Raw genomic sequence first — 144,179 nt, forward strand, 5'->3', positions numbered from 1 at the left:
AACAGGTGAAGTTATGTGAGCATACGTCAGTGTAATCAAAGTTGCTGATACAAATAGAATCGCTTTTAGACTTGGTTGTGGTCAATGTGAAGCTATACATTACTTATATATATTTTCTATAATTGTTATTAGTTATGTTTAGGAAGTCCGACATAATAGTTCAACAAGAAACCGACGCAAAAAACTAACAGGGTGTGACTGCGAGCCTAAGTGCATCTTCCAGTGAAATAACAAATGGTATAAAATTCGAACATTTCAGAAGTAGTAAACGTTTTTCGGAGGTTGAATAAGTTGGCAATTTGGGTTTGTAGATACGAGTTTAATTCACCAACATACTGCTCATCGAGAAGGCCGCCTTCCTTGGTTGCCCCAATTTCCTTAGAGAGCCGGACCAGTTCTGAACGAGGTTGGGCTGCCCTGATTTTGACATATCCTGCCTGTGTATAAATTACATACGGCTGGGACACCGATTCAACCCATGTTACCCCATCTCTTTTCGTGGGTGACCAGACGACAGACCCCGTTGGTCGCGCGGGTCCTAAGTCTACTTGTTTGCGCGCCCCATATTACCACGCTCGAGTGGATCCTCTGCCTCTCCGGAGTGTTTGTGTGTGCGTATGTGTGTGCACGCGACTTGGCCCCGCCCCCGACTCCCAGCATCCATCCCCTCAACATTCACACGATCGCTTTCTGATCATCCATCTCAAAGCTACTAGCAAACACGGGTGCTGAAACGGTAAAAGACGATGGAGTAGCATGCGCGCGTTTGTCCATTATTTTCTTCCATTCCCTTTGATGGATGTGCACTTTTATTGGAATAAACATTCATTGCACGGTAAGTTCTCCGCAATTCAGTCGGTGGCACTCTTGGGCACGGGGTGAGGAATATCCGGAATTGTTGTTGCTGCTCGCCTATTTAGCTATTGTCTTGTTGCTCACAACATAACGGTGGGCTCGTGTTATGTTGAGGCTGTGCGTAATGGCCAAGTGCTTCCGACATTGCTGAAGTGGCAACATATGTTTCTTTCAGCCGATAATATAACGTAGTATTTCTTTCACGTGAGTGTTACTTAGTTTAAGTGGTCAAGTCAGAGAATGAAGCCACACATTGCGGAGGCAGGCTGGGCTACTAACACGCTCCATCGAGGGTCAGTTAATGATTTTAATGGTCATTTGAACGGGGCGAGGATCCGTAGGCTGACAAACACCTGTCTCCAATGACCAATGAGACCATTATTACTGTATAATTATCCCACCGACCCAATTTTCCCGTATTTTCTACTTGTATTGAGTAATACACCGAGGTGAGAGAGAGAGAGGGTCTGCGGATATAATCTGTTCTCCTTTCAGCGCGAGCACCAACATGCGGACAGCCTGGTTGTATATTTGTGGGTCGCTTCAGTCATCTTTGGTTCTGGTCTGGGGCCAATGGAAATGTATCACGCTTCTCAAAGTGGAAGTGCTCATTTGAAATCCTAATTGGCCTCTTCGATGGAATTGAACTGCAGATAAGACTACGTGGATTAGGGGGACATGCAGTTTTCTTAGATCCGGATCTGTGGTCTTCCGGTCTTCTTTATCCACCCCAACCTGGTAAAACATGATCACATCAAGCGCACATAATTTGTACTGCACACACAGTAAATTCAATAGAGATATACATGTAATTATTGTTTCTCAAGTTCGTAAATCAGTGCATCACAGGAGAGTACTGTATTGCATTAAAATACTCCAATGAGTCCTACTGTGTAGCATTGAACTGATGCTTTCAGTACTGAGCTATACTATCTTGCACCGTAGTACTGTACTGAATACTTTATTATATTGCACACCTATCCTGTTCTACTCTCATTGAGACTCCCCCACCTTAACATGTGCATTCAGTTTCAACCAGTGCAGTGGTTCTCTCCCAAAAATCAGTGGCTGGCTAACTAGGCCTAAACTAGCTGGTTAGATATGCAGCTTCACCAAATCTGTAGCTAGATATGTACTGTTTGCCTGGTCTGTCTCTCAAAGTGAAAAAATCTGTACAAATGTAAATTAGTAGGTCCGCCCTCATCGTATCTGCTAATGAAATTGATAAAATAAAATGATATCTTTAGATTTGTGGGTTTTTAACAGTATTACAAAACTGATAGAAGGCTAATATTTCCCCTAACCGAAATATTCTGTTTTGAGTTGCCACATGCCTTCAGTTTAACATGATGTTTGAATTTTTTTTGTAGTGTCTGAATACTTTTTCTGCTAGATTTTTATCTAAGCTCCCCTAACCATCTGTTTAAGAATAAATTAAAGCCATCATTTATACCTAATTTGTAAGGTGGAACAAAGCACAGTATATACCTTAAATATGAACCTGTTGTTTTTAATTTGACACCAAAGATGACATGCTCCTATGAACTTCACATTGGGATGCTAATGGTTGCCCTTTACACGACATTGGCCAGTAGCTGACTTAATGTGTTTCTGCCGTAAAGTAATTTGGTTGATTTGAACATCATCCGTCAGCAGAGATTGGATTCTGCTCAGCCTCATGTTACCCTGTTGATGATGACATGGGCTCATGGGCTCATGGCTGTCACGGGCTGAATCACTTAATGATGCTAGCTTTGGAAACACAAGCTACTGTCCACCATTCAGATGTGTTAGTGCGCTATTTTGGACCATTCCCTGTATAGAAAAACAACACCTTTGTCATTTGGGATATGCAGGTCCAAGGGACTCTGGTCAAAAGTAGTGGTCAAAAGTAGTGCACTATGTTGAAAATATGCGTCAGCCGTCAACAGCCATACGGATGAACCCGCTTTCAGTTTCAGCGTCACTGTCATAGCCTGTCATAGCCTGTCATAGCCTGTCATAGCCTGTGAGTGTGTATCAGATGTGTGGAGACGCACACACACACCGCCTGTTTACTTGGTCTCATTCAAAGTGTAGCGAGTAAATCTGTTCTGTTTTGTGCATTGGGCAGGGTGTGTGTGTGTGTGATACCATTCTCTATAGTAATACTCCATAAGTTCCCGATGCCAGCCAAATGGTTTACTACCAGCTCTCTGTGTTTGCTATTTAAAGCCTTTTTTTACATCAGTGGTTAAAGCACAGTGGCTAAGAAAAACCCATCAGGCAGAATCTAGATCAGCAGCACAAACAGGAGGACTTTGAACAGGTCATTTTTGCGTTGTTTGGGCCTGGTAGTCTTGAGGTTTGGTTCAAGGGCTCATGTTTAAACAGGACACCAGGAAAGAGAGAGCGTTCCTTGAATTCCTTTTCAGACTGATCCTAGTCCCTTGACACAATAATATAGCAGTGTAAAACTAGGGTCTGAGACAAGTAGGTCCAGAGAAACTGGGGTCCTGTCCAAAGATAACTCTGAACAAGGCCAACAAGGCTACCTCATTCGTTACATTGGCTACTTCATTTGTTACATTGGCTTCTTGATCTATTGGGTTGGCTACAGAATGTACCGATCATCTGTAAACCCCACCTAGACTGAAATTATGTAGCAAAGGTGAGATCAGATAACCGTACCTGTTGTTGAAAACCAGTGTCACCAAGTGGGAATTCACCCTTTGTGTTTTTGGTGAGATGTTGGTTTCTGAAGTTACACTGGGGCAATTCTTTGCAACGTTCAATGTGAGCATTCAAAAATGTATAATTTCTGATTTGAAACCATGTTTCTTATCATTAAAGTGACTGGGACAGGCAATGTACAAAGAAAAAATTCTCTGTACATCCAGCTTTTATCAAGGTTTTACTTTATCTATAATTGGTTTCTTTCATTATTAACATCATATATTTGTAAAATCCATAGTGTTCTATTTTGGGGAAATTGGTCTATGTGAATGTTAATGGAATTATTTTTGCCAGACCGCATAAGCGGAGCCGGACAAGAAGAGCGAATATCTCCTACTCTCTGACTGACTGGCTGACTGACTGGCTGACTGGCTGACTGACTGATTACCCCTTGTTAAATGGCGTAGTGGTTAGAGACGTGGACTGCCGTGTAGGTGACCGGTGTTCATTCCTTTCCATGGACAGAACAAAGTATGCATTAGGATTTGTTCAGGATAGAAAAAACTTAACTGATTACAAGCTTCAGTAGCTATGTTATAGTAAGCCTAAAATAAAACTGTTTGCGGTTTTATTGCAAATATTTTGGATTTTGGAAGTACGCATCCGTGCATGCTTTTTGGGGTAATTTATAATATAGACCACAGCCCCTTGCACAGTAAAAGAGGAGGGGTTTCCATGATTCTCTTATCCTTTCACCTAACGAAAATGTCAGTTATCGTCGCCTGTATTGATATTGTTATTGCGGCAATGTCATTCACGAATGAAAGAATAACGAACGTTGTTGTGCCATGAAATGAAATAGCTTTGGCAGTGTAAAGTTCATCTTTTGTCTCTCTAGCAATTGTACAATTCTTATGACTATTCCAAGTAGTACGATACTAGTATTACTGGCTAATAAGCTGTTAAAACAGCCAGTGGCAAAAGCCATACACTTCATAGATGCTATTTGTGGTGGACGTAAACTTAATAAGAAACTTTAGTCAGTTTAACACAATGCTTAATGGTGTCTAGCAAAATAAATATGTGATGTTAATGACAAAATGATCTAATGTCAAGACACAATTTTATGACAAAGTAGTATGTCTCAATCAGTCCCAATACTGGCATACTATATATATATAAGAGTACGTACTTCACCATCATCTGGGAAGTATGTACATGTTGTACTTGATTTGAGATTCAGCAAATGCTTTCTATTTCCTCGTAGTTCACATAGCACGGTGGTTGGCTATTCAACTATCCTTGTTTTCTATAGCAACGAACCAACCATGGAGTCATTGTTTTCAGTACTGTATAGCTATTAGCCTGCCATCGCCTAGGACATTCTTCCCCAGGTGCAATGTATGGTAAAGTGCCTTGCCCAGGGACACCGTGACAATTGGCCCTGTCAGGATTCAACCCGGTAACCATCCAATTACAAGCCTGACTTCCTAACCACTGAGCCACTGCATGCCCCTACACCATACAGTCTCTGTTGACCCACTGTTGACCATTGAAATGGCTGGTGTTATGCTGTCATCAAGAAATCTGCAATGTTTGAATGTCCTTCACACTCCATCTCATCCTTTACAGTCCACTGTCCTCTCTGAAGTGATCATTTGAAATTACCGTAATGGATGTTATCGTGTGAAAGACATTTAAATGTTGCAGTATTTTAGCTGGACCGTGTAAGCGATGGCAGCCAAAAATAGGGAATGTCTCTTATTGAGTGAGTGGGTGGGTGACTGGCCGACTCTCTGTTGTTAAGAAGCATACTGGTTAGAGACACAGACTGCTGCATAGGTGACTGGGTTTCAAGCCTCACCATGGACAAAATGAACTGGGCATTAGGTTTTGTTCTAACCTGACTTTTAGTAAAGAAATGAACCGGCCTTGGAGTGATTGGAGTTGTTGTTTTCATTGTAGCAACCTAACAGGCAGACTAAAACTATCTGTAAGGTTGCTACATTACAGCTAGCTACAATACAGTAAGCCTAAAGTAACACTGTTCATGGTTATATTGCGATGGACGAACTGCACTGGCAATGAACACATTCCCCCTGAATTTTGAAATACACAGCGTAGTGGAACCAGCCATGGTGTGATTGGAGTCATTGTTTTCATTACTGTGTAGTTAGCCATCTACAGTAATCTCTTTATAATTTAACGTGTTGAATGAAGTGTATCTTACCCTGTTGTACCTGTTGTTAGTTTGGATGTTAGCTAATGTAAGGGAACTAGTTTTGAGAATCATGGAGTTTTTGACTAAATGGTTTAACAATGCATAAGTATACCAACACCACATCTCGACACACAAACCATACAGCTTAGTGGCATAGTAGTGGCATAAAGACAGTCTGTCACATAGGAAACCCTGAATCAAATACTGCCAGGGTGACAACATTCATCCCTTCTAATTGTGGGCTGGCAGAACACGGCTTCCCAGGTTCTTTTTTTCATTGTTATGTATGTCATAATCAGTAGAAGGCTGAAGGACGTTTTTGATCATTGAACCTTAATATGTTTCCAGTATCACCTTTGAACTTCCACATGACCTAACCCAAGTACTCTGTGATTCCATGTCCTCGTCTGAGACTTGATATATACACAGCAGACACAGGCTGGTTTAAAGCATCTAAAGGTTTTTCCAAAAAGACACTATTATTAAATTAGCCTGTATGCCTCTTAATTTTGTTTCATTTAATGTTTGGATATTTCTAGCTGCAGAAACACTTCACTCCGAGGAAAGGTATCAACCACTTTGGAATGATCTCTCTACTGTACTTCTCCCTTTGATAAAAAAATTATAGGCCACTTTTCTTCTCAACCCCTGACAGATGTTGTGGAGAAAAAAGGGCCACACTTAAAATGAAAATCATCCTTTAATTGAGGTCCAGGTCGCTGTGAAGAATTGCTTCCTTAAATCATTCTCATTCTGATGTCAAAATATGTTTAAATTGTTATATGACCACAACGACTGGCGAGAACCTCCACTCCAGCGTGCCGCTCTGATGCTGAAAACACAGCCCGCCTCCCCAATGATACCCTATCCCACACATAGTGCACTGAGACTGACCCATAGGGATTTGTTTGAGCGTAGGGCATGCCATAGGCAGTAGGATGCCATTTGGGAACACGGAGGCACCCCAAAGCAGCACTAGGACGCATGAGTCACGCTGTGTGGTCACAGGCAGAGCCTGGCGTGGCGAAACACCACCCTGAGGATGAGTGCATCCCGGATTAACAACAGAAAGTTACTGACCTGGAAGCAGACGTGGGCTCTTCATTAAAATAGCTGAACCCTGATTTTGCAGGCAGTAACCTAGACTGGAGAGTGCTATAGGCAGTAAGCAATTATAGCAATCAAACAAGAGAAAACAGTTGTGTCTTACACAAATGTGGTCAGCAAAAGAGAGTTGTTGTCTTGTTTTTATACATATGTACTTACGTAAACTCCATGAACTCCAAAAGTATTTGGAAAGTGAAAGTTTATTTATTGGCTTTATAAAATGCTCTTTTAAAATGTATGCACTTACTGTAAGTCGCTCTGGATGAGAGCATCTGTTAAATTACTAAAATGTACATGTTAAATGTAAAGAAAATATGTGAAAAGTCTTGACTGGGCTTAATGGGTACCATTTAAGTCTATGGGTGTTCCAAATGAGGCCTTCTCCAGATTAAGTGTTGAAAAGGTCTTTTATTTATTAGTATAAAAATTATTCAATTACATTTATTCACAAGCTATCATTCTGAAAATCTGAAATGTTTAAACTGATGAAAAAACAATTGCACCGAAATGCATTTGAAATTAAAGACACATCCTATAATTGTATTAATTGTAAACATTTGTGAATATTGCATTTTAATGAACATAAAAAAAGAGTTATCTTTGCTTAACATGTAGTCGTAACTACCGTTGTTGCAGTTTACCAAACTATGTAGCTACTGTCCTAATTATACATTTGGAACGAAGGTGTAGCAGGAGCGCATCAGGTGTTCTCAAATAATAAATCACCACAGGGGCACTTGGAGTGGAGAGGATAGATGAAAAACAGAGAAAAATTTACTCTGGATAGCATAAACATATGTATTCAAGGCACTGTAGATTTAAAGTTAAAAAGCCTTTAATGTACTGGCTAAATGTTCATATAAAAAACAACGTATTTCGGGGTTACGCCTTCATCAGGCGTGGTCTTTGTGGTGTCTTTCTCTTGTCCTGTCTCTCTGTCCTGTCTCTTTGTGGTGTGTCTGTCCAGTCTCTCTGTGCTGTCTCTGTGGTGTGTTGGTCCTGTCTCTCCGTCCTGTCTCTATGTGGCTTGTCTGTCCTCTCTCTATGTGATGTCTCTGTGGCGTGTCTGTCCTGTCTCTCCGTCCTGTCTCTTTGTGGCTTGTCTGTCCTGTGTCTCTGTTCTGCCTCTTTGTGGTGTCTCTCTGTGGCGTGTCTGTCCTGTCTCTGTGCTGTCTCTCTGTGCTGTCTCTTTTTCCTGTCTCTGTGCTGTCTCTCTGTACTGCCTCTTTGTAATGTCTCTCTGTGGCATGTCTGTCCAGTCTCTCTGTGCTGTCTCTCTGTGCAGTCTCTCTGTGCTGTCTCTCTGTGCTGTCTCTCTGTGCTGTCTCTCTGTGCTGTCTCTTTGTGGTGTCTCAGGGCTACACCAGTGATTTATGCTGATCTTGGCTCTAAACTTTCCTGTTTCGAATATATGTTTACTACCAAGGACTTCAGGAGGGACTCAGATGGGGAGGGAAGAGTAAATTATCAAGGTGATTTGGCTTTTCGGTTACGAAAATCTTTTGAATTTTTTCTGGTAGTAAAATAACAACAATGCCATGCTCATGTTGGTTTATAATACAGAGTCTCACCGCTCCGTACTTCTACTGAGTCAGTGCCATTGTACCACCTTCGATCGTTCCAACACTTTCATACTGTTTTCACAGCACGTAACACGTCAACCCGCAAACTCCGCCCTAAGTCCTAAAGATCGGGGCTTGGTACCAAGTGAGAGCCGGGCTACTTGGCCATGGCCTATTGGCCGACTGGCACCGGTCTGTGTCAGTGGAAACAGAATCATTTCTGGACTTTGGGGTAAAACAAAACACCAGTGTTTGGCACCAGTGGAAATGAGGCGTTTGTGTAGTTTCTGTCTTGTCTGTCCTATCTCTGTCCCATCTCTTTGTGGTGTCTCTGTCCTGTCTCTATGGCATCTGTCTTGTCTGTCTTGTCTCTTTGTGGCTTGTCTGTCCTGTCTCTTTGTGGCTTGTCTGTCTTGTCTCTTTGTGGCTTGTCTGTCCTGTCTCTTTGTGGCTTTTCTGTCCTGTCTCTTTGTGGCTTTTCTGTCCTGTTTCTTTGTGGTGTCTCTGTCTTGTCTGTCCTGTCTCTTTGTAGCATCTCTTTGGAGTTTCTGTCTTGCCTGTCCTGGCTCTTTGTGGCGTTTCTTGCTTGTCTGTCCTGTGTCTGTCCCGTCTCTTTGTGGAGTTTCTGTCTTCCCTCTCCGGTCTTTTTGTGGGGTCTCTGTCCTGTCCTTTCAGTCTTGTTTTGGTTGTTATGTCCAAACATCTGTTCAATAATCATGTTCTGTCTCTCTTTACTGTCTTTCTCACAGGTTTTGGAAAATGATTTTACTGTCATTATATTATGAGAACTTATCTGCACTGTCCTACAAGCGTGTTCTTTTGTGGATATTGTAAAAGGTAGTTTGTTTGTTGTGTTTACATTGTAATCAATTGTTTATTTCTGCCACACGTTTTAAAGTGAAAGTTGTTTTCTGACCGTGTCATTAACTAGTTGTCTAAATGATTGGTATGAGTGAGCACAACAAAATGGCCCAGGAGATGCAGTTCTGAATGGCTTTGGAAGCAACTTGAACGATTAGACATCAGTCTGTTGTGTCACGTGTCCTTTGGAAGTCTGGGTAATTTATTTGGAAGTCTGGGTAATTTATTTGGAAGTCTGGGTAATTTATTTGGAAGTCTGGGTAATTTATTTGGATGTCTGGGTAATTTATTTGGAAGTCTGGGTAATTTATTTGGAGGTCTGGGTTATTTAGCAGTAGGTTTGAATGCTGGAACAATTTATTTCTGTTATGCTTTCTAAGCTTTCTAAGTGTTTGTTTGGACTAAAGTGTCATTGCAATTTCCCTAGCCACCCCAAAATGCTCTTACACCTATGTCACTGATCTACCCATCACTATCAGAGCTCTGCCCAATTAAAGCCCTTGTTTGGTTTGATGTTTTGCAAAGAATTACTTGTTTACATCAGTATTCCAAACCTGTATAGTTGCAGTAGTTTCTGCCACTACTTTCCCAGCTTACTGTCGAAGCTGTTGCTCTGATGACTCTAGTTCCTGTGTCTCCACTTCCTGTGATGTCACGCATCCCATAGACACGGGAATAGACACAGCACACTTCAGCTTCTGTAATCATCAAAACACATGACATAATAGCTTTGAGGTCCAGACTAGGGGCTGAATGTCTAAAGCTACTTTAGCCTTTTTCATTACTAAAGGGATATTTTTTTCCCTAGCCTCAGGCCTCCTACTTTGTGTTTCAGTCAAAGTTCAATTTTTGAGATTTATTTGGCTCTGTAGGTGCAAAAGCCATATATTGTAGTGGTCAGACTCATGTGGTAAAATGTCACCACTGGACAGATCCAGGTTTCATGGAGTTTTGGAGGTGTCCATGCCTACACCAGGTTAGCAGCGCTCAGGTTTAGAAGTGAGGACGTAAGGGCCAAAGATGAGGTATGCAGTTTGAGTGATACACATCTGTTGTAACAGTGGAGATGGAGTGTCTTTGCATTGACACATACTGATAAACCTCAGAGACATGACGTGGTTGTGTAGTCTATTCTGGGGATGTTTTGAAGCATTTATTTCAGTGTCCGATGACTTCAGTGTGTCTGACCCCCACTACTAGAGAGGATGAGGCTTCCACACTAAAAGTGGAAAAAGAGGTCTAACATGCTAAAAAACAAACGATCCCTTTAATTATATTCCTATTGCTACTTTTTATCTTGCTGCTTTTGGCTGTTATGATGCGAGACATCCTCTTGAAACATCCTCTTGTAATGAATGTTACCTAATTAGTGAAAAGATCAAAGGAAGATGAAGGACATCATGTTAACCGCCCTTCCTGCCCATGTTTAGGATATATTGAAGTAACTGAATCTGTGATAGAGACCCTCTCTGATCTGTCTGCTGCTCCCAGAACATACCAGCACCTCTTTCTGAATCACATTAAAACAAGCCCAGATTTATTTACACTTCTGGAGCTGTCAACTCTAAATGTTGTGCTACATGGAAGTCGGATGTCTTGTCTGAATCCTGGATTACATAGAGCTGATATCCTGTCTAAAGTCTGATCAACATAGAGCTGATATCCTGTCTAAAGTCTGATCAACATAGAGCTGATATCCTGTCTAAAGTCTGATCAACATAGAGCTGATATCCTGTCTAAAGTCTGATCAACATAGAGCTGATATCCTGTCTAAAGTCTGATCAACATAGAGCTGATATCCTGTCTAAAGTCTGATCAACATAGAGCTGATATCCTGTCTAAAGTCTGATCAACATAGAGCTGATATCCTGTCTAAAGTCTGATCAACATAGAGCTGATATCCTGTCTAAAGTCTGATCAACATAGAGCTGATATCCTGTCTAAAGTCTGATCAACATAGAGCTGATATCCTGTCTAAAGTCTGATCAACATAGAGCTGATATCCTGTCTAAAGTCTGATCAACATAGAGCTGATATCCTGTCTAAAGTCTGATCAACATAGATCAGGGATATCCTGTCTAAAATCTGATCATCATAGATCAGGGATATCCTGTCTAAAGTCTGATCAACATAGATCTGTGATATCCTGTGTAAAGTCTGATCAACATAGATCTGTGATATCCTGTGTAAAGTCTGATCAACATAGATCTGTGATATCTTGTGGAAAGTCTGATCAACATAGATCTGTGATATCTTGTGGAAAGTATGATCAACATAGATCTGTGATATCCTGTGGAAAGTCTGATCAACATAGATCTGGGATATCCTGTGTAAAGTTTGTTCTGCATAGAGCTGTAATGTTCTTGGAACTCAAAATGGTGGTTAATAGGCATCCAGTTTACTCTGTTTATTTGACTAACAGAATAACCAATAAACACCATACTACGGTCATCGTATTAAATTGCATTGGAACCCTAAAATCACTTCTGATTCAGACATTTGCTAGTTTGATTCTGAGACTAGTAATCTGACGTCTTTGCTTGCAGTTGCAGTTTAAACTAAAACTGGCATTGAAAAACCAGCTAGTGACTCTGAGATATATTCTTACTGTAAGTGGGAAAGGATGCAAACGTTCCTACCTACAGTGCCTATTGAAGTTCTGCAACACTATTTGTCGTTTCAGGGCCTCAGAGTTTCATGCATTTGGATCAGGATTTTATTTGACCAATTATCTACACACCAACCCCAGATTCTGTCTTGCCCAGAGACCCTTTTACCAACGGACTATAAAGTCTTTGTGTCCAGCGTAACTCAACACAAATGAGGGGGTTTTAGCCAGCATGTAATCAGGCCAACTCTGCTACATCTCAGCTGTGGAATGACCCTCCTCATGTAGCTGTGCTCTGGATGCTCAGGTGTTGCTGTAGGTATTGCCACTGTCAGAGTTAGCAGGCTCCAGGCAGGTTGATGGATGATGCCTTTCAGGCATGATGGTGCTTTAGTCTTGGAACCCACAGACAGACAGACACACACACACACACACTCTGTTGACTCAGAACACTAGAAGACATAGTAGAGTCAGATCGCCCAATGAGAGACAACCAAGTCAGACTGCCCTGATGTTTTACTCAATCAAAGTGAGGACTGGGAATTTATTACAATTATTAACTAACCCCAACCTTTATGCCTAACTTTAACCTACGCCCTGAATGCCAGAATGTAACCCTTATTCTAATCCTTAACAGCAAGTCAGATAAAGCTTCCTGTAAAAGTGAGGAATAGCCAAATGTTTTCACTTCTCAGATAGTCAAACAGGAACACACACATCTGTAATAGTGAAGTAAACCAGGCAGCTTGTAGGAAAGCGTTTCCCTCCACTGGGAGGATATTCAGCTCTTGGCATGTGAAGCACATTAGTCAGGATCTGCAAACTTAACACTGAGGAGGATGGGTCTGAATGGTTAGAGCTTTATCTTTTAGGGATCCTTGTAAGGACCATTTGATGAAGCAACAGAATTATTAGAAGTAATCTGCTCTTTCCTAGAGCTGTGTGTGTGTGTGTGTGTGTGTGTGTGTTTGTCTGGGTTCTGACTTTTTTCCTAGAAGGAGCTGTATCTACAGGATGTGCATCAGTCAGCCTCTCGTGACCACTCTTCAGCTTGTTAGCTGGCCCTTCCTTTCGCATTCATTATTTTGTCACTCATATTTCTCTCTTTGTCTCTCTTCATATACAGCTCTGGAAAAAATTAAGAGACCACTGCACCTTTTTCTTTCCTTTCCAAAAAAGTCGAAAAGGATGGTTTTGAGTGAGGAACAGAAGGGTTAAAATTAAGAGACCACTGCACATTGAACGCTTCTGTTCCTCATTCAAAACTTTCCTTTTCAACTTTTTTGAAAGGAAAGAAAAAGGTGCTCTGCTTTATCTCCCTTATGTCTTAGAATAACCCATTTGTAATATCTATAAAGACAAGATGTACACCAGTAGTGAACATTGTGGTGTTATGTAAGTGATTAACACTGACGTTAAGTGCATTACCTTGTAAGAACCACAACATAAACATTTACTAGTAGAAATCATGTTTTCTTTTGTTTATATAGACATGTTCTAATAATTCATTCATGCCATATCATGTTTTAGCTCTGAAGTTGCATGTAAATATAGATCAATTCTGACAAGCAGTTTGTTCTCTATATCATCCAAAACATGAGAAAGAATAATGACAAATGAACTGTAAATATGAATGGAAACTGGTAAGTGGTTGCTTAAGTAGTGTCTGTCCTGGAGACCTTCAACGGTCGAGTGCATCAGGAGATAATATGCCCTCTAGAACTCACTTCTAGGCATGGATTTAACAAGACTGTGGAATCTGTTGTAGATGTACATTCTTATGTTCAAGAGTCAACTCTTCAATTTGTCACTTGTGGAAAGTTTTGAATTGAAGTCAGAGTCCTGAATGTCAGTATATTAACGTCCCACTCTGTCTTTCCCCTGTAGACTGAGATTCAGACCGATCCTCTTCCTGGCTGATGCAGCATGGCTTCTGACAACACACAGCGCAGTTACTCCATCATACCATGTTTTATCTTTGTGGAGGTAAGACTGTCCCTGAACTCTGACCTCCATGATTCCATGTGTCGTCTTGGTAGAGGTCATGTCTCTGGTGTTCCCTAATCAGATGTGTGTGCATGTGTGTTAATGCTATGATACCACATGGATTTAAAAGATCTACTGGCTGGCTCATTTCTCTTTATTTCTGTCTCTCCCTCCATTGCTCTCTCATCTACCTCTCTTTCTCTCAATGTCTCACTCTCCCTTCGTCCCAGAGACAACACTGACAGGCCCAGATCCATATTTAATTAACAGCACTGCCAAAGCCTTTTAATCACTGTGAACCGTCTTGAGATGCTGTGCATCAAAGCCTCTGGCTTGGAGAACAACGACATGCTTTGCATCTATCATAAAACCTTATATCACAATTCTGTCAATTCTGTTCTCCCAATTTCCTTCTTTTTCTGTTGCATCCCATTTCTTTTCTGCCCCCATCTTTCTTTAACTCCTCTTCTCAGCCATATTTCCTTCTTTCATCTTTAATTAAAGAAAAGAGGCAATTTTAGGCTTGTGGTTAGGGTAAAGTTTATATTCAAGGTAGGGAGTGAGGGTTAGGAGTTATCTTTGGAGTTATTTCTATTTAGAGTAAATGTTAGATTATGTGTTTTGGTTAGGGTTAATATTATGGGAAATGTCAGGGAAAATGTTACTTTTAATGGAAATATATTTTTGTCCCCATAAAAAGATACTGTAGGTGTGTGTGTGAGTGTTTGAGTATGTGTGTGTATGTTTTGTGTTGCATTAATAGTGAGAACATTACTCACATAAAGGACCTCATATGTAACCCTTCTGCCTGCCACTGGAAGGTTCCAGGACCTGCCAGCTTTCTGCTATGGGGGTGTTGGTGTGGGGCTAATGCAGCAGAATGAGACATGTTCACGCCACAGGTCAGGTTATTGTTAGGTTCAGGGTTTAATGGTCCAAGAGTTCTAGTACTCACTTTGATATACATCAATCAATCAATCAATCAAAATTTATTTATAAAGCGCTTTTTACAACAGCAGTTGTCACAAAGTGCTTTACAGAGACACCCGGCCTTAAACCCCAAGGAGCAAACAACAGTAGTGTTGAATTTCAGTGGCTAGGAAAAACTCCCTAAGAAGGTCGAATTTTAGGAAGAAACCTAGAGAGGACCCAGGCTCAGAGAGGTGTGTATACATGTGTGTATACATGCATGTGTTTGTTGTATCTCTGCTGTGACGATCAGAAGGCAATGGGACTAGAACAGCAAAAGATGAAGAAACTGCATTCCAAGCATTGTTGCTTCATCTTTAACTAGATCATCCACAGGCAGGTGTTTTAGCTTTGCCTGATTTACTGCTAACAATGTGAACACTTCCATAATAACATTTGGTACATAATAAAATGTGAATATTCCAGGCTCTGTACACTCTAGGACCCATCTATCTCTGTCAGGCTCTAAAATCTATCTCTGTCAGGCTCTAAAATGGAGAAAAACAGAACAGAACATTAAGTGTTAGTTAATTATTCTTGGCCAAGGCTGGCCTGACAATCTGAGCCACTGCCTCTGATACACATGCACCTCTTTCCCCACATACCGGTACAATAAAGTATAAAAATGCCCGGAGTCTTTCTCTGGATCGTTTTGGATTTTCGGTGCCTAGCCTTTTTAGCCATAGTTCTCATGACAGCTGAATCCTGACATATTCAGTGTCTGCAGAAAATCGACACCCCCTCCTAACATCTTTACAAATGCTGTCTTCATTGTCTTAGACCTTGATGTGTTGAATGAAGATTTGTTTGACTATCGTAACACGCTGAGTTTCTTGTTCATTCATGCCATCACACAGCCAGTCTATAATGATACACTTTGGTGTTCAGCATTGAATTAACATTGTGTTCCGGGTTTGTAATCATCAAATATAACACCAGTGGTGAGACAACCCGCGGACAAACCCTGGGATCCAAGGCTTCCAGTCAGACATGCAGAGCGTAGTGGTACTGGTCCCACTAGGCCAAGATGGGTACTCAATGGACTCAGAGTAGCCCGGTCTGTCTGACATTATCTGAGACATCCTAGTGAACTCGCCACACCCACAACACATGCTAATTGGATGGACCCTCTTGCCCATCACGTCTCTGACTTTCTAACCACATCCCCGCATGAAGTGGAACGCTGCTTCACTGTTCAGACCATCAAGATAGCGGCTTGCAGTGTTAGGGAACGTGTCATTCCATTTTTCATTAACTTTGTTGTCATTTTCATGGGCATTTAGCATTTTTTATGACACGGCAGGAGGGTCAGATTCAAACCAACACTGGAGCAGTGTATTTGCACCAGAGGGCCTGGTCCAAACTAGTGGCCTAGGGAACATTCTGCCATTTGGGATGCAGCCAGTAGTTTAATATAGAAGGTGATGTGAGGAGAAGGTCAGGGATACCGGACAAGGTGAGAGGACAGAGAGACCACAGTCTGTATTAAGCCATCTGGTTTCTCTGTATTCTGTTTAGTGTTGATCTGACTAGTGGTAAAACACTGGCACCTGTTGGATGAGAGAAGAACTGCATCTGATACCTATCTTAAAGGGATAGGTCGTCCAAAAATCATATTTCAGTGACAGTCCCCTTACTCCCAGTTGGTCCTTCAGGCACATAGTCATTTTTTAAAACACTCCATTATTCAGCTCAGTCTCAGTCAGTAATTAGCATTATTAGCATTGAACAATTCATGAACGGAGACCATATGTAAGCCTATCGCAATGCTGCATTGCAAGTGGAAAATTACTCTAAAACACTCCAAACTAAGACATTGCTGTCTCCATGGGTTGAACTGGGAAACTAGGTGAAGCAACCTATCTTAACATAGTTTGTTGAGGTTAAACTTCACACTCCCCTCGATGACATCACTGCCGAAGAACAGAAGCTGGTTATGGTGGCTATAGGAAATAATTAGATAGTGCCAGTTTATCTTCAGCCAATGAGGGTTGTTTCGTCAGTGTACAGTGTAAAACATCAATGCTACCGCGACAGATTACTGAATGTAGTTTGAAGTGTTTGGAGTAGTTTTCGGCTTGTAATACAGCTTTGCGATAGCGGTACAAACCATTCCCATTCATGAATTTGGACGATGCTAATAACGCTAATTACAGACTCAGCAAGAACAGAATAATGGATTGTTTGGAAAATGACTCTATGGGCTTATCTATTGGTAAGTGATATTTCAGAAAAATATGATTTTTGGACAAACTATCCCTTTATGTTCAACCTTAATCTTGTCCAGTTACAGTGTTCATTCAAATGTTGACTCAGAAGTGAATTTCATTCACCTGGAGTCCCTGGTCTGAATCACAGTCAATAAAGTATAAAAATGAAAATCAGGAGTGGGCCCCTTTGTATTAATCATTTCCTAGTCACTGAACCTTAAAATGTACACTTTAGTGGCTGTGGACCCAACCTTTTCAATATCTTCAGTCTATCAATCTAAATGCTTCGAGCAGATTTTCTTTGTCAGGCGCGTCACTAGACAAAATATCCAAGTAGGAAGTTTAATTAAAGTTTATTAACCCCTTCAAAGTATCTTTATGTGGTCATTTCTCTGTTTAAGTCATTAGATTAGACATGAGTTGGACTGTGCTAGGAAATCCAGAGATAGGTAAGATGTATGTTATTTGTGGACAATTAGGATTTTTTATTGCTGTGATATTCCTCATAAAATCTAGAAAAGAAGCCCAACTGAATCACTAAAATGTAAATGTATCAGGTTTGACCACTGATTAACCTATGGGTTGTCTCGTGTAGCTAATATCCTATGCTGTAATGACAGGGATAGGAGTTGGTTGCTAATAGGCTATGCTATAATTACAAGGCTGGGAGTTGGTTGCTAATAGACTATGTTATAATGACAGGGCTGGGAGTTGGTTGCTAATAGACTATGTTATAATGACAGGGATGGGAGTTGGTTGCTAATAGGCTATGCTATAATTACAAGGCTGGGAGTTGGTTGCTAATAGGCTATGCTATAATTACAAGGTTGGGATTTGGTTGCTAATAGACTATGATATAGTGACACTGTGATTGGATCTGGTTGCTGGTAGACTATGCTATAGTGACACTGTGATTGGATCTGGTTGCTGGTAGAATATGCTATAGTGACACTGATTGGATCTGGTTGCTAGTAGACTATGCTATAGTAACACTGTGATTGGGTCTGGTTGCTGGTAGACTATGCTATAGTGACACTGTGATTGGATCTGGTTGCTGGTAGACTATGCTATAGTGACACTGATTGGATCTGGTTGCTAGTAGACTATGCTATAGTAACACTGTGATTGGGTCTGGTTGCTGGTAGACTATGCTATAGTGACACTGTGATTGGGTCTGGTTGCTATGTTTCTTGCAAAAATATCAGGTTTCTTTGTAAATTAGTAGAAAAGATTAAAAACAAGAACATTCATATTCTTACCTTTCTGTTTAAAGGTCAAAAACACACAACAGCCCTCCTCCACTCTGGGCTGTTGAGGTGCTGACTTTCCCACTGGTTTAAAACATGAAAATACATCTGATTGTCTTTAAGACACTGTTTCTATAGTTACTGATAGTTAACTAATGTTACAATTCCACCACAGCTGTCAAATTATGTGCAGGTCCCAATAGGTACTGGATAAGAGTCACCAAGTCCCGGATCCAGCACAAATTAAGCCCTGCTGGTAGACTGTGCCATAGTGACATTGTGGTTAATTGTCAGTTAAAGCCCTTTAGACCATACCTAGTTACCGGAGTTACTTCCAGATCTGCCGTCATGGCTGGGAACCTGAATGGACCCAGACTGTAAGCCAAGAGCACCAAACTCTGACCAGGGAGTTCTGAAGGACGCTTCTGCAACATAATTAGTTGCACCCAGGGGGGAACGATGAAAACGCTAATGAACAGTGAAGCTGCTCCTTGTTTTGACTTTGAGGACCGTGGTTGAGGTGGAAGAGGGAGTGATGGGTAAGCTGTGCGCTGACACCTCCGAAGACACGGTGGAGCTATTACCATATTGATTAAACCTGTTCAATCCCCTCAGATCTCCACCAGTGCTTAGCCCATAAGATCTAGGGCTCTTCTGGGAACTGGGCTCTAGACTGAGGGACTTCCCTAGCGGTCAGCTAGGTAACATGTCACCTTCGTCCTGGAATCAGCCCCTTCAAGAGTTCCTGTTATTGAATCTCCATCTCCTATTCCATCATCTCTGTCCATCTTTTCCAGTTCAGTGGAAAAGGTCAAGCATTTTTGACACCCAGATAATGGCGACCTTACAGGATAGGAGTGCATTGGTAATGAGATTGTATTGAATATAGCATGTTGTACAGCAGGCTTCTGATAAAAGGCAATATTATTCAAATGTCACCCACACCCTTTACAGTGGAAGAGCCCTGTGGTCACATAGTACTGGAACATGGTCACTATACAGGGAATAGTACTGGAACATGGTCACTATACAGGGAATAGTACTGGAACATGGTCACTATACAGGGAATAGTACTGGAACATGGTCACTATACAGGGAATAGTACTGGAACATGGTCACTATACAGGGAATAGTACTGGAACATGGTCACTATACAGGGAATAGTACTGGAACATGGTCACTATACAGGGAATAGTACTGGAACATGGTCACTATACAGGGAATAGTATTGGAACATGGTCACTATACAGGGAATAGTATTGGAACATGGTCACTATACAGGGAATAGTACTGGAACATGGTCACTATACAGGGAATAGTATTGGAACATGGTCACAATACAGGGAATAGTATTGGAACATGGTCACTATACAGGGAATAGTACTGGAACATGGTCACTATACAGGGAATAGTATTGGAACATGGTCACTATACAGGGAATAGTACTGGAACATGGTCACTATACAGGGAATAGTACTGGAACATGGTCACTATACAGGGAATAGTATTGGAACATGGTCACTATACAGGGAATAGTATTGGAACATGGTCACTATACAGGGAATAGTACTGGAACACAAAGTAAAGGTATTTCTTGGAATGGGGGTAATGATTATATTTCTCAAGGATCACTGATAGTGTTTTGCTAGAGCCACTGTAATATTAAAGTGTTTTATCAAATTGTCTGTAAAATGAAAAGTTTGGGTGCTGACTTAAGTCTGAGTGCTGACTGGACTGATATTAAAGTGTGGTGTTTCGATCACACTGTTCTTCTGTGAACGACACACATTCTGGTTGTAATTATGGGCAGGTTTCCCTGAAATAGGTTAAGCCCAGTCCTCCTGGATTCAAACTTCATTTCTAGGGAGGTTTGAATTAATCAATGTCTGGAATATAGTATCTCTACAGTTTTCCATTAAAATGCTCTTTATAAACTTTCATCACTCAACACTTTTTACACGATTTCTCTCACCTTAAATACTAACCAACCAGTAAGGAGATGACAGTTTTATTCAGTAGTCCTCAGTGTCTGGCTCATTAATTACCAATAGGCTTTAACATGCTGGTCGTCAGTGAGTTCTAAGCAGAACCCAGTACCTACACCGCTTGCTGATAATGGGCCTCTGTACGCCTATGTAGATATTCCATTTACAACATTAGCAATGTCTGCACTGTATTTATGATCAATTTGATAATTTATTATTTTCCTTCAAAAACAAGGACATTTCTAGGTGACCCCATCCTTTTGAATGCTAGTGTATATAGTGTACTCTCTATCAATCCCTGGTCATAAATAGTGTACTATAGAGGTTCAGTTTATAATTAGTGTTGCAGAAACAGACACAGGCCATGTGAAGAGTGTTAGTATGTCAGAGGTTCAGTTTATAGTGTTGGTATGTTAAGGTTACTGCAGGCTCTGTGGGTAGATTGTGTTTTAGGTTTGGTTATATTTGAGTTGGGTTGTATTATAGACTTCATCCTTGATGTCGGAGTCCTGTATTGGTTTGGGTCCGTTCAGGAGGTTATAGGTTCCATCCTGACGCTGCCTGGTGTTGTCCCTCCAGTTGGTGATCATGGCCGGGACTGTACTGCTGGCCTATTACTTTGAGCTGACCGACACCTTCGGCATCCACGTCCAGGGATTCTTCTGCAACGACGCTGACCTGATGAAACCATATCCCGGAGTGGACGAGACCAGCTTTATCCCTCCACTCATCCTCTACTGTGTGGTCGCATCCGCTCCCACTGCCGTTGTGAGTACTGCCTGTCTGTTGAAGCACTGCTGGGACAGGATCTGTATGTCACGACCCGCCACATGTTATTATATATCATTTAATGACTTACTGACTAACTGAACAATATTTGTCAAATGATTTCCTCTTTTTGGAATGAAAATATAAGCCACTTTGTTCAATTCTGGCTTTAATTCTAAATGAATTTCAGAGATGGCGCACTAGGTGGCACTGTTGCTACACTATAGATCCACTGCCTGGTCTTAGAGGCCTTCTTGAGTGTAGCAGCTCCGCAGGACCTAGAAAGGGGGAGAGTGGAGGAAAGAGGTTTGGGGGGTGGAAGGAGGGCGGGAAAGAAGGGAAGGTGGAGGGAAGGGAGAGTCAAAAACAAATCCCCCATTATTACAGGGGGGGTGGGGATAGGCCTGTGATACTTGGTATGGTTTTTAAGTGTACTGGGGTCGGTGCTAACAAAGTCTTCATAATATGCCCCGATAGGGTCCAACGCAAACTTTTCTTCTCACTGGCCCTATTAAGCCTATTAAATCTACTGGCCCCGACTATTTTTACTGTCCCGAACTGAATAAAAAAAACAACATAATATAATTTATAGATTTATATTATAATTTATATTATATTATAATTCATAATATCATTTATAAATGTATAATATATATTTTACAGACGGGTCGTCAACAGCCCGTTTGGCAGCAACACACGCCACATCACGCAGGGACTTAAGAGCAAGTTTTCTGCAGTTGTTCGTTCCTTTATTAAACGACCCTGCCTTATCGGCTTTCATGTTGAACGCACAACATGAACGGCAGGTTCATTAGCATTTCATTAGCATTTTCGAACCATGGAACCTGTTCTTTCCACAAAAACAAAAATGAGCACATTCGTTTTGCCTTGTACAATACCACATTTGGGTCCTGCTCTAGAAAACACTATGAACCATGATTGGTCAAAACAGATGAGCCATTGAATATTATTGGTCAAAAAGACGACACCAATACTGTACCACACCGAGGGGCGAGAAGAAGCACTGCAGATGCATTTTAATGTGAGACCAAGCGAAAATCGAAGCGGGAAGAGTGACAAAGATGAAAAGCAAGTGTTTTAATACAATACTATGAATTTAAATGGGGAAATTAAGTGACGGTTTTTGTCTACTGGCCCAATGTTAGTTCTTAGTTCGCGTTAATGTTGAACACTGCCAAAGTGGACCTGTAGCACAGGCATAACAAACTCTTCAAAACACATGCCCCAACCTGGATTTGAACTCATAACTATCAGCATCTGCAGCTTTACCCTCATGGCTACACTGGACACCCGAAGTGGACATGTGGCATTTTTTATGATGTGTAAGTGTGTAGTGGTCAGGCATAACAAACTCTTTAAAACGCATGCCCCAACCTGGATTTGAACTCATAACTATTGGCATCAGAGTCTGCAGCTTTACCCCGTTGCTACAGTAGACGACCAAGAGTTCCAAACCAGGATTTGAACTCTTAACCATTGGTGACAGAGTCTGCAGCCTTACTCATGTGACTACACTGGACACCCTTGTATGCCTGTGACATTTCACATGATAAGACTTTTAGTGGTGGTGATAACAAACTACTCCAAACGTTCATTTCAACCGGAATTTGAACTCCCAACCATCAGAGACAGAATCTGCAGCTTTACTACCATGACTACACTGGACGCTGTAGTAGTCCAACGGCCCTTGGTATGATATTCTAGTGTATTCCAGTTGGGGAAAACAAAGTCTTTAAAGCATATGCCCCGACTTGGATTTGAACGCACAACCATCAGCGGTTTTACCCCATCGCTACACAGGACGCCCTAGTGGATCTGCGGTACTTCGTATGAAATGTTTGTGTGAAGTGGTCAAGGATTAAAAAAAATATTCAAAACTCCCGAAAGGTCGGAACCTGGCAAAACACCTAGAGAGTAGCCAGGCTTTGGGCTCTGAGCCCTGGGCCTCACCAGTCGAGGTAATATTTCGCTTGGACGTTGTATAAAGCATTTCAAACAGATTAATCGAGGTAGGTACATATTTGTGTGTCCACCTACGCTGCAACCCAAATGAAAAAGAGTTAAAACAATCTGCCCACTGGTGTTTCAGCCTCTGCCCCAAAAGTATCTGTCTAATGAAGCTTCAAAATGGTCTGGACGTACCTTTTAAAACTACATGTATTCATATTCATTTCATTAACAAATTTGTGCTAAACCTTATGCCTCTGTGAAAAGTTGATTTCCCCTTTAGATGTTGAAATGCTCTCTAATTGGCTGGTTTGGCAAAAATGCACTTTCCAACTAGCCTTCTATGTCCCTAAAGTCAAAGCTGCAGCATGTCCACCAGATCAAATGGTGAATAAAAACATACAATTGATCTCTCCTGACCTTTTTTCTCTTATCACCACTGTATTGATTATACACATCCTCTGAGTTGACTGCATGACTCTGGCCTCAGATCTTCATCGGGGAGTTATCCATGTACATCATGAAGTCCACCAGGGCAGCGCTGCTAGCCCAGGAAAAAACCATTGTGACGGGAGAATGCTGTTACCTCAACCCCCTCATCAGGAGAATCATCAGGTTTGTTGGTGAGTCAGATGTCTTAATTGATCAGTTGTCTTGGTGGTCGTCAATTGGTCTGTTGTCTTGGATATCATGTCAATAGATTTAGTCAGAGATGCTATTAAAATAGTATTATTGTCTTAATTCCTTTCAGAATTTTCAGAATGGGATGAAATTGCAGTCATTTTGGCCAGGAAGGAATCCAAACAGTGTAATTGGAAATAATTCATGTAGTTATCCGTTTCCCATTTCAGAAATGTTACAATCGAATTACTGCCAACCTAAAATATTGTCATAATTATAAATACTGTTTTTATCAAGATTTATCTTCTCTTTAAATAGTCACTGTGGCATGTTTTTACCACACACGTCAACATTTTTGTTTTCTTGGAAAGCTGGATGGATAAATAAATAAATGGAATATTGGCTTATTGTAAAAAGTTGGATGTCCATTCAAGTGCTCTAATTCATAATTAGGTTTAGTTTAGTCAAGTGTTCTTGTAGGTCATGTTATTACAAGGGGTGTAACGGTAGGAGATTGTCATGGTATGATAACGTCTCAAAAAATATCACTGTATTTCGGTATTCTGGTGATAGTATTAGCAATTAAACTGTTATTGTATTACATATGTTTGATGAACACCATTAGTTAAAACAATGTGTTCATTTCTTAACTGAATCGATTATTATAACCAAAGTGGCTGCAGAGACATCATGGGGATATTTATTGAATTACAAACTGAAAAAAATAACGGTTGCGTAAATTTAAGACCCTAATTATGATAAACCAGATGATGAACCCTTGTGTTATGTTGACATTTTGGTGTTTGACCCGCTCATTATGTTAACGGGTCAAATTAACCCAGGATGGTAAATCACAACTTAATACTCCCTATTGATATCTTAGCCCCCAACAATGTGTTTGACATCCATAACTTATTTCTCATAAAATTTACTTGGTTTTTGTTATAATGTAGTCCTATTAGATCACATTTAGCTTATGATAAACATGTTTTTTATCCCAAAAACCAAAATGTATCTATATTTGCTATGATGGACAACATTAACCAATATTTTTAATGAATCTAGACAATGTTCTGCTTAATAATAAAACATCTAAATATTATGATCATTGTGAAAACGTCAATGTTTCGGGTCAAAACGTTGAAGATCGTAAGGTGGGGAATCGGAGCTGTTCATCTCTGCACATTTAGCCATGACGATGTTTGCAGAGGCTAGGTTTCTGGGAATATGGGTATTAATGTACAAGAGCATTTCCCGGCTCATAAAATAAATGACCTGCTTTTTGCATTGTATGCCACCCATATTTTTGTCCTTATTTGCAAGGCTTGTCATACACTTGTCATACACTTGTCATACACTTGGCATACACTTGTCATACACTTGTCATACACTTGGCATACACTTGGCATACACTTGGCATACACTGTCAAAAAAGACAACAACTCCTAAAAGGGTCTAGCCGTTCGTCAGCAGTGACTTCAGCTCCAGGATTGCAGAGAAATGGCAAGCTCTCCACCCACTTGTCCCACACTTCTTGAATGGCAGCAAGTTTGTGTCTTACACCACGTGCTGGTCTTGTGTCACGGTTATCAACGCAGACTTCTCTGGAGAATATATGAAATTGCTCAGGTGACATGGTTGCATGAAATACATCTCGCCCTGTATCTGTAATCCTCAAGCTAGGTGCTGATTCATTTTTGGACTTGTAGTCTGCAATTAAAATATGGACAGGGTCCTTATCAAGCCGTGTGAGTAATATTACCACTGGATATTTATGAACAGAACATCCTGGCCCCTCCCACACACTACACAACAATGCCCGAGAAAGGTTCAGTTCCTATAATAACAAAGATGATAATAGCTTGTGTTTGTGAAAGGTGATTTTACTTTTAGTGTGTGTGATGTTAGACATTACAAAGGGTCTCAGTGGGTCTTCACCTCATATGACCTGGTAAAAAAGTACTGAAACACTGTGTGTGTGTGTGTGTGTGTGTGTGTGTGTGTGTGTGTGTGTGTGTGTGTGTGTGTGTGTGTGTTTGGAGGTGTAGTGAGACAGACACTCTATAGCTGCACTTAACAGGATTTTCAACATTTCCATTTATTCTCCACCACTGGGTCATTTTGACCCTAACATTACGAATTTAACTATTTTTTAGAGGCTTTTGAAACTGTTACATTTGATCACCTCTAGTTTCATCTGTTCATAAGCACAATGTTGAGAATATCATCAAGTTTCATGGAGATCAAAAAAGCCTAGATGGTATTTCAGACAAATCAAAGTCTTCAAACGGGTCAATATGACCCTAACACAACATAAAGGCTAATTAGCAGTTTATTGATGGGTGTTTTTCCCACTAATATCCAGTTTCTGTAGGCCTAAAGCACTTTGTAAACCTTGTTTTAAAAGAAGTGCAAACAAAACGTATCATAAGTCGTTTTAAACGTGTTGCCCTGCTGCACTGCACTCAAGCTAATTAATGCCTGAACATACAGTTGGCCTGTCGTCACTATGTGCTTAACTCCGCTTGCTGCAGATGTGACTGGCAGCGCGAAGATAGCGTTAGCCTACCTATTAACCTAATGAGTCATAAAAAAAATTGGAAATTGTATTGTATCTGGCTGTGTTTTTCATGAAAGGGGAGTATATAATTTATTAGCCTGTACTGTCTGTTTTTACAACCAGCGGTGCACCATGGAACCGTTCCATGCCTAGTCATTACTACTCATCTTATCAATGTCTAAATGCATGTTGGTTTTAACTAGGTACTGTTATTTCACATTAGGAAGCCCAACAGCCAAGCAATGCATTGTGGTCCATCTATCTATTATTACCTGTGGAATCTGCTTTACTGTACCATGATTAGATGTACACTACATTACCTAGCCACTAAAACCATAAGGTGATGTACACTACATTACCTAGCCACTAAAACCATAAGCTGATGTACACTACATTACCTAGCCACTAAAACCATAAGCTGATGTACACTACATTACCTAGCCTCTGAAACCATAAGCTGATGTACACTACATTACAGATGTACACTACATTACCTAGCCACTAAAACCATAAGCCGATGTACACTACATTACCTAGCCTCAAAACCATAAGCCGATGTACACTACATTACCTAGCCTCTAAAACCATAAGCTGATGTACACTACATTACCTAGCCACTAAAACCATAAGGCGATGTACACTACATTACCTAGCCTCAAAACCATAAGCCGATGTACACTACATTACCTAGCCTCTAAAACCATAAGCTGATGTACACCACATTACCTAGCCACTAAAACCATAAGGCGATGTACACTATATTACCTAGCCACTAAAACCATAAGGCGATGTACACTACATTACCTAGCCTCTAAAACCATAAGCTGATGTACACCACATTACCTAGCCACTAAAACCATAAGGCGATGTACACTATATTACCTAGCCACTAAAACTACAAGCCGATGTACACTACATTACAGATGTACACTACATTGCCTAGACTCTAAAACCATAAACTGATGTACACTACATTACAGATGTACATTACATTACCTAGCCACTAAAACCATAAGCCGATGTACACTACATTACAGATGTACACTACATTACCTAGCCTCTAAAACCATAAGCTGATGTACACTACATTACCTAGCCACTAAAACCATAAAGCGATGTGCACTACATTACCTAGCCACTAAAACCATGAGGTGATGTGCACTACATTACAGATGTACACTACATTACCTAGCCACTAAAACCATGAGCTGCCATTATCTCTGTTTGAACATTCCGTTCCTATATTATGTATGTAGAAGTTCATTGAGGTTCACTCTGGTTGTCTATGAGTGTGAGCGGTGTAATGTTTCTCTGAACCTCTTCACTACTTCCTAAATGTTGACGTCCATTGTCCACTTAAATACACTGATGTAATAGTTCCACTAAGCTTGTTTTATGATGCGTAATTGCACAGAAAATCCCTGCTGTAAGAGGGAATTACATTTAGAAGATGTCTGATATGGGAGGTGTACTGGGTCGGTTGGTCCAGATAAAAGCAATTCTAAGCCTGAGAGATCTCCTTCACCCCCCTCTACCTGCTCAGACAACCAGCCACAGGAACACCTCAGACAATCTTCCACACTAGTGACCAACGGGCTCACCTCTCTTTCTGTCTTTTGTCTCCCCTCTCCTCTTCTCAACGCTGAGGACATTTTTCTTATTATACTTCATGACTGCCGCCCAAATGGCATTCGATTTCTTTAATAGAGCACTGGTCTTGACCATGGCTTGCTCGTTTCTGGAGGTAATAGTGCAGTTCGCAGTCAAAGAAATGGGACACCATTTGGGAGACTTATAAAGTAATGAATAATAATTGGGTTGGATCCTGACGTGCATGGTAAGAGGGCTTCATGCGTTTGGCTGCAACACATGAATCAACATGCTTCATTTCTAATGTTCATGAAATATGACATATTATTATCAGGACTGCTTGCCCATGAAATTGCAGTTCTTTGTATTGTAATTCCTCCTCCCCTCCCGAGGTTCCCAGGTTACAGGGGGCGATGGAATTGGGTACCCTTATTCCTGGCGACGATGAAGTGGGGGGGTGTTTGGGATGCCGGGATCTCGTCATATGGTTAAATTGTTTCTGGTTGCTAATGGTGATGTAGTAACTCCAGGGGAGACATGGATTCCATCAGGGAACCGATGGGGTAATAGCCGGGAGCGGAACCCTGCATTCTGGGTTCCTGCGGCCTGGAAAGGCTCCAGTGGGGTACCACTTGCCTGTTGGCTTCCTGTTTTCTGCACGAGGTTGGATCCGGGCCCCTTGCCATTTGGGATGCAGATGCTGTTTTTTTCTCAGCCAACACCAGATGGGAGTCCACCTCCTGCCAACCGCGCCTCCCATCTCTTACAGTCCGTTTGGCGTGTTTCTCAACGGGGTCTCTCTCTCCTCTCTGCAGGTGTGTTTGCATTCGGCCTGTTTGCGACAGACATATTTGTGAACGCGGGTCAGGTTGTGACGGGCAACCTGACCCCCTACTTCCTGTCTGTGTGCAAGCCGAACTACACCGGGACAGAGTGCCGCTTCAACCACCAGTTCATATCCAAAGGAAATGTCTGCACAGGCAGCCCAGCTGTGGTTGAGAAGGCCCGACGATCCTTTCCTTCCAAAGACGCCTCTCTTAGCGTCTACTCTGCTGTCTATGTAACTGTAAGTCAGCTAGCACGATGTCTGTCAACGGCAGGCGGATTGACTTCTGTTGTCTTTAGCAGACATATTTTTAGGTCTGGGTTTGTATTTTGTTTTACGGCTAGGTTTTTGGTTAAGCAGTAAGGTGTGAGGGGGTGTGGTATGTGGCCAATACACCACGGCTAAGAGCTATTTTTAGGCACGACCCACGGTGGAGTGCCTGGACACACCACTTAGTGTGGTATATTGGCAATACACTACAAAACTCCCAATACCTTGTGACTATAAACAGGTTAACAATGCAATTAGAGCCTTAAAAAGTGCTGTGATTTAATACCCTTGGTATATGGTCTCATATACCACAGCTATCAACCAATTAGCATTCAGGATACAAACCACCCAGTGTATAATGGCCATATGCCACACCCCCTCATGCATAATTGCTTAATTAAGTCATGATAGTCACCCGTTTGTATCATTGACAGCCTCTAAACTGTGTTTCAGATGTACATCACCAGCACCATTAAGACTAAGAGTAGCCGCTTGGCCAAGCCAGTTCTATGTCTCGGTACCCTTTGTACAGCCTTCCTGACTGGGCTCAACAGGGTCTCAGAGTACCGGAACCACTGTTCTGATGTCATCGCAGGCTTCATCCTGGGCAGCTCAGTGGCTCTCTTCCTGGTGAGGATAGACTGTTGCAATTCTCCCGTGTTAGAATTATACAAGCTGTAATGTTCTACTGTAGACAAGTTTGTCTCTGAGTAATCCAAGCGAAATGCGACAAAGCAACTTGCAGTTGAAAGGTTAGTATTAAGTAAAGGTTCTTTAATTTCATTTTGAAGATTTTGGAATGAATATACACACAAAAACTAACATTTGGAACATCTGAAAAACTTGGTTAGATTAACAACATCATGGTCTTGTTTTACTGTACAGAAATTCCTCTTTAGTGTATGCCAGCTGTCCCATGTTGATTATAATGGGGGATTCCTCTTTATGCTAGCAGGCCTATGTTGATTATAATGGGGGATTCCTCAGTTTATCTCTGTAAAGGGGAGGTAATGTTGGTATTGATTTATTAATTATTTCATTGTATGCAGGGAATCTGTGTAGTGAACAACTTTAAAGGAGCACATTCTACTCTCATCAAACCGAAGACTGAAGATTACAGAGGGCTCCCTCTAATGACGTTCCCTCGTGTGGAGAGACTGGAGAACCCACTGGAGACCCTCAGTGCACAGGTACACAGCTGGCTTTTACAGAACCCTAGCAAAGACCTTAACACTCAACACTGCCCTCCTTGTACAGATGCTGAATTGCCTGATGCATCTCCAGTAGTGTTCAGAACACCACACCCTGATGCATCTCCAGTAGTGTTCAGAACACCACACCCTGATGCATCTCCAGTAGTGTTCAGAACACCACACCCTGATGCATCTCCAGTAGTGTTCAGAACACCACACCCTGATGCATCTCCAGTAGTGTTCAGAACACCACACCCTGATGCATCTCCAGTAGTGTTCAGAACACCACACCCTGATGCATCTCCAGTAGTGTTCAGAACACCACACCCTGATGCATCACATGTAGTGTTTAGAACACCACACCCTGATGCATCACATGTAGTGTTCAGAACACCAGATCCTGATGCATCTGCAGTAGTTTTCAGAACACCACACCCTGATGCATCTCCAGTAGTGTTCAGAACACCACATCCTGATGCATCTCCAGTAGTGTTCAGAACACCACACCCTGATGCATCTCCAGTAGTGTTTAGAACACCACATCCTGATGCATCTGCAGTAGTAAGAAGGTCTTCATTTGTCAGTAGTTATTGAAGTACATCTAAGACCTGTTATTGTTCAGCTACTGATTTTTCATCTGATTTGTGGCTGGGTAAATCAACTGACTAATACAGACTGTGTCTGTGGTCTGTTTATAATGTGGATTGATCATACTGGTGTGTCCATCTTTAGTATTGGTGTGTGTATGTTGTTGTGTGTCTGTGTGTTACCTGTAATTGTTATGTATTTTGATGACTGTCACATTGCTGAGTGGACAGAATTACAGCAGAGTACCTCAGGTTGAAAATGGATCGACTAGCTGCTATGTTTATGGATCAACTTGCACAGGAACGCTCAGAACATTACCTTTCTAATTTCATAACCCCCTAAGTGCACAAACTTCATTTAGATCCTTATGAACAAGTGCATTATGTAGGGAATCCTGTATGGGGGACTGATCACCTGCCTTTTCTCACTTGATCCTTCCTCTGGCTGAAAGATTTAAAAAGTACCTAACATGTTCACTAAAAGAAAGCACACACAGAAAACATCCATTCAAGTTAGTTTGTTAATATACCAACTGTAGTAAACAGTAAACTGCCATTCTTAGCCCCAATTTGAAGAAACTGTAATGTGATATTTCAAACCACAGGTGGGTTTGTGTCAGATACAAATCTGATTCCTTGCCATGGAACATGCCTGAATAGTCAAATCTTATTTATTTGCAATTTCTTAAGTTTTTTAGACTTTAGAATTGTCATATAGTGTCACTTGCTAGATACTGTGTAACAAGAACATGTATCTAAATACCAAATTAGTGATTTGGTTGCTGATTGGGAAGTTCCCTCAGAAGAATGTCATTTTGCAAACATAGAAACTTGAGCTGGGGTTTATAGAATGTTTTTTTCTCTCCAATTTAAGCTTTGGCCAACCGAATCTAAATGAGAATGTGAGTCATGAGAATGTGAGTCATGAGAATGTGAGTCATGAGAATGTGAGTCATGAGAATGTAGTCATGAGAATGTGAGTCATGAGAATGTGAGTCATGAGAATGTGAGTCATGAGAATGGAGTCATGAGAATGTGAGTCATGAGAATGTGAGTCATGAGAATGTGAGTCATGAGAATGTAGTCATGAGAATGTAGTCATGAGAATGTGAGTCGTGAGAATGTGAGTCATGAGAATGTGAGTCATGAGAATGTAGTCATGAGAATGTAGTCATGAGAATGTGAGTCATGAGAATGTGAGTCATGAGAATGTAGTCATGAGAATGAAGTCATGAAAATATGAGTCGTCACCGGAATTATTTAGTGAGATGTTCACTACAGAGATACTTGCAGAGACCGCTGTGAGAGACTGCTAGAAGAGGCTTCTATTTTATCAAGCGGTCATTGTCATTCTTGCCCAATGGGTCGATAGCTGAATAGCTGCATTCTATCTCTGCAAACAGAAGGGAATACAACGATTTCTCTGTTAAATTGGTTTTGGCGTCCTGGGCAACAGGGAGCTAGATGAAGATAGGATAGGGAGATGGAGACAGCCCTACAGACAGCAGCCTAGTACCTGAGGATGAGGCAAGGCCATCTCTCAGAACAGTCTAACAGCACCACACCACAGCAGGAGGACAGGTCTCAAATGGCAGTTAGCAGCTAGTCGCTAACGCCTGTCTGGGGGGAATCCTGTGAGTATTACCAATCTGTAACCTCACTCCTCATCTTGAAATGTCTCCACCCACTCCATCTAATTGTAAGCTCTTCGGCCTCTGTTGAAATGCTGAAAGACATGTAGTTAAGCAGCCTAAGCTAGCTAATAGCATGAAGACATCCTTTACTGTTTAATGATGACATCAGCTTCTCTTTGTCAGGATCACCTGTCAATCAAAGAAAGCCACACTGATTGGTGGAGCCACAATGTAATAAGGTTGCAGTAAAGACGATATTTTGCTGTTTGACTGACTTGGCATTTAGCCCTGACTGATATAACCATGACTGGTGAACAGTGTACAGGGTGGTTTGGGGATCTGCCTCCACACGGTAGTGAGGAAAAATGCCTTTATTCTTATTAAATAGAACATATCTCTATGTTTTGTCTTACAGAACCATTCGGCATCGATGACTGAGGTCACATGACTAGCGGGGACCGCGGGCGGCCAACACCGGGTCACCTTTGCGTCTCCTCAACACAACTTCTAGGCACAATGATGTTTTTGTACTGTGTCATACTACTGCTGTAAAAAGGACGGTATTCTGGTGTAAGTTACTAGTTAGAGGCCCATGTTTTGTACATTTTGTATAAGAGAAAGTGCTGTAGCCTACCCAACCCTGAAGATGTTGCTATATTTGGTCTAAGCTAAGGTTGCAAAATTCTTGAAACTTTGACAAGTTCTCGGGTTTTTCCTAAATGCTGGTAGGAACATTGCTTTAATTTAAATTGGGTAGAAATCTAGATTTTCCAACCAGGCTTTCTGGAAAACCTGGTAATTTGTCAGGTCTGAACTGTCACGTATCAAGACTTATTCACACAGTCATCTCTCTGTCCTCTTTCCTCTGGAAATATAAGATACAGTAAAGTCTATCTAATGTTATTAAAATATTGATGTTGTTCTGTGGTATTTGTACAAATCCATTGATCCTTTCTGTTTCAATGTTTGTACATTTATTGAAAAGTCATTTTGTATATTTTTTAAACTTTGTTTTAATTATATTTTTTGCCTGCCGTTTTTCAGGAATGTCTTTGGTATTCATAATTGTTTTGGTGTTGGAAAAAACCTCACATTGGATTGTGACACAGTCTGGTATTGTTTTGTTACCTTTATGGCGTCCAGAAACGGCCATTTTGTTAGCATGGAAGTACACATTTGAACTGTTTGAATAGATATTCCCTTTGTATATTGTCTTTCTTTGAAAATGGCATTTCTTGTGAAATGCTGCATATATTTTTCTTGATTTGTCCACAAAATAAAGTCAGTAGCAGAGTGTCTTGTGGGCTTTGTGTTCCTGACCTCAAATTAGTAGTGTCACCTGTGTTGTGAGTCCTCCTGCAAGTCCCATCCATGCGCCCCCCTGTGAGTCAACCTGCCGTGAGCCTACAGTACACAGGGTGCTGGTCTACAGTAGTGTGTATCCCATGTGTTCATTTGGTTTAATGAGATACATTTTTTGTTGTTGACAATGTGTAGTTAAATGTTTTAGTTTAATGACACATCACAGAACACCCCGCCCATGCCCACTGTTAACAGTACACACACCCATACACATTTTCAGAAAGTTTTATCTTTCAAACTCATTTTGACAGGCATTAATTTGCATAGAAGTTTTTGTTTACAGTGGGAGAGGTTTTGTGAAGTATTGAAGACAAAGCAGCAACTAACTGAATCACAGGTGAGCATGACAGTCTCCATCTTTCAGGTCAAGTTATTTTTTTTATGAATAGAAACACATCCCAATCCATTACCCACAATACACAACAACAACAACAAACCCTTCCTCAACAACCCTGAGGCATCTGGGAGCAGAACTGAGCTGAGCCCAACAGCTGCACAGTAACTGAAGACAGATAGACCAGAGGATTTAGAAATGCACCCAAATGGATCACGTAAATATTACTGTGGACCAGATCACAGATCACTATTCGCTGTAACATGTACTAACAGTTTGTGTGGAGGCGATATGTTCATGGGTTCATCTGGACAGAAGTACTGCATGTGAGAGGGAATATGGTTCTGTTTGGGAGGTGAATAGTGTTTAGAGCTGTGACAGGGCCGCAGGGACTCTGCATGGTGGGGCAGAGAGTGAGTTCAGTTTCTGTTTCAGCTAGCATTGATCATTCTGACACCGATAACAGCATTCACTAAATGCTCACCAGCCACCATCTGTGTCCCAAATGGCACTCTATTAACTATTTAGTGCACTACTTTTGACATGGGGTCCATAGCTCTGGTCAAAGGTAGCGCAAAGGGAAAACTTGCCGTTTGAAACTCAGCCCTTAAACCTGTATAGTGCTCTCCAAAATCTCACCACCCTCTGGGATCAATACACCCGTCTCCTGAAACCACACGGTCCCATTCCCTCTGGAATCAATACGACCTGTCTCCTCAAACTCCATGGTCCCATTCCCTCTGGGATCAATACGACCTGTCTCCTCAAACCCCATGGTCCCATTGCCTCTGGGATCAATACGACCTGTCTCCTGAAACCACACGGTCCCATTCCCTCTGGAATCAATACGACCTGTCTCCTCAAACCCCATGGTCCCATTCCCTCTGGAATCAATACGACCTGTCTCCTCAAACCCATGGTCCCATTGCCTCTGGGATCAATACGACACGTCTCCTCAAACCCCATGGTCCCATTGCCTCTGGGATCAATACGACACGTCTCCTCAAACCCCATGGTCCCATTGCCTCTGGGATCAATACGACATGTCTCCTCAAACCCCATGGTCCCATTGCCTCTGGGATCAATACAGCCGTCTCTTGAAACCCCATGTTCCCTTTCCCTCTGGGATCAATACGACCTGTCTCGTCAACCCCATGTTCCCATTCCCTCTGGGATCAATACGACCTGTCTCGTCAACCCCATGTTCCCATTCCCTCTGGGATCAATATGCCTCTGTCTCCTCAAACCCATGTTCCCATTTCCTCTGGGATCAATACGCCTCTGTCTCGTCAAATCCTAATTGTCCCATTCCCTCTCTCTTCCAGTCTTCCTTTACTTAAACCTCACAGACCCATTTACAAATCTCAAATGAAACAGGGCTCTGAAAATAATTAAACATTCTCAAGGAAGAGGTTTGATGTAAAGATCCTATATTGTATTATCAATCCCTTGGTCCCCTCTCACTCCCCATCAGGTGTCATCTGAGTATATGGTAAGCTAGCCAATCAGATCCTCATATTCTGCTTTCAAGATCTGCAGAAACCAACAACACGCTGGGTCCAATGAAAGCTGCAGTGGTTCCAAGGCTTTGTGTCCAGACAGTTCCTCTGGGTAACTCCACTGTTTGGGCGACTACTTCCGCCTTGCTGCTCTGCTGGTAGGGTGTCCTTACCAGGCTGGTTCTCAGTTGCTCTGGGACTTCAGCATACTGTGTCTGACTGGTACTTCATTCAGACCATTTCTCAATTCTTGCTGTGTCTTCTGGTAGCTCGTGCCCTGCCCAGGGATGATCTGTATGCTGGTACGAGTAGCTTCATAGATGCTGTGTCTCTACAAACCTTATACTCTACCAACTGGTGTCTGATGGTACCAGTCTTTTAACTCTGCCACTTGGTGTCTGCTGATACAAACCTATATTCTGCCACCTGGTGCCTACTCGTAGCAGTCCTCCACTCTGCCATAGTGTGCATGCTGGTACCGATACTCTACTTAGCCACCTGATCATTGCCAGTACCAGTCTACCATACTGTGTGTCGGCTGGTATTGTGTCTGCCGGTCATCTGGTGTCTGCTGGTACCAGTCCTCCACTCCACCAAAGTGTGTGTCTGCTGGTACCAGTCCTCTACTCTGCCACCTGGTAACTGCTGTTACCAGTCTTTACTCTGCCATATTGTGTTTGCTGGTAAGGCCTCTGCTGGTACCAGTCCTTTATTCTGCCATATTGTGTGTCTGCTGGTATTGTGTCTGCTGGTACTGTTCCAGCTCTCTCTTCTTCTTCATGGCGATGTGAAGCTGCTGTTTTATGAGGGTGATGTGTGACTCCAGCTCTGAAAGCTCCTGCGTCATGGGGTTAGTCCTGGGGTCGGTCACACCCACCTGGAGAATGTCTGTCCTCCCATTGGATGTGGCTTGCAGGGGGAGGTGTCTCTTCGTCTGTGGAGGAAAAATAGAAAATAAGAGATATTCCTGTAATGAAATGGCATCATTGGCATTCATCAACACAAATTATATTTTAACTTAAGTTCCAAGTGTTTGCTTTAACTCTTTAGGAAATGTTTTTATGGTAGTGGTATACTTTTTCTGACTTTACATTTGAATAGAACTGAAGCTTTGGCACTAGCAACAAAGTTTTTGTCTTAGTTGTTTGCTGTTGTGAAATTGATGAATAAAGTCAGCTTTTTCTAAAAGTTAGAATGAAAAGCAGCTTGATGTGATTTCTTAAACAACGCTGTTAGATTGTTAGAAGATATTTTTGTTTCACATTTGATAAGAGCCTATTACAAGTGTAAAAAATAAGGGGGAAATGGTTGAAACCCCCTGCGCTAAGTTAAATTACCCGTGTTCAATTTAAAAGTACCTGAGGAGGAGGAAGAGGAGGAGTGGGGGGGGGGAGAGGAGAGAGAGGAAGAGGAGGTGAGCAGTCACATGGTGGGTATTCTAGATCGTTCGACTGGGACTCCTGAGGCGGGCTGTTTCTCCTGTTGCAGTTGGAGTTGGAATCTGAGCGACTCCACGGGACGCACTGCTGATGCTGTTTGTTGTTGCCCATGTTGCATCTTGGGATGGAAAAACAAAATGCTCATGCATTGATGCTGCTAGTCTCATGTTGCTAGGCTACTTTCCAAGGTGCACAATTCAGCTCCAGTTTTGAGGGAAATTAAAAATACAGGAAATCTGAACTTGAAGATACAGAGCAGGGTTGGGGAAGTGAAGTCAGTGACCCTATCTGTCCCAGGGACTACATTGAAATTTGAATTCCTAATCATCTTCAGTTTTTTTCAGTGAGAACCATGCACAGTTAATTACTACTTTTCTACAGAGTGCATTGCCATGTGAGGCTGTCTCTAGAGCAGAATTTTTTTGAACTGGGGTGAGGGTGGGTGTAATTGCATTTTCAGTGCAAAATGGACATAGGGTTTATTAATAGGCTTAGCAAAAGGTAACAATATTCACATCAACATGCTACATCAAATCCATTCCAGACAATATTATATTATTCCAGAATTATTCTGTAGGGTGCTTCCTAAATGGTGCACTATTTAGCCCCTTAGGGTGCTTCCTAAATGGTGCACTATTTAGCCCCTTAGGGTGCTTTCTAAATAGTGCACAAGTTGGCCCCTTAGGGTGCTTCCTGACAATTCAATTCACCAGCTTGTGATTAATAGTAGCATAAGAATTACTCAATCAAGTGTCAAACTGACACTTTAAATCTAAAATGTCTGTAGTCAATCAATCAGTGGTTGGTCAATTTGCAGATATTTTAGGGGAATGTCATTGATTAGTTACCTTTTTTCTGTCTTGGCGATGGTCTGGAGTTTATCGTCGTTGAAAGACGAGTTCATAGCTCGATGTAACCTCTGAGGAATACAGCAAAAACCCAGGACACCGAAGTCAGGCAGGAACCACCTGTTCTAGATAACTAGGCTAAAATACTTCACAAGGTATACTTTTTATCTGAGAATATGCGTTATTTACCTGACTAGTATGAAGCCAATACTTGAGCTTGGGATCCTTGACTCTGGGAATGATGAAGCGATATATGATGTGCTCAGCCAGGGTGGTGAGAAGGGACAGAACCAACCCCACACACAGCATCAAAAACAGGCCTGAGAAATGTTTGATGCCCATCTGTAAAGTCTAGGAAATGACAAGACAATCATATTTACGCTAAATGCTTCCACATTCAATTAATTAACTTATCAACTATATAGAAATTGATAAAAAAAAAAAATATTGAAATGGATAAAGATAGATATGGATAAGGATAGATATAGATACGGGCTGAGGAGGATCGAGATAGATGGAGATAGATGGAGAAAGATGACGACAGAGACAGAGATAGATAGAGATAGATGGAGAAAGATGACAACAGAGATAGATAGAGATATACAGTGGGGAGAACAAGTATTTGATACACTGCCGATTTTGCAGGTTTTCCCACTTAGAAAGCATTTAGAAGTCTGTAACTTATGGTATGCAATAAAATGCAGATTAATTATTTAAAAATCATTCAATGGGATTTTCTGGATTTTTGTTTTAGATTCTGTCACTAACAATTGAAGAGCACCTATGACAGACCTCTACATGACAGACCTCTACATTCTTTGTAAGTGGGAAAACCTGCAAAATCGGCAGTGTATCAAATACTTGTTCTCCTCACTGTGTGTGTGTGTGTGTATATATATATATATACACACACACACACACATACAGTGGGGCAAAAAGTATTTAGTCAGCCACCAATTGTGCAAATTTCCCACTTAAAAAGATGAGATAAGCCTGTAATTTTCATCATAGGTACACTTCAACTATGAGAGACAAAATTAGAAAAAGAAATCCAGAAAATCACATTGTAGGATTTTTTATGAATTTATTGGTAAATTATGGTGGAAAATAAGTATTTGGTCAATAACAAAAGTTAATCTCAATACTTTGTTATATACCCTTTGTTGGCAATGACAGAGGTCAAACGTTTTCTGTAAGTCTTCACAAGGTTTTCACACATTGTTGCTGGTATTTTGGCCCAATCCTCCATGCAGATCTCCTCTAGAGCAGTGATGTTTTGGGGCTGTCGCTGGACAACAAGGACTTTCAACTCCCTCCAAAGATTTTCTATGGGTTTGAGATCTAGTGACTGGCTAGGCCACTCCAGGACCTTAAAATGCTTCTTACGAAGCCACTCCTTCGTTGCCCGGGCGGTGTGTTTGGGATCATTGTCATGCTGAAAGACCCAGCCATGCTTCATCTTCAATGCCCTTGCTGATGGAAGGAGGTTTTCACTCAAAATCTCCCGATACATGGCCCCATTCATTCTTTCCTTTACACGGATCAGTCGTCCTGGTCCCTTTGCAGAAAAACAGCCCCAAAGCATGATGTTTCCACCCTCATGCTTCATAGTAGGTATGGTGTTCTTTGGATGCAACTCAGCATTCTTTCTCCTCCAAACACGACGAGTTGAGTTTTTACCAAAAAGTTATATTTTGGTTTCATCTGACCATATGACATTCTCCCAATCCTCTTCTGGACCATCCAAATGCTCTCTAGCAAACCTCAGACGGGCCTGGACATGTACTGGCTTAAGCAGGGGGACACGTCTGGCACTGCAGGATTTGAGTCCCTGGCGGCATAGTGTGTTACTGATGGTAGCCTTTGTTACTTTGGTCCCAGCTCTCTGCAGGTCATTCACTAGGCCCCCTGTGTGGTTCTGGGATTTTTCCTCACCGTTCTTGTGATCATTTTGACTCCACGGGGTGATATCCTGCGTGGAGCCCTGGATTGAGGGAGATTATCAGTGGTCTTGTATGTCTTCTGTTTTCTTATAATTGCTCCCACAGTTGATTTCTTCACACCAAGCTGCTTACCTACTGCAGATTCAGTGTGCCCACCCTGGTGCAGGTCTACAATTTAGTTTCTGGTGTCCTTTGACGGCTCTTTGGTCTTGGCCATAGTGGAGTTTGGAGTGTGACTGTTTGAGGTTGTGGACAGGTGTCTTTTATACTGATAACAAGTTCAAACAGGTGCCATTAATACAGGTTATTATTGGAGGACAGAGGAGCCTCTTAAAGAAGAAGTTACAATGTGAGTTTCTGGAAAAAAAAATCTCATTTTGTCTCTCATAGTGGAAGTGTACCTATGATGGCCTCTCTCATCTTTTTAAGTGGGAGAACTTGCACAATTGGTGGCTGACTAAATACTTTTTTGCCCCACTGTATATAGGCACACATATATAAAGACACAGGGAACATCTCATGAAAAAGGACAGTTACTTTGAAGTGATTAAATAACAATTACAAATGAAGCAGCAGATGTAAAAGGAAAAAAATAGCACAGCTTAAAAAATGACCACAGAATGGAATCAGCACCTGTATGACCCAGTCTTGAGAAAAACTGTGTTGTGAGCTTCACAAAACTGAAATGTATTGCAGGGTCGCCCTTCGGAAATCGGTTGTGTCCAAGGCATACACAAACATGCATTACTTTGTTTAAGAAGCACAAAATCTGGACCCCTGAGAAATGGTAAAAAGTAATCTGGTCTGATGAGTCATCTGTCACACTATTTCCTGAACTTTGAAGTAAGTGTAAGTAAACAAACACAGTCTGGATCGGTTTATCTCTGGAGAAAGCCAAAGGATGCCTTTAGTCCACAATGTCTGCTGCCAACTGCATGCTGGGGGATCAATAAAGGTAATGGGCAGCCATCTTGTGGGGGTCATTTTGTCCCATGATTTCTCTGCTTGGTTGTATAATGGCCTCAGAATGTGGCCCTTTCACAGGACCAGAAACACCCTATGGTGCAAACACTGTTCCCTCATGATTACAGCACTCCCGGATGATAACGCCCCCCAAACACACTACTAAATGAATTCAACAGAGGTTTTACGAACACCAGGATGATGTCAGACACTTTCACTGGCCTCCTCAGTCACCAGATCTGAACATAACTGAGACTTTATGTCAAGTTCTGGAGCTCAGAGGGTAAAGACTTCCACATCGTTTATCCCTCAAAGAACTGGAAGGTTTTCTTCTTGACAAAAGATGCAGTATCCTCCTACACAATTAGACTCGTATGGCAAAATTCCAAAAAGGATTGGAGCGGTCCCTACTCCTTGTTAGGCCGTTGCTGCGGAAGCAGAGGGCATGATTAAGTGTTGTGGTAATTGTTAAAGCATTGTGATTTACAATAGGAGGTTACCTCAGTGACGGCAAAGCTCCGTTTGCCACAGGGAACCACCTTGTACCACTTGTCATGCAGCATGTCCATGAAGCCGTCTGACTTGTACTGGCTCACCAGCTCTGAGATGTTAGAAGTCAGGGGAGAGTTCTGACGCAACCCGATACCATAACCTGGGAACACACCAGTCACACTCAAAGTCTGGAAAGAGGGACTGAAGGACACCGGAAACTCTATAGCGTAAAAACAAGCAGTGACAGAGAGCCTCCTTGTCTGGTTCCCCTAAATCAGAGGTGTCAAACCGGTTCCAAGAAGGCCTGAGTGTCTGCAGGTTTTCGCTTGTGCTTGATTGGATAATGAGGTTGTGGAATCTGAGCATTAACAATTACAATATGAATGTATGTTTCATTGGAAGTGAATGTGCCTAGATAATGAGAACAACAGAAACATCTCTGTTTAGATTATCTCTCTGTAGGTTGCACTCTAATGACCATAGGAATTTTTACAATGGCCATCTGGCATGAGGGTTGACTTCTAGAAACATGATCTGTGCTAGGTAGAAACACCCTTTATGTATATGTTAGCTGGCAACTATCTTTACAGTGAGAAGATAATGGAACGTTCACCGAATGACATCTGTGCTGCAATTTTCCAATAAACTTGAGCAAACTTCTCCCTCAATTTGATACGGGTTCTACATTATTTGACCACTATACGAAACCGCCGATTTCTAACAAGGTCAATAAATTGTTAAGATCTTCCTTCACCTGGTTCTATTTGGTCTCAGTTGGACACCAAAGGAAAAACCAAAAACCAGCATACACTCGGCCCTCCGTGGAACCGGTTTGACACCCCTGCCCTAAATGGTAGCGATGGCTCAACGAGGCCTTGTTGAATCGATGAGGCTTTCCAGCACATTGCTTCGCTAAAAGGCTCATTTCCTGATGCCTCGTCTAGAAGGCGCTCACTGAGGGCATCTGCTGGTTGAAATCATTAATAGCAGGTCAAATAATAATGACCACAATTACGTTACATTGACTCAACGGAAGCTTCAGTCATCCACTTCAAGGACTCATATCAGTCACATCACTCACAATGCAAATTCAATATAGTTAATATAACTATAGGCTAAAATGTTTTTTTGTTTTTTACAAAAGTTTGTTCACAGTTAATTTGAGTATTCTTATTTTTTCCTAAATGTTTGTTTTTATTTGCATAAGTAATAGGTACGGAATGTAAAAGTGCACATTTAATCAGTGAGTAAAGAAATAGAGACAACATTTTTGTGAGCTTTTACATGTGTTTCGAACTGGCAACTGAGCTTTTGTAACTGGACAGTGAGGGAAGAACAGTCCTTTTGTTACACAGACATATCTTACTACTTTTTATTTAGGACCAAAAAGAAATGTCTAGATGGGTCCATTCCAAAATTCTCAAAAGTAACAAAATCTCTATTCAGTCATCAAACAACTTTCGCCCACTCTCAAAAATGAACAGCTTTACACTTCCTTATACAGCTACGGGAATAATTAAGAGACAACTCCACCTTTTTCTTTCCTTTCCAAAAAAGTTGAAAAGGAAGATTTTGAGTGAGGAACAGAAGCGTTCAATTTGCTGCGGTCTCTTAATTTTAACCTTCACTCAAACCTTCCTTGTCGACTTTTTTGGAAAGGAAAGAAAAAGTTGCAGTGGTCTCTTCATTGTTTCCGGAGCTGTATACTCAAACTGAACTCGAAACCAAAAGCGAGCAAAGCATGCAATACAGGGCAGAAACAAAGCTTCATACATAATCTAAGGGCCATTTTCTTTTATCTGAAACGGGTACCGAAGCTTGGTTTTGACGTGTCTCGCTAGAAAATCTCGAGGAAGGTACCGAAGCGTCGCTTCAAGCGTCCCATCACTACTAAATGGTGGTTAAAGAATTATTTTAATCGTTTAATTATAGAATTTGTACAAACCTGATTCCAAAAAAGTTGGGACACTACAAATTGTGAGTAAAAAAGGAATGGAATAATTTACAAATCTCATAAACTTATATTTAATTCACAATAGAATATAGATAACATATCGAATGTTGAAAGTGAGACATTTTGTAATGTCATGCCAAATATTGGCTCATTTTGGATTTCATGAGAGCTACACATTCCAAAAAAGTTGGGACAGTTAGCAATAAGAGGCTGGAAAAGTTCAGCGCTCAGTTCAGAAGCCTGTATCTTTGATGGTATGGGATTGCATGAGTGCATGTGGCATGGGCAGCCTACACATCTGGAAAAGCACCATCAAGGCTGACAGTTATATCCAAGTTCTAGAACAACATATGCTCCCATCCAGACATCGTCTCTTTCAGGGAAGACCTTGCATTTTCCAACATGACAATGCCAGACCACATACTGCATCAATTACAATGTCATGGCTGCATAGAAGAAGGATCCGGGTACTGAAATGGCCAGCCTGCAGTCCAGATCTTTCACCCATAAAGAGGAAGGTGCGACAAAGAAGACCTAAGACAGTTGAGCAACTAGAAGAATGGGACAACATTCCTATTCATAAACTAGAGCAACTTGTCTCCTCAGTCCCCAGACGTTTGCAGTCTGTTATAAAAAGAAGAGGGGATGCCACACATGGCCTTGTCCCAACTTTTTTGAGATGTGTTGATGCCATGAAATTTAAAATCAACTTATTTTCCCTTAAAGTGATAAATTTTCTCAGTTTAAGCAGTTGATATGTCATCTATGTTGTATTCTGAATAACATATTGAAATTTGAAACTTCCAAATCATTGCATTCTGTTTTTATTCACAATTGTACAGTGTCCCAACTTTTTTGGAATCGGGTTTGTATTAGTATTTATTAGGATGCCTTTTAGCGCTTGGCAGATATATTATCATCCAAACAGACATATCAGGTATATACTTGCCTTCAATTGCAAATGGTTTCCCCACAGTCAGTGTCTTGCATTCTGCATCTATGGACACTTCATAGTCTAGAAGGGCCTTGTCCATGATGAACGCATCAAGTTGCTGAGGATCATGTCTGAAAAGACAAAAGTTAAGCTACGGAATAAATTGCACTTACCATTGTAAAGCCCTATACAGAAACATCCATAATCAACGTCTCTCCCTCCCCATCACCCTCCCCTCTCCCACAATCCCCTCCCCCGTTAAGCGTCTCCTAGGACACCGCGGCCAAGACAAAAACTAGTGCTTTTTTGGAATGTTGTACAACAGCTGATTCATATCAAAGCTGTTTCCACGACAACGGTGCTTGTTCACAATGTGATGAAGAAATGTAGAAGGAACGTTGCCTCTTGCAGTTGTTTGTGGAAAACAAGTCACATGAAATATATGACAAAGCACATTTTATGATACACAATCATGATCATTTTTGAGAAACAATTAAAGTAGTATTCATTTAATCAAATTCCAGGTACCCACATGTTAATCCCAAATTCATTTGATGTGTGCTAATACATATCATTCAATTTATCGTTTATCATTCAATGTGTGTATATATATAAATATATATATATATATATATATATATATATATATATATATATAAATAGTTGGATATAGTAGATAGTGAAGATGTGGGAGGAAAAACTCTTTGGGTAGGAGTCTATTAGCATGGCACATCTTGAAACTCAGACAAGCAGATTCAGTATGCTAATCAAAATTAATTCCAGATGGATCTTATCAAATGAAAGTAGGTGCCAGTCTTTAGGCATAATCTAATCCCCTTCCCTTTCCTCTCCTCTCACACAGAGAGGTAGATACGGTGTATTTCATCACCTAACCTACAGCTCTAAGCTCTAGTAACTGGGTTCTGCTTTGCTCCACAGAAGATGTGATGACTTGAGAAACACTTCCAGATTGGGTAGCTGAGGTTGAGACAGTTTCAATTTGAGTAGCTAATGTTGGACAAGATGAAAAAGGGCACACAGTGACTAGATATCCTGCATCTCCAGCAGGTTTCAAATGCTTTATCTGTGCCTGTTTAAGCTGGCCGGGTTTAATAACCCAATAGAAAAGACCCAGCAGTCCACACACACACCATCTAGTATTAAGGTACTCAAAGTATTTCAAAGTATTTATCAAGTAGAATTCCAAGACTGGTCTCCAGTCAACAGCACAAATATCATATACAAATGAGTGACGTTGGAGAAGCAGATTATGGCCAGGAACACTAATGCTCATGTTTGGAGTGTACCTGGGGGCTACTTTCCAGTCATGCTGAGTATTAATAATAGTACCCAGGGGGTACTCTCCAAACATGTTGAGTATTAGTAATATTACCCGGGGGGTTTTCGCCAATCATGTTGAGTTTTAGTAATAGTACCCGGGGGGTACTCTCCAAACATGTACTACTAACTTTTCTCAGTTTCCTCCAATTTTAAATTTTAGAAGGAGATGAGGTCCTGGTCCACACCTGCGGATTACCTGGTTTGGGGGGACCGTTGCTGTTCCTGTCCTTGTCCACCTGGTCATACTTCTGACCTAGTCTAAAATCGAATATACTCTGGATTTAGCCAAGAGAAATGTATTTATTATTCCAATTGGACTCTTAATATCTCACCGGCACAGCCAGAAGAGGACTGGTCACCCCTCTGAGCCTGGGTCCTCTCTAGGTTTCTTCCTAAAATTCGACCTTCTTAGGGAGTTTTTCCTAGCCACTGAAATTCAACACTACTGTTGTTTGCTCCTTGGGGTTTAAGGCCGGGTGTCTCTGTAAAGCACTTTGTGACAACTGCTGTTGTAAAAAGCGCTTTATAAATAAATTTTGATTTGATTTGATGATTTGATTTGATTGATTTGAGTTTTAGTAATATTACCCGGGGGGTATTCGCCAATCATGTTGAATATTAGTAATATTACCCGGGGGGTACTCTCCAAACATGTTGAGTATTAGTAATATTACCCAGGGGGTATTCGCCAATCATGTTGAGTTTTAGTAATAGTACCCGGGGGGTACTCTCCAAACATGTTGAGTATTAGTAATATTACCCGGGGGGTACTCTCCAAACATGTTGAGTATTAGTAATATTACCCGGGGGGTATTCTCCAAACATGTTGAGTATTAGTAATAGTATCCGGGGGGTACTCTCCAAACATGTTGAGTATTAGTAATATTACCCGGGGGGTACTCTCCAAACATGTTGAGTATTAGTAATATTACCCGGGGGGTATTCTCCAAACATGTTGAGTATTAGTAATAGTACCCGGGGGGTACTCTCCAATCATTTAATAATAGCTACTGTAGCAACATAACAGATTTACATGGAAAATATTTGCTATACTGTCCTAGTGGTCCAAAGTGCTCTTTAGTTTGACAGGAGAGAATTAATGTTAGATGTAAAAATAAAAGGTCAAAATACAGCTCTGGGCACTATTTGGGATTTAAGTTTCCAAGTGCAACAGTCAGTGGAATGTTTTAGCTTTGTTCTAATGTTAAATGAGAATCACTGTGTTTGAGTATTTTGAGTGGAACTTTCTGACATGAAGTCTCCCTAATCTAAAATTCTGAAACATTAAGTTGTAAAGTCTCCATAATCCTGAATTCATGAATAATCCTGGGAAGCAGCGCGAGTGGGGATTGTAAATGTGATTACAACTCACTTCAGATGTTCTATCCCGTCTGGAGTTGCCGGCACGTTGTATCGCCTCATGTATTCGTGCATCTCCGGAAAGCTTTTTTTCAGGTAGTCCTCAGCACTGCTCTCCCGCACCGTTGCAAAGCGAAACCCCTGTGACGGATGATGAAGCTGAAAGAGGAGAAAATACAGAGCTGTTACTGAGCTCCTGTATCTACGTCACCGCTAACCTGCGGGTGCAAAACCCCAGCCCTGGAGCCTCTAAACACGTCTGGGTTTCATTCTCTCATAGAACCAGAAACTACTTGAGGCTCCAAATGAGTTCTAGATTATGGTGATATACTGTATATACATGCCTCAGCATCTGCCCTCAAATATCTGGATGCAGTTAATCATTCGGCCGTGTGTTTTATTACTGGTGCACATATCACTGTCTTTTACAGTGCAAATGAAAAGTCTACACACCCCTGTTAAAATTCCAGGTTATTGTGATGTAAAAGAATGAGACAAAGATAAATTATGTCAGAACTTTTTTCACTTTTATTGTGACCTATAATGTGAACAATTCAATTGAAAAACTAACAGAAATCTTCAAGGATGAAAAATAAAAACCTTACAATAACCTGGTTGAATAAGTGTGCACACCCTCTTATAACTGGGGATGTGGCTGTGTTCAGAATTAACCAATCACATTCAAACTAGATAAATAGAAGTCATTACACACCTGCCATCATTGAAAGTGAATCTGATTAATCACAAATAAAATTCTGCTATTCTAGTAGGATTTTCCTGACATTTTCTTAGTTGCATCTCAGAGAAAATCCCATGGTCCGCAGAGAGCTTCCAAAGCATCAGAGGGATTTCATTGTTGAAAGATATCAGTCAGGAGAAGGGTACAAAATAATTTCCTAAGCATTAGATATACAATGGAACACAGTGAAGACAGTCATCATCAAGTAGAGAAAATATGGTACAACAGAGACATTACCAAGAACTGGACATCCCTTAAAAACTGATAAAAAGATGAGAAGAAAACTGGTCAGGGAGGCTTCCATGAGGCCTACAGCAACATCAAAAAGAACTTCACTCACATGTAGCACACAGCCAGTACATGCCAAGTACTGGCTGTGCTACATGTGACAACAATCACCTGTATTCTTCATATGAATGGGCTATGGGAGAGGGTGGCAAGACGGAAGCCTTTTCTTACAAAGAAAAACATCCATGCCCGGCTGAAGTTTACAAAAACATACATCAAGTCTCCCAAAAGCACGTGGGAAAATGTGTTATGGTCTGATGAAACCAAGGTTGAACTTTTGGACATAATTCCAAAAGGTATGTTTGACGCAAAAACAACACTCCACATCACCCAAAGAACACCATACCCACAGTGAAGCATGGTGGTGGCAGCATCATGCTTTGGGGCTGTTTTCTTCAGCTAGAACCATGGCCTTAGTCAGGGTGGAGGGAATTATGAACAGTTCCAAATACCAGGCAATTTTGGCACAAAACCTTCAGGCGTCCGTTCGAAAGCTGAAGATGAAGCATGGCTTCACCAGAAGAAGATTAACGTTTTGGAATGGCCCAGCCAGAGCCCAGACCTGAATCCATTTGAACATCTGTGGGGTGATCTGAAGAGGGCTATGCACAGGAGATGTCCTCACAATCTGACAGATTTGGATTGATTTTGCAAATAAGAGTGGGCAAATATTGACACTTCAAGATGTGCCATGCTAATAGACTCCTACCCAAAAAGTCTGAGTACTGTAATAACATCAAAAGGTGCTTCAACAAAGCTGCACAAAGGTGCACATTTATGCAGCCAGGTTTTTGTGAGTTTTATTTAAAAAAAAATCTAAAAGATTTCAGTTTGTTTTTCAATTGATTTGTTCACGTTATAGGTCACATTAAAGTTGGAAAAAGTTCTGACATGATTTATCTTTGTCTAATTCTTTTATATCACAAGAACCTGGCAGGGGTGTGCAGACTTTTTACATCCACTGTATATACTTCACTAGTACACACATCACTGTCTATAATATACACTTCACTGGGTCATACATCACTGTCTTTTATATACTTCACTGGTGCACACATCACTGTTATTTATATACTTCAGTTGTCATTGACCTCTAGAAGGGCTAGACATTGGTTGATGTCATGCAAAAAATGCCTAACCATCTAGTAGATGCAATATGTTGGAAGAACAGTAGTTACCAAACATGCTCCAAAGGCTGGACAGTGCTGGAGATACCGCGGGCCTGCTTTTGAATATTTGGTCCTACGCTCATGGAATGTCATTCAGAGTGATCTTAAGTTAAACATTTTAACATGCCAGTCATGGTGTCAGTGATCAGTGTGTGTACAGTAACATGCCAGACATGGTGTCAGTGATCAGTGTGTGTACAGTAACATGCCAGACATGGTGTCAGTGATCAGTGTGTGTACAGTAACATGCCAGACATGGTGTCAGTGATAAGTGTGTGTACAGTAACATGCCAGACATGGTGTCAGGCTTTAGGATCTGTACAGCTCTGTATGTGTTTTGACTGACAGCCATTCAAACCCAGAACAATTTGTAAACTCTGGGCTGTTCTGAACAGAATGAACCTAGTAGTTATATTATTTAAATCATCTTGTAACGCTAAGGTTGTATTTTATAACAGGCAGTGGTTGACATCAGGAAACACAAGAATGAACCCAAGATCACACTGCTACATATTACACATTCTGGAGGCAGAGGGTAGACTGCTGGAAGCCCCAGGCTACTTCTGACTGTGATCTATTGTGATGATACTGTACTTTAAACACCAACGCTCCATAACTCCTATAACATCCTCTAGCTAAACGCACTCCTTCCAACTATTTTCTTTTGACTTAAACTACTTTCTATTTTAATAGCCCAAAACCTAGCCCCAAGGCCTAGTCCTAGTCTCAGCCCCAAGGCCTAACCCTCAGCCCCAAAGCCTAACCTCAGCCCCAAACTTCACTCTCAGCCTCAGTTCCACCCAAAGATCCTACCCCTGCTCCACTCCCAGCCCCAGCTCCGCTCCGAGCTCTTCTCCCGGCTCCACTCCCAACCCCAGCTCTTCTCCCTGCTCCACTCCCAGACCCAGCTCTTCTCCCAGCTCCACTCCCAACCCCAGCTCTTCTCCCGGCTCCACTCCCAGCCCCAGCTCTTCTCCCTGCTCCACTCCCAGACCCAGCTCTTCTCCCAGCTCCACTCCCAACCCCAGCTCTTCTCCCGGGCTCCACTCCCAGCCCCAGCTCTTCTCCCTGCTCCACTCCCAGCCCCAGCTCTTCTCCCAGCTCCACTCCCAGCCCCAGCTCTTCTCCCAGCTCCGCTCCCAGCAACAGTTCCGCAACCAGCTCCGCTCCCATCCCCAGTTCCGTGCCAAGCTCTGCTCCCAGCCTCAGCTCCGCTCCCAGCCCCAGCTCCGCTCCCAGCCCCAGCTCCGCTCCCAGCCCCAGCTCAACTCCCACCACCCTGATTCAAGGTAATAAGCAGAGTGTTCTTTCCTACCTTTGGATCGTGTATACCTGAGAGTTGCTCAAAGGTCTTCTCCCCGACCATGACAGCGGCCAGGTTGGCTGTGTATGTAGACAGGCAGAACAGACAGAAGATGGCCCAGAGGTTCATGAGGAAACGACCCGTCCAGCACTTCGGAGGCTTTATCGCTGCCGTCCGACCAAACAGGATGGCATAGCAGACGTTCAGCGCTGAGGAAAAAGAGAACACCTTGTCTCTGTTCCTGCCTCGTGGTGTCATCCCAAAAGGGCTGTTCCACTCATAGATGGTGAGGAATATGGCCGTGACGTGGAGGGAAACAAAGATCCCCAGCCACATGGACCAGTGCAACGGCCACATGAAGGCCCCGATGGGAGCTGCTGTGTCCCGGGTCCGAACCAGGATGCCCAGCGAGGTAGAGAAGAATGGGGAGGTGAAGTCTATGACCCTGCTCCGGGCTGAATTGATGCTGAAGGATGTGACCGCCAGGTGGGCAGCCCCACTCAGGAGATCCCCCACCAGCCCCGTCCAGCGACCATTCTTCAAACCCCCATATTTTCCGTCCCCCACGATGTAGAGGTCAAAGTGGAAGCCCATGTCCTCCGCCAGCTTCTCCAGCAGGTCAATGCAGTAACCATAGCAACACTTCTTGTACTCCATGGGGATGCTGTCATTGGGGCCTTGCATCTGCAGGAACAGGGACTGCAACTGGGCCGTGTTGTTGGTCAGCGGGTCCAAACAGAGCTGACCCGCTGGGCAGAGTCCGTCCTCGTCCACCTCGCGGGTGAAGACAAACGGATGCTCGACTAGCGTCACCACCCGGAGGTGGAGCCTGGATGGGTATCTCCAGTCCCCACCATGGTGGGACACCTGCTGGCAGAACAGAGAGATATCATGTAATATGTGAGAATAATAGCTTAGTGATCTATCGGTGCTGGGCTAAAATATTATATAATTTTATATACATTATATAATTCTAAGGTAGAGAAATTAAAGGCTTCCAAAAATATATTATTGCTGCCACTCCTTAGTGGATTATATACATTTCAATTGAGTTAAAGTCATACTCAATCAGTCAATAATCAGTCAATCACTTATTCAGCCAGTCAATGATAAAATTAAGCATCAATACAAACATACTAAAATTCAATGAAGTTGCATCAATAGCATCACTACATCCATCTGTTAGCTTTACTACATCCATCCGTTAGCATCACTACATCCATCCATTTGCATCACTACATCCATCCGGTAGCATCACTACATCCATCCATTTGCATCACTACATCCATCCGTTAGCATCACTACATCCATCCATTTGCATTACTACATCCATCTGTTAGCATCACTACATCCATCCATTTGCATCATTACATCCATTTGTTAGCATCACTACATCCATCCATTTGCATCACTACATCCATCCATTTGCATTACTACATCCATCCGTTAGCATCACTACATCCATCCATTTGCATTACTACATCCATCCGTTAGCATCACTACATCCATCCATTTGCATCATTACATCCATTTGTTAGCATCACTACATCCATCCATTTGCATCACTACATCCATCTGTTCAGGATCAGACAGCGTCTTAGACACAGACACCACCTTTCTGTCTCTCACTCGATCCCCCTGTCTCTCTCTTGACTCTCTGCTCTTGTCTCAGCCTCTCTAACCTGTTTGTTGGTCCAGGCAGCGTAGTCCATTATGACCCGGCCCTGCTTCCATCGGCCCAGGCGGGTCCACATGGGGTTTCCTATGGGGTCGTGTTGTAGGCTCCAGATGAAGTGGTGGTTCTCTGAGGAGATCACTGTGTCTTCCTGAGATGAGATGAAACCACTCAAACCGTCGAATGACGTGTTGGACAGAAACCTGCAGGGGGAGGAGACAGCTGTCATTACGGTTGGGGTTACGGTTAGGGTTACGGTTGGGGTTACGGTTGGGGTTACGGTTGGGGTTACGGTTGGGGTTATTGTCCGGGTTATCATTAGTTGTCCTACTAGACTTAAACAATGTGTTTAACGGAAACCTGAGGGGGTTTCAGGGGTCAGGGTTCAGAACATAAGCCTACTCAGGTGATTCAAAATCCTCATGATATTGTACTTGCTGCTTGAGGACTTGTTCACTGAACAGCTGCACCAGGCAGTTGCATTGGTGAACACATCCCAGCTACTGGGAAGATCAGCAGCACAGACAGGCTCATTATCGGGCTATTCTTTTAAAGGTTGGTGTGGAACCTTCCCACACACCAAAGGACATTGAAAAGACGCCTTTCAAATGGTTTTTGCTCGGTGGGATGCCAGGACAGGACAGGTCAGGTTGGAATAGAACCAGGGCTTGGTCAGAGGAGGTCTATCTGTGTACTGGTGGTCAAACATAAACATCCAGAGGTAATGAAATCTGTTATTGAGCTTAGGCTGAATAATAAAGATCATAAATATCAGGGGTTATAGCAGTTGTGTGTGTGCTAATACACCCAATATTAAGGCAGAATACCTTTTAGAGCAAACCAACTGTTTTAATGCCTTGGCGAGATGTGCTTTTATTAGTTATTTTTTATGGCAAGCAGTGCTTTTTGGGGCAGGTCCCTGTACAGCTGAGTGTGGGTGTGTGTTTTGTATGTGTGTGTGTGTGTGTGTGTTAAATGCTGCAGCCATTTATATCCCCTCAGACCACATGGAGGAAAGAAGTCTGACAAGGGTCAAAAGCTGCCAGGATGAAAAACTGCAGAAGGCAGAAGAGAGGAGTCTGGCAGGTAGGTGTAGAGAAGGCCGCTGGCTTCAGGGATGGAAGGTGTCCCAAATGGCACCCTGTTGACAGTGTGGTACAACACTTTAGGCCTGGAGTGCCCTGATCTAAGGTAGTGCACTATGAAAAGAACAGGGTGCTAGTGGCAGGAGCAAGGGATCCTACGGTTCTCCCCCCAGGTCACTGACACACGCAGAACCGACAGAGGAAGCACTGGACCGTGGCTCGGTGGCGGCAGAATGTCAAGACACCACCCAGAGGCCGTCTGTCTCACTGTCCAAACTGTCACACGGGCCTCTGTTCTCATAGTCAAGTCAGCTGCATGTCTCTGAATCATATTCCACTCAGCTCCGCTCAGTGTCACCGTGGATTATTTATGTTGGCCTGGCCATTGTTGACGTTGTGGCAGCTATGTGCATCTCAACCAACTGAAATGGCATAGTGTAACATGCAGGAGTCAGAGCTGTGGGCCCATCAGATGGAGTTTCTGCAACAACGAGAAGCTCAACTGTCACCGCAGGTTCAAACATAATAAACATGCAGAATAACATCATTTGTTGATTCCATTTCAAGTTGTTATACATTAATGAACTGCAAGGTTTGCTTAATAGATAGGGCCTTAGTTTTGAATTACCACTGTAGTGAACCACACAGGCCTAGTGAACCAAGGACAATAGTTCTCGGTCTTCTGACTAGGGCGCTCTGCCCATAGATCTAGAGCTCCAGTCAAAAGTAGTAAACTACTTTCGTACTAGAGATAGGTGACATGGAGAAAGAAAAACAACTTCTGACAGGCAGACTACAGGATGTGGGGATTAGCAACAACACCTCCTGGTCATTGACTCAACACTTCGGACCCCAGGGGTGTGTCCTCAGCCCTCTTCTTTACTTGCTGTTCAGCCACGGCTGTGTGACTCTGCACGACAACAACTGAATCATCAAGTTTGCAGATGACACCATGGCTGAAGGCAGGATTACCAACACTGATGAGTCAGACTACAGGATGGAGGTGAGCAAACTGGCATTGTGGTGCTAGGAGAACAACCTCTCCCTGAATGTCAGCAAAAGAAAAGATGACTGCTGACTAGAAGTAAGGAAACACTCCAATCCATATCAACAAGACAGCAGTAGAGATGGTCAGCAGTTTCAAGGTTCTCTGCGCTCACATAACCACCAACTTCTCATGGAAAATCAACACCACCAACGTAGTCAAGCAGTTACTCTTTACCACAAAAGAAATTCAGTGTACCACCCAAAATTCTCTTCAAATACTGTCACTACACCATCCACCCATTCTAGACAGCGTTGAGAAGTAGTCAGCATGATTAGTGTTGATAAGTAGTCAGTATGATTAGTGTTGAGAAGTAGTCAGCATGATTAGTGTTGATAAGTAGTCAGTATGATTAGTGTTGAGAAGTAGTTAGCATGATTAGTTTTGAGAAGTAGTTAGCATGATTAGTGTTGATCAGTAGTCAGCATGATTAGTGTTGATGAGTAGTCGGCATGATTAGTGTTGATGAGTAGTCGGCATGATTAGTGTTGATGAGTAGTCGGCATGATTAGTGTTGATAAGTAGTCGGCATGATTAGTGTTGATGAGTAGTCGGCATGATTAGTGTTGATGAGTAGTCGGCATGATTAGTGTTGATAAGTAGTCGGCATGATTAGTGTTGATCAGTAGTCAGCATGATTAGTGTTGATCAGTAGTCAGCATGATTAGTGTTGATAAGTAGTCGGCATGATTAGTGTTGATGAGTAGTCAGCATGATTAGTGTTGATAAGTAGTCAGCATGATTAGTGTTGATAAGTAGTCGGCATGAATTAGTGTTGATAAGTAGTCGGCATGATTAGTGTTGATGAGTAGTCAGCATGATTAGTGTTGATGAGTAGTCGGCATGATTAGTGTTGATCAGTAGTCAGCATGATTAGTGTTGATAAGTAGTCAGCATGATTAGTGTTGATGAGTAGTCGGCATGATTAGTGTTGATGAGTAGTCGGCATGATTAGTGTTGATGAGTAGTCGGCATGATTAGTGTTGATGAGTAGTCAGCATGATTAGTGTTGATGAGTAGTCGGCATGATTAGTGTTGATAAGTAGTCGGCATGATTAGTGTTGATAAGTAGTCGGCATGATTAGTGTTGATAAGTAGTTGGTGCTGACAATGCTTTGGAAGTGTTTATTTTTGTCTAGTAAATGACTACAATGTCCATGGGTTTGCGTCGTTACCTGGACAGAAATGTCCCTGAGGTCATGTTTCTGTGTTGGCTGCTCTGTTCCGCCATGCAGTTAGTGGTGGAGGGAATGAGGGCCAGCTCAGGGGAGTGGTGGGCAGCCAAACCCACAGCCCGTGCCACCAATTCCAGGCCGTCCTGGACATAATGATCCAGGGAGGGAGCCCCCATCCTGCCGTGGGCCAACAGACCAGCCGGCAACCCCTCAGTCCTCAGCTCCTCCACATCCTGTGTGTCCCCCAGGACCCAGTGGTATTCAGGCAGCATCAGGCCCAGCTTGGCCACCACGCTGAAGATCCTCCTGATGTCCCGGATGTCGCAGCCGAACGTGACCACCGTGGATGTTGAGTCCTTAAGAGACTCCAGGTATCTCTGCAGGGATGTCTGGAAGTCGAACTTGGACGCTGAGCTGTTGGGTGGGGAGTTAGAGGAGGTACTGATGTTGACCACGGAACCCAGGTGGAACTTGGTGTTGTTACGGAGACGAACCAGGAAGCTGGAAACATTCCACTCCTGACAGAGCAGCAGGCTGACGTCATACCAGTTGTTGACCACAAGCAGAGAGTAGAGCAGCTCCACTTGGGGCAAGGCTGGGTTCAGCATGGACATCTGGAAATGTAGAGGATTCTGGAGGGAGAAAGAAAAGGGGGAGGAGAGAGAGGTGGTAAAGGATGAAAAGAGCAAAAAGCAGAAAACGGAGAGAGTGAGACAAGGAGGGATAAAAGGAGAGAGAAATGGAAACATTTGTGATAACTATGTCAAATATATAGAAAAAAATATAACCGGTTGACATTAATCAGTGTTTCAGTCATCTTATTTGGTCATTCCTTATCTCAACAGCCAGACCCATATCAGCTGCAGATGTCAGAAGAGGCTAGGTCATCACTGATGTTTTTATACAGTATACTTTTCATGGCACAAGATAAGTTGATGGACTTGGACATAAACTTGTTTATTTTCAGCATATATTATTACAGCAGATGTATGAGTCATGATATTGCTCTTCCACATCGCTCATTCTCTTCCTTTCTCTACATTCTGTATATCTCTTTCTCCCTCCCTTTTCATCTCTCCCTTTCCTCTGTCCATAGCTCTTTCTAACCCTCTCCCCCGTCCACCTACCAAACTCTCTCCTACTCCATCTTTCTCTCCCTCTCTAATTAAAAACATAACACATGATTAAAAATGATATGAACATATAGAAATAAATAAGTAAATAAAGAAATGTAATACTGTTATAGCAGTTTGTAAAGCAGTAGTTCGTAATGCAGCAGAAAAGTGTTTTTCATATGGGGGACAGTAAGTGTTATATAAGGCAAACTGATCAAAAAATTATGCCTAAAGCAAAATCGCTAAAAGGATCAAGATTTTTCTAATTGCTTTAATCTGTTTAATCCTTCTCAATTAACATTTTTAATTCAACAATCAGTGTTCATTTGCATAATTAATTCAGGGCCTACAGTAAATGGGTACCCTTGAGTGTGACAGAAATACTAGCAGATGCAATAAATGCTTCATTTCTAAAAGCAAATGGATCGATTGCCTCAGTATTAACTGCAGATTCCATCAGTCTCCCCAAGTCTACACATTCACTCTGCAGTACCAGCCCTGCTACCAAATAGCATGAAAACAACTTAAACTCCAGCCAACTAAAGATTTCAGACCCCTTTCCTATGCACATCTATGTCCAAGTAACAATCCCTTAATTTTCTCCAGAAACATCTGGTGTTCATCCTCTCCTTCAAATCAGGGATTGATTACAAAATACACCAATCAGCAATAACATTATGACTACCTGCCTAATATTGTGTAGGTCCCCCTTTTGCCGCCAAAACAGCTCTGACCCATCGAGGCATGGACTCCACTAGACCTATGAAGGTGTGCTGTGGTATCTGGCACCAAGATGTTAGCAGCAGATCCTTTAAGTCCTGTAAGTTGCGAGGTGGGGCCTCCATGGATCGGACCTGTTTGTCCAGCACATCCCACAGATGCTCGATTGGATTGAGATCTGAGGTATTAGGAGGCCAAGTCAACACCTTGAACTCGTTGTGTTCCTCAAACCATTCCTGAACCTTTTTGCTTTGTGGTAGGGTGCATTATCCTGCTGAAAGAGACCAGTGCCATCAGGGTATATCGTTGCCATGAAAGGGTGCACATGGTCTGCAACAATGCTCAGGTAGGTGGTACGTGAATGGCAGGATCCAAGGTTTCCCAGCAGAACATTTCCCAAAGCATCACACTGCCTCTGCCGGCTTGCCTTCTTCCCATAGTGCATCCTGGTGCCATGTGTTCTCCAGGTAAGTGGCACCCAGCCATCCACATGTGGTAAAAGAAAATGGGATTCATCAGACCAGGCCACCTTCTTCCATTGCTCTGTGGTCCAGTTCTGATGCTCACTTGCCCATTGTAGGCACTTTCGGCAGTGGACAGGGGTCAGCATGGGCACCCTGACTGGTCTGTGGCTACGCAGCCCCATACGCAACAAACTGCGATGCACTGTGTGTTCTGACACCTTTCTGTCAGTACCAGCATTAACTTTTTCATCAATTTCAGCTACAGTTGCTCGTCTGTTGGATCGTACCACACAGGCCAGCCTTCACTCCCCACATGCATCAATGAGCCTTGGCTGCCCATGACCCTGTCACCGGTTCACCACTTTTCCTTCCTTGGACCACTTTTGATAGGTACTGACCACTGCAGACCGGGAACACCCCACATGGGCGGTAGTTTTGGAGATGATCTGACCCAGTCTTCTAGTCATCACAATTTGGCCTTTGTCAAAATTGCTCAGATTCTTACGCTTGCCTGTTTTTCCTGCTTGTAACACATCAACTTTGAGGACAGAATGTTCACTTGCTGCCTGATATATCCCACCCACTGACAGGTGCCATGATGACGAGATTATCAGTGTTAATCACTTCACCTGTCAGTGGTCATAATGTTATGGCTGATGGGTGTATCAGTGTTATTCACTTCACCTGTCAGTGGTCATAATGTTATAGCTGATGGGTGTATCAGGGTTATTCCCTTCACCTGTCAGTGGTCATAATGTTATGGCTGATTGGTGTATATCCCACCAAATTCAGAATGATGGCTGTCAGGTTGGACAGCTGGTGACTGTAAATAAGTACAATAGAAACCAAAAATGTTTGAGCACTTAGCATTTTCATGAACCTGAGGATAGATCTGAAAAGTATGTCAGTGGCTGTAGAACACATTGAACGACTATTCCATTTACGTAACTGAGGTGTTTCCTGTTGATGTGTTGATTGGTCAATATCATATGGTCAGAACAGAACACTGTCAAAAACAAACCCCTTATCTTCCTGCTGAGCAGAATAATGAAGCCACATAGATTTTTTCTCTAAACGAGTGGAGAGGATATACACATACACACTTTAATTGGATCTATAATATTCATTACTGTCTTTTATTTAAGGACAGTGATCATATGAAGACATTTATTATCACATAGTTGTTTGGCTCCTTTTGAAATCATAATGATAACCGAAATCACCCAAATGGCCTTGATCAAAAGCTTACATACTTGAATGTTTGGCCTTGTTACAAACACACAAGGTGACACACCCAAGTGAAAATGGCAATTAAAGGTGAATTTCCCACACCTGTGGGTTTTTAAATTGCAATTAGTGTCTGTGTATAAATAGTACATTTGTTTGTTAGCTCTCACGTGGATGCACTGAGCAGGCTAGATACTGAGCCATGGGGAGCAGACAAGCACTGTCAAAGATAATGGAACTTTATAAAGATGGAAAAAGATATAAAAAGATATCCAAAGCCTTGCAAATGCCAGTCAGTATTGTTCAATCTCTTATTAAGAAGTGGAATATATGGGGATCTCTTGATACCAAGCCGAGGTCAGGTAGACCAAGAAAGATTTCAGGCAAAATTGCCAGAAGAATTGTTCGGGAGACAAAGAAAAACCCACAGGAAACCTCAGGAGACATACTGGTTGCTCTGGAAAAAGACGGTGTGGTTGTTTCAAAGAGCACAATACGACGATACTTGAACAAAAGTGAGCTGCATGGTCGAGTTGCCAGAAAGAATTCTTTACTGCGCCAATGCCACAAAATAGCCTGGTTACAATATGCCCGACAACACCTTTACACATCTCACAGTTCCTGGCACACTATAATTTGGAGTGACGAGACCAAAATATAGCTTCATGGTCACAACCATAAACGCTATGTTTGGAGAGGGGTCAACAAGGCCTATTGTGAACAGAATACCATCCCCACTGTGAAGCATGGTGGTGGCTCACTGATGCTTTGGGGGTGTGTGAGCTCTAAAGGCACAGGGAATCTTGTGAAACTTTATGGGAAGATGAATGCAGCATGTTTTCAGAAAATACTGGCAGACAATTTGCATTCTTCAGCACGAATGCTGCGTATGGGACGCTTTTGGACTTTCCAGCACGACAGTGACCCTAAGCACAAGGTCAAGTTGACCTTCCAGTGGTTACAGCAGAAAAAGGTGAAGGTTCTGGAGTGGCCATCATAGTCTCCTGACCTTAATATCATTGAGCCACTCTGGGGAGATTTCAAACGTGCAGTTCATGCAAAACGACCAAAGACTTTGCATGACCTGGAGGTATTTTTCCAAGAGGAATGGGCAGCTATACCACCTGCAAGAATTTGGGGCCTCATAATCAACTATTACAAAATACTGCACACTGTCATTGATGTTAAAGGGGGAAGTACACAGTATTAAGAACTAAGGGTATGCTAACTTTTGAACAGGGGTCAGTTAATCTTTTTCTTTGTTGCCATGTCTTGTTTTATGATTGTGCCATTCTGTTGAATGTGAATCTACATAAGACCTACAGTTGAATGTGAATCCCATAAGAAAAAAATACATGTGTTTTGCCTGCTCTCTCATGTTTTCTTTACAAATGGTGCATATATGACCAATTCTCCAAGGGTATGCAAACTTTTGAGCAAAAATGTATACTTAATTATTACTATGTAGATTGTAAGTGTGGTAGGCCATGTCACAATAATTTTATTGTGCAAAGATGACGCTGTGATATTCGGTGCATTTGATAAATAACCTTTGAACTTCAGAGGATGCCATTTGGGGCCCAGATGTATAATGAGTTGCTGGTAAGAGATGCATAGTGAGACTGTACACATTTCCTAAAGGCCAGGAAATGGGCAAGATTACTGCTTCTCACTGACAGACAAAAAAAAAACTGGCTAATGCTTTCAGACTAAAGAAGAGCTCTTCATGGATTTATTTTCAAACGTTAAAACACTGACAGGACCTCCACACAGATTAGCACTATGTTATAGTAATGGCCTGTTGTTTCCAGATTTCTGTTACATATGACCTTTAGTTACTTACAGAATTAACTATAGCCCTGAGTGGCTGGGATGCCCCATGGGTAATCCAAATCAGGCAGCACTTCCCAGACTTGACCAGAAGGGGTTTCATGGTCTCTCTTTGCTCTAGCGCCTCCCTGAAGCAATGCTAAATGTTGTTGTCGGATGAGTCACATGCCATCACATCACACACGTGACATCGAGGTTGGAAGGCCAGAGTGCGAAGAAGAATGACCTGGTCGGCACGCCAATGAGAAAAGCTTACTGCCATCTTCAACTATCCCAAGTCGTATAAAAGTGGTCGGGATAAAGAAGGTCTTTTACATTCAATTGGAAATGACACAATGGCGAAAAAGGGGATAATAGCTGAACAAATGGCACCTTTCATAAAAACTGTACTTCATCTTCCAAAATGGGGTAACAAGCAATATTTTATGCAAGGCAAAGTAAAAATCGCTCAGAAAAAAAGTTTTTATATAAAAGAAAAAAGGTGTTGGTATTCCTAAGGATTATTATAAATGACATCAAACCAAATAAAATGTGCAATTATGCTGTACTTTTTAATTACAGCGTAGCTTTAAAAAACAAGAAAGTTGGTGTTTCATGGCTTCTCGTTTCACTCGTTTCACATTTTTTTCTAAAAATGTGGTACTAAGTAAAAACTACCATGATCAGCGGTAAACCTTCCCAATGAAGGACAGGCGGTAAACCTTCCCAATGAAGGACAGGCGGTAAACCTTCCCAATGAAGGACAGGCGGTAAACCTTCCCAATGAAAGACAGGTGGTAAACCTTCCCAATGGAGGACAGGCGGTAAACCTTCCCAATGAAGGACAGGCGGTAAACCTTCCCAATGGAGGACAGGCGGTAAACCTTCCCAATGAAGGACAGGCGGTAAACCTTCCCAATGGAGCACAGGTGGTAAACCTTCCCAATGAAAGACAGGCGGTAAACCTTCCCAATGAAGGACCGGCGGTAAACCTTCCCAATGAAGGACAGGCGGTAAACCTTCCCAATAAAAGACAGGCGGTAAACCTTCCCAATGAAAGACAGGCGGTAAACCTTCCCAATGAAAGACCGGCGGTAAACCTTCCCAATGAAGGACAGGCGGTAAACCTTCCCAATGAAAGACAGGCGGTAAACCTTCCCAATGAAGGACAGGCGGTAAACCTTCCCAATGGAGGACAGGTGGTAAACCTTCCCAATGGAGGACAAATTGAGGACAAATGGAGGATTCTAGTAGAGGACAGGCAGTAAACCATTCTAGTAGAGGACAGGCAGTAAACCATTCTAGTAGAGGACAGGCAGTAAACCATTCTAGTAGAGGACAGGCGGTAAACCATTCTAGTAGAGAACAGGTGGTAAACCATTCTAGTAGAGAACAGGTGGTAAACCATTCTAGTAGAGGACAGGTGGTAAACCATTCTAGTAGAGGACAGGCGGTAAACCATTCTAGTAGAGGACAGGTGGTAAACCATTCTAGTAGAGGACAGGTGGTAAACCATTCTAGTTGAGGACAGGCGGTAAACCATTCTAGTAGAGGACAGGCGGTAAACCATTCTAGTTGAGGACAGGCGGTAAACCATTCTAGTAGAGGACAGGCGGTAAACCATTCTAATAGAGGACAGGTGGTAAACCATTCTAGTAGAGGACAGGCGGTAAACCATTCTAGTAGAGGACAGGTGGTAAACCATTCTAGTAGAGGACAGGCGGTAAACCATTCTAGTAGAGGACAGGCGGTAAACCATTCTAATAGAGGACTGGCGGTAAACCACTTTAGTAGAGAACAGGCGGTAAACCATTCAAGTAGAGAACAGGCGGTAAACCACTCTAGTAGAGGACAGGCAGTAAACCATTCTAGTAGAGGACAGGTGGTAAACCCCTTTGTTTTCTGTGAAGCCAGAGAGCATTCAGCATGGCCGTGACAGCAGGGTGGCTGGCTGGAGCACAAACAGATGTTCTTGCAGGGCTGTCCCGGGAGCTGAGTTGGCTCCTTCCTGTCCCCCTGAGGGATTCAGCAGAGAGCTGTAATGGCTGCCTACAATACCACCAACCAGCAACTATCCCCGCAGTTTGTAAGCAAAATCTGTTTATTTAGGGTTTGTGTGGACATTTGGGGTTTGACTGGAGTTTGAAAGGTCCTTGGGCGAGGGAGTTTGTGTACTTAGCCCTTACCATTTAGGAGGTCTGGGGAGTAAGTCCCTGTGACAGACAACTGTCCTATCAGGGGGGGGGGGGGGGGCTAGATGAATAAACTTGATTTAGATCAACTTGACATAAATGGCAATAATGTAGATTATAAACACTAAACCAACAAAGACACTCACACACAACATACAAAAGGAAACACACACACGCACACTCACAAGTGTATTCATGGATCCATTGTGTGGCAGGGCTCACAGGTCCTTACAGGTTAACTAATTACAGGATTGGTTTTATTTATCAGTCCAATCAACAGGACGCAGGGCTACTATTGAAGAACAGTAAACACACATCTTCTCAGTTCCCCTTAGGGGGCAAACTAGTCCCCCCCCAACACAGAATGCTGTCCAAACAGCACCCTGACCCTAAATATTGCACTTTTTTTGATCAAGGCTCTGGCTTAAAGTAGTGTGCTGTATACAGTGTAAAGGTTCCCAATTGGGACCCAGAAACCACAGGACATTCTGACTGTTATTTCTTGTTAAACACCCATGAATACCTAACGAGCAAACTGAGTGTTTCAGCGTGCACTTACAATGTAACAGGTCCTGGACCTCAGCTTGAACAGTCTTGCCAATATTAATCAATTATTCATGGCAATATTAATCAATACCTCACACCAATACGAATCAATACAGCAGGCCAATATGAATTAATACATCATGCTTATATAAATCAATACATCATGCTATTATGAATTTATACATCATGACAATAAAGGTCATTGCAGAGAGAGACACATACACACACACACAGAGAGATCATCATGACAATAAAGGACATTGCAGAGAGAGACACAAACACACACAGAGAGATCATCATGACAATAAAGGACATTGCAGAGAGAGACACAAACACACACAGAGAGATCATCATGACAATAAAGGACATTGCAGAGAGAGACACAAACACACACAGAGAGATCATCATGACAATAAAGGACATTGTAATGGAAGATGGAGAGGGAGATACAGAGAGAGAGAGAAAGCACTGGTGAGAGGGGGAGACAGAGAGAGAGAAAGCACTGGTGAGAGGGGGAGACAGAGAGAGAGAAAGCACTGGTGAGAGGGGGAGACAGAGAGAGAGAAAGCACTGGTGAGAGGGGGAGACAGAGAAAGGGAGAAAGCACTGGTGAGAGGGGGAGAGAGAGAGGGAGAAAGCACTGGTGAGAGGGGGAGAGAGAGAGGGAGAAAGCACTGGCAAGAGGGGAAGACAGAGAGAGAGAAAGCACTGGTGAGAGGGGGAGACAGAGAGAGAGAAAGCACTGGTGAGAGGGGGAGAGAGAGAGGGAGAAAGCACTGGCAAGAGGGGGAGACAGAGAGAGAGAAAGCACTGGTGAGAGGGGGAGAGAGAGAGAAAAAGCACTGGTGAGAGGGGTACAGAGAGAGGGAGAGTTTAGAGGGATGGAGAGAAACACTGATAAAGATAATTTGATGCTAGTGGTGTGTACATCAAACATAGATTATGACGCACTACATGCTACCAATGCTATCATGCCATTCTCATCTTTTCAATGAATAAATGGTACCTAGCAAAATGACCAGGTCATGGTGTGATATGTACACTTTTTCTATAGACAATTCCGACCAAATAGGTGTGCGTGTAGTATGCCATACTGTGTATAGTGAAGTGTTGGGTAGGCAAGGACAGAAATAAGTCTGATGTCATCAAGTGTAATATGTTTCAACTGAGAAATCCCCTGTTTGAACTACTGGTATTCTAATAATTAAACGCTCATAGGGTTCATTGGCTTATATGTAACTCTCTATTTCTCACTGAGATTGTCTGCCTGTCTGCCTCTGTCTGTCTGTCTGTCTGCCTGTCTGCCTGGCTGCCTGTCTGTCTGCCTGCCTGTCTGACTGGCTGTCTTGCTGCCTGTCTGCCTCGCTGTCTCGCTGCCTGTCTGTGTGTGGGCTGTGCAGGAGCGTGCATGCTAATGTGTGATTTCTTCATGTAATTTCATCAATTTATTATCAAAATATTGCCACTTATTTTAATGGGAATTTATTCTTCAAGTGTTGCCTTTTCCCGAAATATTTATTGCAAAATTCCATGCAAAATCATTTTTTTTCCCTTCAGTTTGACTTTGACTATATTACCATAGTGTACCATATCACCATATTGTACCATATCACCTTAATGTGCCATATCACCTTAGTGTACCATATCACCTTAGTGTGCCATATCACCTTAATGTACCATATCAACATAGTGTACCATATCACCTTAGTGTACCATATCACCATAGTGTACCATATCACCATAGTGTACCATATCACCATAGTGTACCATATCACCTTAGCGTACCATATCACCATAGTGTACCATATCACCTTAGTGTACCATATCACCATAGTGTACCATATCACCTTAACGTACAATATCACCATAGTGTACCATCTCACCTTAGTGTACCATATCACCATAGTGTACCATATCACCATATTGCACCATATCACCTTAATGTACCATATCACCTTAGAGTGCCATTTCATCATAGTGTGCCATATCACCATAGTGGTGTACCATATCACCATATTGTTGATGGGGTCATTTACATTTTTCCTTGTAGGCCAGTGTCTTCTGTAGTGGAGCCCCTCCATTTCAGTTACACGATCATATTTACATCCATATGTCCACATTATACCTTAGCAAGATAACTATTAAATAACACCATGGGTTTACAGAATTTTCCCTCCGAGTGAAAATGGCACCTGTTGAAGTCCATTAGTCTTCAATCAACAGCCGCCAGATGTGGTGATGTGCAGCTATTTGCTATCTGCCGCAACGTGTAGCTATGCGGATGTTTTACACGATGTTTTTTTTTGGAAAAATAGGCTACATGCATTGATCGACCATACCATTTTTGGTTTCAGCATCTAATAACTGCTCCCCTTTTATGCTAATTCCACTTAACAGATTTTTTGGTTTCTTATTTTTTTAGATGTGTATATCAAGGTAATATTGGATAGAACAGTTAATGTTAAATTTAATTTTCATTGAGTGTGGTTGTGAATTTAGCTGTCCAGGTTAAACAGGAGAGAGTGAGTGAAAGAGAGTGAGAGAGAGAGAGAGAGAGCAGAGAGACAGACAGAGAGAAATAGAAAATCAACATTTACTGCCTAGTTGTATGCTAGAATCCAAAGCAACGTGCGGAGCTGTCCGTGGTGCCAAAATTACGAAATAACCCACCACTCACAAAGCGTTCTTTCTCAAACTGCCCTTGTACACGTGTTTTAGTTTAAAACACGATGCGTTAATGGACAAGATTATGTACTAATACACCTGTTTACTTACTTACAGACAACGTTGTTAATGCCCCTGTGGGTACTCTGACGTACACAGATCTTACCTTACTATGCCTTTTGAATTCCTTTTGCACCAGACTAATGACCGGGATCTGAAGCGCTGACGTGATGAACTCCAACTTCACCAGCTCATCCCTGGTCTGGGGGAAAGCCATCATAGCGGAAACCCCTTGGACGATGACGGTATGACAAACACTTTCCAGAAAGGACATGGGGTCTTCACACACAGGGGCAGTGGAAGAGGAGAAAGAGAAGGCGGGTAGTTCCCCGAGCCCTGCTTCAACAGCCATCACCACTTCCAGGGAGAGGTTGTATGGTAACAGCCCGACCATGCGGTTTAATGTCTCCATGGCTAATATGATAGAGTCCCTGGGCATAAACACTTTACTCTCACTCTCCGGTTGCTTGTACATGTTTTTACTTTTAGCCCCCCTGTCCCTATGGGGGTTGTTCGACGTGCCTTTAGTCCTTAGGCTGCGTAAACCGTGGTCATTAACACTTTTTGTATTCTTTTCCAACTGTCTCTCGGCTGCTTCTCTCGTGCCTCCGCCGGTATCCCATTCGTCCATGCGGGTTTCTTTCCCGCTCCTGACCGTGGGCTCCGGGCTGAAGAGACGTGGTTGCAGATGCAGGGCCCCAACGCGCACGGTGTGTCCAATCCGTTTGAGGATTTGACAAGGCTGCGGGTGGGAGAGACATTCTGGAACCACAACGCACAAAAGCAAGGTGCATGGGGCGAGCAAAGGAAGCAGCAAAAACCGGCCAAACGCACCCCAAATCCTAATCCCCGTCATTACTTACACAGAGCCCTCCGACCACACCGAAAAAGCGAGCTCCGTTCTTGCCCCTGCCCCCAGTGATGTACCCGTGCAGCGTCGGTTAGATCTCGCCGTTTCCCGTCTCAATCCGTATATCCCGGACACAGCAAAGTTGTGCGCTTTTTCACCAACAGGCGCGAGTGCGGTCACAACTCGTGCACAGAAACATACATATATAAAAAACCTTCCGCTTTTCATCTCAAAACCTTTTCATTAAAAAAAAATACTTATAAAAATGAGAGTATTCCGTTTTGTTTCACATATCCCAATGCCGGTCAATAGAAAATGAAAAAAATATGTAATAGACAAAGGCTATAGCGCATCTGTACAGTTGGTTGTTTTCCAAGTCAGGTTTTTGTCTCCTCTTGATTTTTGTCAGTAAAATAAATGTATTTCCAAAAAGAATATTCCAACATCATCCACTTGATCTGGATACACAAACTCGGTACTCTCTCATGCCCCGTCGCTCTACGAACATCTGGTAACCAGCCGGTGGGCTCGTGCGCTCTTAACCCTTTCTGGCTCTCATATTAAATAAACCCGTTGGCAACTGACGGTGAGTGCACGGATAAAAAAAACCCAGCATGACAGTGGTTTGGTTTAAAAAAAAAACTCCTAATTGATCGGATTGACCGCCAACCCGTCATCATCAGCAAGCTTGATGCAATAAATTACACAAACGCATTAGTGAATGTGCTAACGTTTTGTTACATTTTATCCTAGAGATCTAAAGGCGTTTGCACATTTTTTTATTTTTAGTGTTCCAACAGGACTTTCCATGGTCTAGTGTATGGAAAATGCTGAACCTGTCTGCATGTGTAATATAGGCCTAAATGGATCTTCAGATCAGTGGAAGCCTAATGCTCACTTGTCCATGGGGTGTACTTCTATATCAAGCTGCCTGCAGAAAACCGAAACAGCTTAGTTCTGGCTCAGATAAGGCTACTTTTGCATGTTCATATTAGAGAGCAACAAGCCAAACAAGGACATACAAGATGATTGATTAATCTAATCAAGCTGACACCTAGAACCAAAAGGTGAAAAGTAAAAGAGTAAAATATGCTGAAGAGTAAGAGGCCAAAGCTGTCCAGGCAGAAATATTGAAGTGATTGAGAGATGAAAAATAGTGCATGTAGTGATGATGTAGAGGGCTCAAGCAGCGGTTCTTTATACCACCTCAGAAGAGCCTTCTGCTCTTTCTCTATCTCTCCTGTTTCTTCTCCTCTTCCCTCTCCTCTCCCTCTGCTTTTCCAGTCTGCTCTCCTCTTCTCTCCTCTCCTCCCTATCCTCTCTATTCTTCTCCACTTTTTTCTTTCGGACATTATTCCTTTCCTTCTCTCAATCACAACAACATTCAGCCATGTCATATCAACGCACAGGATATATTTTTCTGCTTCTTCATAACTGGCTGGTCACTCACTCTGCTCGTCCATGATTCACATTTGGCTCTGTCGGTACTGGATTTAAATGTGATCTTTCAGCGTACAAATTCAACTGTTCCCCAGACATCCCTGAAATGAGATGAAATGAGTTCTGAGGTGAATGACACAGAAAAGATGCTGCACTGTCAGAATGCGCCTTTTCAATACGCCTCAGAAATGGAAGCCTATTCCCTGTGTAGTGTACTAGATAGACCAGGGCTTTAGAGTGTACTAGCACAGACCAAGGCTTGTTAGGTGCCATTTGGGACACAAGTTTCACTATGTACTTTATGATTTAAGATGGGACTACTAGTTCGACCTTTATCTGAACTCAGCGATCTGTGCAGCAGTGTTGTGCCTTACAGCACAGTCACTAAACAATATGTACGTCCTTTTCATGTTTCATGGCCGGAGAAGGACAGTGCTGAGGCCCTAAATGGCGGATTTCCTTTTGGGGGAAATAGTGCTTGTCTAAGCAATGTCTCTGCTTTTGGTCGGCAGCGTATTCTCACATTTTCAATGGCTGGCTGGCTCACCAGATCAAAAAAAGATACTGTTTCACTGAACACATCCAAATCCACACTGCTACACAACAACAAATCCAAATCTACACTACTACACAACAAGACATCCAAATCTACACTACTACACAACAATATATCCAAATATACACTACTACACAACAACACATCCAAATATACACTACTACACAACAACATATCTAAATCGACACTACAACACCACAACACATCCAAATCTACATTGCTACACAACAACACATCCAAATCTACACTACTACACTACAATATATCCAAATATACACTACTACACAACAACACATCCAAATATACACTACTACACAACAACACATCATAATCTACACTACAACAAATTATATTGTACACTGCGACAAAACACATCCTAAGCACTACGTCACATTCTGGAATATAACACTACAACATATCTGAATCTACACTAAAAAACCAACACATCCAATTATGCACAACAGCACATTCAACTTTACACAGCAGTACATCCCAATCTACACAGTAACACATCCCAATCTACACAGTAACACATCCCAATCAACACAGTAACACATCCCAATCTACACAGTAACACATCCCAATCTACACAGTAACACATCCCAATCTACACAGTAACACATCCCAGTCTACACAGTAACACATCCCAATCTACACAGTAACACATCCCAATCTACACAGTAACACATCCCAATCTACACAGTAACACATCCCAATCTACACAGCACTATAACTCAACTGGTGCTACAACACAACACATCCATATTTGCACCACAACACCACAATCTGTGATAAACAACAGCAAGCCGACAGAAAGCAGAGCTGCTGCAGAATGAACTTTAAACCAAGTGTCCCACTGAATGTGTCACAAATGACACCCTATTCTCTACATGATGCATCATTTAACCCTATGTGAACAGGTTAAAAGTGATGCACTACAAATGGAATGGTGTGCGGACATAACCCTTGTTAGAATCCTTATTCAGAGACCCGAATGCTATGAGAAGTCACATCATTATCACCTGGCCACTTTGGCACAACCAAGGTCGTGTTCGCCAGCGCTGCTGTTCACGTTTCAACTTTAACTGATCAAACCTACATAATACCACTGGTGAGGGACTCGGGACAGAACAACAAACATTAATAACACAGTGAATGAGGTAAAACATACATTCAAAAGAAATAGTATGTAATATTTACAAGAAGAGTAAAATAGTTAAAAGAACACAATAGTTATAAAGACAATGTGAATAAACGTGGTGGGGGCAAATAGAGCAGGGTTACTGTGATAATCAGTATATAGGTATATTAGAATTGTGCTGCAGTAAAAGTAACACAGTCTGAACATTAGTGAATCGTTAAAAGTAGTCTGGTAGCTGCAGTTATGAAGTGAGTGGAGAAAAATGTGTGTGCGCGTGCGCTTTTTCTGTCAGCCCAGTTTAAGCATTCAGCAGTCTAGTTGTCTAATGTCTCTCTGAGCTGGTTGATTTGAGGTCCAGTCATTTGATACACAGCCCTTCTGTACAATGAGGAGCGGAGGAACAGCGCTTGGCCAGGCTGCGTGTGGCCCTCGTTAATGCTGCAGGCCTTTGTCCTCTTCTGACTGGTGGAAAGAATCTTGGCACCGGCGATGTATTGAGCATTCCACACGACCCACGTTAGGGTACTGAGGGTGTGCGGGGCAATTCCAGAACCAGGCCACGACGCATCCGGCCAGGAGGCTCTTGACGGTGCAGCAGTTGAGTTTTGGAGATGAGTGAAGGTGGCACTTCTAGAAGGGCCCTAGGAAGTACAGCTGCTGTTGAGTCCTCTTGGCAACGTCGGTGGAGTTGATGCTTCATGACACGTCCTCTGCAATGTGAACATGGAGGAAGTTAAAACCAGCAACCCTCTCCACTGGAGCTCCGTTGATGTGGATCCAGGCATGTCCCCTCCTCTGCTTCCTGAGGGTTCTTCCACAAAGCCCGATTTGTAGTTTAGCAGGCTCTTTCAAACCAGAACTTGAGCAAACTCTGAGTTTTCAGCTCCAGAGAGAGAGCTTAAAGTTTAGCCTGATCAGAACTCATAGAAACAAATGCTCTGAGGCAAACCTGCTAGATCCTGGGTTAAGTGGATATTATCCTGTCCAAATGAATAAAATGCAGAGCTCATCCACCAATCAGATTGTATTCCATCACCATGGCCTGTCCTTTCACAGAAAACCCAGTTGACAGGGGAGCCTGGACAGTGCGCTTTGCAATTGATGTGATTAGACTTCGAATTAATCCTTTAGATCATTCCCAAAATGTCATTTTTGAATGTTATAATTTTTCCATTCTGACAGTCATTTATCTGGCCAACTTCCTCAACCTGTACAGGTCCAATGAAACCCAAAGCTGTTTCACTTTGAGTGTACTTTGCTATTTCAACCAAAATAATAATTTAACACCACAGCTCATATAGAAGCCGGATTGGAAGCCTGGTAAAAAATAAATGACAGAAAAGAATTCATCAGTGACGCGTCATGATTTAATTATTATATAGACCTACACACACGGGTGATTATAATTATAATGGAATTACTTAAACCGCAATTTTATTTCAAGACCAATGATATTAACTGTCAAGCCTGTAACCTAAATTGTAGCAACCTACCGTGGGTCACAAATGCAATGGTGCAGTAAGCCCACTGCGAAGCCAGTATTGGACTAAAATATCTTGTTCTTGTTGTCCTTGTTGTCCATGACGTTTTCTGTTATCGTCATGAGGACCTTTTGGAATGTTGTGCGTACACGCATGTTGTCCGATCGACCAGTCTGGGCTTCACCAGACACATCAACTTTTAACGCGATTTTAAAGAGAACCAGTCATTCTGAAACAAAAAAAAAACACGAGACACCCTCATCTGAAGAAGAGAAGCCTGATATGTTCAGGGATCCCTGAATTTGTTTAAGACATTTTTCTGGTCCACCCAGAAAGTAATTCATTATTTATATCGTTAAAAATACAGAAGTATTGGATCCCAGCTTTCCCATGCAGATATTAGGTCAGTCAGTAGGTCAATGATGGCTGCATAGTTCATCCAAAGCATGGTACAATTCTTTAAAATCACATGAACAGACAAAAGAAGCAGTCAAACATACTGATGTAAAAATACTACATTATAAAATGTAGCTAAATTTGAAGGATCTTCCACGATTAATCTCTCCTTGGTGATAACCACACATCGCAGTGATGATCTTCACAGCTGATTACTTTAAGTCATATTGTAGATAGGCTACATGTTCAATGGCCAATGCAGGTCAAGGGGAATATCAAGCACTGCTTTGACCAGGGTGCCCAGTTCTCTTGGAATAGAGATAAAGCCATTACAATACTATAATTCACTCTCTCAGATAGGCTTGGGAGGTTATGTTCTATCCATCACCACACTAAGTTTATTATAATGATTTCTTTGAAGAAATTACATCTGATTGCCTGCATAATTATGGTCCAGCTGTCTCATCATCATTTCTTTGTCATAAACACACCAGCAGAGGAATTAAACTGTGTGCCTGCCTGCCTGCCTGCCTGGCTGTCTGCCTGTCTGTCTGTCTGCCTGTGTCTTCAACAGGATTTTACAAAATTCACTTCCCAGGCTGGTTAAAAAAATTATTAAAGAAATTACATCAGACTTATTTTCTTAACATAAACATATTTGTATTGTGTAAGTTTAAGCATTAACCTCTGAGTGGTTGTGTAAAGGGTCCTTCTGAATGAAATGCAAGAATGTTGCTTCCTGCCTTAACAGACATGCCAAATATGGACAGAGACGATAACTAGCAAGAATGCATAATTGTAGAAGGATGAACCATATATGCAGTTGATCCACTATTTATTTCTATAAGAGATAGACGATTTTTGTACTAATGGAACATTTTGGACATCTTTTGATTTGAATCAGAAAATATGAGAACAAAACTTTACAGGCTGTATTTATATACTTGATCAGCTGGGGAATAATGCCTGAAATTATAGGAATGCTCTGCAAAAACAGTAACTTTTGAATAAAGAAAGTTTACTTAAGATTTCAGATTTCACAATTAGTAACAGTACAGAATTGGCACCATTTCATAGAAGTAGAGACTGGCAGTCATCCTCTTTAAGATAGAAATGATGGTGTCCCTCTGGGACCAAAAGAAAGCTTTCTTGCTTCAGTTCCACCAAGTGATGTAGTATTGTTTTGTGTTAGTTTATGTAAAGAGTAGTAAATCCACCTAGAAATATCACAGCGAGATGCAAGCACTGTTGTTGCATCAAGCTCTGCTGCTTTGTTCTCTTTCTCTGAACCACAGCAAATCAGTGATTTTTCCGGATTGGTCAGGAAATCTGAGCTTGCATTCCATATGCAACAGACGTCACAGATCAGAGTGTGAACAGGGAGACCCAGCGGCTTCAGTGAGTATTCAGGAATAGAGGGTGAACAGGGAGACCCAGCGGCTTCAGTGAGTATTCAGGAATAGAGGGTGAACAAGGAGACCCAGCGGCTTCAGTGAGTATTCAGGAATAGAGGGTGAACAGGGAGACCCAGCTGCTTCAGTGAGTATGCAGGAATAGAGGGTGAACAAGGAGACCCAGCTGCTTCAGTGAGTATGCAGGAATAGAGGGTGAACAAGGAGACCCAGCTGCTTCAGTGAGTATGCAGGAATAGAGGGTGAACAGGGAGACCCAGCTGCTTCAGTGAGTATGCAGGAATAGAGGGTGAACAAGGAGACCCAGCTGCTTCAGTGAGTATGCAGGAATAGAGGGTGAACAAGGAGACCCAGCTGCTTCAGTGAGTATGCAGGAATAGAGGGTGAACCGCTCATTGGGAGCCCTCTACATAGTAAGCAGCCAAAGCAGCAACCAGTGATGTGGGCTATCCTATAAAGGGACAAAACCAAAACGAACCACACGGGTGTGGCTAAACAAGGAACATAAATAGGGTCCTCAGTTGGAGGCAACTATCAACACCTGCCTCCAATTGGGGAGACCAAAAGGGTCGGAGGGGGCTAGAGGTGCCCCCTGTCCTGACTATGCCCCCAGCCCAGCGCAGAGGTGGCTAGGGGCATAGCCAGGACGTGACAGAATGCAAGCAAACAACTTTATTTATATAGCACAATTCATACATAGAAGCAATTCAACGTGCTTTACAAAGAAAAAGAAAAATATAAAAATACAATAGCATAAAAACAAATACTGGAATGAAAACATTAAAACAACATCATAATAATAAAACATAGAATAATAAAATAGAAATAGAATAAAAACGGGATAAAAACGTATTAAGCTATAAAAGCTGTGAGGCTAAACAGTGTGGTTGAGTTTAAGCGCTCAGTCAGAGACGCATGAAAATAGAAGTGTTTTTAACCTGGATTAAAAATGGATACGTTTGGGGCACGTCTAAGATCGTTTGGGGCACGTAGTGGCACATAGACTTTTCTTAGGACGTTTCCCAAGAACAAATTCAAAACAAGACCCTCTGAGTCTGAGATGACCTCAGGGTCATAGATCGCAGTTACGTTCTTGGCGGGCTTCACCATCCACACTTCGCTACCAAGTTGCCAGCTAACATGACAACAGCTCTTAAAGTTGCCCTTAATGGGCAGTTTTATAGGCATATCAACATCCCAGGTACCTGAACAAACATATTTTTTCGGTCGATCTGGAATGACCCCTTTAGTGTCTAACATGAAGATAACAACAACACTGCTGTAAAGATCAAGATTAAGACATCCACGTTTTCGCCTCCAACTCTGCCTGGGAAAACCGTTCAGTGGATATAAAATGCAGAGCATATCCCCACAGCAACTTGCCACAGTATTCCACAGTTACACAGCTGGTGCCCAATTAATAACCTCATTGTTTACTAGGTTATTTTAGCTGTAACCTTTGAAGAAGCTCCTAAATATTCAGTTGTAATAGAATTGAAATGGAGGAAGGGCTGAGTAAGCTGTGCCGCGGTTCTGTTATTTGGTGAATGGCAGCAGTGGGAGCCAGAGACATTCACTACAACAAACACTGTCACATCCCCAATGGCAACCTATGCCCTGTGTAGTGAAATAGGTTTTGTTTACTAGACTTGATCCAAAGTAGTGCACTATGAATGGAAGAGGCTGCCATTTGGAACTGAGGCAAGCAGGGCATTATTATCCACAACATTAAGAGGAGCAAGGTGTTTTCAGAGTCAACTGTCAGTTTGGTTTCTGTTTTCGTCCTGTTAGATTAAACCCAATGGTAGACCACCACCACAAAGCTGCCTGTTTCTCTGACAGGCAGACCACCACCACAAAGCTGTCTGTTTCTCTGACAGGCAGACCACCACCACAAGGCTGTCTGTCTCTCTGACAGGCAGAACACCACAAAGTTGTCTGTCTCTCTGACAGCCAGACCACCACCACAAGGTTGTCTGTCTCTCTGACAGGCAGAACACCACAAAGCTGTCTGTCTCTTTGACAGGCAGACAAAGCTGTGTCTGTCTTTTTGTCCATCAGTCTCTTTGTCAGACATTACCTCAGGTGGTACTCCAGTCATTGATCCTCTGCTAACAGAACCGCAACATGTCTGGGAGATTTCAGTCACTGTGTGACAAAACAATAAAGTCCATCGACAGCAATGTATTTTACAAGACTCCAATATATCTTCATCCAAACATGCCAATTTATATACTGCACAGCAGGTATAAGAAGACAATCCATATGACTCTCAAGCACTGCCACATTGAGAACAATAGAATATATGGAACACTACATTTCTCAGAATATAAAATCTAAATGTGTTCTTTCCACCTTTCCTTCATTAAAATGTCACAAATGAGATTATGACCTCGATATATCTTAGAGCACATTGCTGATTCTGAACGTTATTAAGATACTATTGATCACGTTCATTCTGTCAGTTCAGCAAGCATAGTAACACAATAAAATAGATTAAAAGATCATGGAGTTGAACAGAGCAGAATAGAACACAGCAGAACAGAAGCAAGCAGAACAGAACAGACTAGAAGTGAGCAGAACAGATTAGAACAGTGCAAAACACAACAGACTAGAAGCAGTAGAATGCCAATCATGACTGTCACAGACAGACAAGGAGACTGCAAGGTCTTTAGACAGACAGGCAGACCTTAACCCTCCTATATGAACCAGAACAGACACCAGCTGAAATATTCAACAGGCTCTTCTATCACTGGCTCTAGGAAATACAGAGTAACTGTCTCAAAGAATGAGCTGGATCTCTCTTCAGACAACCAACAACTGGGTGAAGCCTTCGTCTCACACAACATATTATACACCGACTTTGGCCTTAGAATACAGGTTAAATGCAGTACTCTGTTCCCTATGGAGTGTCATTGGTCAAATACAGTACTGTATATAAGGAACAGAGTGTCATTAGTCAAACTCAGTCCTCTATATAAGGAACAGAGTGTCATTAGTCAAACTCAGTACTCTACATAAGGAACAGTGTCATTAGTCAAACTCAGTACTCTATATAAGGAACAGAGTGTCATTAGTCAAACTCAGTACTCTGTATAAGGAACAGAGTGTCATTAGTCAAACTCAGTACTCTATATAAGGAACAGAGTGTCATTAGTCAAACTCAGTACTCTGTATAAGGAACAGAGTGTCATTAGTCAAACTCAGTACTCTATATAAGGAACAGAGTGTCATTAGTCAAACTCAGTACTCTGTATAAGGAACAGAGTGTCATTAGTCAAACTCAGTACTCTGTATAAGGAACAGAGTGTCATTAGTCAAACTCAGTACTCTACATAAGGAACAGAGTGTCATTAGTCAAACTCAGTCCTCTGTATAAGGAACATAGTGTCATTAGTCAAACTCAGTACTCTACATAAGGAACAGAGTGTCATTAGTCAAACTCAGTCCTCTATATAAGGAACAGTGTCATTAGTCAAACTCAGTCCTCTATATAAGGAACAGAGTGTCATTAGTCAAACTCAGTACTCTACATAAGGAACAGTGTCATTAGTTAAACTCAGTCCTCTATATAAGGAACAGAGTGTCATTAGTCAAACTCAGTACTCTACATAAGGAACAGAGTGTCATTGGGGACACACTCTAAACCTCTTCTGTCAAGGAGACCAGACTTTGTAGCCCTAATTCCCTCAGAAGAAAACAACAGGGGGATTTGTGCAGCCCCCCAAAATAAACACTCACTTTGAAGAGTCCTAATCCAGAAAGAACTTCTGTAACACACTTTACCTGACAAACAGGATCAAGACATATTTTCTGTAGAAATAGCAAACACACCTCAATGTGTACATAAACTGTAAATAAATGTTGATGGTATTCTGACCTTAGATATGCTATATTATATATGTTCACCAGACATTATTATTGTATACCAACATGCCATACATGTTGTGTGTTCTGTCGCTGTGTGTCCTCTACAACTAGCAACATCATTACACCCAGTTGAATTCTGGGAGATGTGTAAACTTCATTCTTCATTCTTTTTTGTGTCACCTTCTCCTTCTCTCCTGCTGTATCAGTGATGAGCACAGTGCTCAAGCCATACCAGCAAAACTGCCGCCTGCTTCGCATGGCGTTTCCCCTAATGAATGTAATGTAAGCAGTGCCTCAGCTGCCACACCACAGGCGATCTGAATGCCAACCAGCTCTCCACAGACACAGCAAGTCAGGGACACCACAGATTCCTATCGTGGTTTTACGATGTGCTGTGTCATCCACATGTGAGGACAGACTGACGTGGATCTATTGAAGTGCCGCACAAGCAGTTACTACCCAACAGGCATTGGGATTCAAGGCAGTTACATCGTGTTAAAGCATCTGACTTTTCCTTCATCTTTACATAGATGTTTTATGTGTAATTTTAATATACAGTGCCTTCGGGGAGTATTTATTAAGAATTCCTTTTTTTACTTGAAAAAGTGTACCTGAATTAAAGGATTTCTGTCCATTAACATGTTTAAATTCATGTTTAACAATAATGTTGTTTTTTATTGTCTTTACTCATCTTTATCAAGGAGGCCACTGCTTTCGAAAGGGATTCAGACACATTCACTTTCTCCACATTTTGTTGTGGTATAGACTTGATTTATAATTGATTACATTTATTTTTTGCCATCGATCCACAGACAACACCAAATAATGCAATTTAAAAGCAAAAACACACTTGATACATTTCTGAAAATATAAATGTGAAACAACTGATGCACATAAGAATTCCGACCCTTTGCTGCTGCAGATAAAGCTCTGATGCATCCCCTTGTCCTCTGATCCATGAGATGTCTCTGGAACCTAACTGGAGATATATTATGGGAAATGATTTACTGTAGAAAGACACATCTGGCTATATATGTTCATGAGTCAGAATAAAAACCAAGCCATGAAGTCCAAGGAACAAAATGGTTTTGTTCAGGCTTAGGTCAGTGGGGGGTATAAACAATGTGTTAAAGCCTTTAAAGATTCCATCAGCACAGTAGGGTCCACCATTTTGAAAACTGACTATACATTTTCCGGTTACTAAAAATAAAAGGTGATATTTTTGAGGTAGTAAAATAAAATAAACAATGACGCCATGCTCAATTTGTTTATAATAACTTGGGTAATAAAACTAACTTCTTCCCCAAACTACTGCGACCGCCTCCTTCTCCACCTACACTCATGACCTTTCAACTGTAAGCCAGTCTATTCATTATTTAGTTTAATAAGTATTTTGGCGAAAAGTACTAATAGGAGGATGTGGGAGAATTCTGAGGTAATTTGGTGTTGTTATAGGTTCTGCAGGCAACGTCTCGGTCTTAGCGCTCCATTTTTCTATTAAGTCAATGGCATCGTCCCACCTGGTCATTACATCTCTTTCTGTTCTGAGTCTTTGCTTCCATGTCCTGCTGCTTTAATTTCTTTATTTTATCAGGGATCTGTTTGTTAGATTGGATGAAACCCATCACAAGAAGCCTAGGCAAAGGATTGGCTACACATCGCTATTTGAGTTGCACAACACACAGCACGTAACGCGTCAAACCACAAGCTCTGCCCTGAGTCCTAATGGCCTAGTGGCCAAAGGATGCAGGCCCATGCTAATCGAAACAGAAACATTTCTGGATTTTAGGGTAAAACATCAGTGTTTGGCATCAGTGGAAACGAATCAGAAGATTCTTCCTTGAGCTGGTAAAAAGATGGTACTGCTCACTGCCAGACTAATCCCATCAATGAAGCATAATGGAAGATGTGAAGGTAGAAAAAAACTACACTCTACCTAGAGCTGGTTGCCTGGTCAAACAGCCACACATCTAAAAATTTAGCAGATGGGACTTGTTTCAACTGGATATATACAGTGGGGAGAACAAGTATTTGATACATTGCAGATTTTGCAGGTTTTCCCACTTACAAAGCATGTAGATGTAATTTTTATCATAGGTACTCTTCAACTGCGAGTGACAGATTCTAAAAGAAAAATCCAGAAAATCACATTGTATGATTTTTAAGTAATTAATTTGCATTTTATTGCATGAAATAAGTATTTGATACATCAGAAAAGCAGAACTTAATATTTGGTACAGAAACCTTTGTTTGCAGTTAGAAAGATAATACGTTTCCTGTAGTTCTTGACCAGGTTTGCACACACTGCAGCAGGGATTTTGGCCTATTCCTCCATACAGACCTTCTCCAGATCCTTCAGGTTTCCAGGCTGTCACTGGGCAATGTTCTTGGGGTTGTACTCATCCTTCTTCTTCCTCCAAACACGGCGAGTGGAGTTTAGACCAAAACGCTCTATTTTTGTCTCATCAGACCACATGACCTTCTCCCATTCCTCCTCTGGATCATCCAGATGGTCATTGGCAAATTTCAGACCTGGAGTTTGCCAATATATATACTAGTAATTTCTTTCAGAGCTGGCTTGAAAAAGCGATGTGGCTGAGTAGTAACCTAATTGGGAATACTGTTTCAACTGCATTCTCTTCTGTTGTTTTGTTAGTTTAGTGCAAATACAGAATCACAGACAGATGAAGGCTACCAGGATAGTGTTCATTAAACAAAACCAGGACTTTTATGGGAATTAGCATGACTGTGATACATTCCATGTAGCTTTTGATCCTGAGATACAATGAAACAAGGAATCAGAAAACCCAGGAGTGGTTTGGGGGCAGTGCAATCCATGGAAGACTATTCGGAAAAGGTACCTCCAAAACATGCTCCTGGACTGTATTCCCAGCTCAATTCAAGGAAACTCCATTTAATATATTTAAAGAGAAATCTTGAGAAATATTTTTTTGGTGTTGAGGCATAAATTAATACTGAATCAGTATTTGGATTTCTCTCATGGGTAAACGTAATAATTTAAATTTAATATGGATGTTTTACATAAGCTAGCACTTGCTACGTTTTATATCATTTGCGGCAATGATATTTCCTCATTAGTACTGAGTGAATGTGTGTCAAATGGCAAGGATTACTTCCCTTCATATATATACATTTGATGGAAAATTAAGCTTTCTGAACATTACAGAGTAAAGGGAACAGACTTTGCCTTAACTTTAGACCAGTTCTTTCATGTTTACTTTCATGACTTCTTAATGAGATTTCTGAAATAACCACAAATGTGCAAAACTCAGCGTGCAATTTCAGATTGCACGGTCCTGTCCTTCATGTTATTAAACAATGTCCTTTCATGTTGATTTTCATGACTGTTTTGAACCCACAAACCCATGTGAAAAGATACATAGAAGTCCATCTGTCAGTAAATACTGCATCTGAGGATACAGACATTTTCTTTTCTCTTTTCAATATATATATTTTTTTTACCTTAAGTCAGAACACGGCTAGACAATGAACTGGGTGGTTCCCTGTAGATGATCAGATATGATGTCTTATGAGTGACTGAGGCGAGCATATGAATGTGACATTTATCTACAGTATTTAATATGTAAAACAGTGTCGACCCCTTTTAGCTTCCTTTCACAGATACGATTCCCAGAGAAACCTGTCTGCCTTTCCTTTGTAATAGCCACTCAGTTGAACTTTAATCTTTTTAAATTGAGGTCTCGATCTGTATTCTAAATGGAACCTTCTTCCCTATTTAGAGCCCTATGAAGGGGATATGGTACGTAATTCCCCATATGGCTCTGGTCAAAAGTAGTACACTACTACTACTACTACTACTATTGGAAGTAGGGTACCATTTTGTAGGGTCCTCAGTGCTAGTCTGTTGAAATTCCTATGGGTTCTTATTAAATGTACATCAACCCTTTGTAAAATCTCAGAGTTAGAGATGAATGCCGTAGTTAGTTCAGTGTCCTAAATGGTACATTATATCCTATGTGGTCCACTCCTTTTTGCCATAGCCAGAAACATGACCATTTATTGATATTCCGGGAATAGTTGCCCTTTAGGATGCAAGCTGTATTCTCCTCACTACATGCATTTACACTTCAGTGGCCCTGCCATAGAAATGGAATGAATAGAAAGGGTTCAGTTTCTGCTTTGCTCCAGTGGGTTCACCTAAAAGAATCCTGAAAAGTGAGCAGAATAACTACCATGCATTTCTAAGTCAAATTGACAGCTCTGCTCTGTTATGCAAGGAAGACCCAGTCTTCTTGGCAGTCTGGATACAGTTCATTTGGAAACCACTTTTACGAGGGCATTTTAACTTAAGCTAAGATGTAACACCTCTCCATCACGGCTCAACGAGAACCTCTGGCGCCAGATAAGAAAACAGAATTTTGCCTTAAATGTGCCTGAAATTGGTTGAGAATGTTGATAGACCAATATTGTGATCACTGAGAAGCACGATGGTAAGGACAACATAAACCAAGCTAAAGCAGAGCTCCTAATAGTGATCAATGTAGCAAAGGTAAATGGCAATGCTTATGGTGCTTATGGAGCTGCTATACTAGGAGCATTCATGCATTTTTATTGGAACCCACGCTATGTTAGACTCCCTAACAAATGCAAACAGAGGGCTTGGTTTCGTTTTACCTCGTGGAACACCCAGGGTCTAAATCAGCCAATATAAAGACATAATTGGGAGTTTGTCCATTGATATTAAACTGTTAAGAAACCCACCTGACGAATGACATACAGCTCGGCAAATGTACATGGAGAGCAAATATATGTATAATCATAAAACATAACATAAGCTTGGGTAGAGATTTAGGATAGGAGTGTTGCCTGGTCGGGAATGAAGGGAAGAGCAGTTGCCCCTGCTGCTCTCTTAGCAAGAACCATGATCTTGTAGAGGATGCCAGCTTCAACTGAAAGCCAGTGGAGTGAGTGTAGGAATGGGGTCACATGAAAGAACGTGGGACGTTGGACACCAGGCAGGGCGCAGCATTCTAAACACAGCTGCAGGAGTCCAACAGCTGTAAGCCCCACCAACCCTGAGTAGCATTAGTCCAGATAGGAGATGAGAAGTGCCTGGGTTACTACTAACGCCACTTCCTGTGTCAGGTGATGTTCAACTTCACAAATGTTTTAGACTGTGAACCTGCAAGAGTGAGTCACCTCCTTGATGACTTACTGGTAACAAACTTTCTGTTTAAACCATTAACCCACAGCTCAGACACTGATCAATACCACTGATCAATACCTCATGTCGCCAGAGGTCTTTCGGCAATACCCTGGTGGAGAACACAGGCGGGGAGATGCAAGGTTCTAAACAGAACCATGACGACATGGAACTCTGCCTCCACCCAGATAACTTGGGTTAGCAATAAAATCAGAATAAAGTAAACAGATAAAACAATGGGGAATGTGTAAAGATAAAAACACTATTTGGAATAAAGTATTGTATTTCCATTCTGTATTTCATGTGGCTTTGGTATGGTGTAAATATATATTTTGTATTTTGTTGTGTTTTGATTTAAGTCTGGCTTCGGCTTTGGCAAATGGGGATCTAAGAATATACCAAACACAAAATTTTGATTCTTCCAATGCCCAAACCCCTTTCTCTCTTTCTATTTTAAAAACATCTAATGTCTCTAGAAATATAACAACTGAGTATTAACAGCTGTCTGTCCTGAGAGTCTGTACTATATGTGTAATAAAACTTTATTTAGTTGAATAATGGATTGCACCAATAATATCCACACAATTCTTAACAATTCAAGGCAGAGTTGAACGGCAGGGTAGGTCTTATGTTCCCGTAAGATCAGACAGATGTTGGGAAAGTTAATATCAAGCCATTCAGATTGAAGTCACGCCTTTCTTTAGCTAGGGGTCTTGGTTGTTAGAGAACATTATTCCACCCTCTGGTCTAGAGCTAGTCTCTCTTCAAGTTCCTGTTCTCGTTTAGCAAAGATATTTTAATACCAGAAAATGAGCTCTTTCTTACAAAAGAGACCTTGAGCACGATGAGAATCCAGTTTTAAATAAATAAATAAAATACAGTTATTATAATTAGACATTTTAAACCATTCTAAATAAATACATAAAACTACCTAGTTGAAATAAAATAATGTGTGGACATCGTTACAACGGTATTACCATATCTCTGTGCTATGCCCACAGTAAATGTGCAGGCATCATATTTTGAACAAATATCCTTTGTAGCAGTTGTGCTGTCATGCTGGTGTCCTTAGGATAGCAGAGACATCCTTGTTCTTTCCAAATGATAAAACAGTAGAGGCTTCAGAGTGCCATTAGGGCTGTAGCCTTGGAGCTGTCTGTGTTCAGTTCACATAAGTATATACATAGTCTATATCGGAACACTGTCAGTCTGGGGACTGACAATGTGCTCAGTTTATATAAGTCTACATCAGAACAATGTCAGTCTGAGGACTGATAATGTGTTCAGTTTATTTAAGTCAACCCACACTTGAACATGGTATATACACTGCATGGAGAGAAATGCCAGAGAAATGTCATTCCTCAAGTGAAATAGAGACTGTGTGTTTCAAATATATTTATGAGATAATAAAACTCCACATTTACAATCCTTGGTCAATTAAGGAACTTTTTTAGTTGCCTCTGTGTGTGTGTGTGTGTGTGTCTGTGTGTGCACGTGTTCTCTGAGGTCAATTCCTTGTGCTTGCCACTGAAATGAGGGAAAATGTTTGCAATAAACCGTGATTCCATGCAGATTTGTCATACATAAAGTATGGCCAAACGACTGGTCCCCACTGATAACAGAAATATCTACAGACCTCTTGCCTTTTGACATGAAACCTGAAGAATAGTACATTTGCTTTCCATTCTAGTTCAGCGCATTTCTGTAAAAATAAAAAAATTATGCACATCTCCATAATTTCAGCATCCCAAAGGAGTCAGCTACTGACTACATCCACTTAATCACAGATCATTCAACATTTCCTGTATGCCCTAAATTACTAAGGAAAAAAACCTGACAATTCTGATGAAAACCATATAGATGTTAAACAACAGAAGAATACCTTCTGCAAAATCATGGTAAAGGCCTGTTGACGGGTTGAGCGAGTTGACAACCAGGGAGTGTAAATTCCAAATGTCAGATGTACAGTGTACAGATGACTCTTCCAAATGTCAGATGCATAGTGTACAGAAGACTCTTCCAAATGTCAGATGTATAGTGTACAGAAGACTCTTCCAAATGTCAGATGTATAGTGTACAGAAGACTCTTCCAAATGTCTGACGTATAGTGTAGAGCAGACTCTTCCAAATGTCAGATGTATAGTGTATAGAAGACTCTTCCAAATGTCTGACGTATAGTGTACAGAAGACTCTTCCAAATGTCTGACGTATAGTGTACAGAAGACTCTTCCAAATGTCAGATGTATAGTGTACAGAAGACTCTTCCAAATATCAGATGTATAGTGTGCAGAAGACTCTTCCAAATGTCAGATGTATAGTGTACAGAAGACTCTTCCAAATGTCAGATGTATAGTGTACAGAAGACTCTTCCAAATGTCTGACGTATAGTGTAGAGCAGACTCTTCCAAATGTCAGATGTATAGTGTATAGAAGACTCTTCCAAATGTCTGACGTATAGTGTACAGAAGACTCTTCCAAATGTCTGACGTATAGTGTACAGAAGACTCTTCCAAATGTCAGATGTATAGTGTACAGAAGACTCTTCCAAATATCAGATGTACAGTGTACAGAAGACTCTTCCAAATGTCTGACGTATAGTGTACAGAAGACTCTTCTAAATGTCAGATGTATAGTGTACAGAAGACTCTTCCAAATATCAGATGTACAGTGTACAGAAGACTCTTCCAAATGTCTGACGTATAGTGTACAGAAGACTCTTCTAAATGTCAGATGTATAGTGTACAGAAGACTCTTCCAAATGTCATATGTATAGTGTACAGAAGACTCTTCCAAATGTCAGATGTATAGTGTACAGAAGACTCTTCCAAAAGCCTGACGTATAGTGTACAGAAGACTCTTCCAAATGTCTGATTCTTCATATCTGGAAAACAGCAACAACTGAGTGACTATCATCCTGTCTCTCTGGCGTTAATCAAATGCTCGGATTGCAGACCTGCTTTACTACATATTTAACTGAGTACTTTAGATATTAACCGAGCCAAATGAACATGTTTGCATGAATATACATTTCTGTGAGACCTATTATGAGATGATATATGATATATATAAATATATCATATATATTAATGATTTATATAAAGTATCTTCCTTCAATAGTACATCATGATATTTTTGTGAACAAAACCATGGGCCTCAAACCATTTGATCAACTGGGTCCAGGATTTTCCACTCAACCACATCAAAAGATTGAGGTTAAATGTGAACAAATCAGACTCACTCACCACCAATAGGATGTAGTTCAGGGGGTCTCCAAACATTTTGATAAATTGAGCTATTCAAGTAATTTTTTTCCAGTTCACTGCAACATTACAGTTCTTTAGTACACCAGGTGAGGCAGAGGCATATACAGTGAAGCCAATCACCCATGGGGTTTCCCAGCCACTTGTCAGCCTGCAGCACAGTCAAGGGTCAAATCTAGTCAGCTACTCAGCTTTACGCTCGAAAATAGTATTATAGACTGCTAAACCCCCTGGGAAGAGCTTTTCTCCCTTAATTCTCAATTTCTGACATTCCCAAAGGTTAGAAGAAATTTTTATCCTGACATGTGACATGCACTCGCACACACACACACACACATTAACACACTTCTTGGAGATGTTGACAGTATTTTGCCACTCCTCATTGATTTGGTCTCCTCACTGATTTGGTCTACTCATTAATTGGGTCTCCTCATTAATTGGGTCTCCTCATTAATTGGGTCTCCTCCATCACTAAAAGCTTATCATAACTTGCAGTAATGTTATTACCCATCCTGGTCTGCGTCTCAAATTGCACCCTTTTACCTACAGTAGGTATTACACTCATTTATACCAGGGCTCGTAGTGCTTTTGGTGAAAAATAGTCAAGTATATGTATTACAGTATATGGGTCAGCTTTATCCCACAGCCCTGCAATTTGGGAATTGTAGAGCAGGGAATAATGCAGCGCAAGGCTTTTCAAATAATATCAGAGAGCATTTACAGCTGAGTGTGTTGATATAGGATGATCTACTCTGTATGGCTGAGGATCTAGATATAGGATGATTTAGTGTATATTGTTGAGGGTCTAGATATAGAATGATATAGTGTATATTATTGAGGGTCTAGATATAGGATGATATAGTGTATATTGTTGAGGGTCTAGATATAGGATGATATAGTGTATATTGTTGAGGGTCTAGATATAGGATGATATAGTGTATATTGTTGAGGGTCTAGATATAGGATGATATAGTGTATATTGTTGAGGGTCTAGATATAGGATGATTTAGTGTATATTATTGAGGGTCTAGATATAGGATGATATAGTGTATATTGTTGAGGAGTCTAGATATAGGATGATTTAGTGTATATTGTTGAGGATCTAGATATAGGATGATGTAGTGTATATTGTTGAAGGTCTAGATATAGGATGATTTAGTGTATATTGTTGAGGATCTAGATATGGGATGATATAGTGTATATTGTTGAGGGGTCTAGATATAGGATGATATAGTGTATATTGTTGAGGATCTAGATATGGGATGATATAGTGTATATTGTTGAGGGTCTAGATATAGGATGATATAGTGTATATTGTTGAGGGTCTAGATATAGGATGATATAGTGTATATTGTTGAGGGTCTAGATATGGGATGATATACTGTAGTCTATATTGTTGAAGGTCTAGACGTTGGATGATATAGTGTATATTGTTGAGGGTCTAGATATAGGATGATATAGTGTATATTGTTGAGGGTCTAGATATAGGATGATATACTGTAGTCTATATTGTTGAGGGTCTAGACGTTGGATGATATAGTGTATATTGTTGAGGGTCTAGATATAGGATGATACAGTGTGTATTGTTGAGGGTCTAGATATAGGATGATTTAGTGTATATTATTGAGGGTCTAGATATAGGATGATACAGTGTGTATTGTTGAGGATAGGCATTACAGAGGCTGGAGAAACAAGGCATAGCAGAGCAGCATTTTAGATCTCTCTGAGTGAGACATGGTTACAGGCCTATTTACAACAGGCTAACAAGACAGCACAAGATCAGTAGATAGCCTAGTGGTCAAGAACAATGGGCCAGTAAAATAAAAAGGTTACAGGTTTTAATCTCAGAGCCAACAAAAGGTAAACAAATCCAAAATCTGTTTTGTGCCCTTGAGAAAGACACTTTACCCTAATTGCTCCTGTACCTCACTGTGGATAAAAGCCCCCAGTAAACAGATCAACAACACTGCTGGCAGTCCTTCACTAGAGTATGGAGCCCCACAGATCAACAAAACCATAACACAAACAGTGTGGGGAAACATTATGCAAAGGCATATTTACTGGTTCAACACTGGAGTGCACAAGTCCGTACGTCACAGCACATGTCCCGAAGTGTGTCCCTTTTATGTGCATCATCATGACTGTGTAAATGCCCACACCAAAGCAGGCTTGTTATGAGAGATGTACTGAGATCTTCTGACATCCACACACAGGTGGTGTATTATCAAACAGGCTGAGATTTTCAGACTGTAGCCCTCAGATACTGTAGCTTTAGTACCCTTCCACAGGCTGTAGTACCCCTCCACCAGGTGTAGTATCCCTCCACCGGTTGTAGTACCCCTCCACTGGTTGTAGTACCCCTCCACTGGTTGTAGTACCCCTCCACCGGTTGTAGTACCCCTCCACTGGTTGTAGTACCCCTCCACTGGTTGTAGTACCCCTCCACTGGTTGTAGTACCCCTCCACTGGTTGTAGTACCCCTATACTGTATTTCCTGAATTGACTGTAATGTAAATAGCATTGACCCCAACCCTTACAGGAAGACAAGTAGTAACAGCAACAATGTAGTAACAGCTGCTATTATTAAATGATCAGCTCCACTCCAGCCTGGCAAACAGTCTAAACCTGTCCAAGGCACTGCTCTGTATAAACCTGTCCAAGGCACTGCTCTGTATAAACCTGTCCAAGGCACTGCTCTGTATAAACCTGTCCAAGGCACTGCTCTGTATAAACCTGTCCAAGGCACTGCTCTGTATAAACCTGTCTAAGGCACTGCTCTGTATAAGCCTGTCCAAGGCACTGCTCTGTAAAAGTCTGTCCAAGGCACTGCTCTGTAAAAGTCTGTCCAAGGCACTGCTCTGTATAAACCTGTCCAAGGCACTGCTCTGTATAAACCTGTCTAAGGCACTGCTCTGTATAAACCTGTCTAAGGCACTGCTCTGTATAAACCTGTCCAAGGCACTGCTCTGTATAAACCTGTCCAAGGCACTGCTCTGTATAAACCTGTCTAAGGCACTGCTCTGTATAAGCCTGTCCAAGGCACTGCTCTGTAAAAGTCTGTCCAAGGCACTGCTCTGTAAAAGTCTGTCCAAGGCACTGCTCTGTATAAACCTGTCCAAGGCACTGCTCTGTATAAACCTGTCTAAGGCACTGCTCTGTATAAACCTGTCTAAGGCACTGCTCTGTATAAACCTGTCCAAGGCACTGCTCTGTATAAACCTGTCCAAGGCACTGCTCTGTATAAACCTGTCCAAGGCACTGCTCTGTATAAACCTGTCCAAGGCACTGCTCTGTAAAAGTCTGTCCAAGGCACTGCTCTGTAAAAGCCTGTCCAAGGCACTGCTCTGTATAAACCTGTCCAAGGCACTGCTCTGTATAAACCTGTCCAAGGCACTGCTCTGAACCCTAAAGACATAATCTTTCATATGTTTTTCAGGTTAAGGTCACTTGGTGGGCCATGAGCCTGGGGAAAGGGGTGGGACATCTGGAACCTCTCTCACATTCATAGGCTGATGTGTGTGAGGACATGGCTGAGTTGAACCCAGCTGAACAACATGTCACCCTCAGAACCCAGACATCTGTCGCACAGAGAACAACAAGACCATGCTGCCCACTACATCAAGACATTCAAATTGTAACCTGCGTGGCTATACAATACTGCCCCCAGAACTCTGCTCATCTCCATTCACCTAGACAGCACACCCTCAATGCTCATATCCCATCATCTTACATATCGACCACCAACCCCCAGCTGTACACCCCCAGTCCAGTCGCAATCTGGGTGTAGAATCTGACTGGACTGATTTACATGGAAGATATCAGTCATTTAGCATTGAACCACTGTTTTGTATCCAGAGCATCTTACAGTCTTGTCTACACTTCCATACTGCTCCCCCGTGAGAATCGAAACCCATAACCCTGGTGATGGAAGCACCATGTTCTGCTAACTAATCGGCAAGAGAACCATGAGAGGGAGTACCATAAGTGAAACACTGTGAACATGATGATAATGACCTCAGCGCACGTGTGTGTGTGTGTGTGTGTGTGCATGTGCGTGCATGCGTGTGTGCCTGCATAGTTTCAGTTGATGGTTAAAGGATACCTCCTCAGATCCTGGTTGCTTGTCTGCTGACATCACCAGTTGTCCTTGAGAAGATTCTGTGCTTTAATTCCTGAGGCCCAGCCTCATCAATCTACTGCTCTGCCTCGTCCTGTAGCCTCATCAATCTACTGCTCTGCCTCGTCCTGTAGCCTCCTCAATCCCCTGCTCTGCCTCGTCCTGTAGCCTCCTCAACTGCCCTGCTCTGCTTCGTCCTGTAGCCTCCTCAACTCCCCTACTCTGCCTTGTCCTGTCCCATTCATCTTTACTAGTCCCATAGTCCTTTGTTACATCTGCCCTCCAAGCTCCACTCTCCTGTCCTTCCCCAACTGTCACCCTGTCCACTCCAATTGGCCACTTCAAATAAACTGTCCAGTCCCATTGGCCATTGTGACTACACTGTCCGGTCTCATTGGAATTCTCCGCTATACTTTCCCATTTTGTCCCCTTTTCTTCTACCAGCTCCCTTGTACAGTCTGACCATCTTGGCTGCAGACTGCCCTGATTAGTTAGTTTCACTATATGTAGATAGCATTGCTGCTGTATTATCTTTGTGTGTTTTTGTGAACAGGGCAATGAGTCTGTTGAGTTGCTCTGAAATACTAGAGGATAGATAATTAGCAGAGTGAGAATAACAGTCAGCTGATATGAACTCAGTTCAGACTCAACGCTTCAGGATTTAAATCTGCATTGTCATACTAATCCCTTTGCTGTGTGGAGGTGTGGAACAACGCCAACAGTTATTTTCTTTCTGCTACTACGTCCGGGACTATCAACGATGGCATAGGCAGAAAATACAGCCAAGGATGAAAACCAAGTGAGCTACTAATCTGAGGCTAGCAATTTTTAGACTGCTGAACTCGCACCCCAGGAAGTAGGATTGACTTCTTTTCAAATATTGCATGGCTCAGATTTTGAAAAAGGGCTGGTGAAAAAGGCAGTCTATAGTCAAAACCCTTGTCAAACCCCTGTGAAATATTACCTGTAATTGCTTACAATAGTTATGAAAAAGACTTTCCAAAAAAGGTTTCCAAATTAAATAAAATTACTTGAATACATGTTGGTGGTTAAATTAAAGGAAAATACCGTCATTATTATTAATACCAAATGTGGAGGGGAAAATAACACCCCAACTGGCCAAACCACACCCTTACTAGCCAAACCACACTCCTATTAGCCAAACCACACCCCTATTAGCCTGGCAGTGAATCAACACACACACCTATTATTATGCTTTTTACTAGCAATATAAAGCCAACAAAGCATTCAAAATGCACGTAACTTCTGAGTACAGTAGATCAGCTAAGGTCCAACAGAACTTGTGTTCTTGGGACCACTGCCCTTTATGGCAACCAGGGGAATCCTCTACAGTATATTGTCTTGTGTTGTCCTTTCAACAGCATGGTCACCTGAACAGCCTCCACTGGTGGGTCCAAATCCATGGTGTCCGTTGGGTCCTACAGTCCATTAAGTTACAATCTGCTCACGTTAATCTGAAATGTATCTCGGTTACTTTGGCATATTATCACAGAAGAAAAGCTTGTTCATTGAAATTACTTTTAGTGATGAAGTGAGTCTTAGCTTTCGGAATACCAACGTTTCTCACAGGGAAAATGGTTAGTAATACTCAGAGAAAAATACCTTAAGTAGCATATCTCTTTGTTGTATTAGTCAATACAAAATCAATTAATGTAAAGGACGGAAACTCAGGTTGTTTTCTGAGGGAGAGATATTTTAAAACTTTTGATTGCAGTTTTCAGTGCCTTCAATAAATTGTGAATTTACTTCTGAACCTTAAAGAAACAAACAAATAAATAAACTTTGGTTGAAAGTTGTCATTTGTCTTATGTGTTTCATTGAAGTTGTATTATTCATCTTCAGAAAACTAATGATCTAAAAGATCAAAATATTTGGTTCTGCTACATTCCACTAATGAACGTGACATTTACATTTTTGTCATCCTCCCCAGTCGTGAGTGCAGCATTTCAAGATACTGTCACTTTGAATATTATTCCTGAACAACAAACTAAACTAGAATATGAGGTGTGATTTCAGGTCATCCTGGTTGACTAATGTGCTATTATGTTCACACTTACACCATGGAAAGGGAGGGCACAAAAAACCTGAATGTGTCCCAGTTAGTTATTATAGTTAGCCCAGTGGCCAGAAACAGAACACCTTAAATCTGGAACAGGGAACAGTTTAGGACCCAGACAATCACACCTTTAGAAAAAAGATATTGAGGAAATTTTAGATGACATTTGAAAATCTATAAACATTCATTTGTTCTGCTGAACATGGTTGAGTAGTGAAGGACATTGGTCTGTTCCTCAAAACAGGACACTGAAACTTTGACTAATTTGTTACAGAATTAGAGCTGGTACAGCATCAACAGCAGTACATCCTTGTTGACAACCCATTCTTCACATGTTATGAGAACTCCACAGCTACTTTGCCCAAATCCATACCCAAGATGGATTCTGTGGAAAGAAAAATGCTCCCGTGATTGTTTAAGTTCAAGAGCATGAATAATGTATTAGTGTTGTGTTATGCTGTAGCCGTGCCAACAGAACCAGAAGTCCAGACAGGAAGTGAGAATACAGAGCTCACGGTTAGAAGTGTGTCTGTTTGTGTGTGTGTATACAGTGGCGAGAACAAGTATTTGATACACTGCCGATTTTGCAGGTTTTCCTACTTACAAAGCATGTAGAAGTCTGTAATTTCAAAAATCCCGAAAATCCCATTGTATGATTTTTAAATAATTTATTAGCGTTTTATTGCATAATAATTGCAAAATAGGCAGTGTATCAAATACTTGTTCTCCCCACTGTATACATATATATTTTTGTGTATGTCTGTTTCTGTATTGTGTGTGTGATATTCACATCTACGTGTACAAAGATGGTAAAAATATGTCCCCAGAATATTTTTGCCAGGACTCCGCTAAGGAAAATGTGGGGTAAAAACGTATATTATATAACAAAGGTTTAGACATTAGGTCTAGGTTATGTTTAGGCATAAAATGTAAGTTATAGAGGTTAAGGTAAGGGTTAGTGTCCAGGGATATGGAATAGGGAAGAGATTTCTGGGTCCAGGATTTGGTCTCAGGTCCCCACAAGCATAGAAAGATGTACTGTCTGTGTGTTTACCACTGTGACTAAGCCAAGTATCCAAAGAGGTGGCTTAACTCAAGGTCAGATCAGTGAGAGAGAGAGAGAGAGAGAGAGAGAGAGAGAGAGAGAGAGAGAGAGAGAGAGAGAGAGTATGTGTGTGTGTGTGTGCGTGTGTGGGTGTATGTGCATGTGTCTGTGTGTGTGAGTCACTGTGTCTTGGGAGACCAGGTAGACATGATTGACAGACAGACAAGACTCACTGAAGCAAAGAAATGAGGAACATTGTCCCAACACACAACTCTTATGAGAGCACATACACACATGCATGCACAAACACAAACAAGCACACACCTACAGACACACGCAGACACAAACACACACACAGACACACAAGCACACACACACACACAGAGACACACACACAAGCACACACAGACACACACAAGCACAAACACAAACACACACAGACACACACACAAGCACACACACACACACACACACACAAACACACACAAACACACACACCTCCAGGCAATTGGAAAACAACCTTATCACCATCATGTTCAGAGGGGTTGAATAAATAATAATTAGCATTGTGGGAAAATCTGAAGAAATTACTAATGTTTAACTGATTATGCTAACATTATAGATAACTTTGTATAGATTGTCTTCTACAGTTGACATTGATAGGAATAAAACCCAGGTAACATACTCCATGATAACTAACTCCCAGATAACTAACTCCCAGGTTACAACTCCAAGGTAAATAACTTCCAGATAATTAACTCCCAGATTAAAACTCCATGGTAAATAACTCCCAGATATCTAACTCCCAGGTTACAACTCCAAGGTAAATAACTCCCAGATGACTAACTCCCAGGTTACAACTCCAAGTTAAATATCTCCCAGATAACTAACTCCCAGGTTACAACTCCAAGTTAAATAACTCCCAGGTAATCTGATTTATGATTGGTCAGACTGACCTCCCTCTCTCCCTCACTCTCTATTAGGTTTGCACAGGTGTTGTGCATTGATTACACACACACACACACACCATGTTTTCATGACTTTTCAGGTTTACATAAAAAAAGAAAAATCCCATACCACTGATTTTAAATATAAACGTAACATTCTGACCCTAAACCTAGTTATAAACCAGTTTGTTCCAATTCTTAATGCTGACTGGACAACAGACATGTTATATAAGGCCATATACTGTAAAACAAGTATGGCAAAACACATTTTGCATTGTTGGGAATGTGAAAACTGTGTTAGGAACAGGTTATAATAACACTAAGCCAGTGAAAACTGTTTTGGGAACTGGTTGTAATAACACTAAGCCAGTGAAAACTGTTTTGGGAACAATTTATAATAACACTAAGCCAGTGAAAACTGTTTTGGGAACAGGTTATAATAACACTAAGCCAGTGAAAACTGTTTTGGGAACAATTTATAATAACACTAAGCCAGTGAAAACTGTTTTGGGAACAGGTTATAATAACACTAAGCCAGTGAAAACTGTTTTGGGAACAATTTATAATAACACTAAGCCAGTGAAAACTGTTTTGGGAACAGGTTATAATAACACTAAGCCAGTGAAAACAGTTTTGGGAACAGGTTATAATAACACTAAGGCAATGACAACTGATTTGGGAACAGGTTATAATAACAGTAAGGGAGGGGTTTGTAGTATATTGCCAACAAACCAATGACAAAGGACTACCTCCAGACACTCCGCAATGCATCATGCATAAGCAAAACCTTTAGCTATTGTATACTGGACATAAATCAACCCCTCCCCCCGCCCTTTGTGCTCTATTGATAGATTTTTAAATAAATTGCAACCTTCAAACAGGCTATTTGTTTAAAAACAGTGTCTGGTAAAAAAAATCTCATTCCCCAGAATTGCCAAGGGCTACTATCCCTGAGAACTTAGTGCATATACACTCCTCCAGGTTGTGTTTATCGATAAACATTTAGATATTAAAAAGGAGAGAATCGAGATGTATGGTTTCTGCTCTGCAAAGCAAACAGATGTTACATTCTTTTGGTTTTAATTTAGCTAATTATAATCCTGCTTCATCTCAGAAGGCATCCACAAACGCAAGCCAAGTCATTAGCATTTAGCCTCTGTCATTAGCATTTAGCCTCAGTGCTAATGGTAGTCAGTATATCTCTGTTAGCACATCAGGCTTGTGAGAGGAGGTCTACTACCACCACTACTACTACCACCACCACTACTACTACTACTACTACCACTACTACTACCACCACTATTATTACTACTACCATCACTACATCACTACTACTACTAATATCACTACTACTACTACCACCACTACTATCACCACTACTATTATTACTACCACCACTATTACTACTACCACCACTACTACTATTACTACTACCACCACTACTACTACTACTACCACCACAACTACTACTACTATCACCACTACTATTATTACTACCACTACTACTACCACCACTATTATTACTACTACCACCACTATTACTACTACTACCACCACTACTATTATTACTACTTCCACCACTACTACTACCACATCTACTACTACCACCATTATTAGTACTACTACCACCACCACTACTACTAATACTACTACTATCACCACTACTACTACAACCACTACAACAATTACTACTATTACTTTTACTACTACTATCACTTCTACTACGACTACTATTAGTATTACTACTAATAATATTAGTGCTTCTACTACGATTACTACTACTATATTTATAACTACTACTTCTACTCATGATGAAAATAAACACTCCCGTGTAAATAACTTCTTGCTGTCACGTTTTATAAATGGAGACGGAGGCAGGCGCTAATATTAATAAGGCGTTTCCCCTTATTAATGGACAAAACCAAAAAAAGAAAACGGTGTGGCAGGCACTGCAGAATACTCAGGGGTCCAGGAGCACACAAACACAATGACCAACAACGACAGGGAGCAAACTAAATACATAGGGTAACGAGGAGAACAGAAACAGGTGGGGGCTAAACACAGGTGAAAGGAATATACCGATTAACTAAAACAAGAACAGGAAAGACCAAAAAAGGACAGGACAGGGACAAACAGAAAACACGAAGTGGAACGGTCCCCTCAGGCAGGGACCGTTACACTTGCAATGCCAAGGTTGTAAATATACAAACCCACTGTTGAAAAATTTATATATTTCCATTTGCTTGAATCCAAATATAAATCCGACATTTCCTTTTGCTGCAGAATATTTTTCCTGCAATAGCAAACTGGTTCAAGTTAGGGTACTGCATCTGTAGCCACAGGACACAGTCAGCTTGCTGCTGGTAATCATAAATGCCACAGATGGCATAGTGCAACAGATACCCTGGGGCTTCAACTTTTCTGATGAATAAAAAAAAAGAAGAAAATATAAAAAAGAGAGTGAAATAATAAACACGAACATAAACTGAGGAATCAGACACGATGTAAGAGCTAACATTATACTCATTAGTATTGGGTCAACCAGGTCCCACTGCCATTGTGATACTGTTGGGTTCTAGTCAGGACCGGATCAATTCTTTACTGTCATTTGGTACCGTTTGTTCTATACAGAACCAGATTAATGTTTTACTGCCACGGTGATACAATTTGTTCTTGTCAGAAATGGATCAATGTTTTTCTGTCACTTTGGTACCGCTTGTTCCAGTGAGCACTGTATGTTAATTAAGTGAAACACATTGAAAGCTATTGAATCCAGCTAAAGAAATCATTGCGGCCAGCAGGTCAAATTAATTACCGAAATAAACAAGTCCCTCTGAATACAATTATCAAGGACTCTTGAGGAAGTGTGAGAAGAGTTCTTCAAGAAGAATGTAGCTCACAAAGGCAAGGGGTTAGAGGATTTGAGGCATGACATAAATGCCTCTTCTGCCTTATGGCCGGCCCACCTGTGGATGGTCTACACACTCCCACTACACCTGTCATTGTCATCAGTAAACTGAACATAGTCGGTATACAATGTCACACATTGTAGACAACCTCACAATTTTGCCAGATGGCAAAGAATTCCCGATTTGCCCTCTGGATAAGGAAATTGTTCAACCAGGGAAATGCAGTATGTATTTCTTACAGTTCTATACCAGGACTTAGATCATAGCAAATTGTAACTTGCACAACCCTGTACACTGCTATAATGTAATATAGAATAAGTCCCTATTGTTAGTATTGTATATACTGTCCTATATATTGTCTACCAACAATGTACATGTAAATGTACTTGGGGAATAAACCTTGGCGTTACCCTTGATCCTGACCTCTCCTTTGAAGAACATATAAAATATGTCTCAAGAGTTGCTTATTTTCATCTTCGAAACATTGCAAAAATTAGAAACTTTCTATCAAAAACTGATGCAGAAAAATGTATCCATGCTTTCGTTACTTCTAGACTAGATTACTGCAATGCTCTTCTCTCTGGTTATCCAGACAAATTAATAAATAAACTTCAATTAGTGCTGCACACAGCTGCTAGAATCCTAACTAGAACAAACAAATTTGAACACATCACTCCTCTCCTAGCGTCCTTACACTGGCTGCCTGTTAGGGTTAGGGCTGATTTTAAGGTTTTACTCTTTACCTATAAATCAATACATGGACTTGCTCCTACTTACCTTGCTGAAATGATCCAGCCATACATACCTACACGTAACCTTAGATCGCAAGATGCAGGCCTTTTAATTGAACCTAGAATTTCTAAACAAACAGTTGGCGGCAGTGGCTTTTCTCATAGAGCTCCATTCCTGTGGAATGATCTGCCAATTAAGGTTAGAAATGCAAACTCAGTGCAAACTTTCAAGTGTCTACTAAAAACTCATCTCTACAGCACGGTTTATAATTAGGTGTAGCCTGGCCCGGGGGCGTGAAGGTGACCAGTAGGCTCGATACTGTCCACCCTTGCTGTCTTGCCAGGTGGGCTCTCATCGCCACTGGGATGCCCTCCCTCCAATGCCTTTCGGGGGAAGAGTCACTGGCTTGTTGTTGACTCTCTGTTGCGCACTTGTGCAATTAGGGTTGCGGTTGGTGGGTGTCTGGCAATGTGGTTGGATTGATTTCCTGCCTGTTGGGCCCTGTCCGGGGCCTCCCCCGGGTAGGGCCACAGTGTCACTGGACCCCCCCGTCTCAGTTCCAAGGTGTTACGCTGCTATATTATTGTGCTGGGGGATATGAGGGATGTACTACTAACTTTTCTCAGTCTCCTCCAGTTTTAAATTTTAGGAGGAGATGAGGTCCTGGTCCACACCTGCGGATTACCTGGTTTGGGGGGCCCATTGCTGTCCCTGTCCTTGTCCACCTGGTCATACTTCTGACCTAGTCTAAAATCAAATAGACTCTGGATTTAGCCCAGAGAAATGTATTTATTATTCCAATTGGACTCTTAATATCTCACCCGGCACAGCCAGAAGAGGACTGGTCACCCCTCTGAGCCTGGGTCCTCTCTAGGTTTCTTCCTAAAATTCGACCTTAGGGAGTTTTTCCTAGCCACTGAAATTCAACACTACTGTTGTTTGCTCCTTGGGGTTTAAGGCCGGGTGTCTCTGTAAAGCACTTTGTGACAACTGCTGTGGTAAAAAGGGCTTTATAAATACATTTGATTGATTGATTGAATAAAGGCAATGAAACATTTTTAAAATACAGCATATATTTTTTTACATTTGATAGAGTAAAAATATATATTTGCATGTGTACTATTAACACCTTATATTAGATTTGTTTCAACTTTATTGTCACTGAACAGTATGAGTGCAGTACAAGAAATGCAGTTTGCATGTAACCAGATAGAAGAGGGACGGATATTTACAAGTATAAGTATATGTCTCAAGTGGAATGTATCAATGTGCAAATGAAGGCAAACACAGTACAATGGCAAAATGTACAAGTATTAAGTATAATGTGTGTATAAGTGAGAAATGAATAGTTGTGCAATGTGACAAATGCATTTAGCATTATTTTATTTTATTGCTTGACATAAGTATTTGATACATAAGAAAAGCAGAACTTAATATTTGGTACAGAAACCTTTGTTTGCAATTACAGAGATCATACGTTTCCTGTATTCAGGTTTGCACACACTGCAGCAGGGATTTTGGCCCACTCCTCCATACAGACCTTCTCCAGATCCTTCAGGTTTTGGGGCTGTCGCTGGGCAATACAGACTTTCAGCTCCCTCCAAAGATTTCAGGTCTGGAGACTGGCTAGGCCACTCCAGGACCTTGAGATGCTTCTTACAGAGCCACTCCTTAGTTGACACTGTATGTACATGTAAAAATTTAAAAATGCTAGTAAAAAGGCAATTCTAAATGTGCAATGCAGGCGAATTGAAGGTGGGATATTAGTGGAAGTTTTCAGTTGTTATGTGATAACTGAGTCCAGTAGTACAACATCACCGAGAGGCGTACACCACAGATCTGTGCGACAGACAGTAGAAGCAGTCTATTTTCAAAAAGTAGGCCAAAAAAATATAGCCAAATAGACGTATGAAATTCTGTTTGTTGTTTCAAAATTCTCCCTTGTGCTTAACAACAGAAGTAGATCTATTGAGTTGATGTGTTTGTTGGTAACATTGTCGACAGCTGTCGACTTGATGTTAATTCATTTACTGTCTGATTATTCCACAGAATAAGTTGTAATTACTTCTAAATGTTTCCAGCTTGTCCACTCTTTACAAATTGGTTTGTATGAATCTGTCCATTCTGTAATCTGAGCACAGGTATTTCCTTCCTAAAGATGATGGATGACCTGTCAAACATTAATGCGTTTATTTTACAAATGCACAGTACACAAGCAGTTCAGAAAAACCAATTGGTTTATAGTAAACTTTGAGTGTTGAAGCATGTTGAAGCTTCATGGACTCCTTTGAATGATTAGATCAGTCAGGTTTCTGACTGTAGCCTGTAGCCTTTTGATATCATTTTAGGTGTCAGTTTCAATGGATTCTTACTCCTCAAACATGTAAATTGCACATATTTTTAAAATTAATCATTAATTATATATTTCTTTACATGGGGCATAATAAATAAATGTTTTTCTCAAAAAAGTATGTAGCATGAATTTAGTGCTTTGGAAGTCCTCCCCTTACTAACTCAGCACTGAGCCTCTTCTATAATGTGATGAGGTGGGAGAAATGTAAGACCATTCACAAATGCAGAATCCCTCCAGATCCTTCCGTCCTTAGTCCCCTCTTCTGTACGTTGTGGGTTTGTGTCCATAAAAGTTCTGTTCGTCTCATTTGACCATAGAACTTGGTTCCAATCAAAAATGTAATTCCCTTAATACTGGAGGCTTGTAGCCATTTTATTTTACATTGTGTAGTTTATGAAGGTCAGCAATCTAAAGTCAATTTCGCGTGTTCTCTGACCTCCATGTTATAAGAATATAATTTATGAATAAGGGTGTTTGGCACGTGTATTCTCATCAAAATAGATTTCTATCCTATTTTCAGTGTAAGTTCAAGCCGATGAACAACAATGAAACAACTTGTAGAATTTTTTGGATACATTTACCAAGGGGGAGAGTAATTATATAGGGCTGTGTTCACTATTTTTTTGTCCAAAAAAACTCAAGTCTTCTTTCCATATTTTATTTATTTTGTTTTGTGTCAATGAGGCCTTTATCAACCTCTTATGCTGTTTGGTAGCAAACCTGAAAGGTTAACTGGACATTCTCAAAATGTCCTTGATACTTGAAGCTTTTTGCTCATTTTGTATTTGCTACACAGAGATAATTAAGTCCTGCATCAGCAAAAAAACAGAGACCCTTGGATTCCATTTCTGTTCTGCAGTGGGTCAAATGAGCGCAGTGTCCTCATATAATTAACACGTGAAAGAAATGATTCCCCTTCCTTCCCAAGACATAAATATACAATCTTTGAAGATTATAGGGATAGAAGGATTATTCCAAAATATGTGTATAAGATGAAAGAGGCTTATTCTATTTCATAAATCTGTGCAGTTTCCAATTCTTACTGAGTTCATGATAATAGGATTATCAGACATGTTTCTAATATTTTAGGCCACAGGCCATTTTTGGTCCAGGGGTAATACCTCAGTGGCATCAGCTAAGATATATACGTTGCAAGAGTATTTCCTATAAATTCATATACAGCAATTTATAGTTAATGTGCACTTTTACAAATTTAATGTCTGCTTAGATGAGCTGCCCAATAACACAGTTTCATATTGGTAGCCCAAGGCTGCCTAGATTATATGGTATTTACAGTATATTAAAAAAGATTTTAGACACTCTTCCATTCCGAAGAAAAGCAGAAACTAACTTCTGAAGTTTATCTAAAGTAAGTATCAGGTAAAGAAAAAATGTGTTGTGCCCTGTGTCGATCAGTCTCTCGCCCCCGCAAGATGAGTTGGCACTGAGGTTCAGGTTCTGGAAGAGGTTGCAGGGGGTTATGTCTGGGCACAGCTCCCTCTGTTTGAAACAAATCAGATGGCTATAAAGGGGGGACCAGGGGAAGTGTGTGGAAAACAGACATGGCAGACTAAAACATGAGTGGTGTTTATCTTTAGTTGTCTTCATTAGACACTGACAGTTAACTTTGCTCCTGTCTGCATTTGTTAGGGCCCAAAGGCAGAGTGAATGTCAGCTTCTCAGCCAGCAGTATTTTCGTGGATTTGTTTGTCACATTTGACTCATGTCAATAAAGGCCTTCTGGCACCTCACCAATTCACTTGCATTTGTCCTCTGAGCTCCCCACTCAAATAACGAATAAAAGTTATAAATAAATATGAATAACATTTTATTGTAAAAGTAAATTGTTAGGTAGACTGATGACACCCTTGTCTTTTTCCTCTAAATCAATAATTTCTCATATCTACTATGTGAGGAGTTTTCAGGCGAATAGCATGGTGAATCACTTTAAAAAGTCTGCAGATATTGTCTGAGGCCAACCCTCCTGGCATTAATCCTGCAAGATCAGGATGGATAAATGTTTGTACAACTATTTCAAGCCATTGTACTCTAGCAATTATCTTGTAGTCAACAGTAAGTTTATAATCCATGGAATACTGTGGCTGACACTGAGCTAGAGCTGTCTGTGTTGCTGTTGTTCCATTCCTCCAGGTCTGAGGGGAAAATTCTGGTGGGAACTAGTTTTATTGGTGTCTCTTCTAAGCATGGTTATCTCTGTAATCAGGGACTTTTGTCTGTTCCGTATTTCCTGCTTCTGGCGTCTCCCTGACCATTGAACCAATAAATACAGAACAGTCTGATGGTGGCTGGTGGTGTGAAAATACAGTGAAATGTCTTTAGTATTTACTTCTCTCTTCAATAGGTATCAGAAATGTTTTATCTTAGTGAAAAAATAAAATAAAATGAGACTTATATATATCAAATGTCAATAGTGTAATTTGTTAACTAGCTAGCTACAGTAATACTGGACTTCTTATTAAACAACAGTGCAAGTTTACTTCTAGTCGAATGGTGGTTGAACACAAGGGTTTGATAGTCTAATGTCTTCGTTGAATACTTGGACCTTTCAATTAAAATGGGTTTCACTGTCATTCAAAAGGAAAGTACTGTTGCTGTAAGACTTTGTAAAAAAAAATGTAAGGCCATTAGTGTGAGAATAAAGAGGTGTTTATTTGAACAGTGATACATTTGTTTTTATGTTGTATGCTTGAGTTTCATTCATATTGGAGAAGCAATTTAATTAACAGAGTATAATGAAGTGTTCTTTAAATGCAACACATGATTACTAAGCTTCAAATCCCCTATGACATCTATAAACAAAGCCTTGTTAGCTTCAACTATGACATCTATAAACAAAGCCTTGTTAGCTTCAACTATGAGTTACGCTAGGCCAGACAGCAAAATTTGTCAAGAATGCTCAACCAGAATATCAACAATACCCACACTTTATTTGCTATGGTCGACAAGCTAACCAACCCAATAAACCAGATAGCATCAGAACTCATGTCCACTGTGAAATGTAATGAATGTGTGTTTCTTTAGTGAAAAAATTACAAGTATTAGACGGACCATCAGAACTACACAGTCTAACAAGGACACTGTACCGTCACTACGACCACCAAGAAACTAGTTGGTTATTATGTTGCAATATAATACAATTGGTCAAAAATCCCTAGAAGAAGCAGTGTGACATCTAAAAGCTTCCACATGACCTAAAAAGACTTCAGCAAATAGTGTCGTGGAAAACCCAAGTCCACAACGACTAAAACAAAGAGCACTTCTACTCAGAAACTTGTGAATCCAATAGACTTTAATGAAAAATCATACAAGAATGACAGATGCCAGGTCCTTCTGCAGATACACCCCCTAACTACTGAGCTCAGGACCGTGACTTTTATACAAAAACTTCTACCCAGAACGCCATCTGACCATCTTTTAAGAGTCCCCTGAGGTGGGGCCCTCTCCCTTGTTCTCCAGTTCTTCCTGCATGTTTTTTAATTAAAATGTGCTTACTCTTGACAACTTTATGGTTAATTTTTGGGTCACCCCTCCAATGAACTTATCACAGTTATAAATTTTCAGGTTTGCAGTTGTCCGTGTACAGGACATGTACAGTACTCCTCATGTTAGGGAGTCTTTCTGTGGTGACCCCTGGGTCAAGATACACATCATAGTAAGGGCTCGGCTCACTGTTCAGCTGCGCGTGTGGGTGGACTAGATCATGTAGGGAGTCGCTGCCGGTATATCTGGGCTTCACATAAATAACATTTCTTAATGTTTCATAGGCTTAAACTTTATCATGCATAATGATATATTCGTGACACGTGGGATTATAAAATATTTCACAAACTTAATAAACTTTACCATGCATAATGATATATTCATAATACGTGGGATTATAAGCATTTTATAGAAATTCCCTCACAATAGTTAATAGCTCTCTGCAATCAGGCATTTTCCCAGCGTCTCTAAAAACAGCTGCCATTAAGCCCCTATTAAAAAAGAGAACACTGGATGCATCTATATTGACTATAGATCTGTATCAAATCTACCTTTTATAGTCATTGAGAAGGTTGTCTTCAATCAACTCAGCAATTTTGTGAACTCAAGCGGTCTCTTAGCCAATGTTCAGTCAGGCTTCAGACCTCAACACAGTACTGAAACATCCTTGATAAAAGTTTTAAATGATATACGTCTAAAGATTCCAATTAAAAAATTATTCTGGTTCTATTAGATCTTTAGCTGACACTGTAGATCATAGAACACTTCTAGATAGGCTGGAATATTGGGCAGGACTCTCCAGGACAGTCCTTAATTGGTTCAGATCTTATCTAGATGGCTGGAGTTACTTTGTCACCATTGGTAATCATGAATCTGATAGGGTGGCTATGACATGCGGAGTTCCCCAGGATCAGTTCTCGGACCGATTCTGTTCAATCTCTATATGCAACCAACAACATTAATTACCATATCTACGCAGATGATACTCAAATATATTTGGTTCTCGAACCATATGACAACAGCTCAATAGACTCTCTGTGTCACTGCTTAGAGCACATAAATACCCGGATGAACCAAAATTGTCTACAATTAAACCAAGGTAAAACTGAGATTATTGTGTTTGGCAACAAAAATAAAAGAACAAGTATTAGTAAAGAGCTGGATTTTCTAGCCCTTAAAACCAGGGATCAAGTGTGTAATCATGGTGTTCTGAGAGACTCAGACCTCACATTTAACAGTCATATGAAAGCGGTCACCAAAACAGCATTCCATCATCTACAACATACAGCCAGAATCAAGGGCTTGGTGTCCCAAAAAGCTCATACATGCTTTTATCTTTAGTATTTAGTAATGGCCTCTTAACTGGACTCCCCATAAACACTGTAAAACAACTGTAGCTCATTCAGAATGTTGCTGCTAGAATGTTAACCAGGACCAAGAGAACAGAGCACATCACTCCGGTTCTTAAATCTTTGCACTGGCTTCCAGTCAGTTACAGAATAGATTTTAAAGTGGTGCTTTTAGTTTATAAATCTCTGAATGATTTAGGCCCCAAATAAATGTCTGATATGTTCGAAGAATATAAACTGAGCAGGGCTCCATGAACACAAGTCAGCTAGTAGAGCCCAGAGTCCAAACTAAACATGGCCAGGCTGCATTTTGCAGTTATGCTGCACACAAGTGGAATAAACTACCAGAAGATCTTAGACGTGCCCCAAACGTATCCATTTTCAAATCAACATTTTCCTTTTCACGCGCAGGCTGATCGCTTAAACTTAACCGCACTGTTTAGCCTCACAGCTTTTATAATTTCCTGTGTTTTTTAGCCTGTTTTAATTCTATATTCTTATTCTGTGTTTTTTATTATGATGTTGTTTTGATGATTTGATTGTTTGCATTTTTCTTTGTAAAGCACATTGAATTGCTTCTATGTATGAATTATGCTATGTAAATACATTTGTGTGCTTGTGTCACGTCCTGGCTGTGCCCCTAGCCATCTCTGCGCTGGGCTTGGGGCATGGACAGGACAGGAGGTGGCCTTTAGCCACCTCTACTCCTTTTTTTTGGTTTCCCCAATTGGAGGCAGGTGTTAGTTATTGCCTCCAATTGGGGACCCTATTTAAGTTTAGTTTGTAGGCCCCAAGGCGTGGTTCATTTTGGTTTTGTTTATCCTGTGTAAGGAATACCCACGTCACTGGTTGCTGCCTTTTGTTTTGTTGGAGTCCTGCTTTCTTTATTTTGTATTAAACATGGATTACCTTACCTACCTCTACTCTGCGCCTGTGTCCTCTTCATCCCACGACCGTGACAGCTTGCTTGCTACTATAAAGTACACTGCTCAAGAAAATTAAGGGAACACGTAATCATTATATTATACCACCAAGTAAATTTAACTTTAACGATATCAATCTGTCCAGTTAGAAAGCATAAGCGATTGTGAGTCAATGTCTCCTGTTTTGGTGCAAATGAAAGTGACAACCAGTGCACTAGAGAGGCAACAACAAGACAACCCCCTAAAAGGGAATGGTTTTGCAGGTGGTGGCCACAGACAATTGCTCTCTCCTTATCCTTTCTGACTGATTCTTCCCTTTTTTTTCGGTACCTACAGCCCATTCTGGTTGGACAGGCAGTCCAGATCCTCCAGGATGGCACATCCATACGTGCCGTCACAGGAAGGTTTGCTGTGTCATCCAGTACAGTCTCAAACGCAAGGAGATACCAAGAGATTGGCATTTACAGGGTTAGGGTAGGGTTATATATTTTCTTAATTGAGACGCAATGTGTAATTTTAGTGTTTCCTGAATTTTTCTGAGCAGTGTATATTTAAGTGGGATGCCTTAAATGGGGGTTATTACTTTTATTTTGAAAGAGTGCAATAGGTAAAACAGAGCAAACAAAGAACAATGACAGAGGAAGGCGCTGAAGCATAGTTTTGGTCTACCACCCAGCCATTTTTTATTGTAGGCATTGATGGAGTGAGTAATTTACACTCATTATCCTAACAAAATGTCCTCTTCTCGTCATCCTACTGGTTACAGATCATTCCTTCGATGATGTTCTGCATGCTTCCACAATAAACTCAGGTAACATTTACAGTAAATACATGTATTTTGACTTCATAAACTAAAGCCCAAAATAGATGCTGAGTCACAAAATGAAGATAAACAAACAATTGCTTTAATGCATTGATCCCCTTTCATATCATTTGAACAAACACACCAACATCCCATTGGCAATGATTGAGACTTCAGAAGTGAAAAGAAAAACCGGAACAAAAGTAAAGAATAAAAGCGAAGAATAAGAGTCCCCAATGTCAGTTTCCCCATTAAAAACGTAGAAAAACTGAGTCCTAGAACTAACTATCATTCATCTTGTCATCCAATTAAAATACCAAAGAATGTTACATGGCTTCCTTGTAGGTTATGCTGGCAGGAAAAAGACATAAGTGGCTAATTAATCAAAATCAATGACCATTCGTTAATATCCTGTACATCCAATGGGGGAAAATGAGTGCACTCCACTCCACACTCCCCAGTCCGTACTAACTTAATAATTACTGCAGACATAACCCTTTATTGAATTTCTGTAGCCTATGCAAATGGTCAACTATGCTTCCTGTTCATTTCTGTGGTCTCCCCGACCTCCAAACTGCAAAGGAGAAAAAGTTGGTCCAGAAATAATCCTGGTTGAGAACAGCTCAGGCTACTGTAACATAGAAATCTAGTGATAAATCCTGCTGTCTTCCTAACATGTCCCTCCGTCTGACAGCAGGGAGAATGGGACTGACACATTTCTTGATTGAGACCATCGACAATCGTTTTCCAATATATAGAACATCTGTAGTTATGTCAATGTAGATTTACTGTCCCTCATTCAACAATGTGCCTCTTCATCTGAGGATTGGGTATAAAATTAAAGAAACTGCTGATTATTCATCCAGCCAATGGGTATGCCTAATTTTTGGGCAATCTCAACATTACCATGATCATGGATGGGCAATCGCTGGCACTGTAAAGAAGTTCTCCCATCCAAATAGCTCTGTTATAACTTTCTCCGGTAATTATTCGAGGTCTCCTGTTCCATATTGTTTCACTTGAAATTGCATTGGCGGTTCCTCATTTCCATTTTTGCTGTCCTCTCCCTCCGGGAGATTTTTCTCCTCGCCTTCTCTTTCATATACTTTTCACTCTCATCTTTCAATGTCATTTTAACAAAGAACTTTATACCTTACATTTTTGCCTGATATTTATTCTTTATTTTTTTAAGGTTGATCTTACAAATCTTGGGCTGTTTGCAAACTGTGAAATGTCCCTTTCTCAGCAACTTTTGAGAGGTGTATTGGCAGAGATTTGTGTTGTAACTGGCTCAGGGGGGTGTTGGGTTCGGGCTTCTGTCCACATGGAGGATGTCTATTCTTGTTGATCTAGTTGGGATCCGGTTGGATGATCCATCAAGGGCTTTCAGGTGTTACCTGTCCTGTTCTCCCTTTCTTCCCCTCCTTCCCTTGTTTTCTTGCATTTACAAATTCATATTCACATTGGAGTTATTTAACACATGCCCTTGTCCACAGTTAGTACATTCATCTTCAGATTGCTCTCTTATCCTCTCCTCTGGGATGTCGGTACCGTCAGAAAACCTCGGCTGAACAAAGCCAGTAGGTGTCAACATTATAAAAACAAAAAACAGTGGGGAGAACAAGGTTTTCCTACTTACAAAGAGGTCTGTAATTTTTATCATAGGTACTCTTCAACTGTGAGAGACGGATAATTAATAATAAAATGCAAATTAATTAATAATTAATTAGCATTTTATTGCATGACATAAGTATTTGATATCCTACCAACCAGTAGGAATTCCAGCTCTCACAGACCTGCTAGTTTTTCTTTAAGAAGCCCTCCTGTTCTTCACTCATTACCTGTATTAACTGCACCTGTTTGAACTCTTACCTGTATAAAAGACACCTGTCCACACACTCAATCAAACAGACTCCAACCTCTCCACAATGGCCAAGACCAGACAGCTGTGTAAGGACATCAGGGATAAAATTGTAGACCTGCACAAGGCTGGGATGGGCTACAGGACAATAGGCAAGCAGCTTGGTGAGAAGGCAACAACTGTTGGTGCAATTATTAGAAAATGCAAGAAGTTCAAGATGACGGTGAATCTCCCTCGGTCTGAGGCTCCATGCAAGATCTCACCTTGTGGGGCATCAATGATCATGAGGAAGGTGGGGATCAGCCCAGAACTACACGGCAGGTCCTGGTCAATGACCTGAAGAGAGCTGGGACCACAGTCTCAAAGAAAACCATTTGTAACACACTACGCCGTCATGGATTAAAATCCTGCAGCGCACGCAAGGTCCCCCTGCTCAAGCCAACGCAGGTCCAGGCCCGTCTGAAGTTTGCCAATGACCATCTGGATAGTCCAGAGGAAGAATGGGAGAAGGTCATGTCGTCTGATGAGACAAAAATAGAGCTTTTTGGTCTAAACTCCACTTGCCGTGTTTGGAAGAAGAAGAAGGATGAGTACAACCCCAAGAACACCATTCCAACCGTGAAGCATGGAGGTGGAAACATCATTCTTTGGGGATGCTTTTCTTCAAAGGGGAAAGGACGACTGCACCGTATTGAGGGGAGGATGGATAGAGCCATATATCGCAAGATCTTGGCCAACAACCTCCTTCCCTCAGTAAGAGCATTGAAGATGGGTCATGGCTGGGTCTTCCAGCATGACAACGACCCGAAACACACAGCCAGGGCAACTAAGGAGTGGCTCCGTAAGAAGCATCTCAAGGTCCTGGAGTGGCCTAGCCAGTCTCCAGACCTGAACCCAATAGAAAACCTTTGGAGGGAGCTGAAAGTCTGTATTGCCCAGCGACAGCCCCGAAATCTATAGGATCTGGAGAAGGTCTGTATGAAGGTGTGGGCCAAAATCCCTGCTGCAGTGTGTGCAAACCTGGTCAAGAACTACAGGAAACGTATGATCCCTGTAATTGCAAACAAAGGGTTAGGGTTAATATAAAGTTCTGCTTTTCTGATGTATCAAATACTTATGTCATGCAATAAAATGCTAATTCATTACTTAAAAATCATACATGTGATTTTCTGGATTTTTGTTTTAGATTCCGTCAGTCACAGTTGAAGAGTAACTTTGATAAAAATTACAGACTTCTACATCCCTTATAAGTGGGAAAACCTGCAACATCGGCAGTGTATCAAATACTTGTTCTCCCCACTGTATATAAAAATAAAGCCTGGTTCACTTCACAAACTTATTACTTGAGATAAGATAATTTGTCTGTTTTTAAACTTCTTATATCCATCCAATGCTGTGGAACAATAACTACAAATGTATTGTGACACCAACCGTGCAAATAAGTCTTGGGTACGTCCCAAATGGCCCTGGTGGAAAGTTGTCACTATATGGGGACTAGGGAGCCATTTGGAAGTGTCCTCTCCCTTTCACAGCGGCTGGCCCCGGTGGCCATGTCCCTGGCGAATAAATCAGTGGGAGAATCAATCAACAGCAGGAGCCTCGGATGGCTTGTTTAATAATCAGCTGTCATAACAGGACCATCATGCATCTCTCTGGATTAATTAATTTCTTCATCATTTAACATCAGCAGAAACAGATAAACACAACTTAATGTTTCCCCAAACCTCATCTAGATGTATGGTGATATCCATCATTGTGTCCTAATGATCATTTATTGTACATTTACTGACATTCTATCATAAAAATAAGTATTAAAGTTGACTACACAATGTTCCCTGAGGTCAATAGAAATAGCTAAAAAGCAAGCTACATATTGACGAGCCTTATAGACTCCTGCCTATTGTGCTGTACATTCAGAGGACTGGCCTAAGAGAACGTTAAGCTATTCGCCACAGTGATGCTGAGGAGCTGTTTCTGGAGCCATGTGTCGCTTACTATTTGCTACTTGGCTAGCTGTCAAACTTTTAACTTTACTTTAAATTAGCCATCTAAATTAAACTCTGTATTTATGAGTTAACCAGGCTTTGTCCTCAATTTCTTTCATTAAATTTATCTGGTCATAAATGGAGCTACTTGACCTTGACCAGCAGAAGGTAAATAAAATCATGCTTTGTCAATGCATTCGTTGTAACAATAACATGAAAGAGAACTACAGAAACATTAGAAGCTTGGCTTCAGATGCATTCATCAGGCAAGGGTGATGTAAAAGTAGAAAAGGCTGAAACTGTGTCTGCAACACCAGGAAGTTATTTGAGTATTATGAGTGTCCTCTGCCATGGTTACTTGAAAGAAATGCTGTTCAACTGCTGTCACTCCTAAAGCTGCTAGAAATGTTGGTAATCCTTCAAATTACAGCCCGTTACTTACAGGGTAGTTCCCACGTAACTACGTAGTAACAAGAATGTACGTATGTGGTAAGAATGGGTAGTTATGAACAATGTAGGTGTTACATGTACTAATATGAACGAAGAACGATTCTACTACAAAACTACTTAGTAAATACATAAGCACAAATAAGAATGACAATTATATACTTTCACATTTTTTTTAATAACCTGTCTGTTTACTATTTAAATGTGACCTTACTAATTATTTCATTGCAAGTTCGCTCACAGAATTAAGAATTTAAGAGAAAAGAAAGATGATACGCATTTCACCGCTTTACGCAACTTTTCACAGCCAACACACGCTTTGGGCAATCGGTTCTCGCCAAATTAAAAGCTGCGTTGACATCAATCACAAATGTATGAATTGATTATAGATGCGTGATACGAATCAAACCACAGAAAGCTCTTATCTGTTGGGTGTCCTACAGCCCCCAATGCTTTTCCTCATAATAGGTGCCCACAATGTTTTTTTCTCCAATATCCCGGATCGAAGGCCCTCCAATAGGCTCTGTGCACAAACGTATAGACGAACTTCCGCTTTAGCCAGATGCCGGCATATCATTTTCCGGTTTCCTTAAGGCGATCACCCACGTCGCCCAAAATTTCAGTTTTTAGTAGATGTCTCCAAGACCTGCCTAAAATAAGCATTAGTGATGTCCATCGAATTGTTGATGCCTGGTCCCCTGCTCCAACAAGCAAGCGGAACAAGGGATTCAAACTCTACGTATCGAGTTATCTGCACAACTACGAGGGTAAGTAGTTTACTGTGGTGTGCCGGCCAGCTATCGGCTAAGTTCCTTTTTAGTGTAGTATTAGGCAGGACAATAGAATGCAAAAAAATTCACCCTAGCCTCAAAAACGGCAAAAGAACGCTGGCTGAGCTGGAACGCTGGCTGAGCTGGAACGCTAGCGTGTCCCCATAGCAAGTGAACTGAAACTAACCTTCGTTCAGCCACTTCAACCTGAATGAAGCTTAAAATTCCATAGTCTCAAGAAAGCACCAAAACAGGTCTCCTCTTTTATTTTACTACGGTAACCACATTTCACAACGAAACAGAAAAATAACAACTGGCATAGGAAGTGAACATCTGGTCCTATATGGTATTAATTGCGCTTAAACCTGCGTTACATGGAAGTATATAAAAAAAAAAAATCGCCTTTTCTGACTATTTCTAGTCTAGCGTTTGAAGTCATTGAATGGCACAAGCCATATTTTATTAAAAAGAGGACATTCTCCTGATTAAAATGATGCCCCACTTGTACCTTGAAACTTAAATAAGTCACATACATTATATTTCTTTTTTTTCCGTACAACAGCATCACTCATCTTGTTGTGAGTTTAGGTGTTTACTAATGCGGATGAGTATTAGTAAGTAAACCGGAAACTGCAATGCAGACTTCTAGACAAAAGCGGAGGTTCCTCACTACGAGTCTATTGGATATTATTTTAACGTGTTGAAAGCGTGAAGCTGACGAATAAAACAGATAGGCTTAACAAATTAGAGTTTGTCAGATTTTACTGCTGTTGAGGACAATTAAACTCTAACATTAGAAAGCATACTTTAATGTGGATAACCAAAGGTGCCTGGCTCACTATGCAAATCTCCTAAATGTTGTGTTGTTTCCAAATGTAGGTACAAATAAGATCCATTAGCTTGTGGTGGAAATACACAGTTAAACTAATCTATTTCATAATAACACCTGATAAAAAGAAAATAAATGTGGTGAATGATCATGTGTTTTCAGTTAATACTCCATAACATGCCTTCATCCTGTTGTAGCTTATTCTTTCCTATACCTTGTGAAATTTACCCTTACTTACCATGTAAGTTCTTGGTAAGTCCATCATCTTTACCTAGTTCTTATATGGTACCAACAACACTTACAGTGTAAGTACTAGGAAAGAGGGCTGTAATTTAAAGTAGTATCTGTTCCCATGTAAATACACTGTAGTTACAAGGAAAGAGGGCTGTAATTTAAAGCAGTATCTGTTCCCATGTAAATACACTGTAGTTACAAGGAAAGAGGGCTGTAATTTAAAGTAGTATCTGTTCCCATGTAAATACACTGTAGTTACAAGGAAAGAGGGCTGTAATTTAAAGTAGTATCTGTTCCCATGTAAATACACTGTAGTTACAAGGAAAGAGGGCTGTAATTTAAAGCAGTATCTGTTCCCATGTAAATACACTGTAGTTACAAGGAAAGAGGGCTGTAATTTAAAGTAGTGTCTGTTTCCACGTAAATACACTGTAGTTACAAGGAAAGAGGGCTGTAATTTAAAGCAGTATCTATGCAATCAATGCCTTCTTCATCCAGGAACTGCCTACACACTCTGGCCACATGAGGCCGGGCATTGTCCCCACTTCATCAGCGTGAGGTTTGACGATGGGTCTGAGGATTTAATCCCTGTACCTTACAGCAGTCAGGGTACTGTTGGCTAGCACGTGGAGGTCTGTGCGACCCTCCAAGGATATGCCTCCCCAGACCATCACTGACCCACCGGCAAACAGGTCATGCTGGATGATGTTGCAGGCAGCCTAACGTTCATCACGGCATCTCCAGGCTCTTTCACGTCTGTCACATGTGCTCAGTGTGAACCTGCTCTCATCTGCGAAGAGAATGGGGTGCCAATGACGGACCTGCCAATTCTGGACTTCTCTGACAAACACCAATCGAGCTGCATGGTGCTGGGATGTGAGCACAGGTCCCACTAGAGGACGTCGGGCCCTCATGCCACCCTCATGGAGTCTGTTTCTGACAGTTTGGTAAGAAACATGCACACCATCAGCCTGCTGTAGGTCAGTTTGTAGGGCTCTGGCGGTACTCCTCCTGTACCTCCTTGCACAGAGGAGCAGGTAGTGGTCCTGATGCTAGGTTGTCGCCCTTCCATAGCCCAGTCCAGCTCTCAGGGGACATTGATTCATAATTGCTTCTGCTTCCTAACTGGACAGACTGATACCCCTGAAGTTTAATTGACATGGTGTTATACTGTGATAATTATGTGTTCTCTTATTTTTTGAGCAGTGTATTTGCAAACTTGGGGAGACAAAAACAAATACATCATTCAAGTCAGTCTGTTTGCATGGTTTTCCACTTAACTGTTCGTAGCTCTGCTTTAATGGTAGTAAGGGCAATGGTAGTTTTGTCCAACTTGTGCCTCCTGCAGCATTTATACTCCTCGTATTCTTGAAGTCTTTCAGAGGTTTCTTGTAACTGTGAGGTTTCTATATGCGTGAGGACATATTATTCATTGGTTAAACATCTACTGTGCATAATGTACTTAATCTATAGCATGTATTTCATCTCCAGTCCTGCAGTGTCCCCGGCTGTACATATCAGTTGTGTAGCCCAGGGAAAATACAACTTACTCAACTATTAAATGGCTTAATTAGCAGTTCACAAGAATCCATTGTTCTACAAAGGTAAGGTCAACAAAATATTCCAAGTCTGAATCTTCTACAGAATTCAAACAGAAATGGTGTGTCTTTGTAAAATACAAATTAGATTCACATGAATGGCCTTAAATGGGTATTTAGAAGAATCTTTCTCTGCAATAGCTGATATTATATTTTTGGTGTGAACTTTTATTCACTCATTTTCTTTTGGATTAAATGTTGGGTGAACAAGCAAACTATTTGATAAAATTAAAAAACCTTCTGAAATGTACTAAACAACTCTATTACAACCCCAAGTGATCTTGCAAAGCCTTTTGGCAATATGGTTTTGAAAAAATATTTTCATGGACTAATCTGGGAATATTGTTTTTGCAACATTAGGACATTTGGACAACGTACATGGACAGCACACTGGACCAGCAAAGCAACCTTTTGGATATACAGATGAACTCCGAACTCCGAATTTAAAATAAATATATATATAAATATATTTAAAAACAGAAGGTTCAGATAGCAGTGGTGGTACAGTAGTTGTTTGTAATAGTATTTGTTTTAATAAAATGTTTATAATTGACAGATGTTTTTTTAATTTCATTATATCTTTGTCCAAATGGTGCAGATATCTAGATTTCATTTTGATTCATTTCCATCATAGGTTTATTTTATTTTGAACATACCCTCTCATTTTAAATTGTAATTAATTAATTATTTAGAGGTGTTCCATGATTTAACAGACTCTGCTTCATTTGACTACACCAAAACGTACTTGCTGAGAAGGTGTAACTACTGTATATCTATCCGGGAACAGACGTAGCTTCAAATTACAGCCCTCTTTCCTTGAAACTACAGTGTATTTACATGGGAACAGACACTACTTTAAATTACAGCCCTCTTTCCTTGTAACTACAGTGTATTTACGTGGGAACAGACACTACTTTAAATTACAGCCCTCTTTCCTTGTAACTACAGTGTATTTACATGGGAACAGATACTGCTTTAAATTACAGCCCTCTTTCCTTGTAACTACAGTGTATTTACATGGGAACAGATACTACTTTAAATTACAGCCCTCTTTCCTTGTAACTACAGTGTATTTACATGGGAACAGATACTGCTTTAAATTACAGCCCTCTTTCCTTGTAACTACAGTGTATTTACATGGGAACAGATACTGCTTTAAATTACAGCCCTCTTTCCTTGTAACTACAGTGTATTTACATGGGAACAGATACTACTTTAAATTACAGCCCTCTTTCCTTGTAACTACAGTGTATTTACATGGGAACAGATACTACTTTAAATTACAGCCCTCTTTCCTAGTACTTACACTGTAAGTGTTGTTGGTACCATATAAGAACTAGGTAAAGATGATGGACTTACCAAGAACTTACATGGTAAGTAAGGGTAAATTTCACAAGGTATAGGAAAGAATAAGCTACAACAGGATGAAGGCATGTTATGGAGTATTAACTGAAAACACATGATCATTCACCACATTTATTTTCTTTTTATCAGGTGTTATTATGAAATAGATTAGTTTAACTGTGTATTTCCACCACAAGCTAATGGATCTTATTTGTACCTACATTTGGAAACAACACAACATTTAGGAGATTTGCATAGTGAGCCAGGCACCTTTGGTTATCCACATTAAAGTATGCTTTCTAATGTTAGAGTTTAATTGTCCTCAACAGCAGTAAAATCTGACAAACTCTAATTTGTTAAGCCTATCTGTTTTATTCGTCAGCTTCACGCTTTCAACACGTTAAAATAATATCCTGTTGGTGCGCCTTCGATCCGGGATATTGGAGAAAAAAACATTGTGGGCACCTATTATGAGGAGAAGCATTGGGGGCTGTAGGACACCCAACAGATAAGAGCTTTCTGTGGTTTGATTCACAACACGCATCTATAATCAATTCATACATTTGTGATTGATGTCAACGCGGCTTTTGGTTTGGCGAGAACCGATTGCCCAGAGAGTGATGGACTATCCTAGCTGAAGTGGTGGTCTCCTTTTATCTGCAGTGACAACATCGACAGAAGTACAATTCCCGTAGCCTCATCCTTAGATATGGTGTAAGTCAAGCAGCAAGCTCTTAGCCAGCCTTCTAGCTTAGTGGTGTCTGTCACTAGAATATTCAGAGTAGTCAGCTTAGTTTTCTCCAGTTTTTCTCAGCCGAGGATGAGCAAAGCTGAACAATTTAGTGTAAACCTTAGCAACCTTAATAGAATAAAGTCCTCAGAATAAACAAAGCTTGTGATTATACTCCACATCACAAAACAGGACTTCTGTTTAATCCCGATAACTTCAGCGGCAACCACAGTCAACCACTAATCAATGACTACAAACGATATGTAAGTGACTGGTAAGAAACCTGACTCCTAAATCAGGCCACTCCTCCAGGTTGCTCCTCCAGGCCTCTCCTCCAAGTCTTTCCTCCATGACCCCTGCACATCCTGCAATGGTGGGAAAGATTCATGACATCACATTTCAATTAACACAAAAACAAATGACTGGGTTTTTACACAAAAACAAATGACTGGGTTCTTACACAAAAACAAATGACTGGGGTTCTCTCTTTTGAGATTCTAGTCATGAAAGCTATGCATCCTACTCAATCACTTTGTAGAGATACTGTTTACAGGCCCCCTGGGCTGTATACAGCGTTCTTCACTGAGTTCCCAGAATTCCCATTGGACTTCGTAGTCATGGCAGATAATATTATAATTTTTGGTGATTTTAATATTCACATTGAGAGGTCTGCTGATACTCTCCAAAAGGCCCTGGAGGCCCCATTTCCTGATTGGGTTTGTCCAACATGTTTCAGTGCTTCGCACTGCCAGAATTATACCTTGTCTGGTTCAAAGGGATTTTTCCTCTTCAGATTGACATCTTATTGTGTTTACTGTTACAACAACTAATTAACTTGGATCCTAACCTTAGACTTTTAAAAGATGCGCTATAAATTCTTGGACAACTCAAAGATTCTTGGATGCACTTCCAAATTCCCTCTACACAGCCAATGATGTCAGAGTCAATAAATCTGTTAGCAATCTGACCCTACTTAAAACCTGTGGTTGCACTGTAAAAAACTAATAAAATACACAACAACAAAAAACTTCCCAATATACAAAAAATGTCACAACCCTAATGCAACATTCCAGAAACATGAAACATATATGGAAATCTAACTTGCCAGGGCCTCAGATCAGTTTGGACACTTAAAAAAAAAAAAAAATTCGGTACCTCTCAACATGTTCACTAAAACAGTCACACAAAAACACACTCTCTCACACATCCATAAGAAAGACTCTGACAGTGCACTATGACTGTCTTTACTGTACTGTTCCACACCAAAGATGGACAGTACTGTGTTAAGGTCTGGAGTAGAGTTCAGATCACCCTCAGGGTCACCATAGTAACTAAGTCAGTGCAACATAGAGTATACAAGGAGTTTCTCAGTCGCTGCAGGCGACCTGTGAGAGTAATGTTGTACTACAAACACTTCTATGACCAGGAGTGACCGTCAGGGGCATCACAGTATCTCTTCTATATTTTATATTTATTACCCTTTTGATTGGCTTTGGAAATCAAACCCAGAGGTATAATACCCGACCAAGCAGGACCATTGTTATTCCATTTTAAATGTCTGTGTTTCAGCCTGGGCATGAGCTGTCATCTGAGCGCTACAAGAGAGGATAAATATCTCATCCAACTATCTGTCCCCTTAGCCAGGCGGGCACACACACACACACACACACACACAAACACACACACACACAAACACACACACACAAACACACAAACACACAAACACACACACATACACACATACACACATACACACATACACACATACACACACACACACACACACAAACACACAAACACACAAACACACATACACCCTGTCTAACCTGGAGCTATCCCTGTTGAAACCGGGCACAGAATTTCTTATAACAAACAGACAGACAGACGTCTGGATGTGGATGTTGTTCCAGACAGTACAACATCCACATCCACACAGTAGAATATCCACATCCAGATGGTACAACATCCACATCCAGACAGTACAACATCCACATCCAGATGGTACAACATCCACATCCAGACAGTACAACATCCACATCCAGACAGTACAACATCCACATCCAGATGGTACAGCATCCACATCCAGACAGTACAACATCCACATCCAGACAGTAGAATATCCACATCCAGATGGTACAACATCCACATCCAGACAGTACAACATCCACATCCAGACAGTACAACATCCACATCCAGATGGTACAGCATCCACATCCAGACAGTACAACATCCACATCCAGACAGTACAACATCCACATCCAGACAGTACAACATCCACATCCAGACAGTACAACTTCCACATCCAGACGGTACAACGTCCACATCCAGACGGTACAACGTCCACATCCAGACAGTAGAATATCCACATTCAGACGGTACAACATCCACATCCAGGCGGTACAACATCCACATCCAGACAGTAGAATATCCACATCCAGATGGTACAACATCCACATCCAGACAGTACAACATCCACATCCAGACAGTACAACATCCACATCCAGACAGTACAACTTCCACATCCAGACGGTACAACGTCCACATCCAGACGGTACAACGTCCACATCCAGACAGTAGAATATCCACATTCAGACGGTACAACATCCACATCCAGGCGGTACAACATCCACATCCAGACAGTACAACATCCACATCCAGACGGTACAACATCCACATCCAGACAGTACAACATCCACATCCAGACAGTACAACATCCACATCCAGACAGTACAACATCCACATCCAGACGGTACAACATCCACATCCAGACGGTACAACATCCACATCCAGACAGTACAACATCCACATCCAGACGGTACAACTTCCACATCCAGACGGTACAACATCCACATCCAGACAGTACAACATCCACATCCAGACAGTACAACATCCACATCCAGACAGTGGTCTACTGTTCACTACATTTGAGGAGGGTCCTCTGGTTGACTGCAGGGTCTCATTCAGGCCTGAGCAGGTTTTGTCATAAATGTTACTCCTAATGAAAAGGAAAGTTCATTCTACACTTATTGTTTCTCAGAATAAGTAAACATTATGCAATGTTAAATAAATAGAAGTATTGGGCCTACCCTTTGTAAGGATTTAATCTTGGATGGATACATTTTGAAATGGGCTTTTATGTTAGGACAAACACTGCTAAGCTCCACTCACTTCATCAGAATTCAACAAATGCTTTACAACTGTTGGGTAGTTTAGTCCCTCTGGTCGTCATTAGTTCTTGGTTCAAATCTATGCAAGTTACCCCTAAGGTGTTTTTAATGATACTAGTTCCTCATTATCGCATGTTATGGGTTTCCTCATAGTGATCCTATGTTTGCTAATGCTTTGTTATTATGTCAGCTTATAGAGTAGTTGGATTTAACTTTGACAAATTCTCAAAGTCATGATTCTGAGCAAAAGTCTCCTTTTTGTTATTTTGGGTTTTAACTTTCATAGCCGGAGCCACATACAACATACAAATTAATTTCTATGGACAAAGCACATTCAAATATTTTGTCACGGTTGTGGGATGAAGAGGACACAGGCGCAGAGTAGAGGTAGGTAAGGTAATCCATTTAATACAAAATAAAGAATGCAGGACTCCAACAAAACAAAAAGCAGCAACCAGTGACGTGGGTATTCCTTACACAGGATAAACAAAACCAAAATGAACCACGCCTTGGGGCCTACAAACTAAACTTAAATAGGGTCCCCAATTGGAGGCAATGACTAACACCTGCCTCCAATTGGGGAAACCAAAAAAAGGAGTAGAGGTGGCTAAAGGCCACCTCCTGTCCTGTCCTGGCTATGCCCCGAGCCCAGCGCAGAGATGGCTAGGGGCACAGCCAGGACGTGACAGTACCCCCCCCCAAAGGCGCGGGCTCCCGACCGCAAGACCGGGACGACCACACCCGGACCGGCGGAGGCTCAGCGCCCGGAGCCGCCGGCACAGGCCGGGGAGGCGGAGCCGCAGGGACAGGCCAGGGAGGCAGAGGGTCAGGAGACGGGAGAGCCGGCGGAGGGACAGGAACCGGCAGGAGAGCCGGCGGCGGGTCGACAGCCGGCGGAGAAGCAGGAGCCGGGGGAACCGGCGGAGGGTCGACAGCCGGCGGAGGAGCAGGAGCCGGGGGAGCCGGTGGAGGAATAGGAGACGGGGAAACCGGCGGAGGGTCAGGAGCCGGCGGAAGAGCCGGCGGAGGAGCAGGAGACGGGGGAGCCGGCGGGGGAATAGGAGCCGGCGGAGGAGCAGGAGCCGGGGGAGGCGGCGGAGGGTCCGGAGCCGGCGGGAGAGCCGGCGGAGGAGTAGGAGACGGGGGAGCCGGCGGGGGAATAGGAGCCGGCGGAGGAGCAGGAGCCGGGGGAGGCGGCGGAGGGTCCAGAGCCGGCGGAAGAGCCGGCGGAGGAGCAGGAGATGGGGAAACCGGCGGAGGGTCAGGAGCCGGCGGAAGAGCCGGCGGAGGAGTAGGAGCCGGCGGAGGAGCAGGAGACGGGGGAGCCGGCGGGGGAATAGGAGCCGGTGGAGGAGCAGGAGCCGGGGGAGCCGGCGGAGGGTCCGGAGCCGGCGGAAGAGCCGGCGGAGGAGTAGGAGCCGGGGGAGCCGGCGGAGGAATAGGAGACGGGGGAGCCGGCGGAGGGTCAGGAGCCTGCGGAAGAGCCGGCGGAGGAGTAGGAGACGGGGAAACCGGTGGAGGGTCAGGAGCCGGCGGAAGAGCCGGCGGAGGAGTAGGAGCCGGCGGAGGAGCAGGAGCCGGTGGAGGAGCAGGAGCCGGGGGAGCCGGCGGAGGGTCCGGAGCCGGCGGAAGGGCCGGCGGTGGGTCCGGAGCCGGCGGAAGAGTCGGCGGAAGAGCCGGCGGAGGGTCCGGAGCCGGCGGAAGAGCCGGCGGAGGAGTAGGAGCCGGGGGAGCTGGTGGAGGAATAGGAGCAGGCAGAGGAATAGGAGACGGGGGAGCCGGCGGGGGAATAGGAGCCGGTGGAGGAGCAGGAGCCGGGGAAGCCGGCGGAGGGTCCGGAGCCGGCGGGAGAGCTGGCGGAGGAGTAGGAGCCGGGGGAGCCGGCGGAGGAATAGGAGCCGGCAGAGGAATAGGAGACGGGGGAGCCGGCGGAGGAATAGGAGCCGGCGGCAGGTCGGCAGCCGGCGGAGGAGCAGGAGCCGGGGGAGCCGGCGGAGGGTCCGGAGCCGGCGGGAGAGCCGGCGGAGGAGCAGGAGCCGGGGGAGCCGGCGGAGGGTTGACGGCCGGCGGGGGAGCAGGAGCCGGCGGAGGAGCAGGAGACGGGGGAGCCGGCGGGGGAATAGGAGCCGGTGGAGGAGCAGGAGCCGGGGGAGCCGGCGGAGGGTCAGAACCCTGTGGGAGAGCCGGCGAAGGAGCCGGAGACAGGGAAGCCGGCGGAGGGTCAGGGAGAGCCGGCGGAGGGTCAGGGAGAGCCGGGACAGGCGAGGGCGCCGCTGAGGCCGGGACAGGCGAGGGCGCCGCTGAGGCCGGGACAGGCGAGGGCGCCGCTGAGGCCGGGACAGGCGAGGGCGCCGTAGGACGATGCGGGGGCTCCTGGGCAGGTGAAGGCGCTGCGGGACAAGGCGGCCAGTCCACCGCGGGCTCGGGCGGCGGCCAGTCATCCGCGGCCTCGTGCGGCGGCGGCCAGTCATCCGCGGCCTCGGGCGGCCAGTCAACCGCTGGCTCGGGCGGCGGCGGCCAGTCATCCACGGCCCCGGGCGGCGGCGACCAGTCATCCGCTGGCTCGGGCGGCGGCGGCCAGTCATCCGCGGGCCCGGGCGGCGGCGGCCAGTCATCCGCGGGCCCGGGCCGCGGCGGCCAGTCATCCGCGGGCCCGGGCGGCGGCGGCCAGTCATCCGCGGGCCCGGGCGGCAGCCAGTCCACGGCGGGTCCTGGCGGCGGCGAAAACAGGGCAGCGGGAGGAGCTGGCGGCTGAGGCCACTGGGCAGCGGGTGGAGCTGGCGGCTGAGGCCACTGGGCAGCGGGTGGAGCTGGCGGCTGAGGCCACTGGGCAGCGGGTGGAGCTGGCGGCGGAGGCCACTGGGCAGCGGGAGGAGCTGGCGGCGGAGGCCACTGGGCAGCGGGAGGAGCTGGCGGCTGCGGCCACTGGGCAGCGGGAGGAGCTGGCGGCTGCGGCCACTGGGCAGCGGGTGGAGCTGGCGGCTGAGGCCACTGGGCAGCGGGAGGAGCTGGCGGCTGCGGCCACTGGGCAGCGGGAGGAGCTGGCGGCTGCGGCCACTGGGCAGCGGGGGGCGCTGGCAGCGCTGACTGCGTCTCCCAGGCAGCGGGGATTGCTGGCTGCGGCTCCCAAGCAGCGGGGGGCGCTGGCTGCGGCTCCCAAGCAGCGGGGGACGCTGGCTGCGGCTCCCAAGCAGCGGGGAGCGCTGGCTGCGGCTCCCAGGCAGCGGGGGACGCTGGCTGCGGCTCCCGGGCAGCAGGGGGCGCTGGCGGCGCTGGCTGCGGCTCCCAGGCAGCGGGGGGCGCTGGCTGCGGCTCCCGGGCAGCAGGGGGCGCTGGCGGCGCTGGCTGCGGCTCCCAGGCAGCGGGGGACGCTGGCTGCAGCTCCCAAGCAGTGGGGGGCGCTGGCTGCGGCTCCCAAGCAGCAGGGGTTGCTGGCGGCGCTGGCTGCGGCTCCCAGGGAGCGGGGAGCGCTGGCTGCGGCTCCCGGGCAGCAGGGGGCGCTGGCTGCGGCTCCCAGGCAGCGGGGGGCGCTGGCTGCGGCTCCCAGGCAGCGGGGGGCGCTGGCGGCGCTGGCTGCGGCTCCCAGGGAGCGGGGAGCGCTGGCTGCGGCTCCCGGGCAGCGGGGGGCGCTGGCGGCGCTGGCTGCGGCTCCCAGGGAGCAGGGAGCGCTGGCTGCGGCTCCCGGGCAGCAGGGGGCGCTGGCTGCGAGAACCGGTACGGCGGGTCCCGATAGCCCCACCAGTCCTCACATCTCCCAACATCAGGGAAAGCCCTCATAGGCCCCCCCGGCGTTGTTGCCCGACGCCTAGGAGCTGGCACCGGGCAGGGCTGGGGCACCTGGACTACCCCACACGTGAGCACGGGTGGCACGGCCGCGTCCTTCCATTCCGCCTGCCCCCACAGCACCCCGCCAAGAAATTCTTGGGGCGGACACACGGAGGTTTGCTTACGTCGCCTCCGTCGACGTCTCCTCCGGGGTGGATGCTGTGGAGGCCCGGTGTGCCGCAGAGGACAGTAGGGGTTCTCCTCCTCCTCGGTGTCGCTGTCCGGCCAACCGAGGAGTTCCCCTACCGTCCATTTCTGCTGTGTCTCTTGGTGGTGGTTCATTCTGTCACGGTTGTGGGATGAAGAGGACACAGGCGCAGAGTAGAGGTAGGTAAGGTAATCCATTTAATACAAAATAAAGAATGCAGGACTCCAACAAAACAAAAAGCAGCAACCAGTGACGTGGGTATTCCTTACACAGGATAAACAAAACCAAAATGAACCACGCCTTGGGGCCTACAAACTAAACTTAAATAGGGTCCCCAATTGGAGGCAATGACTAACACCTGCCTCCAATTGGGGAAACCAAAAAAAGGAGTAGAGGTGGCTAAAGGCCACCTCCTGTCCTGTCCTGGCTATGCCCCGAGCCCAGCGCAGAGATGGCTAGGGGCACAGCCAGGACGTGACATATTTTTTATTTAAGTATACCTGCAGGCAAAATCCAACACTCTCATCTATCATTTGGAGCCCTGACACCTGTTTGTTGTTACTGCCCTCACCTGTGTTCCTCATCACTGTCCCTATTTCAGTTCCTTCTTCCCATCCCATGTGTATCTTCTTGGTCATTATTTGGCTCTCATAATATTGTAGAATTGTTTTTGTTATTTCTTAATTTTGTTATTATAGTCCTTCGTTCTCCCTGCGCCTGTGTCCTGCCTCATACCTGCACCTGTGTCCTGCCTCATACCTGCACCTGTGTCCTGCCTCATACCTGCACCTGTGTCCTGCCTCATACCTGCACCTGTGTCCTGCCTCATACCTGCACCTGTGTCCTGCCTCATACCTGCACCTGTGTCCTGTCTCATACCTGCTCCTGTGTCCTGCCTCATACCTGCTCCTGTGTCCTGCCTCATATCTTTTCTACCCTCATGACCAGAGGAAGTGATACTTTTCTACCCTTGATTCCAAGAGATCATGTATCTACCCAGATGACTAGAGGAAGCACTCATTTAAGTGAAATTTGGTATTATGAAACCCAATAGCCGTTAATATGGACAATGCTAGCCTATTTACGCACTTTGCTACTCAGAGAGCTGCAGTGCTGGTTGCTGAGTAGAGAAGGGAATTTTATGGCTTAATAAAGTGTTGAATAAAAAGTGTTGACAGTGTGGAATAAGAAACAAAACATGAACTCACTCCTGAAAAGCAGCAGTTCTTTGTTCATTTGTTGACAGTCTCTTTCCAGTCATGGTTTTTAGATGTTTTGACATCTCCAAGGATCACCTTTGCTTTTTGTGGGAAGAAGCAGTGGACCCAAATATCTGAGCTGTCTGATTGGCTCTCTGGTTGAATTCCCAGACATTTGAGATGGTAACAGAACCAGTTGGTTTGGAGAAAACTGAGAATGCAAGGTTCAATATGGTTAAATATTTTTACAGGATGTTGTTGGCTTTCGACTACAAAGGTCCTGAAACTGTGACCTTTCTGATGACCAAAGGTCAGAGTCATTTATGTAATGGAGCAACATACATAATGATAGACACACACCAAGGACATTCAAAAGGGGTTATTGAAAGATAAACAATGATTGTTGGGGGTGGTGAAACATATATTAGATTCCAAGAGAACTTCACTAATTCCTGTCCTAAATACTAAAGCCCATCCTGTCAGAAATGTGTCCAGTTAAATATGATGAAAAGTTACCAAGAAAATACATTCCTCTTCACCCAAACAAAGGAGTCTGTGTACTCAGGGTGATGACTCATGCAACATCTTTAGTGGCAGCATGAGACAGCCTGGCTGGAAAATACCTGTCTGTCTGTCATCTGCAGCTGTGTGGCCTGGATAGTAAAAACCTGTCTGTCTGTCATTTGCAGCTGTGTGGCCTGGATAGTAAAAACCTGTCTGTCTGTCTGTCATTTGCAGCTGTGTAGCCTGGATATTAAAAACCTGTCTGTCTGTCATTTGCAGCTGTGTGGCCTGGATAGTAAAAACCTGTCTGTCTGTCTGTCATTTGCAGCTGTGTGGCCTGGATAGTAAAAACCTGTCTGTCTGTCTGTCATTTGCAGCTGTGTGGCCTAGCTGGTCTACAGTAGTTCTAATGCTACAGCCTCCGGCAAACATGTACTGTTGGCACTGGTTTGAATCCTACGTTTTGCCCTTGTGACACAACCTCTTTTTGTCATTCTGTCTCTATCTGTTTAATAAACTATGAAAATAATGTTAAATATATATATTTAAAAACAAAAAGATGTTCACAGCTCCCGGCACATTAGAGGGAGTGTATCAGGTGTACATCTGGACCCAGACAGGTTGCTGTTTCTTTCTGATGAAACCTGTCCTCAAGGCAGAGATCATGTGATTGATTGTTATGGGCAGGGCTTGTTCAATCACATTTTAATCAGATTTAGCTGGTCAGAACTACATTTTCTTCACTTCTCCGTGAATCAGAATCGCTGGTGTACAGCTGAACCCAGAGGGAGAACATTACCGTGGGAAGCAGCAGCAGTAATGGTGCTGACCTCACGTGTTCCCATCATTGCTAATAGACAATCCAAACAATGAATGATTGCTTTCTTTCAGTTCCATGTAACTAAACAAAGAACATAATCACTTCCTGTTTACGGACAATAGAATGGAATGCACTCTATGACACATTGATGAGAAGACTCCCTGTTTGTTGTGGTGGTTCAGGATGTTGCCTGGGCAACAGACTATCTGGCAGAAGTGGTGCTGGGTTAAATGTGGAGCTGTTGGTGCGCACCGGAGTAGAAATATCACACCTTTCTCCTCTCAGCAGGTGACACTGAGCTGTAATGGGGTCTGCTCACGTCTTTTACACGGAGGAGGGATGGGGTGGGTCAGCCTGTAACTTGGAACCAGGACTCAGTTAGGATCACAGGGACTGGACCCGTGGACATGCTACAGGCCCAAAATTGTAACTGCAAACCTACAATCACAGCTCGATTCTTGTGTATAGGAGCACTTTAAAACAACGAGACAATATGCCCACAGGTTAGTTTGTCTTATGAGCGTCCTGTCCAGTGGGACTATGCAGCCTTACACAGCAGAATCAACAACAGGGAGATGGATTCCTGCCCCACGGGCCGTTCTGGTTGGAACAAAGCTACAGAATCGGGAGATAAGCTCCTGCCCCACGGGCCGTTCTGTCTTGGACACGACAATTGAATCAGTAGATCAGCTGCATGCTGGGTGCTGGGAGCCGTGTTTACAGTGGGCTCTTTAAAGCCTTAAGCCGTGCCCACTGCACCCATGTTACAGCACTGAGCATGACTACACTCATAAACAGGATTCATTACTCCTGGCGAATATTTGTTCTGATTTACGGAGAGGCATTTCCACACGGTCAATGTGTTGACCCTTGCCATATAAAGGGCAGGACACGGGCATCTCTTCACAGTGTCTGTGCCTCTGGCCACCAACCTCTCCGCTGATAAATGGAAGTCTGAGGATTGCTGACAGCGGGCCATTTTGCATTGCAAAGCAAACTCACAGTAGGATGAAGAATGGAGTGAGAACAACAGTTCTGACAAATCACAGCAGAGCAGTCTGCCCCCCCATTCAGTTAATCAATTAGATAGACCTCGGCCAATCAGCATGGGCGGTGAGTGTGTACATTTCTGCAGTGGGCACTTCTTTGACTTCATTGCCGGAGCAGAACAAGCTGAAACAACATTTCCATACTTTCAGCTGTTCACGTTTAGAAGTTGTGTTAGGGATGAGGACGTTTCTTTGATACTCTTGGAAGCAGGTCCTATTTCCTCCTCTAGCTGTTCATTATCAGGCCTAAATACCTTTTACAGGCCAGAGAAACCAGAGATGAATGGCTAAAAAAGGAAGGGAAGGGAGGGAGATAAATGGGAGAAAGAGAACGAGGGAGAAAAATAGTCACCATTTTCTTTGCTGGCAGGAAGCCACAGAGCCTAACACACACACACACACTCACACTCGAACACACACTCACACACAAAGTGCCCATCCTGTTCTTGTCTCTTTGTCTTGGTAGATTAGTCCATCAGACAGAGTGTGATAAGAGCTGTATGTGTCTGATAATACCTGCCCAAATGCATTATGGGGCTGTGTCTCCAGAGACCCCCATCAGTCCCTGCTTCAGATAATGATGTCACCTTTGACCCCACAGTAGACCCACTGACCTCAGCTTGCAGCTGTTCTCAGATCCCAGTGAACCAATTAGAGAGAGACAATGCCCACAGAAAATCCTATCGAGGAGAATTTCTGACAATTAAAACACAAGACAAGTGTCCAGCTGGTCTCCTTCTGGTCCCCATCTCTTCTACTGCGGGTCTCCTTTTGGTCCCCATCTCTTCTACTGCTGGTCTCCTTCTGGTCTCCTGTGCGCCTGCTGGTCTCCATCTGGTCTTCTGATGTTGCCCTTCTGTTTGCCTTCCGTTCTCATGCTGGTCTCCTGTTTACCTGCTGGTCTCCATCTGGTCTTCTGGTCTTCTGATGTTCCCCTTCAGTTCTCTTTCCGTTCTCCTGCTGGTCTCCTTCTGTTCTTCTGCATCTTCTATCTTAGTCACACTTTTGTGTGCTGAGTAATGGACCTGCACAGAAAGTATATAATAATGAAAACTTTATGCTTTTCAGGAATCATTGATAATAGGGACACCAATTGTTTTAAGTTAGCTGTTACGAACCCTGTGGCTCTAGAAGTCTAGGGTGGACGGTACAGAGACCCGTAACATAAAATCCACACAGGACAGAAGGGAAATTAGACATCTCTAAACACGAGACAATGCATCTGCCAGAACATTATCAGAACCCTTTTTGTGACGGATCACAACAAGTGCCCAACGCATAAGGTGTTGGTTCTGGTTGTACATACGGTGGAGAAAGACTAAGGGGTTATGGTCCGTATACACCATCATTGGAGGTACACTGGAACCAACATAGACTTCAAAAGTACAGCAGAGCAACAATAAAGCAAGAGCTTCTTGTTCAATGGTTGAATAGTTAGTCTGGCACTAACAGTCTAGAAAAATAGCAGACAGGATGGTCCACTCCATTTTGGTCTGCCTGCAGCAGAACAGTACCAGCACCTCCGGCACTAGCATCTACCTCTAATTTAAAAGGTTGCTCGAAATCCGGAGCAGCAAGAACAGGTGTACTACACAAGAGTACTTTGGCAGTGTTGAAAGCAGCTTAACAGTCTGTAGACCATACAAATGTTCTCGCCGGACTGAACAAATCCATGAGCGGAGCGATTACCGCAGAGAAGTTCTTACAGAAACTACAGTAGTAGTCAACCACTCCTAAAAAACGGCGTAGCTCTCGTCTGGTAGTAGGTGCAGGGAAGGTAGTAATATCTGAGACCTTGACATCAATAGGGCGCCCCTGGCCAACCTTATTGCCAAGATATGTAACAGTGGCTTTCCCAAACTCACACTTTGCCAAGTTCAGGGTAAGAGAAGCAGCTGTCTATCTGGTTGATGGGTCTGGTGTGGTACGTCTTTAACCCTAGGGATTCCTGTACTGTCTCAAGGACAGCAAACAAAACAAGGGGAACTCCCTCATCCCAATCCTTCTCAGATTCAAACAATATTTACGGAGCAGAGACTTCTGTGTCTGATGCCACCGTTCAAGCCACTGTACGCGCTCGACACACCCTGAGACTCTGGGTGAAACACACTTGACACACCCTGAGACTCTGGGTGAAACACACTTGACACACCCTGAGACTCTGGGTGATACACGCTCGACACACCCTGAGACTCAGGGTGATACATGCTTGACACACACTTAGACTCTGGGTGATACATGCTTGACACACACTTAGACTCTGGGTGATACACACTTGACACACAATGCGTAATTGACAAGATCTTTAACACCTGTTTGAAAAGCTTAGAAAGGAAATGTGTTCCTTGATCAGTTTGTACCATTTGTAACCCCAATTTTGAAAAAAATATTATCAAGGCTTTGCTCAACACCGGAACAGTAATCCTTTGCAGAGGAATGGCCTCTGGGTATCGTGTGGCCACACACATAATCGTCAACAGAAACTGGCTTTTCAGTAATGGTCCAACACAATCAATAACCACATGTTCGAAGGGTTCACCTATGGCGGGTATGGGACAAAGAGGAGCGGGAGGAATAACCTGGTTTGGTTTTCCAGTTACATGACAGGTGTGGCATGTACAACAGTACTGAGCCACTCCCTTTTTTAAACCAGGCCAAAAGAAATGTCGCAGCACCCGATCATAAGTCTTGGTTTGTCGAAAGGCTGTAGGAACCACTATTTGGTAAATAGCATTCCAATCTCCACTGGCATCACTATGGGATGTCCATTTGCACATTAGGAGATAACCACCAAATGAAGTATGCCATGTTTTTCTTCTTAAGCTCCTCCACTGAGACAACACTGAAAAAACATTTAGCAAGGCTTTTGTCACCCTTTTGGTTATCAACCAGCTGCTCATGAGTTACTGGTAACTGTATTGCATCATCAACACGGTCCACATTCTTCTTCCCAATCCTGGGCTTTTTTTCAGACACAACCAGTTTACCAGAGGTAGCACACAAGCTATCCTCTTGGTCAAACTCTCTAGACAGAATAGTGTTCAACAATTCTATCACGTCACCCATTCGTCATGCTCAGGGGGAACACGTGGATGATTCTGTGCCAGCTCCTCCGAAAGAGAATGGTCACTTTTATCCAACCTCTCCAATATGGGTATTACCTTTCCACCACAATATCGTTGCCCATTACAAACGTCACCCCTTCTACTGGCAGTGTACGTTCACAAAGTGCAATGGCACTGGGATGATTCCCATTTCAATTCCCTGGACTAACACACTGGATCCACAGTATGTATTTCGGAGGATCTCTAAGGATCTCTAAGGATCCTAACCTGACGCTGAGGCACATCGTTTCCTGATAGGGAAACAAATCCCTCAAATATGAATGGTTCATAACTGCGATCTGGGACTGGGACCTTCAAGCCACATTTACCATGAGGCACCTGTCGCTTCGCTGACCTAACAACAGTACAAATTAGCCCAACACCTGTTGGCGGCTTGGCATGCAGAAATGCAGCTCCTGTTCTGCGTCAAGTCTACACATCTCCAACTGGAGTTTCTTGCCTCCACATTGGGGCGGAAGTGACGCCCTTCTGGCATCACTGTCTGACAGCGGGGAGAGGGTCAAAACGGGGTAGTGTGTCTGGAGCCTTGGCCTCGCCCTCGTCCTCAGATGGACGGACTTACAGAAGAAGCAGCCACATCCCAAACAGTAGCAGCAGGCTCAGGCTGTGGCAACACAAACACCTGCTCCTCCAAGAAAACATCCAACACAAGTTTTCTGACCACCGCTTTCACTAAACTCTTCAGTATGGTTAAAGAAAAATGGTCAGCCAAAGCCGGTAAATCCACTTTACAGCATCAAAATCCGCACACGTGGGGTTAGTCAAAAAGGCATCCAAAGCAAAAGTGGCCATTGTAAGCCAGCAACACGAGCCAACAAATACCGAGCAGTAAACCAGCCGATCACAGTTCAACACTGAACTAGACACTTAAACCAAGGTGCATGAGTGGCATGGGTATTAATGAGAGATCCCGGATGAGCCCCCACGTTATGTTACGAACTCTGTTACGAAACGGCAGGAGGGGAAAAACACAAATGCACATACAGGGTACCTGCATGCGTAAAATTAGCACAGTGGTTTTCATGGATCAATCATGTGCCTTTTCTTGTCTGTAGATGCCCAAGCCCATGTGTGTTTGATAAGGAACAGGGCTTGACATTGGCACCCACCCACCCGCCAAATGCAGGTAGAATTTGGCTGTGGCGCGTAACCCACTTTGGCGGGTGGCATTATATATATATATATAGGGTTTTTCCTGCATTCAAAGCTCATAGGCAACAGCCTTCCCAAAATATTGCACCGCCTCTGTGTGTTGACATGGTAAAACATGATTTTGCGCCCATATATAAAATACCAATGAAACACTGTAGGACGATAAGACAGTAGGAAGAAACTTATTCCATATTGAGGGTTGCCAGGAGGAGTGTGTTTCCTACCCAAGTGGGATATTTTTAATTGGCTTGGGCGAGTTGATTTGTTTTCTGGAGACAGCGGCAGAATAACGTTTAAGGTCATTGACTTTGCATACAGGACCACATGGGTCCAGATTACATGGGATTAGTAATTAGTAAAACAAGTGGACCGTAGTTTTCTTTCACACCCAAGCATGTCAAAATATTCCATAAAAAATGTATAACCTCAAACTACATCTAATCCGCAAAACATTTTCAAAATTTTTCAGGTGACTTCTAGTAGCCTAAAATCACGAGACAAACAAAGATGACAGGTGAAAAGACCATCGGATTAGGGTATGTACTATCACCAAAAGCTATTTATGCAATATATAGAGTAAAAAAACATAATTAACTTTTTAAGTTACTAAAAATATAAATACATGAATGCGAAGAAGCTGGATCAGCGACAGCAGCAGAGCCTAGTACAGCTGAAGGAAGTCGAGGGAGATTAACGATGTGGCGTCAAGGCAAGGATGGGAAAAAAATTACTTGACAAAACTGTAATAAATACAGCTCTGTTTCGTAGCCACATTATATAAAGTATTTCACAGAAGGGTGTCCAGCAGAGTGGGGTACCACCTTTGCCTAATAGTGACTGAACCAGTGAACAAGACAGGCTAAGATGTAGCACACCATAGTCAAATCTTATCAAATAAAACGTAAATCCCCAACAACAAAATGGTGGTTAGTGAAAATGTTGAATCGCTTGAAACTTTGGAAAAACACTAGCCACAATGGCTGGTAAGCAAAAAAGATCATGTCAAGCGCTGATAAGGAACCATGCTAAACATTACCAAAGAATGAAGCCCACACACAACAGCATTGTTACATTTCTTCAGAGATTATATAATAATGACAATCATAAGAATGGGGATAACAAGGCAATAATAAAATACAGAGGGTTCCATTCAGAATAGCATTGGTAATAATATCCAATAACATTAAGAATCAGTACACTCTTCCAGCTGTCAAAAGTCTGCCTTCCCTCCCCGATCTTCCTACACACCTTCGAGAGGGAGCTGAGAAATGGAGAACAACAGGAGAGACTCTCAATTGCTTGTTTGAGGAGATCCGGTCACACATTTCCTGGGTGGCGAAGGTTTGAATGGAGATTTATAGGTGTTGAAGGGTTAGGGTTAGGGTTAGCGGTTAGGGTTAGCGCGAGAAAGGATTTTCAACACAGATTTTGATTAAACTCACAAATGTATATTGTACACTTTACTTGTCAATTTAGTATTGTAGAAATAAAAGGCAAATGCATGCCTCTGTTACACCTGCTAACATGTATCCACTAAAATAAATAATTGTTACCCTACTTTTTGAAGGGACGTGGGTTTGTTAAAAAGAGGGCAGGGAAAAACTATTCCCACAGTACAACTATTAGCCAATCGATGGTGGCTCCAAAGGGGTTCCTGGTGCTTAGATTTATAATTTGTCCTGCTAGCTAGTTACCAGTGTTCATCTCCACATCACTTAAGCCATGTCTTCTTCAGGGTCTAGGACAATTAGAACAGATAAATGGCTTCCCTTAGGTCTCAATCTGCACAGGGCGTGTGTGTGTGTGTGTGTGTGTGTGTGTACTATCTATACCTCTTCTCATTACTGTAGATATGCTGACATGCTGGGACTCACAACCACTTGTCTCAGGACAGTGAGTTCTGTCCTTTAGAATGACAGCTATGATATTGTGTGTCTGTGTGTGTGGTCCCCACAAAGATAATCCAACTCTAAACAACTGGTCCCCAAAAGGACAAAATGTTATATCCATCTTAGGGGTTAGGTTTGGGGGGAAAACACAATTGGGCATTGTGTTAGAAATGAGGTTAAATTTAGGTTTAATGATTACCCATTAGGTTTAATGGTTACTGTGGGTTAGTTTTACAGATAAGGAAAATGGGTCTCTGGTCCCTGAAAAGATAGAAAAAGCAAATGTTGTGTGTGTGTGTATATGTGTGTGTGCGCCTGTGTGAATGCACTAGTGCGTGCCATGTTTGTGAGCTATGACTGTCTGATGATTGGCTGATTACTGAAGGTGAGATGATTAACAGGAGGGAGAGTAATCACAGTACCATGGCAACGCTGGTCTGTCATTAGACCAGTCTGGTATTCTAAATAAACCCCTAACCATGTGTTTCTAGTCAAATGTAGTGTACTTCAGAGGAGATAGGCCACCATTTGCAACCTACACATGTTGTGCTTGCTGCTGCAATACTTAATCATCTACTTTTGTATTCTCTCCTCTCAGTCCACTCCTCCCCCCTCCCCCTCCTCTCCTATCATCTCCCACACAACCTCCCCTCTGCCCCCCTCTCTTTTCCGCTCCCCCTCCTATTCTATCATCTCCGACACACCTCGCCAAAAATATCTTGTTAACAACTGTTTAAACAGCGACTCTGTATTTTTGACAGGCTTTAGTCGTTACGCTCAAGTCTTTAGTGATTATGTTCAATAGTCTTTAGTGATTATGTTCAACAGACTTTAATGGTTATGTTCAGCAGTCACATTGATTATGTTCAACAGTCTTTAGTGATTATGTTCAACAGCCTTCAGTGATTATGTTCAACAGTTTTCAGTGATTATGTTCAAAAGTCTTCAGTGATTACGTACAACTGTCTTTAGTGATTATGTTCAACAGTTTTCAGTGATTATGTTCAACATTCTTCAGTGATTATGTTCAACAGTCTTCAGTGATTATGTTCAACAGTTTTCAGTGATTATATTCAAAAGTCTTCAGTGATTATGTTCAAAAGTCTTCAGTGATTACGTTCAACAGTTTTCAGTGATTATGTTCAACAGTTTTCAGTGATTACGTTCAACAGTTTTCAGTGATTACGTTCAACAGTCTTCAGTGATTATGTTCAAGAGTCTTCAGAGATTATGTTCCAGAGTCTTCAGTGATTATATTCAATAGTCTTCAGTGATTATGTTCAACAGTCTTCATTGATTATATTCAACACTCTTTAATTGTTTTGTGTAACAGTCTGTAGTGTTTGTGTTTCAGTCTTTAGTCATTTTGTTAAAGTCTTTACCATAACGGTTTAGAGTGCTGCCTTCCGGCACAGCCCTGTGTGTTATGTGATCGATGTATAAACTTTACTTCTGAGGAACTGAATTGATGAAAGTGTAACCTCAGAACAGAGGAGAATACTAAGTATATTGTGACTTGTTAAATGGGTCTCAATATTGTCTGGTTCCAAATGGCTCACTTGGCTAGTTTAATACTTTTGACTAGTAGGAGTAGAATTTGAGATGTGCTGTGGAAAGAAACCACAGTGTCTAAAATATGCCAAAAATTCCTCACACTTTATTTGAATGCAGATTTCAATGTTTTAAACTGGACCTTTAAGTTTGGGTACTGGTCCTTTAACAGTCATAACAACCACTGTCATTCATACGCTGTGAATTTCAGCCTGGTTGTGTCCTGTGACAGCAGAGAGTCAATACACTCATTCAGATTGGATCTCATCACTGTGATTAGCTTCCAGTCCTGTTGAGAGGGATTGGAAACAATGGTGTGTGTGTGTGTATGTGTGTGCGTGAGTGTGTGTGAGTTACAACAATCACAGGCCTGTATTCACCCATCTGTAAATCATCTGGAAGATGCTATACGCTGAGGTGACACTGCAAATACTAAATCCTGGGGAAGAAGAAGCATGAATGTGTCCAGAACTGGCTCGGTGCTGCCTTTCTAGGGCACTATCCTTGGACAAAGCCATTCAGTCCCAGGTTGTAGGGTACCATTTAGAACACAGCATGGTTATTCATGTGTGGGAGCTGCTGGGCTTTATCTAGTCAGACATGAGTAGAGTGACTGGATAGACTCCAAGGTACACAGAGAGGACCGACATGTTAATGGGGCAGATTAAAAGGGTAGTTAATTGAAAATTCATATTTGGGTGAGATTAGCATTACTTTAGGCTGAGTCTGCAGTACCTTGCTGTCCACAGCCCTCATTTAGTTCTGCCCCTGACCCAGCCCAAAGGAAGCAATATACATCTTCCAAATAGATAAACTGAAGCTGTTGAACTGATACAGCGAAAGTGTCATTGGAAGACAAAACATCCTTATATTTCACTTAACTGCAGAGGAAAAGTATTTGGACAGTGCCAATGATGTATGTTTGGACTTTGTATTCAAGAACTTTGGAACTGAAAGGATACATTGGTTAAACATTTACAGATTGTCAGGTCTAATTTGTTTCACAGTATTTTCATTGGTATCAGATCAATCATTTATACTTTGCAGCCTGTTTTGTAACTTAGTGCCTTAGTATGTCTTAGTTGATTGCATATTCTTTGCATGCAATGATTGTCTTTGAAGTCTTTGAATCAGACATCTCCCCTTGTGAGACTCTGCCAGGCTTGTACCACAGCCATCTTCAGTTCCAGTCTGGTCTTCAGCAAGTGAAACGCACGCTCAATTGGATTCAGATCTGGTGATTGACTGGTAATTGTCAGCCAAGAATCTTCCACTTCTTGGCGTTGAAAACTCCTTGTTAGCTATGGCAGTGTGTTTAGTGTAATCGTCCCTCTACGTGATGAAGAGCTGTCTAATGAGTTTAGAGGCATTTGGTTGTACATGAGCAGTCCAGACATTTCTCTTACTGAATTCTTTCTGTTGTTGTTGTCAAAAGTTACATAGTCACTGAAAACAATGAGCCAGTTCTAGTGTCAGCCTTACATGCCCAAACATGACATCCCTTACACCTTATTTCACAGATTAGGTGATATGTAATTTCCTTTTTTTCTCCACACTTTTGATTAATTCTACAAAACTACAGTGCCTTTCTGGTTTAGGAGGTCCTTCTTGTCTGGTCATGCTCTTGGGGGTTCGTTCTTGTCTTGTTGTATTCTTGGGGGTTCGTTCTTGTTTTGTCTATTATTGTGGGTTGTCCTTGCCTTGTCATACTTCGCAAATGCCTCACGTTGGCTTGGGTGCCTGTGAGCTAATTCACATTAGAAGGTCACAGAGTGCATTTCTTCCGGCGTGTAAGGGTTCTGGTATAGACTTCCTGATTGAGCAATGCAATCATAACACGAACAGCATCAAACGTGTTCAGAAGAGTGCTGGAAGCTTCAGTTTAAACAACCATTATAAACAACCACTCAGCTTGCAGCCAATGGTTGAAAAATTCATATTGAACAAATTGGCATAGTGCTTGTTTTTTTGTAGGATGAAAACAATCTCTTAGTCACATCATCACTACTCTTCACCAGAATCACACATACTGACCTTGCAGGCTTGGCAAGACTTTTTGGCTTCAAATACCAGACAATTTCCTACCATATTCAGTCATCATTTATCATTCCTGCTAACAATGAGGAATACAAACCGAGGGAAGAATACCTTGTGTCAAGAATCCTCAGATTCACCTCTGCAAAGATGAACTTTCAGATTTCCCCAGCTACTCTGCAACATGATTTTACCTAAGTTCAACATTATTTTTCCCAGGCAGTGAAAGCATTGGGTTGGAAGCAAAGAATACCAACCAACCAATCAAAACTTTATAGACCCCTCTCTGAAGAGACTCCAAGATTACTAAGGGACATAAATAGTTATACAAAGCCAAAACGGCATGACCAGCCAGTTCACCTAATGCTGCTACCTTTCCAAAGCCAGAATATAGGTAGCAGGGGTACGTATACAAGACTAAACTAAGAAGCCTAAAAAACTATCATCAACTCGTGCATGGGAAGACCACATAGCGTGTCCTATAGGGTTAGATCCAAGACCACATAGCGTGTCTTATAGGGTCAGATCCAAGACCACATTACGTGTCCTATAGGGTCAGATCCAAGACCACATAGCGTGTCCTATAGGGTCAGATCCAAGACCACATAGCGTGTCCTATACGGTCAGATCCAAGACCACATAGCGTGTCCTATAGGGTCAGACCCAAGACCACATAGTGTGTCCTATAGGGTCAGACCCAAGACCACATAGTGTGTCCTATAGGGTCAGATCCAAGACTACATAGCGTGTCCTATAGGTCAGATCCAAGACCACATAGCGTGTCCTATAAGGTCAGATCCAAGACCACATAGTGTGTCCTATAGGGTCAGATCCAAGACCACATAGCGTGTCCTAAGGTCAGATCCAAGACCACATAGTGTGTCCTATAGGGTCAGATCCAAGACCACATAGTGTGTCCTATAGGGTCAGATCCAAGACCACATTACGTATCCTATAGGGTCAGATCCAAGACCACATAGCGTGTCCTATAGGGTCAGATCCAAGACCACATAGCGTGTCCTATACGGTCAGATCCAAGACCACATAGTGTGTCCTATAGGGTCAGATCCAAGACCACATAGCGTGTCCTATAAGGTCAGATCCAAGACCACATAGTGTGTCCTATAGGGTCAGATCCAAGACCACATAGTGTGTCCTATAGGGTCAGATCCAAGACCACATTACGTATCCTATAGGGTCAGATCCAAGACCACATAGCGTGTCCTATAGGGTCAGATCCAAGACCACATAGCGTGTCCTATACGGTCAGATCCAAGACCACATAGCGTGTCCTATAGGGTCAGATCCAAGACCACATAGTGTGTCCTATAGGGTCAGACCCAAGACCACATAGTGTGTCCTATAGGGTCAGATCCAAGACTACATAGCGTGTCCTATAGGGTCAGATCCAAGACCACATAGCGTGTCCTATAGGACACACTAGTGTGTCCTATAGGGTCAGATCCAAGACCACATAGCGTGTCCTATAAGGTCAGATCCAAGACCACATAGTGTGTCCTATAGGGTCAGATCCAAGACCACATAGTGTGTCCTATAGGGTCAGATCCAAGACCACATAGCGTGTCCTATAGGGTCAGATCCAAGACCACATAGCGTGTCCTATAAGGTCAGATCCAAGACCACATAGTGTGTCCTATAGGGTCAGATCCAAGACCACATAGTGTGTCCTATAGGGTCAGATCCAAGACCACATAGTGTGTCCTATAGGGTCAGATCCAAGACCACATAGCGTGTCCTATACGGTCAGATCCAAGACCACATAGTGTGTCCTATAGGGTCAGATCCAAGACCACATAACGTGTCCTATAAGGTCAGATCCAAGACCACATAATGTGTCCTATAGGGTCAAATCTTTGTTTGGTGCAACATATTTGGCTGGCCTACCCCCAACAGTTCCAGTGATTTGAAGTCCCTGGGAGGCACTTTGACATATATTAAGGAATGAAAATGGGTTATTTTAATTCCACGCCCAGTAAGGAGATGGCAGAGGCTGACTTTGTCCTGCTTTAAAGGCAGCCAGATCAACATGTGTTTAGATCACAGTCAGACATCGGTCAGTCATTTCAGAATAGCCATGAGTCCTTACAAAAAGAATGACGCTTATTTGATGCTCATTGTTTGCAGTTGTTATTACAGATTTATTATCACAAGCATGTCTTATACAATCATCAAATTGTATAACATTGCAGCTAGTGAGTCTTCTACACGAATCCAACATATTTAGAAATATGTGCTCAGTTGTGTCTGAAAAGTGGTTTACGTTCAAAAAGTTTTTGTTTTGTAATAAATGTGCAGGTTGTTCTATTTTTATGTACAAGGTTTCACAAGGAGTCATTTGGTTTTAGTTCTCAAAACTCTTGGTCTTAATGTCCAGATACAATCTATTGTAAATCCCAATCATGCATATTCATTATTGTGTCTTGCAAACAAACAAGCAAACAAATCCGGCCCTGCTGTCCAAGCTATGGTGTAGCTAGTTATGTTGTGATATTCTCCAAAGGGCAAACATAAAATACACAGTTGTACAACATTATCACAGGGAAGACGACATGGACAGGTTCTGACAGTATCAGTGCTACTGTACCAAGCTAAGTTTTATACATTTTGGTTAATAATGCAGCCCATATGTCGATTTTCACCCAAATATGATTTTCAATGAACTATAATTAAGCAATGAACTTCTACACTGATTTTTCTTCTGGGAACAAACTTCTACACTGTTTGTTATTTTGCATATATGAAGTCCACTGTAGTAAATCTGTAACGATGTCTAAATTCTCTGTTAATGTGAGTTGAACAATGCATGTAGACAAGCCTATATATATTTTCCTTTCAGGTCTGCCAATACTAAAGGTGCTAAAATGGAAGCACCAGGGCAGGGGGAATGGCCAGTAACTGTAATTAAACTACATCCAGCTAATACATCTGCTTTTCAATGGTCCCTTTGATTCCCTGCTCCTACTCTACCCTAGAGTAGGCACAGCTACTCGCCTCCTTTCTAAATCAAATTTATGAGGCTCTAAAAAAACACAGTTTAAGAAAATCAATCAGTTTGGACTCAGCACAATATAGAAAAGATTATTACCTGAAGTCTGCAATAACCTTAATGAGGTTTACCCGGGAGGTGGGGGGGCTGGAGGGGGTTTGGCTAGTCTCATTACCATGCAGACAAGTAAACATTAAGCCACAGAACTTGACCCCCGACCTCTTAGAATGGAGAATCAGGGGATGCTACTGGCACCCTGATGTTGTTTGTCCTCCACAATTTCCAAATGTTGACATACAGCAGAGCTGATTCCTCCCTGCCTTGCCTTATTCCCACAACAACCCCACAGACAACATTAATTATTTATCCTTTGGAGGTCATTCTCGACTGTTCAGTTTGCCCGAGATGTCAAAAAACGTGTCCCCCTATGTAGTGCACTGTTTTAACTGATACACAGACCTTGTTCCCTATGTAGTGTACTACCACAACTGATACACACCTTGTTCCCTATGTAGTGTACTACCATAACTGATACACACCTTGTTCCCTATGTAGTGTACTACCATAACTGATACACACCTTGTTCCCTATGTAGTGTACTACCATAACTGATACACACACCTTGTTCCCTATGTAGTGTACTACCATAACTGATACACACACCTTGTTCCCTATGTAGTGTACTACCATAACTGATACACACCTTGTTCCCTATGTAGTGTACTACCATAACTGATACACACACCTTGTTCCCTATGTAGTGTACTACCATAACTGATACACACACCTTGTTCCCTATGTAGTGTACTACCATAACTGATACACACCTTGTTCCCTATGTAGTGTACTACCATAACTGATACACACACTTTGTTCCCTATGTAGTGTACTACCATAACTGATACACACACCTTGTTCCCTATGTAGTGTACTACCATAACTGATACACACCTTGTTCCCTATGTAGTGTACTACCATAACTGATACACACATTGTTCCTTATGTAGTGTACTACCATAACTGATCCACACAGGCTGTTCCTTATGTAGTGCACTATTATATCGTATATTATTTTGAATCAATTGTAAATTACATCTATAAAACAACAACATTTGGAGAAAGTGAAGTGGTCTGAATGGTTTTAGTCTACTACTTCTGATCTGAGACTCAGTCCAAAATCACACACTTTAAATACCAGCTTCTGAAAACATGGTGCCATTTTGGATGCATTCCAAAGCCTCTCTTAGACAACCAATGCAACAATTGGGAAAATACTTTTATTCAACTTGACGTTGATGATTGATTCAATGATATAGTATTAGGTGGCATTATTCTGGATGACGCTGTAGAGTGGCTGTTTGCTGATTGGCACACACAGTGGACAGGGCTGATTTGATAGAGTAATCCCTCATGCATTCAGAATACTAAACAACAATGGTGACAACACTGTAATTTCATCTCTGGATCTGTTTCAAGTGGAAAGCTTGTCTACTCTTTCTATATCTGGCTGAGTTTCAAGTGGAAAGCTTGTCTACTCATTCTATATCTGGCAGTGTTTCAAGTGGAAAGCTTGTCTACTCATTCTATATCTGGAACTGTTTCAAGTGGAAAGCTGGTCCGGTCCTCTACTCCAACACCGCTCACCTCCTTCCCTTACCTTCTCTTCACTGCTGTGCTTAACAGTAAGAATTACACAAGACAGAGACCAGGAGTCTTACCCAAATACCGCAGGACCTGAGCATGCAAGTTTATAAACTAATCGATCTCAACACACAGGCTTAGCAAATAAAGAGGAACATGCAGCCTCAGCACAGACTTTCTATGCAGCCAATGATTTTATTTTTTCAGGACGGATGCCACCAACGAACTGTTCCATCAGCACTTTGATGAAAATAAAGTAAAACATCTGTCCAGAGTATTGAGGAAACCATGGGCGTTCTCCTCTCTCAGTGGAGTTATGACAATATCAACAGAGTTTGTGTTATTAGGTCAAGAAACAACACCTGTGAGAGAGCTCAATGAGACAGCCTTCCTGGGAAGAGGTGCAAGCTGGCTTAATGAAGTAGGGCCAGATTAAGAAATCAAGAATACCCCATTTATATTCAGTATCTCACAAAAGTGACTACACCCCTCACATTTTTGTAAATATTTGATTATATCTTATAACACTGAAGAAATGACACTTTGCTACAATATAAAGTAGTGAGTGTACAGCTTGTATAACAGTGTAAATTTGCTGTCCCCTCAAAATAACACAACACACAGCCATTAATGTATAAACCGCTGGCAACAAAAGTGAGTACACCCTTAAATGAAAATGTCCAAATTGGGCCCAAAGTGTCAATATTTTGTGTGGCCACCATTATTTTCCAGCGCTGCCTTAACCCTTCTGGGCATGGAGTTCATCAGAGCTTTACAGGTTGCCACTGGAGTCCTCTTCCACTCCTCCATGATGACATCACAGAGCTGGTGGTTATGTTAGAGACCTTGCGCTGCTCCACCTTCCATTTGAGGATGCCCCACAGATGCTCAATAGGGTTTAGGTCTAGAAACATGCTTGGCCAGTCCATCACCTTTACCCTCAGCTTCTTTAGCAAGGCAGTGGTCGTCTTGGAGGTGTGTTTGGGGTCGTTATCATGTTAGAATTCTGCCCTGTGGCCCAGACTCCGAAGTGAGGGGATCATGCTCTGCTTCAGTATGTCACAGTACATGTTGGCATTCATGGTTCCCTCAATGAACTGTAGCTCTCCAGTGCCAGCAGCAGTCATGCAGCCCCAGACCATGACACTCCCACCACCATGCTTGACTGTAGGCAAGCCACACTTGTCTTTGTACTTCTCACCTGGTTGCCGCCACACACGCTTGACACCATCTGAACCAAATAAGTTTATCTTGGTTCCAGTAATCCATGTCCTTAGTCGCTTGTCTTCAGCAAACTGTTTGAGGGCTTTCTTGTGCATCATCTTTAGAAGAGGCTTCCTTCTGGGAGGACAGCCATGCAAACCAATTTGATGCAGTATGCGGCACATGGTCTGAGCACTGACAGGCTGACCCCCCACCCCTTATCAACGTCAGCAGCAACACTGCAGCACTCATATGACTATTTCCCAAAGACAACTTCTGGATATGAGCAGGTGCACTCAACTTCTTTGGTCGACCATGGCGAGGCCTGTTCTGAGTGGAACCTGTCCTGTTAAACCGCTGTATGGTCTTGGGCACCGTGCTGCTTCTCAGTTTCAGGGTCTTGGAAATCTTCTTATAGCCTAGACCATCTTTATGTAGGGCAACAATTCTTTATTTCAGATCCTCAGAGTTCTTTGCCATGAGGTGCCATGTTGAAATTCCAGTGACCAGTATGAGGTAGTGTGAGAGCAATAACACCAAATGTAACACTCCTGCTCCCCATTCACATCTGAGACCTTGTAACACTAGCGAGTCAAATAACACCGGGGAGGGAAAATGGCTGATTGGCCCCAGTTTGGACATTTTCACTTGGGGTGTACTCACTTTTGTTGCCAGCGGTTTAAATATTAACGGCTGTGTGTTGAGTTATTTTGAGGGGACAACAAATGTACACTGTTATACATGCTGTACACTCACTACTTTACATTGTAGCAAAGTGTCATTTCTTCAATGTTGTCACATGAAAAGACATAATCAAATATTTGCAAAAATGTGAGGGGTGTACTCACTTTTGTGAGATACTGTAGTCGTTACAAAATTTGTGTACTGTCATAGCTGATCAGAAGGAATTTTGTGCAGACATTTGGGGGATTTTCACTACCTGGAAAAATTATAATTTCCTGCATTTCTATGCAATTTACATTACTCAGAGATTAAACAATAAATAATAATCTTGGTTTTGAATGTGAACAATAGCCTAGACCAATTAGGAGACACACAGATTATACAATATTAGCAGGAAATATATTATTAAAGGCTACAATTATCACTAGAAGGTCCCTAAATGAATCTATATACAGTACATGACCAAAAGTAAGGTCATAATAAATATTCCATATACTAAAGAAATCAGTGACTTTTCAACAAGTCAGCTTGTAACATTTCAGCCCTGCTAGAGCTATTCCAGTCAACTAGAAGAGCTGATCCTGTGAAGTTGAAACGTGGAGGGCCACACAAGACCACAGAATGTGACTGTTGAGTGCTGAAGCACGTAGTGCTTAAAACTATCCTGCCCTCTTTGGCAACACTAACTACCAAGTTCCAAACTGCCTCTGAAATCTAGCTTCATGGAATTGGTTTCCATGTCCGAGACACAGTACACAAGCCTAAAATCATCCTATGCAATGCAACGTTTTGGTTGGAGTGGTCTAAATCTCGCCACCATTAGACTCTGGATCAGTGAACACGAGTTGTCTGGAGTAAAGAATCACACACAAAACTGGGTTTGGCAGTTGCCAGGAGTACACTACATTCCCGAACACAAAGTGCCAACTTTATATTTTGGCGAAGGAGGAATGATGGTCTGGGGCTGTTTTTCATGGTTTGGGTCCCTTAGTTCCAGTAAAAGGAAATAT

General features: G+C 42.4%; 3 protein-coding genes across 4 annotated transcripts; 1 reads left to right on the forward strand and 2 right to left on the reverse strand.

The window, feature by feature from the left end:
• Positions 1-648: 648 nt before the first annotated feature.
• On the forward strand, positions 649-33,579 carry plppr1 (phospholipid phosphatase related 1). 2 transcript variants are annotated; one of them, XM_010898273.4, is made up of 8 exons: positions 649-835; positions 13,757-13,855; positions 20,846-21,034; positions 23,493-23,625; positions 28,589-28,839; positions 29,323-29,499; positions 29,919-30,059; positions 32,699-33,579. In XM_010898273.4, the coding sequence occupies exons 2-8, from the start codon at positions 13,796-13,798 to the stop codon at positions 32,729-32,731; spliced, it is 984 nt and encodes a 327-aa protein (XP_010896575.1). In that variant the 5' UTR covers positions 649-835; positions 13,757-13,795; the 3' UTR covers positions 32,732-33,579. The 2 variants fall into 2 exon arrangements, with proteins under 2 accessions (XP_010896575.1, XP_019898184.1); XM_020042625.2 differs by lacking the exon at positions 649-835 and having other exon boundaries at positions 20,800-21,034.
• A 1,602-nt stretch (positions 33,580-35,181) lies between these two features.
• grin3a (glutamate receptor, ionotropic, N-methyl-D-aspartate 3A) lies at positions 35,182-66,883 on the reverse strand. The gene is made up of 11 exons (XM_034289948.1): positions 66,134-66,883; positions 55,231-55,862; positions 51,933-52,128; positions 50,263-51,117; positions 46,765-46,910; positions 44,067-44,182; positions 41,172-41,323; positions 37,955-38,116; positions 37,766-37,836; positions 36,837-37,035; positions 35,182-36,412 (listed from the first exon to the last, which is right to left on the reverse strand). Exons 1-11 carry the CDS (start codon positions 66,881-66,883, stop codon positions 36,188-36,190), a joined length of 3,504 nt encoding a protein of 1,167 aa, XP_034145839.1. The 3' UTR covers positions 35,182-36,187.
• A 49,113-nt stretch (positions 66,884-115,996) lies between these two features.
• LOC117593769 (vegetative cell wall protein gp1-like) lies at positions 115,997-121,450 on the reverse strand (the record flags this gene model as incomplete). Its single annotated transcript, XM_034289949.1, has 2 exons — positions 115,997-116,071; positions 120,371-121,450. Coding segments are annotated over 2 exons (1,155 nt in total), but the record flags the coding sequence as incomplete, so codon positions are not given.
• Positions 121,451-144,179: the final 22,729 nt, after the last annotated feature.

This window comes from Esox lucius, chromosome 23 (genome assembly GCF_011004845.1).
Source record: "Esox lucius isolate fEsoLuc1 chromosome 23, fEsoLuc1.pri, whole genome shotgun sequence".
Classification (NCBI taxonomy): domain Eukaryota; kingdom Metazoa; phylum Chordata; class Actinopteri; order Esociformes; family Esocidae; genus Esox; species Esox lucius.

Coding starts and splice junctions, on each gene's coding strand:
- grin3a (XM_034289948.1), bottom strand. CDS start 66,883: ATGACGGGGATTAGGATTTGGGGTGCGTTTGGCCGGTTTTTGCTGCTT. Junction 44,183..46,764: donor GACGGGATAGAACATCTGAA/GTGAGTTGTAAT, acceptor TTGTCTTTTCAG/ACATGATCCTCAGCAACTTG. Junction 36,413..36,836: donor CTCCTCTTCCTCCTCCTCAG/GTACTTTTAAAT, acceptor TTTCCTCCACAG/ACGAAGAGACACCTCCCCCT.
- plppr1 (XM_010898273.4), top strand. CDS start 13,796: ATGGCTTCTGACAACACACAGCGCAGTTACTCCATCATACCATGTTTT. Junction 23,626..28,588: donor GAGAATCATCAGGTTTGTTG/GTGAGTCAGATG, acceptor TCCTCTCTGCAG/GTGTGTTTGCATTCGGCCTG. Junction 29,500..29,918: donor GCTCAGTGGCTCTCTTCCTG/GTGAGGATAGAC, acceptor CATTGTATGCAG/GGAATCTGTGTAGTGAACAA.